The 122,839-nt window shown below is 45.0% G+C and overlaps 4 protein-coding genes across 4 annotated transcripts; 1 reads left to right on the forward strand and 3 right to left on the reverse strand.

Annotated features, from left to right (window-relative positions):
- The first annotated feature begins 1,777 nt into the window (after positions 1–1,777).
- BICDL1 (BICD family like cargo adaptor 1) lies at positions 1,778–49,441 on the forward strand. The gene is made up of 11 exons (XM_032199331.1): positions 1,778–2,152; positions 6,728–6,943; positions 33,811–33,927; positions 34,593–34,604; positions 35,964–36,110; positions 37,273–37,452; positions 37,756–37,974; positions 39,151–39,294; positions 41,620–41,750; positions 44,444–44,564; positions 49,223–49,441. Exons 1-11 carry the CDS (start codon positions 1,778–1,780, stop codon positions 49,421–49,423), a joined length of 1,863 nt encoding a protein of 620 aa, XP_032055222.1. The 3' UTR covers positions 49,424–49,441.
- A 4,958-nt stretch (positions 49,442–54,399) lies between these two features.
- Positions 54,400–69,026, reverse strand: RAB35 (RAB35, member RAS oncogene family). Its single transcript, XM_032199002.1, has 6 exons — positions 68,881–69,026; positions 65,278–65,328; positions 64,411–64,534; positions 57,751–57,875; positions 57,538–57,662; positions 54,400–57,005 (listed from the first exon to the last, which is right to left on the reverse strand). Exons 1-6 carry the CDS (start codon positions 68,930–68,932, stop codon positions 56,877–56,879), a joined length of 606 nt encoding a protein of 201 aa, XP_032054893.1. The 5' UTR covers positions 68,933–69,026; the 3' UTR covers positions 54,400–56,876.
- Positions 69,027–74,753: 5,727 nt separating this feature from the next.
- Positions 74,754–117,466, reverse strand: GCN1 (GCN1 activator of EIF2AK4). Its single transcript, XM_032198800.1, has 58 exons — positions 117,441–117,466; positions 115,545–115,647; positions 114,855–114,918; positions 114,164–114,295; positions 112,819–112,927; positions 112,018–112,116; positions 111,775–111,909; positions 111,213–111,281; positions 111,018–111,126; positions 110,528–110,602; positions 110,142–110,270; positions 109,880–109,930; positions 109,376–109,474; positions 108,921–109,094; positions 107,225–107,377; positions 106,349–106,441; positions 104,813–104,888; positions 104,490–104,649; positions 103,383–103,572; positions 103,133–103,257; positions 102,584–102,762; positions 102,317–102,410; positions 101,767–101,880; positions 101,490–101,688; positions 100,837–100,992; positions 97,681–97,862; positions 97,335–97,415; positions 96,695–96,838; positions 95,926–96,053; positions 95,552–95,741; positions 95,060–95,130; positions 94,090–94,255; positions 92,883–93,077; positions 92,467–92,713; positions 91,677–91,798; positions 91,256–91,370; positions 90,320–90,499; positions 89,757–89,977; positions 88,960–89,028; positions 88,674–88,812; positions 88,368–88,564; positions 87,858–88,000; positions 86,986–87,103; positions 86,629–86,844; positions 86,140–86,304; positions 85,568–85,729; positions 85,034–85,126; positions 84,655–84,798; positions 83,373–83,642; positions 82,973–83,086; positions 82,216–82,446; positions 81,411–81,604; positions 80,755–80,869; positions 79,546–79,642; positions 78,507–78,655; positions 77,769–77,873; positions 76,098–76,316; positions 74,754–75,469 (listed from the first exon to the last, which is right to left on the reverse strand). Exons 1-58 carry the CDS (start codon positions 117,456–117,458, stop codon positions 75,344–75,346), a joined length of 8,013 nt encoding a protein of 2,670 aa, XP_032054691.1. The 5' UTR covers positions 117,459–117,466; the 3' UTR covers positions 74,754–75,343.
- Positions 117,467–117,783: 317 nt separating this feature from the next.
- On the reverse strand, positions 117,784–120,878 carry RPLP0 (ribosomal protein lateral stalk subunit P0). Its single transcript, XM_032198896.1, has 8 exons — positions 120,859–120,878; positions 120,535–120,638; positions 120,202–120,377; positions 120,022–120,109; positions 119,597–119,743; positions 118,942–119,127; positions 118,359–118,499; positions 117,784–117,984 (listed from the first exon to the last, which is right to left on the reverse strand). The coding sequence occupies exons 2-8, from the start codon at positions 120,586–120,588 to the stop codon at positions 117,820–117,822; spliced, it is 957 nt and encodes a 318-aa protein (XP_032054787.1). The 5' UTR covers positions 120,589–120,638; positions 120,859–120,878; the 3' UTR covers positions 117,784–117,819.
- Positions 120,879–122,839: the final 1,961 nt, after the last annotated feature.

The following is a 122,839-nucleotide window of genomic DNA, read 5'->3' on the forward strand; positions in this document are numbered from 1 at the left end:
ACAGCACTGATTTACATCTTCATCCAGGCGATAGCTTTTTTTCCCTCCCTATCCAAACAGATGCAGCTACAGGGTTTGTTTCAGGCTTTGTCTGAGGGATTAAAACCATCTCAATATAATCTCTTTTTGTTTTATATACTGATAGAAGCTTTAGAGATGAAAATTAATGCCACAATGGATTTCATTAATCACACCAGGCTTGGTTTGCTGTAGTAGGCACATCCAGCAGAAGGTGCTCACAATCAGTTTAAACATTAAACTCCCTCCTCTGTTTAAATACTGCTGATCAAATCTCTGACAGTATGGCTACCGCGTCAGGGCAATGGGATTCCTTTAAAAGCTGTAGATCATCTTGCCTTATGGCGAGTCCCATTTCCAGCAACGCTGGCCCCATTTGATTGCAAGGACAAAAGCTCTAACAAAATCAGTGCCTGGGGAACTGCTGGGAGATAAAGGAGGAGTCACCTCCGGGTCACCAGCAAGAAACAGGGTCCATAATAGCCAACGGTCACCATTACAAGATGGGGGCTGGCAGGATGAGCATGGCATGAGGTAGCGGGTCTCCACCTGGGTTTTGGACAGCAGGTGTTTGCATGACAAAAAGCACCACTGGCATTAACCGCCACCAACAGGACAAGAGCCAACAATGGACGAGTCCTGCTAGCTGGGCTATCAGGGTGCATCCCCCACAGAGGGCTACATCCCGGTGGCAGATGGCCAGAGGGAAGTTTGCATTCCCCCAATTCTTGCTCTAACCGTTAGGAATAATCTGCAGCTCTCCAGGGACCTGGGTCTGACGTGAGGCAGGAGCCAGCCATGCTAGAAAACTGCACCAGTTCTCAACCATCCCAGCCAAACACAGCCTTAGGACTGATGCGTTGGGCAGCTGCATGAAGATGCACATGGTTTAAGTGAATCCTTTGTGGAGGGAAAACAAGCTTCATGGAAGTCGGGGCTAGAAGTAAAAGTTAAAAAATTGTTTCTTTTGACAAACTTCCAGAAGTCAAAACTACAGCTTTCCTTTCAAATGAATCTGTTAAATCACTATCAATTAGAGCATCTCCTGAAATTAAACCACCAAGAGAAACTGAGGAAACAGTCCAAGCAGACGTAACAACTCACACTTCTACCCTGCCTTGCTCTGCCTCAGCCTCCCCTCCTGTGGCAAGAAGTAGTGCCTGGATCAGAGGGGAGAAATGAAGTCAACAAAAACAGAACTGAAGGATCAACTCCATGGAGCTCAGTTACCTGGCAATCCTGCCTCTCCCCGGAGCCACAAGTGCACTGAGCACAACTGACTACGACTCCCAACATTCCCCGAGGTCGCTCTGAAGGTAAATGTTCTCGGGGAACATCCAAACCAATCTGAAATTGAAAGCAAGCCCCAGTGGCTGTTGGAAGCTGTAGTCAGCTCTCCAGAGGCGAACTACCGAGTAGAAAGGCTTGGAGAGCTGCTCCCTGAACCAAAAGAGCCCGGCTGGCAGCAGGCAGGGAGCGCTGTGCCCCTCCTCGACCTTCCCAGTACCTACCCGCGGGGGCTTTTCCTCCCTGTGCCCTCACCAGAAGCAGCCAGCTGGGCACGGTGCAGAAGCTCCGCTCCCTCCCCAACCCCCCAAGGGCACCCCAAAAGGCCGATGAGCTGGGGGGCTGGGGGGGGGAGCCGGGAAGGCGGGGGCCGGCGGCGGCGCTCCCCGCCCAGCAGCGGCAGCCGCGGGCCGGGCGCGGGGGGCGCAGCGGAGCGGTGGCGGCGGCGGCGGCGGGGGAGCCTCGCAGGGCCATGTCGGCGCCGTGCCTGCCCCTGCCCGCCGCCGGCTCAGCACCGGCGGAGGCGGACAGCGCCGGAGGCATGGAGCCGCCCGCCGGCACCACCGGGACCGGGAGCAGGACCGGGGCCGCCGGCTTGGAGCTGGCCCTGGAGGAGGAGCTGGCGCTGCTGGCCGCCGCCGGGGAACCGCCGGAGCCGCCGCCCGTCGCTGCTGCTGTCGCTGTCGCCGCCGCCGCCGCCCGGGACCCCGAGCTGCTGTCGTTGATCCGGCAGAAGGAGAAGGACCTGGTGCTGGCGGCGCGGCTGGGCAAGGCGCTGCTGGAGCGCAACCAGGACATGAGCCGGCAGTACGAGAGGATGCACAAGGAGCTGACCGATAAGCTGGAGGTGAGGCCCCGCGCCGCGGTCCTTTCCCCGCCCGAGCTCCCTCTGGTCGTGACGGGGTCTAAAAGCAAGGGAACGAATTAAAAATAACCCCCCGAAAGCCCCGAGGCCTGGGGGAGGCACGGCACGGCCGGGCCGGCCTGCAGCGCCCCGGCCCCCGGCTGCTTTGCCCCAGCCCCCGGGCGAGGGCACGGCCCGGAGCCGCCTCGAAGTTGGGGCTGTGCAGCAGCAGCGAGGTGCTGGGCATGTGTCAGCCTCCTGCTGGAACTGAGGCATTAGGCAGGGCAGGAGATAAGCCCTGGTGATACGGCTCTGCTTGCCGGTTGCTCTGAAAAATACCTACAGGAATGGAGATGTTTAGCTCAACCCCCGGGCTCCTGCCATTTATTGATTTTTTTTTAAGGTTGATATGGAACTGTTACAAAGAAAAGGACTGGTGCTGGCAGCTGCTTTTGGAACAACTCTCCTGCACGACTATGCACAACTATCACCCTGCTCCTTTCTCAGAGATACTCTTGAAATTTTAATCCCCTAGCAAGTAACACAGGGTACAAGAAAAAGCCTCACTCACCTTCCTGGAGAGTTTGAACAATACTGGGTTAGCATTTAGATTTCAAGTCACAGCCCCAGACCCAATCTTTCTGCACAGCCCTGCATATTTCTGTGTTCATCCCTCACAGACTTTCATCTCTCAAGTTCAAGAGGATTCGTGAAATTAATGTATGGCCTTTGTTCTCAGACTGTCTTCTTCACAAAAGGGGAAATTTCTCTCTATTACTGAATTCGGCACTTCACGCTGGCTGGTCCCTTCCTCCTTGCAGGGAAATCTCTCTGCATTTATTATTCTGGTAGAAACAATAGCGAAGGTGACATTTGCTCAAATTGTTATTTAGCAGCACTATTCATCAGATTAGAATTTCCCACAGTATTAAAATGTGCTGGAGTGAATGTTTTCAGGTTGATCTTTAAGCAAGAACAGACGTATGTGGCATTGTGCTGACGTGGTTCCCCTGACGAGTTGGAGTAAAACCTTTCCTATCGTTAAAGAAAAATGCACAACTTGAGGCGCTTCCTGGGCTGCTGGGAGTCAATTCTGGAGACCCAAACACCACTCACTGCTCGCAAAATGTAAAAGTGAAAAGGAGAGGGGAAAACTAAGAACTATGGCTTTAGAGTACTTTAACTAACATTCCCCAAATGGTTCCCTCCACTCTTCTGGGCCCATTTGGAAGGCGAATGAAGGGGTGATAACTGCAGCCAGTTGTTTACATTTTTCATCCTACTACCGTAGCTCTAACTTTCCAGTTGAATAGCAGATTCCTGTTTTTCAGGCTATGCATCTGATAGGAGCTATCTGCTTACAGGTCAGGTTTTTTCTGCTGGGTTTGGCAGATCCAAAACTGTGCTACTTCACACACACACAAAACCCAACCTCAAACGTTAATATTCTGTAACACAAGCCTTGTAAGACTCACCTCTGCTGATTAAACGTTGGCCTCCTCCTGTTGCCACTGAAGTAAACAAAATTTCACAATAAGCTTTTCAATTTTGGAGGAAGGCCCCACATGTTACTTCTACCCCTACACTGACAGCTTTCTGATGATGACCAGAAGCAAAACTCAGATGAGATCCTTAGTGACAATTGCTCCTAGTGTAGGGGTGTAGGAGTACCACTTAAGAGAGATTTCCTCCCAGGCAGCAGCTCAGAGTTGGTTACAAGAACTCAGTGAAGCCTTTCCAGTTCCTACCAGCCAATGTGCTGGCCTGTGCTTCTGGTACTTTGCCTCAAGACTCTGCCTTTGCAGTGTTGTCACTACATTGTCGGTGAGAAATGTCTCTTTCACTCTGTGCTTAGATTTGTTCCCTGGGGCAGTGTGCACATGGGACACAGGTAGCAGCCCATGGCCAAATCGGTTCTAGTTCTGCAGGTGTTACTGAAGTGCAGCACTCCTACCATAGACCTACTCTGGCAGCTTTCACTTCAGACCCTGAATTCAAATTCATTTCTAAACAAACTTGAAGTCCTGTAATAAATTCTGATATGTAATCTCAGTTTTACCCTCCACAAGTGACTAAAACAGTTAATTTCTTGTTCCATTGATACCGAGAAGCTTGCCCCACCTAAGCGTTTTTCAGTGCAGACCCTCTTTGTCAGCTGGAAACTCCTCCTTGCTCCCAGCTCATTAAACAAGGACCAGCCCAGCTCAGTCAAGTCAAAGAAAACCTTCTTTTGGAATTAAATACCTTCTAGAAAACAGTTCCACACAGAAATCAGCGAGCAGCTGGTGGACAGAGAGACACTTGTAAAACATGAAACCCTCCTACTGAGGACAGCAGTTTGCCCTGTCATCACTACATGCCAAAAAAAAAAAAAAAAACAACTATACAGATCTGCAGCTGTGCAGGTGCTGGGGTGAGGGCAGGCAAGGGGAGATGGCTGCAGAGAGAGGAGGCAGGGGGGATTGGTCAGCAGGTGAGGACTGGCTTGTCCTCCCTCTTCACAACAGCCTCTCCATGCCCCACTGCACCCTTCCAGTCTCTCCATCGTGAGAGAATAAACTTGCTGTTCCTCTCCTCCCTCCAGCTCCTGCCTGTATGATGGCTGCTTATTGGAGCCATATGTAGCATGGATTTTCCCTTGCAGTAAGGCACTAAAGTGGTTTTTAAATGATTGGCAAGGCTTACCGATGGCTTCTACATCACATTTGAGTATGTCTGCGTGCACCAGGGAACTTCAGCTGCGCTGCTGCTCCTCAGCAGGCTGAAGTTTCATCTTCCATTTAGAGAAGGCCCTGGATCTTTCTGAACGTTGCCTAGCAGTGAAAGAGACAGAGCTGTAAAACCCAGCATTTCTGTGTGCTGCTGAAAGCGAAATTGTGGCTGCTCCAGCCACGCTTAGCTGTCATAGACCTGGTGCTAGGATCTCCTGCCTACCTATTGCATTAAAAATAATTATAATACTGCTGAGTGTTTGCAAGGAGTACTCTTTCCTTTAGCATCTGGTAACACAGGGAAGTATTTTTGCTTAGGGCCAGTTTTTTTTTTTGTTTGTTTGTTTGTTTTAAATCAGCCTTCCCTCATATTTGAGGGTTTTCCAGAAAGTCCTGTATTTTGTAGAATAATTTGGAAGGGCACAAGCAGGGCGTTGCTGTTCTGGAAGGGATCTAGAAGCTTTGGGGATAAGATCAAGGAACATGGCATCTGCTGCAGGGCAAAAGAGGTGGACGATCAGTGATGGCACAGGCCAGAGGCTGCTGGAGAAGTGCAGAGCGTTGACATTCAGACCTGCTCAGGAAGGTGACAGAGACCCTGCCAGGGAGTCTGTGTGTCATCAGCAGTAGGCACCCAGGGGAAACAGCCACCTCACAGCCTAACAAGCAATAAAAAGCCACTTCACATAAATGCAGTGCAATTTTCCTTCCCTCCTAGAAGCTTTATTTTCCCCTCCTAACATAAGCATCATGGGGATTGCTCACTGGAGGATGATAACCTCAGAAAAATGGGAGAGTGCTGCCAGCGGTGGGCCCACTGGGTTTCTGTTTGCTGAGGCACATTCCTAAAAGGCTCGTGAATCTGGTAGAGAGTAACCGCAGGTTGTTCTGGGGAACAGAAAACAAATGATAAGGAGAGGGCTCCTGATCTTCTAGTTTCCTCACTGATCTTAGGACACAGCCATGTCCCAGTCTGTGACCATTCAACAAGTATGCACATGCCTTCAGTCACCAGGGGAAATCCAAGCTCAGAATTTCAGAGCAGAGATTCCTTCAAATGGGCACAACAAATCTGTTTTGACCTGATTTGCAGCTCTGTAACAGTCAAGTCCTCATTTTACTGAGCCTGTAAAACAACCAGAAGTTCCACCAGCTTCGTGCTGTCCCTTGTATTGCAACCAGTCCTAAAGTCACCAGACCTGAGAGTTGTTCCTGAAAAACCTGCACCCCAGAATGAGCACATGCAATGAAACTACTTCATTATATCCACCACCACCCCAGAGGGGACTGCATCAAACAACAGAATTACTGTGGACTATCAAACCACCAGGCAACTAATTAGGTCAGGAATAGAAGGAACAAGCGGATAGATGATTCAAGTTTTGTTTGTAAGACCCCAGTGACAAGAAAGATGCCTCATCTAGATTCCTCATCAGCAGGAAGGATACAGTTTGTGTAATTTTGACTATAAAGGCAATTTTTTGAAGAATTATGCTACTGCCCACTGAAATACTGTGTTGGAGTTAACATAGGCTCCGCTAAATCAATTGGCCTGCCTGACCTATATTTTCCACTTATTGACATGCAGCCTGCTTTACCCTTTTGGCAGTTGTTTCAGTAAAAATTCAATGCGCTGATCTACAGAGGCCAAGGACAGGCCACGTGCTGGAAATTGGAAGCAAGTTTAGTGCCTGCGACCTGTCCTGACATGGGATGGGATTGCCACCTCCATGGTACTAGAGCGTGACCGTGCCATTCTCCTTCCTGCATGAAAGGAGGCAGTACTAAGCGCAACAGAGGGGAGGGAGGGAGCATTCACTTCTTTCCTCCCTTCTTAACCTCTTGTTCCCTCTCCCCTGTTATCTAGCACCTAGAACAAGAGAAGCACGAACTGCGGAGGCGATTTGAGAACAAGGAAGGAGAATGGGAAGGAAGGGTGTCTGAACTGGAAAGCGACGTGAAGCAGCTGCAGGACGAGCTAGAGAGGCAGCAGGTTCACCTGCGCGAAGCTGACCGCGAGAAGACACGGGCTGTCCAGGAACTCTCCGAACAGAACCAAAGACTCCTGGACCAGCTCAGCAGGGTGAGTCGCCGCGGCACAGCAAGGGCAGGCACCCAGCCGCCCTGGGAAGGGCTCATGGCTTGGCTCTGAGCAGCCTTTCTGACAAGTGAGTGGGAAAAATTGCTTAGGGAGAAGAAATGGTTCTGCATCCACACAGATTACACCAGTGCATCTATAAAACACACTGCCTTTAATCTGAATTTTACACCTTTAAGGAGCATTGCATTTCATGTTTTGGGGGTTTGAGTGGTCATTTAACTCATAGATACCTGTCTCAGCTGGTTGTATCTAAATCTGCTTTAGCAAGTCTAAGTTTATGAACAGGCTAAAAAAATGTAAAATGAGAAAAAGACTTATTTGTGACAGGGTGAGAGGCTCATTGCTAGCCTCCCTTTTTAATATCCATTGTCTATGAAGTTCTTAAATTGAACATACTGTGTTGTTCCAAGATGGTGTGTCACTGCAAATAATTTTGCCATGTTTAGATGTGTGAGAACCTCCTGAAATTCCTTGGAATGGCATGTTTCAGCAAAGAGCTTAGCCTCTGAATGAAAGAGGATTTATAGTAAGGCTGCTACAAATCAGCCTAATTGACTGGCTGCTTCCAGCATGGGTTTTCTTCCTGAGAGCAAAAGACTTAACAGTTGCTGCCTCCTCCCCCAGAAGCTGACCTGTCTTCTAGAATTAAGAATCTTGTTTTTTTTCTCCCTACTGGACAGTTGGTACAAACCATAATTTTACTGCTTGAGAACACAGTTACTGTGGCAGATGAAAGCATTTTCTCACCAGTTGTATATTCCCCAAATTGCATAGAACAAAGACACACACCACAGACTCATGCTGAAGAGGCCTGCGTAATGGTAGGAGAGCATATTTCAGACCGGATTTGGTCAGGGGTGAGACTCGGGGGCTGACACAGATGTTTCTTAAGGGAGGGTCAAGAGCTCAGTTACAATTCCAGGACCAGAAGACTGAAACGGGCCAAGCACACAGGTCTGTTCACTTGCTGTTACTTAACCTGAGTGCAGTTTTCCTCTGCCTCTGGAGGTAAGAGGTCTTCAGAATAATGCTCTGTACTGGCACTTGAGGAAATCATCCCTCAGTCTGCTGTGGTTTTCTTGTCAAGCACTGAAAAACAGTCACTTTGTCTGGGGATTTGATTTTTACAAAAATATTTCCTCAGCTCAGGAGAGCTGCTAAGTTTATGAGGGCTTTTAAAGCACTGTCTCCCAAGCATAGCTAAAGAGGATCTTTCACCTCTTCCCCGGACAGAACCTCTCATGTACAACATGGGTAAGAGGTTCAAGCCAAGCCCTTGTGATATGTTACATTTTTTATCTGGTGCTCAGGACTTGGCTCTCATCAGATTTGGTGGCCCGCAGGGATTTTCTGTGTGTGCACGATTTCCATCATTGGTTAGGAAATGTAAGATTTTATGGTCCCAGTGGAAGCATAAACTAGAGACCAGCCTAGAAGGTAGAAGAGGAAAACCAGACAGCTTGCTTTGGGCTTTAAACAGCATGGGATTATCCTCATATGACACTCCTGCTGCAGGAACCTCTCACAGCCCAGCTGCTCAGACAACCTCTCTGCAAAGCCTTGTGACAAAGCAGCCACCAAGTTAGGTCTTCTAGCATGCAGTGGCAAAGCACAGCTTTTGTTCCCTTAGATCTCCATTGCTGCCAGAAATAATCTTAATCCACTCTCTTCAGAATTACTGCATCCCGAAGTTGCTTCCAGGTGCTGCCCTCACTGCTCCAGTCCCACCCAGCTCCCAGCATTGAGTAGGGGACAGTTGTTCCACAAAGCACAGCTAAGGCAGGGTAGGGAAGGTAAGGTAGCAGCTTACACTTGCTGAGGCTCCCCAGCCAAGATCAGTGCTCGCTGAGTCTGTCACCTGGCTAAGAATCGCCAGTAACTCAGGCACTGCAGTGGATATAGCTGGAGCATAAAAAGCTTTCCTAGAGCCATAAAAATCTGAGCAAAATGAAGCCAAGTTGGGAATGGTCTGTTGTTCAGCCAGGGCTTTGGTTCAAGCTGTTAAAAATCTCAGCATTACATTAGCACTTGATTACTGGGTGCTTGTTATCCACATTTGCTGCTCCATGGTGCAATTCCATCATGCTTGTCTAGTCTCTTGTTCTGAAGATGTTACATATATAATGCTTGAAGCAGCAGTAGTGCTTAGACCCTGGCCATCCACATAGCTCTGGCTCCTACTACTACTTAGACTTTCAATAAATAAAAGGACATAGAGCTGTGTGGACATGCTTGCCTACAGCCATGTCCCCATAGCCTGGAGTCTTGCTCAGGATCATGAGCTGAGCACTGGCAGAAGACAAACCCTGCAAAGGAGCACTATTTTGGTTTCTGTGAACTCAGAGGTGTTGCTGTTATCCCCTCTGCATTCCTGGTTCTGAATTTTGCATCTCAGTGCGTTGTTTGGGAGGAAAGGGTTAAGAGAAGCCTGTGATAAGGCAACAAAAACTTCAACTCTACCCTTATTTACCACTGAACACCCTACTAGAGGCTTCACTCACAGGAGGACAAAGAAATGTTACTCTGGTATGAGACATTCTACAAGATAGATACTACCTCTTTAAAATTGAATTTCTGTGGTTTAGCAATTAACAGCTCATGGCCCAGTTTCACAAGACGTGAGCATCTCTCCAGGGGAAGGCATTCCCTTGGCACGAGAATCTACGTGTCGAACGATGGGCTCAGCCTCACGACCTACTAGCCCACATGGTCTTGCTTGCTTCTTTGGGAGTTCCCAAGCTTCAGCCCCTTTTACCTCAAAGCAGGGCAGCATCCACCATCTCCTTCATCCTCCTTCCTGCTTCAATACTCTTTTACTATCTAATTAGTCCTGTGATTTTTATTATTTTTTTTTTTTTAATAAAAATAAAAACTTACCTTCCCCAGAAAAGGGCCAACCCCACACTTTTTTCCCCAGTCTGAGCCTGGCACAAATACTAACCAGTCAAGCACACGCTCCCACACACCCACACAAGGGTAGCAAAGGCACCCAGAAAGCTCTGCCTTGCAATTCAGTTGTGGGACTGAAAATTCCATCCCTGATTCTGGCACTAACTGGTAAGGAAAACTCAAGGATAGGGATTTTAAGTCTGTTCCAATCCCTAAAAATGGCGGTAACTGTCTTGACTTAGAGTTGCCACGAGGCTAAAATAAGGGCTATAAAATGACTTGAGGTCTTCTGATGAGATGATCATATAGGAGAACTTTACATATCTAATAATAGTAAGTAGGCTATAAGGAACTTTGCCTCCTCTTGAAATACGGCCTTCAGTGTGGTTCTCTGCTTCTAGCAGAGCAGAGACACTGCCCAGTTACAGCAGCATTAAACTGTATGAAAGTGAGGTGGGATCGACTGGGAGCTCAGTGAAAGACATGACTCAGATGCGGAAGATTGAGTTTAAGATCTCCACAGTAACCTTTTTTTTTTTTTTTTTTTAATTTTGTAAGTGATGATTAAAGCCCCGTTCTGCATGTTCATTTGATTCCCCTCCCCCTGCCTCAGCACAGCAAAGCATGTAGGAATTCTCAGTAGCGCATCCATACGGAGCCAAACACTGATTTTACAGAGGAAAGCTGCAGAGCACATACACTAAGGTACACACTGCTCACCATAAACACTCCAAGTACAGGAGGCAAAGCGCAGTTCTGCTGAGAAAGTCGTGGCTTGGAATTATGTGTTTTGTTTCCAGCTCCTTCAGTCTCTCCCATCTGTTTCAGTTCCTCGTTTGAAAAAAGAATTTCATACACTTTCTATCCTTATAAGCTCAAAAATTATGGGGGTGGAGCCACATAGGCAAAGATCTCCTCTTGTGTGTGCTCCCAGCAGCTCTAACACAGTAAGCCCTGTCCCCACCTTTGGGCTTCTAGGAGCTAGGAATACAACAATAACAAGCAGCCCTTTGCCTATAATAAGGCAACATATTACTACTTTGTCAGGAAGTGAATGAAAAAAGACTTTCACACTGTTTCTAAGTGACTTCACCAGATGGCTTTCCCACACACTTCCTGCTACCAGCCCTGGGCTCCCATAGCTGTTTGCTGCATGGAGCTTGGGCGAGGATGTATCCTTCCAGTTCGGTTGGGTTTCTGCTATGGTGCACAATGCATAAGGAAGTAATTTCACAATGTCAGGCTCAGGTAGGTGTTTTTTGTTTTTTTTTTTTTTGTTTGTTTTTTTTTTTTTGCAATGAAAACCTCTTTTGCAGCGGCAGGAAGAAGCGTGTCATCTTGCACTGCTGAAATAGCTCTTTGTGTTTAGAGAGGAGCACTCAGCCACCGCAGTGTCCCTCCGAGGGACCCTCAATCACCAAGTTCGTATATTCGCTCAGCATCTAGTGCCAGCACGCTGCTACAAAGAATGAGGTGTTTCAGTCAATCCCTCTGGTACAGCAAGATGATGATCGGCCAACCCACATGTCTCCAAAGGAGGCTGGATTTGCTAGCCCCAAACCTTCCTTTCAGTAATACTGCAAGTGAAGGAGATCTGTTTCCAGCTCGGTGCTGTAATGTGCAGCACAGCTTCACAGCACAGGCAGACTTTGATTTGAAAGAAACATTTTAATTCAAGAATGAAACAGCTATTATATTCTCCTTTCCAAATCAATTGTGTTTTAAATACGTCCTTTGGTGGTCAACAACATGCCTAGAAAAAAAAAATGGCTCTTTTGTCAGTTATTGATTTGAAGAGCTTTTTCTGAATATTGTTTATTGGGTCTATCAGCATAGGAACAATGCTGAATTTAAGAAATCCAGACTAATCACTGAAAAAGAAGTTACTAGAACAAGTGTGCTGGGCAAGATTCACTGCTTTTTCCATGCCAGAGATATGTAGCCATTACGCTATGAGTTAGCTTGCCTTTAATTCCTTATTTCATCTGTACAGGTGCTTAATACAAGCTTCCTTATGTTTGTTTATTGAGTTGTCTGCAGTAGCCCAGCAGGGTGTATTGAGAAAGTCCATGCTTAGCGCAGAGGCGAGTAAGTCAGGCTCAACTTAAGTACTGCTCTGGGGCTTTATTTTTTTAAACAGAAAAGCATCCTGAGCTGACCAAAGCTCAAGAAGAGTTGCTTTGACTAGCCCCACACTTCAAGGTGCAGTCATTCCACTGAATTTTGTTGTTTTTTTCACCTGAACGCATTCACTGGAGTTACTCAGAGGGATTTTGTAGAGTCCTGCAGAGCAAACCTTGGTTGGCATCACCTCTGAGCCATGTAAATTCAATAGGGCAGGGAAATTGCACAAGAGAAGCCAGCATCCCTTCCTGTTGAAGGGGCTGAAGCAACCTTGCAGCAGCCTAGGCAGGGCTACCTGTGCCCCAGGGCAGGCAGACAGCCCTTCCAGCACAGCTCTGTGCCTGGCACAAGGTGCAGTTACCCTACATGTGGTGGGCTGAGTGGGAAGCAGATTCCAGCACATCAAACCTCCTGTTATCCACACCAGGCACCCTCCAGCTCCCTGCCCCTTTGAAGCACCAGCAGATCCCAGCACTACGTAACCAGATCCCCAGTCTCCTACTGAATACTGATTCCTGCGCAGGCAGGAAAGGCTTCCTCATTCCAGCTACTTCTCCCCTAGCAGAAAGCACTTGTTAATAATTCAGCTTCGTGCCACATCAGGGCTGGAGTGCTGAGGCTTTCTATCCTAAAGCTGTAAATATAGGACGTGACTGCAGCTGCATTTTCTCACCTGCAAAGTCCTACAATGAGATGATTCAGTGCCCTAGAAGGTAATGAAGACATCCTGAGGTCACAGCTCACTGGTGCTCGCCCACCAATCCATCTGGAGGAAAGAAGACAGGCAGAAAGAAAGGCTCAACCCCCCGGGGCAGCCTGACCAACCCTGCAGCACCCATTAACCCCATTTCAGGGCACCAACCAGAACAGGGCCATCCAGGAAAGGGTTACAAATTACTATCGAGGTGAAAAATGGCTACTGTGAAGGTGGCAGAACTACACAAATCCCTGCTCACAGACTAAAAGGAGAGCATCTATGGGGCTGGGTGGGACCTCATCCTTGCCCGGGGCAGTGGGACAGGCACCCCTCCATCCCTGGGGACCCCTCGGTGGTTGCTTGGTGACGGTACACTGCATCACGATGTCGCCATGGCGACCGGGTGTGATCCTACTGCTTGTGATGCGGGGACAGTCGGCGGACACGCAAGGAGACGCAGTTGTGACGTCCGAGGCGGGCGGGCGGTGGGGGCTGTGGGCTCGGCTCACTGCCGGGACGTGTCCCCGGCATCCGCCACTTCACCTTCCCCCCCTCCCCCCCCGCTGCTTCCTCTGCTCACTATGATTTTTCCCCCCAAAAAAAATTCACCCTGGGCTGCCATGGCCCGGGAGATCTTCATTGTCCATGCCACCCGCAGGGAGATGCTGGGGAAAACATTTTCTTGTCTTCGTAAAAAGAGCCTGTGTAAGCAGGTGAACCAACCGGTACAAGGGTGGCTGTGCCATGGCTGGGCATCATCCTGGGCACCCTCCCTGCAGGTCCAGCTTGGGGGACACAGTGCAGTAGAAATGGTTATTTGTCACAACCATTTCACCTCTGCACCGCTTACAGCTCATCTCACAGCCTTGGAGGCTTGTGGTGCGGGGTGGAGCAGCAGGGACTGTCCCCAGGAGACATCCCCAGAGCCCAGACATCCTGTCCCTACTCTCAGGCAGCATATCAGCTGGAACGAGGGTGCAGAGCACCATCTAGGAGAACACATGCAACTGTTAAGCACCTGGTAATCAACTATACACAGTTCTTCCTTGCACTTCAGCTCGCAGCCCTGCCTTCATCTCTAGCAAGTAGCTCTGGAGCAGATCTCAGGAGTTTCTGCAAGGCTTTTTGCCTTGAAAGATTTTCAGACCTTCACAGCTTAGTGATGCTGCTAGCAGGAATCCAACATGAGACTGAAATTGAACTTGATATGTGATGAGGAAATAAAAATCTGAATGAATCCCTTCCTCCCCTCTTACGCAGCACTAAAAATGTCAAGTGGCTATTCTGTTTGTGTCCAGGTCTCGATGGTTAGAGGAACTGCTTTATTATGCAGTAGCTCAGAGGTAGGGAAACGTGGGCAGAAAAGATTTTGTAGGAATATTTCTGCTTATTCACACTTGCTGTAAACACTTCCTCCAGGAGATTCTAGAAAGTAGGACACAGAAGGTGTTTGCATCCAGCCACTGCATTACTAGCTAGAACCAGAGCTAAACACAACTCAAGGCTTTACAAATCTGCACATAAGAAAAAACAATTAAAAACATCTGATCTTTAAAGTGCCATTCTGGGTTATAAACTTTGCGCACCTTGTAATGAAGTCTTTAAAATCCTTTTCTGTTTAAGTGTGATTGCTTTTTCTAAATGCAGTTTAGTAGACAATAGCCCAAGAGGGAAGTTTCTTCTACGCTGAAGGGTTTTTGCAGGCTGCATTAGGTGCTCTGATTATTCACAAAATCATAGGGGCCCCTTGCAAAAACAGCCTAGAGCTTAATCAACAGTTTGTTTAGAGCTGCATTTAGCAAAATCCAGTTTATTTTAAGCACAGATATGGGATCAGTGAGAGTCTTGCTGACTTCTGATAGATGCTCCAATGCAACAGAGAAGGCTCATACTTGCCACTACCACTTGTGAGGATGGGAAATCCCATCAGAGATGGGAACAAGAAGCTGCCCAGAGGTGAAAATACAACAGGTAGCAACTGGCAGACCAGGACAAAAATCAAGTGACTTGCATTGCAGAGGAACAGTGATAAGAGGTGTCCCATAAGTAGATCAGGCAAGAATTTCATTTTGAAGAGGTACAGGTTGGCCAAACAATTTTATTAGGTGGCTTCCTATAGAGGCTCAGTTCTGTGGCTGCAGAGATTTGCACCAGCTTTCTTTCAGACAGGAAAGTGTCTGAGTGGGGACTGCCAAGATCAGAAGCATGTGGGAACATTCCCATTAATGGTTCTCATCATCTCCTAATTACTCTTTCCTGGAAGGCTTTAATGTTGAAGCATGTAAAGAGCCTTTTTAAAAGCAAAAATTACTTGGATAGGTTCAGATGGGATATTATTCTACCAAGATTAGTACATCAATGCAGATGGGTAATAAATATAGAGCTATCACAGGAACTGTTGCGTATTTGGGAATAAGCGGGCACCTAAGGCATCCAGCTCTCCTGAATTTGCCCTTTAAATACTATTCACTGGTTTCACTTTGCATTTTATCTGACCTAAAAGATCTGTTGTTTTGTCCTCATTGCTTTCCCTTCTGTTGTTCTCCCACCTCAGTCTCTCTCCTCTCAAAAATGAGTTCAGACAAATTACCACCGTCCTCAGGCTGGTCGTTGTCTCTGCAGTCTTGTTCCTTGAGCTGATGTGAGACCATACTATCGCTCAGTTCCTTTGGGGTTAGCCTGGCTTCCACTTCCAGTACATCGAGAGGGAAAATTTAGCCTTGCTACTTCCCTTGCTCTCTACATCCTTCAAAGTCTGTTTCTGAATCCACTTCCAGACTTGGCACTGTTTTGTATAATGGAGATGTTCTTTTGGAAAGCTATTTCATTGGCAACTACTTAGCATAAGTTGTTCATGGTTATTTGTTAACAAAGCAGCATTGCAGCTGGTTGCCCACGCGCTCAGAGGAAGGAAAACCAAAGCCTTTTACAACTCAAGCAGAGACCAGCAGATTTGTTGCTCACATCAGGGCCCTGGGGCAAGTGCCAACCACAGGACTTGTTAGAGGAAAGGGACTACACGTACAGAAGAGATGCACAGAGCCATTAGCTTTTGTCAGGTCAAGTGCTTCAGGACCAAGTAAACAGGTTTCAACAGAAGGGGGCCTTTGAGAAGTACTTAACTTTCCCTTGTTACTTCACTTGATTAGCAGGTGCTTTGCATAGGTCTTTTTGTGACACCAAAAAAAACGATGCACTGAAACTAGGCAGCAGTTGTCAGGGTAAGCCTATGAAAAAGATCCTAACAAAGGAAAATTTCCTCTCCATTTCCATTGGCAAGCAGCCTGCACAAGAGTTTGAGCCATCTTCATCTTACAGAATGCAGATGAATTTTTTTATTATTTAATGTGTAGATTAGGAAATTGGGGAAGTATATCCCATAATGAAGTACACCACTCCAGGAAAAGGGTATTGGTGCAGACAATTACTTATAATTTAGGCTTTATTCCTCATATCCCCTTACGTATGGGGCAGTGCACATAAGCTGTAGGACAAGAATTAGTGTAGACATTAAGGAAAACGTTTAACTGTAAGTTAGCTGAGCAGAACAGAGTGCCCAGAGATACTACAAGGTCACCCATCAAAGGAGGCTTTTGGTAAGTGGCCAAGTAGTCACCATCAGACAGGGCTGGCCAGTTTTTGCCTCGGTATGAAAAGAACTGGGCAAAATTGAGCCTGAAAGAGGCCTTCTCTATCTTTTTTTTATCTGAGGTTTCTTTATCTTTTTTTAGAGAAAATTATCATGAGGTCAGGTCTTCCTGCTGTTTCTGAATATTGAAGAAAAAAGGCAGAGAAGCCCAAAGAAATACTCACAAGTAATAACTGAGCTCGAAGACTTTAGAACAGAGTTGCATTTTCCTTCCACACAAGCATAAAGCAATAGAGGGGTCAAAACAGATGCAAATTGGGAAGAATTCAGAGGTAGATTCCAACAATTTCTTGAACACAAAGTCAGGTATTGTGGGAGTTGCATATTCCAGCAGATTTATGTTTCTATGAAGCCAAATGAGAAAGTCTGAACTGATACTTTGCCAAAATCTATGATCTTCTCTGAACTATGTGATATTTTTCCAAATAACATCCATTGATCGGCTATGAAGACGCACAGAGATTTGCTAACTCAAATGATTTCTGTAGTTCTTGCCTCTAATCCAGAGAGATTTATTTCCCTAGACTTTACTGAATGTCGTATTTCACCTTGTGCACAAATTCTTCCTAAATGTTGTGCTTCTTTATTTCCCTCTCCACCTTAGCACCAGGGACCAGACTTCAATAACTAGTAAATATTCAAAGCTTTAAATGCTCAAGGCAAATGCTCATGGAATTGATGATTGCAGTGGTACCTCCTCTTCCTGGGGCCTTTCTGTCCTTGAAGCACTGGGGCTATGGATGCTCTAGTCTCCACCAAAAGAAACCACAGTGAGCTGCCCCATACTCCCCTCTGTCAAGGCAAGACAGACCAAAAAGCTGCTATTTAACCTGCTCAGGCTCATCAGGCTTGTTTTTGTGATATGGAAGAATGAGCTCACCCCAGAGAAAGGTGGAGGAGGATGATGCACACTTGGGAGCATCAGTTTTTCCTGCCAAAGGCAACTGCATGTCCCTGATGCTTTTAAGCTGAATAAACGCAGACACCTTGAGGCCTCACAGCCAGCACCTGACCTTTATGTAGAGTCCATGCTGGACACAGACCCCAAAGAAAGCAAATAGAGAATGGTTCCACATAAAAGCAGGGCTGGAAGTAAGCAGAAGTATTGCTCACGAGCTATTTTCTTGACTGACTGGAATAGACACGCTGAGCATCTGCTTTGACTACTTGGAACCCCTTGAAGGAAAAGCCAGGTGCCACTGCAGAAACATCTGAGATTGTGCAAATCAGTGGTTGCAATCTAAAAGAACTCCTCAAAACCCACCTACAGGGGATTAGCAGACTGATTTACTTCATTTAAAGAGGCCTCCTCCATTCCAGGCATTATCTGAACCAGCAGCTCAGAGCTACTTACTGAGATTAACTCTGGCACCACAAGATACAGTCCGTCAGCTGAGGGCTGCCTCTCAGTTGCTCCTTCCTTCCAAGGAAATCATTTGCATCAAGGCTTCAAAAACTTAGGAATTTCCTTTCCCCATCCTCCATCTCTCTCCATCAAAAGGAAGTATCAGACTAAAAAGGCCAAGTTGTGAAGGAAGGAGACAGGCAACCCTTATCCCTTCATTACAGGTCACTGCCTTGCCTCACAGGAGGGGGAAGATTTACCCAGAGCAGGGCAGGGCCAGACCATGCAGCTTTAGTGCTCTAGTTCCCACATGTTGGCCACCTCCATCAGTCTCTGCTCCTTCCCATGGCCAGGGAGCACATGGCTGATAAAATACTTCACTGTGTGAGGCAGTCAATGCAGAAGCCTTTTCTAACAGCATGAGCTTGTTTGAATGAAGATATTAGCTCTCCTTCTTCCCTTAATCTCCCTAAGCAGATCTAATAAGCCACGCCAGGCCAGGGCAAATGGCCTAGTCTGACCAAAATGCCTGTTCAGACCCATGTAGCATCACACGTGCCGTTAACACCCACCCACAGCCAGCTGGCCTCTGTGCAACTGGGCTCACCCTAGGGACAGGGAAGGAGAAAACAGCTGGTTATGCTGGAAAACCATTGCCAGAGTGTACACACATCTATGCCTATATATACATGCACCTCACTTCCTCTCTTCCTTCCCCTCACATCACTCAGTGAACAAGACATTTGCATGAGACACCTGCTAGTATTTCAGGCACGTGAAGCGGATGGCTTTCATTAAGGCTGTGTCAGCACCGCAGACCGCAACCGCTTGCTTATACCTCCGGGCTGCTGATGCTGCAGAGCACAGACAGATGGGCAGCCATCTCAGCGCCACAACAGCCTCGTTCACCCCTTTGTGTGACAGCAGGTGAAGCCTCTGCTGCTGGAGAAGTTGGAAACCTCAGGACCAAGTGGTGCTGCTTTAATATCACAGGGAGATTTGGGGTTTCTGCAGCTGCACACCTCCCAGATTTACCACAGAAGAGGCAACACTTCAAAGGCACGCAAATAATTGCTTTTTGGTGCATTCCACCAGCATCGTTAGGCAAATGTCCATAAATACCCTTCTCACATATCTTGTCTCACTGAGATTATGCTCGTCTCCCTGGCAACTGTCAGATGATGTATAATGCTAGCAGGGATTAGCCCCAATGAGCCTTATAACCCTCGTGTAAATTCCTGCTCTGTGAAGAGACCTGGCCAAACCACCTTCTTTCCAGGCAATGTTAAGGTGTTGCCATAAATAATATTAAATCCAAGAACCTTTCAGTAAACTGAGTAAGGATGAAAGCTAATATGGGGCTTTTTAAGTGGTAGTATTTGCCTTGTCCTCCAGACAAATAAGTTTGAGACGCGTGGATATACTTGGTGTCTTTCAGCTTGAAAAGTAAAGCTGTATTTTGAATCAGTGTTTAAGAGAAGGCTTGTGCTGAAAACTTGGGCTCTAATATCTTTATCTCCTTTGTCCCTGGATGCCAGTGGGGATCATGCTGGGAAATTCTAAATCCCCACAAGAGCTTAAACTTATGCTACTTATGCTACGCTTTTTTAACCTATTCATTTCTGAAAACTAATCTGGATTCAGGTCAATGTTTGAAATCCATGTGCCTACTGACACCAGTTGCATCAAGACTTCCTGCCCCAGCAAGCAGCTATATGGCCTGCACCTTATGCCCCCACTCCTCAAGCAGATGTGACCAAAGCATCACACCAAAGAGGTACAACCTCACCACCACTGCTTTCTGCAAGCAGAGAGCATTTCTCTGAGTAACATACCACATTTGGGTCTAGTGAGGAAGTTGGTTGTCTCCAAATCCCCATTTGGACTGCCTGTACAGTCACAGCAGGCTTTTGCCATGCACGATGTCATGATGAGCCCCATACCCACATAGGAAGATCAGAGTATCCCAGCTCAGGAAGCCAAGCAGCACCGCATTATAGATAAGCCTTTAGGGGCTGAGGTGTCCAAGCAATGACAAACAGCCTGTGGTGCACAAGTGACATGTTTAAACTACTTTTTTCTTCTTCAGTCCATTTGAGTCTTTATAATGTCCCAGCTTGGCAGCATCTGCTCTAATTCAACAGGACATAAAAAAAACCTTTGAGCAGAGCCAAGGAAAGGAAGCTAAAAGAGGAAACATCACCCTCAGCAGCAAAATCAAAACCAGATACACTGCAGCCGAAATCACAGAATTTCTGTAATTAAATATACAAATCTCTGGCACGGTGCTGTGTTGATGCAATAGGTTGTGGTGGCTTTCTATTAGAGAGATCAGCTGGAAAGCTGGGGAAGGGCTCCAGGATTCAAGTCACAAAACAGCCAAGGCAAGGGGTGAGAGGGAAGCTGGTGTAGGAAAGGTAGTGGCAGGCAGAAGCAAATCTAAGGCTTGGCACAAGCTCGTTAGCAATGATGCAACATGATTTGCTCGCAGGCTCTGTGGACCTGTTTGCTCCCCAGCCATCTGCCACCTCCAGCGCACAATCTCATCACATGAGAAACAGAGGGAAGAGGGTCAGTGGCCTAAAGCAGGTGGTTTTTAGCACAGAGAGGATTAAGTCTTTCTAACCTGCATACCTCTGCTCTGGCAGAAATTTTAAGCAACACCATTTTGGACACTCCCAAACACAGCAGGCACTCAGTAGATTTACAATCACTACCACAGGCTTCTGCATAAAGAAATGCAGCTGCAGCAGCAGAGTAAAAACTGCTGGCAGCTGAATACCATGATCTCCTGACACTGATCACATTATTCTTGCTTTCTAGCAGCAAGAGGAAGAGCAAGTTAATCATCTAGATGCAGTGGTGCTAGGAGAAATCCCATTTTAAAACCCTGCTGTAGTAGTGTAAGAACGGGAGCAGTAGATCAGCCTGCACTCAAGTGCAGGATAATCAGCACGCGCTCCCGCAAGGCAGCCCTCACTGTCCTTTGAAGAGGGAGCCATTAAAGAACGTAACTGGAAATCAAAGCAGCCTCAGATAGAGTATGAGCACACTCAAACAGGACTTTCAAAATGAAACCCACTCCCAGCAACTTGTCAGGGAGACTTTGAAGGCAACGAACAGCCATTGCCACACCAGTTTTGTTGCATTTTACTTGGTGTAATTTAGCTGGTGTCCTGTTACCGATTTAGGGACAGAAAGCACGTATATGGCATACATAATGCTCTCAGCAGCTCTGATATATGCTTAAAAGCACCAGAGCCAAAACCAACAGCATGCCCCTATTTCCCACATCCCTAGGTCTTTTCCCACTCCACCTCTCTGAGCCACATCACCAAGGGTGAAATGCAGGGTCTTTGAAGGAGGGGAAGGCACGCCCCTTGCTCTGCTCATGCCGGCATTGCCAAGGATGCTACTGCTTTGCAAAAGCAAAGCCTCAGCCATCAAAACCTCAGCCACCAGGAGAAAGCATCCTTTCAGTATCAGACACATAGGAAAGGCTGCTAATTCTCACAGCATCTGTCAGTGCAGCATTTCCAATCTAAGGCCTTGTGCCATGCCTACAAATCTCCCCAGCTCACCATCAGCAGCCTCACAGCTCAGCTGCATGGAAACCCAGGCTGTGGGTCCACCCGGCACCTGCTGCACGCCCCAGCCCAGGCTCACTGCTGCTGCACAGGGTCTGTTGTGAGAAGTCAGAAACCTCAGTGCTAAAAAACACAGTGGGAGTGATTTCTCCAAGCAGAGGCTCAGACTGCCGGGGAATGGACTGTTGATTCAATGAAGCTTGACCTACATTTGATAAACTTTGGCGATAGGTGCAAGTCTAAATAGAGTATGTGTGCCAAATTGGAGGCCCACAGTCAAACACAGAACCTTTGTCTGTGGTGTTTCCAGTGGACTCCAGCTCACACACAGTTACTCTACCACAGCTGTTGTGATGTTGCTACAGTGGCTTTTCCTCTTCTGACAGCATTTCACCTCTCTTCCATCAGAAAAGATAACTGAATACATGAATTGTTTGGGACTGAGCTGGCATCCCCACACAGATGCCTCTGTGCTTTACTCCTTAAATGATATTCACAGATGCACCAAAGCCTGGGACTCGTGCAGGGAGGGGCTCTTTCCAGTCACTCATAATGCATTCCCCTGCATGCATATGATTTGGCAGAGCACAGTGTATTTTATATGCCATCCTGCAGCATGTGCTGCACCCGCCTTGTTTTTCAGCTAAGTTTGCTGTCTGCATCTACTTGCTTTTTTTTTTTTTCCCCTCCACCAAGCACAGCTTTTTGTAGGACTTAAAGTACCAAAATGCCAGTGAGTTTGCCAAAAGCTGTTATTTAAAGAAACCCATGCAAAAACTTTTTAAAAACTAGATAGTGGGAGGACAAGGCTCCAAGAAGAGATCCATGTTCTTGTTTCTGGACTCCCACATTGTAGAGAGGCTCTGGCCATAGCAGCACCCATGGAATGCCTTCAGGGGAGCACCTCACCCACTAGGCTGACATGTGAGAGAAGACCTGGCCGCTTACAGAAATACTCAGCGGATTCCCAGAAGCTGGGTTACAGGTGCTATTCAGAAAACTTTCATCCTAGACTTGGAATACACCTGCTGGGGTTTTATTTAGCATTTTTGGCTTGTGGTAGAAGTCACTACTACATATTGCTATCAAGGTGCTCTGAAGGCTAAGTCCTTGCCCTGAGGAGCTACGACAAAGACCTAATCCCCTCAGCACTTACATCTGTGGCACTGCACAAAAAGGTAAACAAGTACTTCTGTGTTCAAGCATCTGCTGCACTGAGTCATAAGCTGTTTCCACATTAGTGGAAACGAAGCAAAGCTGGGCTGAGAGGAGAGACAAGTGTGCATGTACTTATTACATATTGGAATGCATAAAGTGTAGATCTGCATTCTACTTCGGCAGATCAGAGTGCTCAGATGTTATTACTAACACATTGTAATTATCTTTTGTCAGTGATCACCAAAAGCAAGGTCTGCCGTGTGTTAGAAGTCTGCTCCAAAGACCTTATACTCTAAAAAGATCTTTTTATGCTGCCAGCAAGGGAGAACAACTCAGAAATAGCTGAAGGCTGCTGAAGTACAGGAAAAGAAGTATTGCCAAGTTAAATGGTATCTCTAGATGCTTTTTGTCTGCAGGTATCCAGCCCAATTCAGTTGTGTTTAAAGTGACAGATCAAATACTATCTGATCAAGAAATATTTCCTAAGTAAAAGCTTACCTAACAGCTCCAGAACTAGCTTTGAGAAAGTAGATTTGGACCTTTTTATTTAAGCATTGCAATTGTGACATTTTTCTTTTTGATACTTTGTGACAGACTTGCTCTTTTTTTTTGTCCCTCTCCTTTCATTTATGACCCTACTGTACCTAGCAGTGATTAAAACATCCCCTAGTGAAGGAAAAGCTTTATTGAAACTAATAGTTTGTAGCTGGAGCTTCCATCCTAGCCAATAGTCATTATAGTTTGTGGGTGTCCTTATTTTTCTACAGAAACTAACTACAGGTTTTACTGCATCATCTGTAATAAATAAGCCTTCTGCACAGAGTAACATATCTTGCCTTAGTCAAGCCAAACAGAAAAGACCTATTAACGCTCCTTCCTTTGGGTTTTGAAATAAATTGGACAAGTTGTCAAAGAAGTGAGCAAACACATTGAGTACTGCTTTTCAGAAACTGACTGATGGAAGTTATTGGGAGTCAAATACGACAGGAATTTCAAAGCTGATAAAACATCTCCCAGGTCAATCTATCAAAGTTTAAATGCACACCTATGCTTCAGAAAATGCTTTCTTCCTGTCTCAAGGCTTCCTAATAGAAGTTAATGGGTTTTAATCTAACTCCTTGATTATTTTATTTTTTTTTTTGGCATCCACCAATTTCACAGGAATGGGAATAGACACCAGTATTTTCATGCAGTCAGACATGTCTACAAGTGCAAGTTTGAGCATCAGGTTTAAACACATTGGAAAGCTTTTAGTTTGCATATTACTACTAAATCCTTAAGGAGTAGGTCCTAAACTTAACAGGTTATATAGGTGAAGTTTTCAAAAGCTGGTGAGGATTCCCTTCCTGACTTTTACTGCCATCATATATTAGATATCCTCAACAGAACTCAGTTCGTTTTCTTGGAAATGAAGGAGATGTCAGAGCACTTAAAGCCAGAGTAAGAGACTGCAAGAAGCTTAATTATTGTCTTGCTTCCAGGCACAGATATGTGAGTTTGAACACCTCTGGGTTTAAAAAGTCTTAGACTAAAACAATTTCATAAGAAGTAAAATTCAAGAATGGAGATTTGCTATCATGACTTCTGGCTACCAGGGAAGACAGCAAAGCCCCTTGAGAGCAGCACTATATATTGCACTTCTTTGCCTCAGCCATCATAAGTGTCCATTTTATTCTAGGAGGTTTTAATGACTGAAGTATTTATGCTTCCAGTTCATCAACTACTTCCAAATTAATTATGCATTTTATATTTCATTAGACTATCACCTGACCCATACTTATGGCTCACTAGGAATTTACTGGAAGAAATATTTTTTGTCCTTTAGCTTGAGTAGAAAAGTCACATTAAGCTCAAACACTCAAAACCCACATCCAACATAACAGAGCCAAAATGCTGCACTGTGATAAAATATGGCTTTTGTCAGGGAAAAATAACCTATTCATGGAAACTAAGTATTAGAAATGCATTAGAATTTACCTGGCAGAGCAGACAACTCAATTTATTGATGTTAAACACAGGCCATCCCACATTCAAACAGCTCCAGTTTCCTCTGCTACATCAAGGCAAGACTTCAGAAACTGGGGTCTCACACATCAGTGGTGTGGATTTTTTTGGGGGGGGCTTTTCTAAACTGAGTGCCCCAAACCCCACTGCAATACACTGGCTCCAAGCTATGCTCCGCTGAAATTAATGCAACAGTTCCCCTCAGCTCTGCTGTAGGGTCATGGACTTGATTTAAGCTGTAAGCCTTTCTGCCTCCGGTTGCAAATACATGCAACAAATACTTCAGTCAAGGTCATGTGCAGCATCTCTTCAGAACTAGAAGAGCCTGCCGGTACTACTCCATTCCTTCTCAACAACCAGGAGCCGAGCAGCTGCCAACGAGCCCTGCATTCAGCTCCCCACTCTGAGCCCACTGACAGACACCAGCCCTGGGAGCCCCTGTGTGGGGCTGTCTCATCTCCCACTCTTCTGGAAGCAGCATTTGCATACAGAGAACAAGAGCCACACCGGGTGCACTGCTTAGCATTGCGTGTCCTCCAGGCACACTTTGTCCTCTGAGCTATCTCCAGTGCTAATTTATTACAGCGTTCAAAGCAGCGGGCCTCCGGCAGTCCCTCCCACAGGAAGCTGGCTGACTCATTTTTCCACACACTGTATTTTTCTCTCCACAAGAGCCAAATGCTTAGGTCAAGAATAAACCACAAAAAAAGGGAGGCTCATGTTTAAGCACCTCCTAAAACACGTTCACAATCCACATCCACTTGTGAAGCTATTTCTTCCAAACAATGAACATACACATTACACCTTGCCAGAGTTGCCCCCTCCCCCCCCCCATATGGCACACAACTGTCTTCGTTTTTGCTGCGAGCAGCTGTTCCTAATCCTGTAAGATGCTTTAGCCTAAGCTAGTGGTTGTTGACTTCAGCCAAACAGGTATCTTAGTACTCACTGACAAAGAAGATGAAGACCACCGTTTTGTATTCATTCCCTTGAGCTCTTTTCCAAACAAACCCACATATATTCACTTTATAAACTAGTTGTATCAAGTAGTCTTCCAGGAAAGTTAAGAAGAATGGCATTGCCAGAAAACCATTGACTGTCCACTCTTCTGTACTTGGTGATGCAGTAAGAATTCACTATCCCTATTAAAAGGATTTTTCAAGGACACTTGGAAAGAAAAAGAAAAAAAAGGCAGTACCTTATCATGTCGGGGCATTAACAGCAGTTATCTCCAGCAGCACTTCCAGCTCTCCAGCCTCAAGAAACATGGGAAGCAACCAAAGCCAGACAACATGAGCACTTTTCCCCTCAGAACAGGCAATCCAACTTCAGGCTGAACAGAATCACATTTTCTGGAGGTTTTTACCAAAGAACTAAACATCTGTGCTCTCACAACACTTCCCTATCTCAAAGGGCAGGTACAAGCCTAACCCCACAGAGAAAAAAGTACCAGCTGTGCCCTGTTCTCTCTTATAGCCAGCTCCCCCACTGGCCTCTGCCTCTCAGATGTGAAGCATCTTAGCTGATGATGCGTTAACCCATTGCCATCCACTGCATCACTGGGATGTGCTGCAAGGAAACCACTCACGCTCTGGGTTTGTTTAGTTTAAAACTCAGGTAAATAGGAGTGATGTTAAAGGACAAGTTGAGCAATTAACTGTTTGTCCTATAGAAGGGAAAAAGTGAAGAGAGGACAGATCTGGAGCAAAGACTTTTCATTTTCTTGCAAGCAATAAAGTATCTTATTTCTAAAACACCATGGCTGTATAAGAAGTGCAGATTTGAGTATGGGATGCCACTGCTCTCCTTTGTCTCACAAAGGCCTCTCAAAGTAGGTTTAATGCCACAGCTAAGAGACATTTCCTAACAGTAATGTCTCCTAAGCTTGATGCTTATAAGAGCAATTTCAGTGCTTCGTCTCGGTTACCAGGCTCCTTGATTTGGCAATTACAAACCCTCATCCTTTAGGTCTTTGATTCCCTTCTTTCTTGATAGGTCAATTTTGTACTAAAAAAATGCTTTCTTCTTTAATCCATCCATTCTGTTGTCAGTATAGGACCCCTCAATCACTCTAGTGGGCCTGTGCCCTACAACATCAGTCTGTTAAGGGAAGGCGCATCAACCTGTATGGCCGTAACAGATGAGGTCAGGCAGACTGCCACATAGTCAAACCCTTCTGTCTAAGCAGATATGGATTTATTGGCTCCTCTGAATAAGTAGAAGGAATAACCAGGAGGAGACCCTCAATGGCATAAAGACCATTGCAGATAGCTGGGCATGAGGGCATATGGTATGAAGGTGTCAAGTGCCAGATATGCAGTAGTTTGCCTGAATTGCACTGAAAAAGGTAATAGAGAGTGCACCACATTCTGTACACAGTTTCACATAGATGTATGATTTCAGTGCCAGGACCCAGTGAGGACAATGCAGACTGGATGCTGTATGCCCCTACCATGGCCAGCTCACAGATCTTACCTATGTGAAGGAACTGAGGGTCAGAAACAAGATCACTGGGGAGTGGGCTGATGGGTGCAGCGGCAAGTTACAGAGGTGGTTCCTGAGTAAAAGGAAATCTGTGTTAGAAAGTAAATCATACGTGCAATACGTAAGCAGATATACTCACTTTGGTTACTAGTATCAAATCCACCTGCTAGACTGCTTATAGCTTGTGGGTATATAATAGATATATATATTACATACTGATACCCTAGCACTTTCACAGTGTAAAAAAAACAGATTTTCTAAAAAAGATAGCATGGGATCAATGCAAACAACCTCTGTTGGATGTTTACAAACAAAGTATTTTGGAAGTGTTGCTAGTTTCCTAAATTCTCATTTTCCCATGTAACTTGTCTGTGTGGTAACAGCTCTCACACCAGGACCAAGCTACTACAGACTTTGTGTGGTTGAATTCCCCAAACTTGGACAGTAGCAGAGCAAGGGACGAGGCAGGGAGAGGAGGATTCAGTCCCACCATGTCATTTTTCAGAGATGGGGACAATGCTGGCCCTGGTCATGATGAGCATCGCTCCCCAGATCCAAATGGCCTGCTCTGTACTGGGGAGCAGCGGGAAGAGGTCCTCCAGAGAAAGCTTAGCCATGTCTTCCCATGTGCAAAGTGTGTAACTGCAGATTACTGATAAAGCTAATAAAGTTGATAGCTGATAAAGCTAATTGTGTGCCTGTGGTGGGTTCACCTTGGCCCTGCCAGCTGTTCTCTCACTCCACCACCTCCACAGGACGGGGGGGAGAAAATAAGATGAAAAAGTTTGTGGATTGAGACAGAGACAGAGACAAGGAGATCACTTACCAATTACTGCCACAGGCAAAACACACTGAACTTGGGGAAAATTAATTTAATTTATTGCCGATTAAAATAGATTTGGATTGTGAGAAACAAAGACAAAATTAAAGCAATAATGCTCCCTCCGCCCTCATCTCCCATGACTCAGCTTCACTCCCTCATTCCCACCTCCTCTCCCTCCCTTCCCTGAGCCACGCAGGTGGATGGGGAACAGGGGTTGTGGTCAGTCCTTAATGGTTCCTCTCTGACACTTTCACCTCACACATTTCCCCTGCAGCATGCATCCTTCCCATGGGCTGCAGTGTCTCAGGACAAACCTGCTCCGCTGTGGACTCCTCCATGGGTGGCAGGGGAATCTTGGCCACAACACCTGCAGCACCATCTACCATCTCCTCCTTTTCCTTCTCCTCTTCCTCTTCCTCTTCCTCTTCCTCTTCCTCTTCCTCTTCCTCTTCCTCTTCCTCTTCCTCTTCCTCTTCCTCTTCCTCCTCTCTTCTCACCTCAGTGCTCTCAGGGCTGATACTCACATTTTTTTCCTCACTGCCAGGCAGCCTTTTGCCCTCTGTTACCAGAATTTCCCTGAAGCACCACCAGCTTGCTGAGGTGCTCAGCTGAGCCCTGAGGGGAGGCTGCTGTGGAACCTTCTGGAACCAGCCAGAACCGGTGGCCTGGCTTCTCCTCACAGCTGCCCCTGCAGCCCTGCTGCCAGCTCCTCAGCACAGATGCCTCCTAAAATCTACCCCTCACCTCCATGAAACACATACTTAAGAATAGTCATTACAATCTACCCTCATCATGCAACCTTCACAACGTTCTCTTATGTCATCCACCACAGAAACGTTTCCCCACACCTAAATCAGCACAGCATGGCAAAGGTGGGCAATGTACACACTCTGTGCAGGTCCACCCCTCCTCCATATACCACCTTACAGCAACAAAAAGAAAATCCCCACTATTTTCCCTGTTCCTGGCTATGCCCAGTCCAAGCTTTGTCCGTCTCCCAGTCACTGCCTTTATCTTGAATTCCTTGTCTGGTAAGTGATCTCCTCTACTGGTAAGTGATCTCCCTGTCTTCATCATAACCCACAGGCTTTTTCACCTTATTTTCTCCCCCATCCTGTGGAGGATGAGTGAGAGAACAGCTGTGTGGGTGTCTGGTCAAGCCACCACAGCAGCATTGCCCTGACGGGGCTGTTGTGAACGTCGCAGGGGCCATCCCTCAGGGAGTCCCTCCGTGCACATCAGTCAGCAAGTGCAAACCAGAGCCCTCAAAAGGTGATGAATAACGAGTGCTGTGTGGTCGCTGTCACGTAAGCAGTTTCCTGGATAGAATAATGCTTCGAATAACAATTTAAATTTGACCTGAATTTAAAGCTTCAGTAAATATCTCTCAAAGATGCCCAGACTGGGCAACCTCAAGGTATGCAAAATATAGATGGCTGTTTATGGTGTGCCAGGAGCTGGACAACAGCCATGGCCTCACCACTTCCTTGGCATGGGTCAGTTAGCTCAGAAAATCAGGCTTCCCACTGCTGCTGGCGGGCACCAGGGTGCTGCCTGTGGTGGTGGGAGAGCAACCCCAACCCTCCCGGGCCTCCCTTAGCAGCCAGATTAATGGTCTTTATTATTATTATTACTCTAAAGCAAGATGTTTGTAATTTTCTCCTTTGCTTGCTTTTCAGTAGCCAAATATATTTTCCTCCATCTGAAGAGCTGGGAATCCAGGAACCTGGAGCCAGAGTAGGCAGCGATTAGTGACTGGAAGTGTTAATGGTACCACAGTGGGAACGGGGAGTCCCTTGAACTGAGCTATCAGCAAATTAATAAAAGGGGTAACACGCTCTCCTGAGTGTTACAAATTTAGCACTAATTAGGGTTTCTTTTCCTTAGCTATTTTAGGCAAGTAAATCTTCAATATCCTTTGTTAAATTTGAATCATCTTGTTTGTAGAAGTAAATCATATGGCAGCACTGGTTTCTTTACCCAGCTACAGTCCATTAGACTTTTTGCATTCTCTTTTTCTTTCTGACATGACTTATAGCTGGGTATTTTGTATGCAGTTAGAATTCTTTAGCAAATCTTCCTCCAAAAGAGGGTTTTCTTTTCATGAAACTAACCTGCAGGCCATTCATTTCTCACAGTCCATCCCAAATGTTACAAAGCACCCCTGTTGACAGGAGCTTCAGTGCTCCAGTTTACTTACATTTATTTTATTTATTTGTCTTATATTCCAGATGTTAAACCCCATGGAGTTATTGTAACCAGTACCCATTTTCCTGCCAAATATGTACACGGTTTCATGTGTTTTAGCACTCTAGAACTAATAAGGAGAGAAACTTACCAGCCTTGCAATGAAAAGAAGTCCCTAATTAGAGCAGAGACCAAAATGTCCTGCTCTTCCTTTCGTCCTGCATTGCCCAAATCTCATCTAAACCTTGCCTGAAGTCCAGAAAACAAATCTCACAGTTGATTGAATATATCTAATTGTGAATTGATGTCTATGCTTTTGCAGATATGTTTCAAACACTGCCTGGTGGCTGTGTTGGCTAATTTTCCTATACCCAGGAAATTAATTCTTTCTTAACTACAGAGAAAAGCTACGATATTGGGTGATATAAGTCTGCCCTTCCAAAATGAATTTTACTTCACTCTAACAAAATCAATGTATTACTAAATGGTTGATGTAACCACAAAAAGGTTCTAACTTTTAATGTTTAGGAAAACACTGATGGGGAAGAGAAAGCACTACAGTTTGTATAATAAGAGCAAAGCCAGACTGGCTGAGGCAGAATAAATCCACTTCAGTTTAGCAGACATGAAAGTCATAGCTTATTTGAGCAATGAATGGAAAATGTAGATAGAAGGTTACATCCTCTGATGATATAAAATAAAAGAGCATGTTTGAAATAATCAGTAGCAGGCTCATGGTTTAAAATGCATGTGAATGTATGCACACACCTACAGAGGTGTGAGAACAAAGCAGAGACCACATAAAAATATATCAGAAAACCTGCAGAATATCGTACACTGTCAAAGTGGCTATCTATGTAATATTCAAATTTACATGAAAATCTAGACTTTATAATCAATTAGAAGGGGTAATTTGACAGCAGTATTAATAACCTCTGAAACAAATGTAGCATGAAAACTCTACAGCACTAACTGTAGCTCAGCTCAGAAGACTTTTTCTTTCATACAAAAACTTGTATCTTTGAAAAAGGTGAGACTAAATGCATCAGCTATTTCCCTGCCTAGAGAAACAACAAAAAAAAAAAAAAGTGAGGATTTTTCCTCATTCTCCTGTGAAGGGAAACACATGATGCAGTCATTTCTGTTTATTTCTGTTAAACTATGGTCAGGGATAGTTTTCTGCACTCCATGAGGCTAAAGAAAATGTTATTTTTACTTTTCTCTACTGCAATAAATAGGATGTGAACAGTGTTGGTTGAGATGACACTGTGACATGCTGTCTGCATTAGGGCCCTAGACACTAGCAGTGAGTTCTTTCTTCCCTCCAGGTGGGCTAAAACTGCAGGAATAAGATGTGTGAGTGTGTAAGCTGAACAGCAAATCATTCCAGATGATGATTTAAAGCTGGAGAATAGAAACCTTACAGTCCTGCAAGCAGCGCAGTACCAGAAAGGACCTTTGAGGTCAATTCATTTCCTTTCTGTCATAGGCAGTCCTCTGAAAGAAACTGCGTGATAAAGTGATCCAGCTCCATCACAAAATTCATTTTTGCTACCATTCCTCCTACTGTGATGGTGCAGAAGGAGGAATCCTACTGCAACGCCTTGGAAACTTAGAAACGTTCCCATTCCCAGCCTCAATATACTCTTACACAGTTTATTCACATCAGTTCTGTCAAAACTGTGCTTCTGCTTAAATAGCACTTCTCCCTTCTGTGTGCTAATCCACGATATATTTATAGGGAGCCCACACTCAGCAGTCATTGCATGAGATAAAACAAGCCAGCCTCTTTTAGACTCCTTTCATATAACAGATTTTCCATGATCACCCTTTCAGCCCTTCTGATCTGAGCACAGGGACCAGAACTAGCAACAGCAGCTGTATGTTGTCTTACTAGAGATTTTTGCAATGCCTTTACATCCCCTTGTTTCTTACTGCTGTGTTGTATGTTTGTATTGTCTGTACATAGAATTGTTCTAGCATATAAATTGTGTTATACAATTAACCATCAAATACTGGTGTGTCATCCGGTACCACTTGTGCTCCTTGGGAGTGTGGTCAGCATCTTGCAGGCAAAATCCTTTGGTGCTTTTCATCTGGTGCTTTTTCATTCCTGATAGCTCCTGCAGCGTATTTCAGCATGAAGATGTTTCAGCAGTCTCTACAAATGCAAGTGAATCATTCACAGAAAGCACAATCCATCCATCTTCTTTAGTGTCACCAATTAATAGCAGTTCAGGATGCCTTGAGATCCATAGCTGCTTAAGGGAAGAAAAATAACCACCCCCTCCCTATAGAGCTGTGCTGTCACTGTGTTTTGTGTGCTCTGCCTGTGCAAAGAATCTTTATTTAATAAATAAATGGGGGAGGCAGAGGGAATACTCAAAAGCCTCTGTTGTGAGGCTTTAAAGAAGGTGAAAATACTGGTTATGCTGACATAGGATAGGAAGAAAACTGAAAATCAATTGGTAGACGAGATTTTTTCTTATTATAAGAAACTCTTTCTTGTTCCAGCAGCCAGTGGTCAGAACTTGGCTGATTTCTGCAGCCATGTTTCTGTCTCCTGCTGCCCCTGCAAAGATTGTGTTGGGGTAGCCACAGTTTCTCCACCTGATGGAGGCGGAACAGCCTTTTGTCTCTTGCTTCTGATTTGGATTAATTTGCTGCAGGCTGCAGAAATTAAAGGACCATTTTTAAAAGAGATAGTGTCATCTCTATAGGCAGCTCAGGCTGGATCTGTGTTCATTCCTTAAGTCAGGAGCTGTCAGAACAAAGTCATTGCACCCTTTGGTAGAGCTGCTGCCTTGGGCTCCCTGTCAGCCCGGACCCACATTTGATGGACATCAGATAGACTCCCAAACCTGCCAACAACTGCTGACCCCGCTGGGGGTTTTCTCTCCTTGCCCCCATCTCTCCCTCCCATCTTATCTCCCTGTTTGAGGCATGGGGCCGCTGGTGGCATTCACCATTGGACATACAGTTCTGCCTGTGCCCTGAGCAGGATGGCAGTGCCACATCTTGAGGGGGATTAATTCACTTCCAGCTAATCTGCCAGGGGGGAAGTCTGTGCCTAAGTGTAATGGAACCTGGTGGAGGCTAATTAAACAGAGAACCATCCATTTCTGCTATCTCATTAGGGATTTGTCATAAAAACCTTATGTTCTCCTACAAACCTAAACAAGTGTGTTTGCTGTATAAAAATCAGCAGTGAAACTGTCCAGAGGGTAGTTAAATGTCTAAGCTGTCATTTATACAGCCTGTCTGCAGCCTGGATCCTGTAGGTAAGGAATGGCCTTTCCGCTGTCCTCAAACCACCCCACATAACTGGGGCATCCCTCCTTCAAAATGGGAAAGAGGGCCAAGCCCAGCGAAGCCACACTGACAGTCATCTGGAGTGGATGCTTCTCCGTCTGGCCCTGCCAGGAGCCAGGAATCAGAGGCAAAGGGCACTTGTTTTAAAGCTGCACCAAAGATGTTCAGAGGTTTAGAGGTAAATCCAACAGCGGTGTTTTCTGGGGTCTGTGGCGATTGGCTCCCTCACTGCCTTTGTGAGCAGCCTGCTCGCCTCCTCAGCCCCAGCTGGGCTACTGCTTATGAGGAAAAGTAAATTCCCTGTGAGGCACAGGAGTCATCATGTTATTTTGCAGCAGGAGGAAGTTATGGGCTGTGTCCCTGTGCCAGTCCTGTAGGAAAACTACATGGTCTAAGTGGCTGCTCTCCTCAGCCTGTGTTCAGGATGAGCTTTTTCCTGGTCCAAACTCTACAGGCCTCAGAGTTTCTGCCAAAACCAGGGGTTGTGCAGAAGTCATATGGGGGCAGGTCTGCAGACTTTCCCCTGTGCAGGAGGAGCTAACTGCCATGGGACAACCCCCAGGGTAATGCCACCTGGTTTCTCCTTACAGGCATCTGAGGTGGAGCGGCAGCTCTCCCTGCAGGTCCACACCCTTCGGGAGGACTTTCGGGAGAAGAACTCCTCCAGCAGCCAACACATCGTGCGGCTCGAGAGCCTCCAGGCTGAGGTGAGTAACTCATGCTCAGCCTCTCTACTTTGAAAGGCAGCCAGGGCTGCTCCAACCCATATAACAAACCACTCGGAACTGGGTAAACAAACCCAGTTGCTTGGGGTGAGCAAGCAGGTTGGTAGCTGTGGTGCAGAAGACTCCCCCGGTATGGACTTTTGGTGCAACACAGAGCTGGCCAGGTTGGCAAGGGCCAGCTTGTACTGCTGCCTCAGGCACAAGCACAAATGAACAGATGGGAAGGATCTTCCAGGATCTTAACCATAGAGTTAAGTCTTGTGGGGCTGCTGTCTGTATCAGCTTAAACTCTGGGGCATGGTGGGAAGGTCTGCAAGGTTGTTCTTCTGTTATTCCTCATGCTTGCAAAGAAAGCAGCAATCCTCTCCTGCCTCTCAGTCATGCATGCGTGAAAGCAAGGAGCCCCTGCCTGTTTAGCTCTGGTACATTAGCAGGGATGATATTGTCTTCCTTTTTCTTTCCTTCCCTGATGGGACTCACTGGAGCTAGTGGGGCAGATGTTCAACTCTACCACCCTGCCGCTTTTTTATTTTTAAGCTATCAGGAAGAGCTTTTCCTAAAATCTCTCAATTTCTTCTTCTCTCCTGCTCCCACCTGCTCCCTGCTGGTCCCTCGCCTTCTCTTCCCCTCCCCTTGGTGTGGAGCAGCAGGTCCTTGAAGTAAGTATGGAGGCTTGGAGGGGGGCTGCCCGCGTGTGCATCCCCATCACCATGCATGCCTGTCACCGTGTATGCCTCCCCTCACCTTCTTCCCGTCTCTTGCTTTCCAAATCCCTCTCCCCTGTTCCTATGGCCCAGGGCCCTCAGCAGAGCAACAGTTTTCTGTTACGCAGTCATTCACAGGGTGTTCATTACCGGCTTGGATACCAAATACTTACTCTCAGTACAATCTCTGTATTATACCTCTTATTTTTCTTGCACCCCTTTTCTCCAACCCACACAAATCATGATGGTGGTGGGAAGAGATATTTCAGAAACCATTAGTCACCTAAAAGCAGCTTTCTAATACCTACAGCAGCCTTTACCCTGCAGAAATAGCAAGGCCACACACTTTGCTAATATTTCTTCATGCAACCAAACATTTCCATCAACCTGGAAAGCAACGAAAAGACAGGGTCCCGTAGAGGCCAAGAAAGCGGTAGGAATTTGCTGAATTAGTCTATGGCCCATGTTGAAAGGAGTTGAAAGGAGACCATAGGGAATATTTACGGTTGTACTGAAGTGGTGAATGGCATACATAGTCCCCAAAGGTCCTGTGTGCACAAATATGGGAAAACATTCCTTTTTCTTCATTAAACAAGAAGTGACCTTGGCTAATGCTGATTCATCCTGTGCACTGTTCCCAGCTAAGTGAATCACAGAGGTTTTGTTTGGCACATTGTCCCTCTTCACCTAAAACCGCTGCCCTTGACAATTAAAAGAAATGAACCAATTTTAAAGGCAGCTGAACACTGGAAACTAAAAATAAGCATGGCACAGAAAGGAGTCGTCATGAGTAGAAAGAAAGAAAAATCCCTGATGAGGGCCTGGGGAATGTGCAGCAATTAAAAAAAGTGTGCAGGCAGTGCCATGGCACAACCCCATGGGGAGCAAGAGCCCAGAGGCTCTCCCTGCACTGTCCAGGGCTCACACAGGAGAAAATCCCACCTTTTACTCAGTCAGGGGCAGGCCAGGAAAAGTAACTTCTCCCATTCTTGCAAGTTTTAGAGTACAAGGGATAGACAGGGCCAGGCTCCACTTTATCCCTTTGGACATTCCTGCCAGCTCCTTGGCCTGCCAATGCACAGTGAGACCCTTTGGAACTGCCTCTGCAGTGTGGGGAAGAAGTATCTATTCAGGCCCTTCCTAAGTGTTAAACCACACACAGAGGTACTTTTTCTCTCGCACACACAGGTACGGTATACATGCATACATACTTTTTGTTTTTTTCTGTTTCATTGCTCTCATGGAAATGTGATTTCCCTCCTCTGCACTTCCTGGAAAGCATGGGGTCCAACTCAAGCTCTCATTCCTCTGCAGATCAAAATGCTGACGGACAGAAAGCGGGAGCTGGAGCATCGCCTTAGTGCCATGATGGAGGAGAACGACCTGCTCCAGGGAACCGTGGAGGAACTGCAGGACCGAGTCCTCATCCTGGAGAGACAAAGCCATGATAAGGACCTGCAGGTGAGGAGACAGCAATAAGAGAAGGAGGAGCAAATGAATGGGGAAATTGCATCAAAAATGTAGTTTGGGGTAAAATCGATAAGGAAGATAATGAAGAACTGGGAGACAGAACAACTGAAAAAATAAAATGCAAGGAAGGAAATGTAAAAGGAACCGGATAGCACTGGCTGTGGTCATATTACTTATTTTTTTAATAGTAGAACTGTCTCTAGAAGAAGCTCCTTTACACTATTCCAGGAAACAGTAACCAGCCTTGTGGTTGTCACAGCTCAAGCAGTTTCACAGCAAGCCAACTCACCAACCATCATTCTCTGAAGAACAGGTTGACCTGTCTGCAACTTTGGGCCTCTTAGTGGAGAGCAAGATTTTACTTCTCTTCTGCGAGCTGACAACCACTGTACCCCCAGATTTCCAAAACAACATGTCTTTTTTTCCTCTCCCTAGAGGAATGAGAAACCTGCTGATGTGTCAGACAGCACTGTCCTCCCCAGGATCCACAGCCCTGGTGCGTTCAGCTCCACTGCTCGCATGACACCTGGCTGTGCACCAGCCCCATGCACAGTTTCTGTGCACAGAAGTGGCTGCTCCCCCTCAGGCAAACTGCAGCCCAGTGCTTACAGAATTATACAGTTGGGTGACCACAGATAAACCCCAAAACAAATCAATGCCAATGTTGCATCTTGTGTGTTTAAAACACTCCATTAATTCAGATTGCAAACCGGTGAATTAGGGAGTTTGACATCTGAGTTTTGTGTGTTAGGATTTAGCTGATCATTATGTTTATATTTCTATATAGATTTTTTTTTCAGTATGTATTTATATTACTTTTCTTTTTGGATTCACTTTCTGCTCTGTTAGTTTTAGCAAGTTTTTTTTACACAGGTCCCAATTTCTTCACAATGTTCCTCATTTTAGCACTGATTAAACTGCTAATTTTATATTTCAGAATATTCCAAAGCCCAAACAGTATCTAATAACATTTGGAGATTATTAAGCTCCAATAAATAGTAAAAACAGCCAAAGGTACTTTCCTCCTGGCTGGAAGCCCTCTTTCACGCCACCTGTTCCTCCCTCTCAGCTCCTTCACAAACCAAGAGATTCATCCAGTCCATATCACCTCCAGTAACATTTTTTTCCCTGCTTTTTTGATTTTCTTTGGAAGCTGCACCAAAGCCAGCTGGAGCTCCAGGAGGTGCGGCTATCGTACCGGCAGCTGCAGGGGAAGGTAGAAGAGCTCAGTGAGGAGAGAAGTCTCCAAAATTTCAACACAACCAGCACATCCCTGCTATCTGAGATAGAGCAGAGCATGGAGGCAGAGGAGCTGGAACAAGAACGAGAACAGGTATTTGCCCTCCTGCCCCTGGGAAAGCTCATGGACTTCACCAGTCCCAGAGGGAGAGGGAGCTTAATGCATTGGATCGGAATTTGTAGCTGAAACAACATCCAGAAAGAGGGCTGTGGTCCCAGCTCTGCTATGAACACCCTCTAACTGTATGCAAGTAAATCTCTGCATCCATTTCAAAACCAACATAGCAATCTAGGTGAATATTTGTGAGCTTTAGCAATCACACACCTCACCATGCCATAGAAGGTGGACCTCCACAGCCTTGACATCCCAAGCTAACATGGGGCTCTCTCATTCCAGCTGAGGCTGCAGCTCTGGGAAGCATATTGCCAAGTGCGATATCTCTGCTCCCATCTCAGAGGAAATGACAGCGCAGATTCTGCAGTCTCCACAGACTCCTCCATGGATGAGTCTTCAGAAACCTCATCAGCCAAAGATGTCCCAGCCGGTAGCCTACGGGCAGCTCTTAGCGAGCTGAAAAGACTGATACAAAACGTGCTGGATGGGGCAGACTCCACGGTGAGTCAGTAGCATGGTGAGAGCCCATTGTTGCACATGCCCCCCTGCCAAGGTGACAGAACTTGTTACAAGCTCCCAGTTGATCCTGAAGTCCCTGGTCTCTGAGAAAGCCTCTGTGGCCCACAGAGATGGGCTGTCATGGTGCACAACAGGCTCTGTGTCTCAACTGGTCAGCCAAGAGCCAAACCAGTACATGGGATTCCAGCTTGCACTGCTTAGACCCCATGAGTTTCAAGGTTACACTCTCAAGCAACTCTCAGTCTGGGAGTTGTTCTGGAAAATTAATTAAAGTAGACTTTATTTTAGATTTGCAGTAAGCTGGATTTTCAAAATGGAAATACTGCAGATGGCCTTGTCCACTGCAGTTCAGTTGTTTCTGTTACAATTTTCCTAACCTTGTTGTATTAGCAATATTGTAAAACCATCCTAACCCTATGTAGATAGGTTCTGCCCCTACAATTGAGGCTGAATACAAATGTTTTGGTGAGAGCTGCCAGACATGAATCCATCAACAGGTGAAGGGTTTTGCTGGCACACAGTGGTGTTCATGGGATACAGCCTTGATGCTGTGAGTGAAGAGGGGGTGGCTCAGGGGACTGCTCAGCATCCACAGGAGTACAAAATTATGAGAAAACACCTGGCTTTTTGCAAAGGCTCCAAGTCAGGCCTATTTTCATCACCTGCAAGCTAAGTGCATTGCCAGTATGACTTATTTGAGAGGCGATGCTGATGCAGGCAGTGCAGACTCTGCAACTACAGAGCCATGTGCAAGCACTCACCCTCCTCATTTCAGTACCTGTAGCAGTTGGCAAGAAAGCTGAGCAAGGAGATAAAGTTTTATTTGTTAAATTAAAACCAGAGAGTCCAGCAAAAGGTCTACAAACACAGAGATTATAGCCACATGTTACCAGGTGGTCAGTAGGTCTCAGTAAATTCAGTTTATGCTGATGTGAGACCATGTCTGAATGCTTTTTATCATGTGTAGAAGCGCTACCCTTGGCTGAGCACGTTTCCACTGTGGAGGTTTATGGAAGGAAAACTGAAACGCTGCCAAAGTCACATTCACACTTTCATCTTCCTTGTTTAGTACCCTCCACCTCAAACAAGCAGCAGATTAATGTAATTGAATTTTTTTTTAAGTGAAAACTGATCAAGAGATTTCTCTCCTGCTCTCAGAGCTCTCGGCGAAGTGATGACGACACCTTGGAGGAACAGATCAGGCGAACAAGTGAGGACTCACGAGCCCTGAGGGAGTTAATGGAGGGAGAACGGGGGAAACTGAGGCAGAGTTTGGAGGAGCTGCAACGACTGCACAGCCAGGTAGGTGATTCCCATACTTTACGGGTGGCCTTGTAACAGCAGTGTTCATCCCCAAGACACACTTTCCATGGAAGAGATCATCATAAGTAGCCAGGAGCATCTGGGCAAGCACCAGCTATGGCTGGATGAAGGAGTCTCTGTTAAACTCACTGCAGAAGCTTCACATATGTAAGATGAGTTCCTTTTGCAAGTGCCCAGGGGCCCATCCCAGACATGATCTCAAGCAGCCAAACTTCCTTTAAACCTTGCACTCAGTCTGCTTTAGCAGCTAGCCTGTCTCACTTAAACTTTTCTCAGCAAAGTACAAGGCTGTTTGATGTGGGGAGCTGGAACCTGTAGGTACCCAGCCTGACCCATCCTGCTTGCACTAAGTGCTTTTATATTTTATTATTTGCATTTACCGAAGGGTAGATGCAACTGCTGAAGAAACTAGTGCTGCTGTGCCGTACATGGTGCTGTATCCCTTTGGAGAAGGGAAAAGAAAACACGTCCCTGACCAAAAAGTCAGCACAACCCAGGGTCTGACAGCCTCATGTAGGGCTATGGGAGCTCCCACCACATTGCCAAAGAAAACAGAGCAAGAGCATCATTAAATGCTCCCGGCAGTGACAGCTGTGCATGTACAAGGATGCCTTGCTGCTGAAGCAGCTGATTAGATGCAGACTGCAGCAAGGAAGCAGCCCTAGTGCCTGTTCTTCCCTGAGGACCATTCCTCAGAAACACAACCACGATAAGCACCATCTTCAAGGGTCCAGACTACTGCCACCAGTGAGACATGCTCTGGCTGTGCTGCCGGGGACTCCTGTGCACCACCTGCAGGTCCTCCTTCACCCTTAAGAACACCTGAGATGGTGAAAACAAGGGTTTGATCCCTGCAGCTTGGCTATGCTGACAGACCACGAGAGGCTTACTCACAGCTTTTTTGAGTGACCATCCATACACCAGCACACTCGTCTGGATGCAACACCTCCTCAGCATGGCTCTCAAGCCCATGTAGCCTTGATGGGCTACCAGGAAAGAGCAACATTTGGTTGCTCTTTGCTGTGACTGGTCCTCCCCAACGTCCCTAGCATAGAAGGACTTCAGGACCCTCCCTACCTGCAAATCCCAGCAATTGCTGGTGCAATTACAAACCCCAAACCTATCCCCAAATGCAGTTCTGCCTCTTGACTCACCACCACCACCACCCTGGGATGTCAGCAGAAATGCTCAGCACCTTTCACACAGCTCCCACCCCTGCTCTCCATCACATCGTCACTCTGAGCGGTGTGTCCCACACTGGGCTGCGGGAGGGCACGGCTCGGGGAGGGTTTTCCCATTCCCCAGCATAGGACAGCAAAGCCACTGCATACAGACAGACACGCTGCACTCACACCTGCCTTCCCCCCGACCCAACCATGCCGTGCTAGCAGCAGATCCTCCCACATCCTCAGTGTGATGAGCCCTTTTTGACTGTCTGCCCTCTATTTTAAGATTTCTTTGAGGACTCACATACTACCAAGGTGCATTCAGAGAAGGGAGGTGGGTCAGGTGCTGGAAGGGTTTCCAGGTGGTGGAGCAGCATAACTGAGCACGTGTGTGCCATAGAGAAAGAAATTAAATGTGTATGAAATATGGCAAAGCTGTGCTAATGCGATCCTTGCATGATTTCACACCCTATTAACTCACTCTGCACAGGACCAAAACAACAGATCATCTCTCAGACTATTTAAGACTGCACGTATTTTAAAGTCTAATTAAATTTTAAGACATGCCAGTAACACCTTCCGTGGCATGAAAGGGAATTTTCACATCCTTTGTCTTCAGCTTCATAACGGTTTGGAAGACACAATGATATCGTTGCTCCCCCCACCAAAAGAAGTTTCTTTTGCTGCTAGATGATATTGGCAACAATTTAAGCTGAGAAAGGGCAAAAAGGAAGACTCAGAGGATGCATGCACAAGACAAACTGCTCAAAGAGGGAGGTGTTTCAGCACTGGGGCCACACTGGGCTTAAAGCTGACAAAATCACAGGTGGGTCGTGCCCCACGTGGCTGCATGGCTCCTGGTGCTGTTGCTGAATGTGACTGAGTCCACTCTGGTGACCTGTATTGCTCAGAGCAGCACTGCCTGCACCCCTAGACAAGCCAGCATGCTTAACCAACAACACCAGCAACAGCAACAGCAGCCCCTTTGCTTGCAGATGCAGCTGCTTCTACAGGCAGGAGACCTCAGTCTCCAGGTTGGCCCACCTGGCTTGTGGTTTTTGTTTTGTTTTGTTTTTTTCCTGCTCATGGTGTGTTTGTCCTAGTGACCCTGAGTTTCACACCTCCCCTCTGACCACAGGTCACACTGCTGAGTGTGGAAATGACAACGCTGAAGGAGGAGCGGGACCGGCTGCGAGGCGCTGCTGAAGACAAGGAGACGAGTGAACGGCTCCTGCAGGCCATCAGGGACCGAGACGAGGCCATCGCAAAGTAAGCGCAGTGAACAGCCGAAGCCAGGCTGAGTTAGCAGTGAAGGAGCTCCTCAGCAACAGATGCTTCCAGGGTGTTTTTTTTCCACCCTCCCAACATTTCAGTAGCTGTGACAAAGCAATGGAGTAAGTCTCAGCCTTGCTGGTGGTGGAATATGCTGCCAGGAGGTCAGGAGCAGAGCAGGAGACCTCAGGAGCCTCCTCACGGCAGGACTGGGAGTGTTTAGGAGGATACTGTGAACCTGTTTTGCCATCTGTGGTACTGGTCTGAGGCACAGCAAGTGGAATCACCAGGTCTTGTCCTGTTCTTCTTATTTTTCTTTTGTTCTTCCAGACACACAAGCCCTGCTTCCCTGCCCATCCCTGTTACAACTCTGCATGGATCTCTTCCCTAAACCATTTATCTGGTCACTCTCTCTCTTTTCCTGCTCCAGGGTCTTTTTTGCATCTCCGGTCCTATGATTCTCTATTTCTCTGGTCAGGATTCTCCCACCATTTTGAATCTTTGTTTTCACTATCTTCCTCCTTGCAGACCTCTGCAGTTTTGCTGCCCGGTACCCCCTTCCCTGTCCCTGTGCCTCAGCTTGCTGCACTGCCCCACAGCACTGCTGAACAGTGTTGCCCCAAGCGCTCTTTTCCCCAAGCAGAAGGGCGGAAACACTCATGCTCTGTGCTCTAGGTAGAAAGGAAACATCTGATAATCTCCTCCAAAATGAGATGGGCCAGGACACCACCAGTCCATCTCCTTACAGCCATGCCTACTCCTCAGGTGCTCACAAGAGGAGGAGGTGAGAGCACTGCACCCCTGCAGATGCAGGGGGCTAAATCTGCATGCACAGACACTAAGACTATTTTTTTACGTGACCTAATAATCCATGCTGCTCTTGCCTGTGTATCCAGCTACCAAATTCCTGTCACTCTCCTCTGTTACACCTCCATCTGTTGGCACAAATCAAGAGCATCCCAGCTGCACAGCCAGGCGCGGAGAGGTTGTTCTGACATTTCCCGTGCATGTGGGTTGCTGGTTCTTGCTGTGGCTATGGCAACACACTGCTGCCGTGATAAATCCCACTGTAATATCCAAACAGCAATGGGGAGCTTCATAGCAAAAAGCTATTTAAGGTGCTCAGACCCATAGCTGGGAGTGGAAAGGTACAGCTTCTCTGCAGTGGTTAATGACCCTGCTGGGACAAAGCACTAACATTTACAGCTGACTGTCCTGTGGTGGCAGGAGCCCAGAGAAAAGGGACGTGACAAGTGTGCATGGTTGAGTGGCAAGTGATTAATGAGCAGTAGCTGCAAGCGAAAGCAGACAAGGGCATCTTGTTGCTGGAAATGAAAGCACCTCTCTGCACACCAAGGGGCTGCTCCCCTGCAGCAAGTAGCCTGATAGGCATGCAATGCTCTGCCTGCCCTGCAACTCAAGGGTTAAGTCACTTTTGTTGAAGCACTCCCAAAAAAAAACCCCTCTGAACAAAAATAAAATCACTGCCTGAGGCAGACATCTGGCATGGAAAATTTTTAGCTTGAAGCTGAAGTTTGGCAACATGGGAAGCAATAGGAAAATAGGATCCTATAATAGAAGGTGTTAAGCAACCACTACCTGGAATATAAACACAAATTCCCAAACTGCTCTTCTGTAGGGGAGCATGAGGGAGCTCTTAGGAGGCAATGAATTAGATGCAATTAATAAGATGCAATTATTCACCCCAAAAATATTTTCAAGGAAAATGGTTCACAGCCACTCACATTATGGTTTCCCATCACACAGCAATTAATTGAAAACTTAAGGCCAGGCAGTTTGCACTTACCTGTGCTCTCCTAGCACAGTGAGCAGCATTTCCCAGCTCAGGCAGCTTAGGAAATTGCTCCTTCCCAGAGGACAGCTCCTTCCCACTACCCTGTGGCAGCTGGAGCATCCCACCCACCACACATTCAGAGCTCAGCCATGGGCTCATCTGCCCACTGAACGCCTGGGAAGACACACAGCAGCATTCCTGAGGGCCAGCACATCCCCATTGAAGTTGGGAGCTTTCTTGAAAACTTAATATGTAATTCAAACAATTTTAACAGTTCCTCATTCTCAAAAAGCAAATGCCACAATAAACTTTCTTCCTTCAGTTCTTCCTTCCTTCTGTCCAAGTCCTATCTCTAGAAAATGAAAGCAGAGTTGTAATTGCTGTTGTTTTGTTTTTTTTTGTTGTTTTATATTGCAACGTATTGATCGAGTGAGCAGAGAAAGATTATTTGTTCTTATTTGTTGTTTTTTTTTTTAAAACACATACCATTTAATTTCCTATGCATTAGTAAACAGAGGAAATGCAAAAAAAATTATTTGTAGATTCTACCTCATTTTAGTTCTCCCTTTTTAATGGCATATCCTGCACATCATTCAAGCATACTACATTATTTGCACAGTAGCATATCTGAATATCTTTTCCTTTTTTTTTTTTTTTTTTTTTTTTTTTAAATGTGCTTACTTGAAATCTGTTGTTTTTATGGTAAGGATGTCTGCAGTTCTGGCCCACTCTTCAGATAAGTAGACAGTCCGGAGTACAAAGGAGATGAACTGTTTGGAATCCAGAGACTTGCCTAATGACTAATTTGTTGACTTCTCCTCAAGGATATGTTTAACATTTCCTCAAAATAATTAAAAAAATAAGTCAAAAGTCCCATTTCTTGCTCTTCCCCCAGGAAGAATGCAGTGGAGGTGGAGCTGGCCAAGTGCAAGATCGACATGATGTCCCTCAACAGCCAGCTGTTGGATGCTATCCAGCAGAAGGTGAACCTCTCGCAGCAGCTGGAGGCCTGGCAGGTGAGCAGCCTCACATCGCCTGAGGGCAGGGTCCAGGGGACACACAGTCAACTTTGGGTGATTTTTCCCCTCCCCATGGGCTCACTGTGCTCTCAGCCTGAGCATCTGTAGATATGAGCATTTGATTTCTGCTCTGCAGGAGCCAGGGATGCAGCAGTAATCAGGGAGGAAGGGGTGGAGGTGAGGGGAGGAACAGCCCCCTGTTCAAATCCTTTCAGCTGTGAACTGTTAATCAGTTATACACTTATACCCCTTCAATTAATTATAGAGGAATACCCATTTGAAATGGGGAAACAAACTGGATCTCACCGTTACACGTGGCACAGGTATCCCATGCTTTGCAGAGCACCCTGATGTTTCTCTGGGGAGGTGTCCACGCGCGAGGTATCTCTGGGTGGTCGCAGTCTTGTGGATATGAGAACACAGCATGTCCTTGTGTTTCCATAACTAAACAGAAGGGTGGGAGGCAGGAGGGTTGTGGCAATGGTTTCATGGTATAGCTTTACTGTTTTCATCCACTCAGAAGATCTGGCAAGATGGAAAATCTAAAATCCTAGCTCTCCACCAAGGTAAAAGAAAAGAAAAATATCTAACAACAAAAATCAAATCTCAAACCCTTAGCAGTTTGGCAGCTTCCCCAGGGATGCTCTGCTTGGGCTCAGTGGGAAAGACCCATGCAAAAACAGAGAGCCCTTGACAGGAGACAAAGTCTTGTCCTCTAAGAAACTAGCGCTGAGGGAGGGTAGCTTTAACAGAAAAGAAGCAGATGTAAGAGAAAAGATCTGAGCCAGTTACAGCAATTTACTGCAGACCATGCAAGACCCCAGCTCTACTAACGACCAGCCTGACCAGTAGAAACCTTTCCCATACAACCTCACTCCTGTTTCAACTCCACTGTGTTTTCGTTTCTCTTTTTTTCTCTCTCTCTCTTTCTCCTGCTTACAGTTTGCTTCCTCAGGGCTTTTTACTATCTGGCTCCTTTGGTTTCTGATCTAGTGGCCTTTCTCAGTTCCTGTACCAACAGCTTTAGTCGTACACCCCTCCTGCCTTTGAGGTGAGCTCCCTGCACCCTTGCCAAGCACCTGCCATCCCCTTGCCTGCTCCATTTGCTGCTGCCATCACCCGCATCTGTCTCTGTACTCACCATCATCCCGCAAGAGGAGCCAGTGGGGGCTCTCCATCACCCCTCAGGATCCTGCATCCCCCAGCACCAGTCCAGGGCACAAGGGGCAGCACCCTGCAGTGAGGCTTTACCCCTCAGGTCACCATGGGGAAAGCCAGGCTGAGGTCCACGTGTCATTAATCCTGTGCCATTCAGCATATCTAGCATCTGGAAAACTTCCTGAAGTACAGGCTGGGATTTTGCTTCTCAGCCTCATTATCTAGAAAGCGATAGAGAACTCTGCAAGTTCTGCTTCAGTTTGAACAAGAGGTATCAGTTCAGACCTACTTGCTTAATACCATCTGTATCTGCTGGAACATCCCCAGCTTAGAGTTTTGACAATAGGCATTTGCTTTCTGTCTTTACACATTGTCATCCAACCACAGCAAAACAGCAACCCCAATCCTGCTCCTAACAGCCTCTCTGAGATGAAGATCAGGCCCATTCACACTGCAGAAAGCTGTCTCCAACATTCTGACCTGAAGTGCTATTACACCGTAGCAAAATAGTTTTCAAGCACCTGGTGTCCCCAGAACAGAAGCTCAGCTACAGAGTCTCAAAAGAAGCCAGGTGATTTACTTATTTTGGGGACTTTCTTGCAAAGCTGAATGTTTCTGATAAAATGGGATGAGATTCACTGCTTTAGCTGGGCATACGAAGAGAGACTTTAAATGACAAGATGTTGCTCTTGCACACTTTTAGTCTGCACTTTATGAGGGAACATCAAGATTACAGTTTTCTGTGAGCAACTAGTCATGCAGGCTATAAAATATGCCACAAGCAGAATGTCAAAATGTCACAGATCCAAAGCTAGCAGAAGAATAGCACAGGTGAGGCCATGCACGTTGCCCCCATGCCTCATCTGCCCCACACTAGTATTTGTCATTATCTGACTGGGGACAAGAGAGAGGTTATGGGGGTAGGAATGAAGATGGAGCAAACTTAGAAGTGAGGAGAGCTCCTCTGAAACAAGAGCTCAGCGGCTTCAGTGCAGTAACACCAGTGGCAGCGTTAGGATAGAAAATGCTGCAATGCTAGCAGAGAGCTGCAGCCTGCATGGGCACAGCTGTCAGCCCCTGGGGTCACCCAGGGCAGCTCCAGCCCTTATCTCACATGAGGGAGCCTGGTTCCAGCTCACAAAAAGGATAAATACCAGTTACACCTCCTTCAGCCTCACTCCTCCTGAAAAGAGCAGAAACTCCTGCTCTGAAGGCCCAGAGCACACCAGTGCCGTGGCATCCAGCTTTACAAACCGCTTTGTCAAAGGGGTCTCGTAGCCCTGCTGTCTGTCCTCCCGCTGTGTCCCCAGGCAATCCTGTGCTGCCCCACACCAAGGCAGGGACCACAGCTCTGCCCTAGTCACGGATGGGACAGACAGGGAGACTGAAGGCAGAACACATCGATATGACAATATTTACATATATATTCTATATACACAAACGTATCTTCTATATACACACACATATAATGCATATATAAAATCAAATCTATTCCTCATTCTGTGATTAACCAAGGACACAGACCTGATGTGCTGGAGCCTGGGTGCCCACGTCATCTGACAGAAGAATTGCCTTCAAAATCCCAGTGCCATAAATTTCTACATGGCAGCTTCACTTCTGGAAACCTGTCTTACCTTAATGCTGATGTTTGCCTTAACCTCCATAACTCTCCCTCTGCCTCTTCCCTTTCTAGTCCTGCTCTAAAAAGATCCAAAGCTTCCCCAGTCCACGTAGCTCCACACCCTAACGCTCCCCTGGGGAATCCTCTCATACTAAATTCAGGCTCAGGCGATGGCTGTTGTTCCTTTTCCCTCCTGGAAGTGTCACAAGAAGTAAGGTGGCACTTTCTCACCTCTCCTGCTCCCCTCTGAACCCCACTGGTGGCTCGCAGGGCTCAGGACCTTGCCTGCTGGCTGGCAGAGAAATTATCCTTCCCAGGGCTGCCAGACAGCCCAGCCACGAGCAGCACCCAGTCTGATGTCTAAATTCAGCTGGGAAACAGAGAGAGGAACAGCCAAAGGAGAGAGGGAAGGCATAAAGAGCAGCTCAGACCAGTTCAATGGCAGTCATTTTGCAACTTCCCCAGCAGCAAATTCTCTCTGCTCCTAAAAACAGGTTTCTTGTATCAGTCAGTAATTTCAGCCCCTCAATAGCTTCCAGGCAACCAATGCAGCTTGATGCCCCCAAAACCAGGATCCCAAGCAGCTGTTGGCTATGGGTACTAGCACCCACAGCCCTGGGCAGCCCCATCACCCATGCTGTCTCAAGGAGATGCAAGGCTGGGAGGTCACCTGAGCCCACCAGGGCCACAGAAAATGGCCTGCAATGGCCACCTGGGGCAACCAGGCTGCACTGAGGGCTTCTCCTAGCAGAGGCTGTGTTTTCGCTGCTAGGTCTGTGATGCCAGTGACTGCTGAGACCCTGCCAACCTTCCCAGTTGACAGGGAGACAGGCCCATGGGTACCCCAGGAAAACATGACTGTCTCAGTGCTGTCCCAAGGTGGCTGCCCTGCTACAGCCTGCCCTGGGTAACCTTGTTTCCTCTGGGCAGTGCCCATGGTCCTAACCAGGGACCAAACCACTGGAGAATAGGTGACTTCTCCTGTGGGGCTAGTTTGTGTACATGAATTTTCATTAAGCTTCAGTTTAACTATGCAATTAGAGCAGAAATAATGGAGAATAAAAAATGGTTTAAAATTCGTGGAATTGATAGCCAGGTTTTCAAGGAACACATTAGCACGTGTCATTAGCAGCAACAGAGCTGACTAATTATTTTGTGTGGAGCAATTTCACTGTGCCGCAAACACGGATTAAAGCAGAGTGTTTCTGGTACGTTTAAAAAACCACACTGCAGTCATCAGTGCCAAGCTGTCAGTCAGAGCTCCCCCCCGCTCTGCCAGCAGTCAGGAAGGAGCTGGTCTAAGGGACGAGCAGTTTTTGTCATTAAAGTCTGGTACAAACCCCATGTGGGGTCTGGTGGGCCCGTGCCAGACCCCAGTCCTTCTGCTCCCAGTGGCACCTTCCCCCAAGAAGCCCCTGTAAGGGGGCCGTGCAGACAGCTCTGCTGCACCTACCTGCCTGCAGCAAGCACAGAGACCTGCTCAGGACAGACCTCCTGATGTTTCCTGGCTTTGCTTTCAGCTGCGTTTGAGTTTTTTTTTATTCCTCTCCCCAAAGGGGACATTTAAAAGCTACAGGCAGCAGAGCAGCATAGTTTATAGTCAGAGTCCCAAACAGGCACGATGCTCTGCTGTGAGACTGCTCAAGCAGTTCACCCCTCAGACAGCATGATTTACCTTCCTTGCTCACTAAAAAGCTCACAGTGGCAAACGAGGCTGAACCTGTCGCTGGGCAGGGAGCTAGAGCTGTCACCACACTTGTCATCCTTCCTTCATCTCATCACCGCTCGTTTCACACCCGCGTCAGCTGCGTCCCTGTGTGAGCTCCCCTTGAGCATCAGCTGCCGCTAACGCCCGTCTCCTCTCCCTCCACCACAGGATGACATGCACAGGGTCATTGACCAGCAGCTGATGGACAAACACCCGAAGGAATGGAGCCAGCTTGCTTATTCCTTCTCCAGTGGCTACGGCGCAAAGCGGAGTGCCAGACCCTCCCCCGTGTTCAGGCCGGAGCCGCAGGGGGACGAGCCCGTCGGGGCAGAAGGGAACCGTCTCTTTTCCTTTTTCAAGAAAAATTAATTTGAAAAAGAGAAACCTCTCCACTGATTCCTGCGTCCAGATGGGGAGGGGGGCAGCTGCCCCGCTTGCTGATGGACCCAACTCTGATCCACTAGGAAAAAAAAGGGGGCAAAGGAGTTAACCTTTGAGACTCTGCACTATTAACACCACACCTGGTCTGAACCAAATGTTTACATGAATCGGAGGTTTGCAAATTGACGATGTGCTACTAATCGAAAGCAACTTTTCTTATTCTTTAAGCGAAGTGGTAAACTTCAGGGTATATTTTTGGCGCTTTGACACAGTTCAGTTTCTGCTGTGAAGAATAATCCGATTGTCTTAAAAGCATTCTCATGCTGGAGAAGGAAATAAGCAGCCCCAAGACAAAGCAGCGCAGGAGATTGGGAACTGCCACCGCAGTGAGTGCAGGGGGGGAGAAGAGAGTGGAACGCAAGAGGAGAGGAGTCCCTTACACCGCCCTCCAGGCCTGGCAGCTGTGATATCCTTCCATCCATCCCGCTGAGACTGGAGTTGCTCGAGCCCCAGCATTGCCATATTTTGACAAGTGAAGCTTTCCCTACAGCAGAAGATGAGCCCTCACTGCACATCCTGCCTGGGCATCATCCCCTGCTGTGGCTCTGCATAGGTCCTCACCCCTCACTGGGAAGCTAGGCTCCTTGCAGATCAGGGCAGCTGTAAGTTTGCTGATGTTACCGTCTTCTACAGCTCCCTCCTGTTACAGAGAGAAGAGTTGCAGAGTCTGCAGTTGCACAAAAATATTAAGGATTTCTCCCCAGAAGATTGACCATCTACAACAGACTACAAACTGAGTAACGTTGTGGATGTTCAGTCCTGGGGCGCATGCTGTCCCACTGATGGCAAAGGTAGCTGTGGAACTTCAAATCACATGCCTTTCCCCAAAGCCATGTACCCCTCCCCAACTAAGAAACCTGTTACTTTAACTGGATGCCCACCCCACCCCCCAAAAAAGAACTCATTGAGAGCCTACCCATAATGAAATCTATGGCCTACTGATGTTGGGTTGGCAGACATGATCCCTAAAAATCATGCACACACCTACCTTCACTAAACCACAGGCAATGAGGGCACCTACAAAGCTCTGGAGATCCCATAGCTTGCTCTTTGCCCCCACACGGTACTATTAGCTATGGCCTGATGTAAATGGAGAGCATGTTCTGCTTGTGGGTCGTTCACTATTCAACCCTTCAGCAAGCAGGTTGCCAAATCTCCTTTCAACCGAAGATGATCAGAGCCTGCTTTGCTGTAACCAAGACTTGATCAATGAGAAGGAAAAAAGCTTATGTGGTGTATGCACACGGTGCTGGAAATCCTGCAATACGTTTCCCTACGCACTGGACAGGCACCTTACAGCTCTTCCCTTTAACACAATCTACCTTCATAAAACAGTGAGTTACACCAGGCCACGTTCAGAGATGTCCTGCTGCTGTTATGCAATTTTCACACGTTCTCCCAGCTCACAATACCCACAGCCCCTGATTTGTTTCCCCGTTGCTTTGAGGAGGCTGCCCCCTACGCTGTCCCACAGGAGATGGAACTACGTACACATTCAGCTCTGCCCTGCTCAGCAACTTAGGTGCTAAAACACCATCCTACAGGAAGCTGCTCATCTCTGCTCAGTATTTATAGTCACAGGCTTTCTGCTAGGATTAGGTATTGAACACCTCCTTCTAAGAAGCAGGTAAGAGCTTGGTGGGTTGTTTTTGAAACTATTTAACATACCTAGTGCATAGGGCATACATAATACCTCAGTACCAATATCCCTTCTGCCTACAAAGATTTGTGCATTCCCATTTTTCCTTATTAGTATGAAGCTGCCACTGGGCCATTCTGCAAGGAGCAGAGTACTCTTTGGGATTGAGAATGACGCTAAAAACCTGAGTGGTAAAATGCATTTACCTGAAAGCAATGAAGCCTGGATTCTAGAACCTACTCCAGGAAATTCTTAGGTAAAGCAACCACCAACATTGTCTGATGCTTAGAGTCTGGAGCCTCACTGGCAGGAAAGAAAAATGAAACCTTTTGTCTCTCTTCCACTGAGTGCCTGCTTGTATCCACTTGTGCAAGTGAAGGAAAGGGGCTTAGCGCAGTGCCAAGCGTGCTCTCAGGATGGCGAACTCTCATCGTCCCCCCATACCTAGGCTGTGACTCTTAGGGCAGAGACACGAGGCATGTGCTCAGCATCCCCTGCTGTCAGGACTCAGTTACGCCCATTCGCATTGACAAACTGATACCTGCAGAATTAGGCGTGGACTGATGGATGCCAGCGATACCTGTGAACAGTTGTCATCCAGCGGTTCTGTGGAAATGACACTGCGTATTTTTGGGAGAGCCATGTGAATGTCTTGCTCCTTGCAGCTCTTTATTCTGCTGTCAGCTGTCATCTCCTGGGCCCCAACAGCTCTCCAAACCACAAACCCAGCAGCTGTGCGGGACTCCATCCCTGTGAGGACGTCTGTCTGTCTGTCTGTATGTATGCAATCCTAAGGCAAGGGCCTTAAGTTATCTAATGAAGATGCAGTAATGAGATGAAGAAAGGTGCCTTCTGCTACATGTTTGCTGAGAGGAAAGTGACTCATTCGGTTGCAGGAGTAGGCAATTGAAATGCACAGCACATCTCTTCATTTAAGGAGGAACCTATTTAATCCCATTGCAATTTTATTTATTTAATAGCAGTGATGGAAGAGATTGCAAGAAGGAAGTCAGAATGTTCCAACGTGCTAGTTGGATGTGGTTTCTTAAAACTAACCCCTTAATCCGAAAGACTTAGTTGCACTACTAAACCCAGAAATATGAGAAAATTGGGTTTTAATGAACTGGATAACAGACCAAAGGAGACCTCCTTGTGCTGAGCTGCTACTCAATAGGAACAGAAACTGCCTTAACATAGCAGCTAGGTTTTGTTTTGTTTTTTAAAAACTTCATCAGTGCAGTCCTTCGTGTTCTCATTTGTCATGTCGTGTTTTAACAAGGTCTTGTCTATTTCACCTTGAACTGTCGTTAAAACACTCACCCCCGTTCCGTAATGGCCAGGAACCTGGAATTGTCCTTGCAGTGTTGGTTTAGGAGTCACTCGCTCCACTTGTGATACTTGATACTTCTAAGACACACGGCAAAAAGGAAGCATCAGCTCCAGCGAATGAGATGGAGGGAGCGCAGTAATCCAGCAGGTACTCAGGATCCCAAAGTAGATTTAACAAGTGGGATCAGCAGCTCCAAACACAGCACTCACCTTTACTTTTGAGATAATGGTTAATAAACCAGTCGTGCTGCACAGTCCCTGTTGCACAGAGAGAAGATGCCTGCTGAGATTAAGGTTACAAAGAACTTTCCCACAGTTAAGTAACAGGTGGCTAGGCAAGCACTGACTATGCTGGCATAATGTAAGGGAAAGGGAATGAATCTCCCTTTAGCAAACTGCAAGGGAAGCAATGGTAAACAAGAAACAAGTACATGTAAATGAAAGGCAAGTCACTAGCACTTTATATTAATATAAACTTAGATCAGCAACTTGCCATCAAGATGGATGCTAGATCAATTAACGACAACGGAATAATTTTGCACAGAACAGTGAGAAGTGAGGTTACAGGCAGTGCTGCGTGCACAAGGACTTTATAGCTGTATGCACTTGTCCTACTTAGGATGGTAAATTCCAGATATGCCTCTGCAGCAGGCAAACTCTCTACTCCCTACTCGGCTATAAAAAGCAAGATTGTTTTAACCAAAAGCCAAGAAAGGAAGCGTCTGGGTGCTGCAGCAACAATTCCCTTAGATTGAAAGGGAAAAAGCACACAGCAGGGACAAGCGGAAAGAATGTATCTATAGATATGTATATAAACCACAGTGCTGTAATTTTTGTATGTAGCAGTAATGTAAATAAATGTATGGTTTTTATAAGATACATATTATAAAAATCTATAAAGGCATATTTTTAGTAAAAACAATGCTCTACTTCTTTTGTAAATAGTTCTCTTCAGAATAAAACAGATCATTTATATGAAACCGTCTCAGCTCAAGTCACTGCTTATCCTGCCTAGCTGCAGAACAAAGTCACCTCTTGAACCATTATCTTTAACACCTAGCAGCAGTTCTAGTACCTCATCACCCCAAGAAATTCACTCACACAAAGCATGTGCACACATTCAGAAAAGAACGGTCCAGGAGAAAGACCATTTGAAGCACTCACACCTCCTGCTGCACAGGAAAATAGAAAGGCAACCTCAAGTCTTCACCACCATCCAGCCACTTGTACCCTTTACTGGCCTTTAGGTGGAGGGATATTCAAACTTAAGGCATTCAGAAAAAACACAGGCAACAATGAAGCATGCCCAACTTGACCCAGTTGGGATTCGGACCACCTCTGCCCTGAGGTTTCCTGTCTGCACAGTCGCAGAAGGACAGTGCAGGCAGAAGAGGCATCTTTGCACAGCGAATTTTCATCACGCTTCTTGAGAAGCGAGGACCTGCCTTCAGTAACCTGCTTGTGTGACAAGCACAGGGAGCGATAAACTGGCAGCAAGCACATGGTGATAGCTGCGTAGCTCCTGTACAGAAACACAAATGTTCAGAAATGCCTGTGAAAGCAAGGAGAGCCTCCAGGTGCTTTGTACACACAGGGTCTGACCCCGGCTGCCTTGGATGAGATGCTTTCAAGCTCTCTCAACACTATCTGTAGAACAAAGACTCTAGCAAAATCATTTAGCACCTCTCACACAGAAATATGGTTACCAGTTCCAACCTACACTTTGATTCACATTTAAAACTACAATAGCAACCAAACAACCAGGAAAGCGTGAATTTTTGTTTTGCCAATACCCCCTGCCAGAAAGAAAAACCCTCCACATACAGCAGAAGGGCTCATCCCTGGCTTGCCACCCTCCACCTCCAGATGCTGGACTGCAGAGGAAACAGAGCCTTGAAAAAGATTTGGCAGCTTGTAACCTTTATTTTTAGTTTTTTAAAATTATTTAAAAAGCATAATTAGAAACTTTCATTACAGAAATAATCCTAGCAAACCAGTTAGACATTCCATTGCTCGACATTTAGGAAACTTCACATCAGCACACCACTAGAGATGCAGTCCCCACCCCTTCCAATTGAATAGTCGGTGGCAAGAGCAGATATAACTGCTCCTCTACAGCCAGCACTAGAAAAAAAAAAAAAAAAAAAATCCCACTTCAAGCCAGGAAGCTGGACACCTGGCTTGGCAGAGTTCAAATTGTGGCCACAAAGACCTGGACTCAAAGAGGACCAATCTTTCCACATAAGAGAACACTCCAGGCTTGGGTGCACCATTTCCTCATTTTATTGCATCAATTCCAGTAAATTCAGACATTTTCTTTACTTTTTCTGCCTGTACGAAGTTGCTCCCTCCTAGACCTGCAGACTCGCTACCACAAGGGTCCCGAAGTAATGCAGTTGGGCCCTTAAACCTGGAAGTGGCAACTGCCACAGGACAGCTCCGTTTCAACAGGAAGGCTTTGAGGACTGACAGAGCTCCTTCCCTGTGCACACACCACATCCAACACCAGAAAGCAGACAGGATGGACACCTGGTGCAACTTAAGCCGCCACTTTCCATAGCCGCTCGAGTCTTACAAATATCAGAGCTCACACTAGCATCCCAGCTCAACCTTATTCTTGGGCTACCAATGAAAGATATGTGAAGGAAACAGATGGGTGAAGGCAGCTGGAAATGTACTCCCAGCACCTGAACTGATTAAAAACGTGTTACACATTCATCATTTTCATTATTTTTTTAAAAAAGGTCCTTAAAGTGATTGATTGTGATGTGTTGTATGATTAGGACTCTTACCACAACCCGTAAAAGCTAAAAAAGAATGTAGGCAAAATAAGTGACTAAATTTTAGCCTCTCCTGGGGGAAGGGGGGGGAAGGGAGAGAGGAGGGCTGATTCAGAGCTCATGGGCATTGGTGAATCACATCCTACCAAACCAAGGCCAGCAATTCCAAAGGGCCTCACACTGACAAATTGAGTACGTCCATCTTTAAGGTCTTAAAGGAAGTCATATCCTCCATGCCTTTTAGTCATTTTAAAGATTCCGTTTAATTATTATTTCAGCAATTATTCAGGTGCTGAGCATGTACATTCAGCCCAGACATTTGATATCTTCGTTACACACACATACTCTCTCCACCTTTAACTATACCTACCCAGGCCGATGAACTGAGCCCTCGCTTTCCCAGAGAAGCCAACAAGGGCCAGGAAAACATTACTGAGCACAGCAAGACCAGTTTGTTTCCAGGGGTGACCCTCCACCACCACATAACCCAAGCAAGCAAGCTTTCCATTTCCTCACATTAAACAGCAGTCCTCCTTTCTACTAGAAGAATCCTGGGAATGATCCTGCAGCAGCTTCCATATTCAGACACCAATCTAGAACAGCTGGATTTATTGTCATACCTTTTCTCACTCAAAAACAGCTTTGCCACCAAAATTCACATTCAAGTTCAGATCTCATTTGTTGACAGGACAATGAGGAGAAGGGGTATTGTGTTTTTTTGGCAGAATCACAAGGTTTTTGTTCTCAAAAGAAATGGACCCTCACTTAGGACCGTGGCAGAACCAAAAGCAGAGGTCAAAGGAGTTTAATTTTGCCTTAAAAAAAAATGTTTTATCCAAGTAAATCCCACTTCTGCAGGTTGGTTTGTTTTTCAGTATCTTGATACAAACTGAAGGAGAGCACAGGTACGGCCGGGCTGCAGCACAAGAAGGTGAAACCCAAGGATGCAGCCACAAACCTGGACCATGGCAAACTGAAATTCAAGGCCCCAGCAGCAGCACCAGCTGCCAGCCCAGGGGCTGGTGAAGTGAAACCCCAGGCTCCAGCAGCAACACCTGCGATCCTGGTACCTAGAAAAACAAAGCCTGAGCCCCAGTAAAAGCCTGGAACTCAAAGTGAAGCCACAGGCCCCAGGGGCACCAGTTGCCAGCCTGGAGCCCAACAGAAAGGAAGCCGGAGGCCCCAGGAAGCAGTTCCTGCCAGCCTGGGGCTGACTCGAATTAAGAACTTTGTACTATTTTAAAAAGGTGAACTCTGCAGTCCATGATTGGTTGACATTAAGAAGGCATAAGCCAAAGCGACAACAGGGAGGCGAGGCTGGTTAAAGCAATATACATTATATACAAACTCTTGGGTTAATTAGTCCACTTGGTAGGCAACGTCCTTTCTTGTCTACAAGGCGCACTGGAATGAGCAGGGGAGGAGAGGGGGGCAAGATTCCATCCGATACCTTCTTGGCACTGAAGTGGTAAGGTGCCAGCGCCTCTTGATAGAAAACATGGAGAGAAAATAATCTTTAAATAACGGCACAAAACTGAGAAAGTCCTCCCAAAGCCTGCCCCAGTGGAATTGCCCGAGTCTAGCTGGAGGGGCTGATCTGTCAGAGCAGAGTCTCTGCAGCAGGGAAAGGGCATTAGCAGCACCGCTTCTTCCTTTTACTGTTCTTCGTTAGCTTCACCACATCATTCTGTTGCTGCTGTTGCTGCTTTGCTAAGTTTTCTTTCTTTGCTCGCAGAACTAGCTCTGTAATGCAATTAAACATCTGCAAGAGAAACAAGCGAGGTCAGACCACCCAATGAACTACAGCTAGCCATTAGGGAGCTGCTTTAAAAGAACAGCATCCACTCTTCTCAACATTTCAGTAACGGTTCAGAGACCTTCCCCAACCCACTACGGGCCAAGTTCAAATCTGGAATCCTCCAGACTCACTTCCAAGCTAAATCAGTGATGCCTCAATCCCCTTTCCCAAACAGGTCAGTTTGGCAGCTGAGGCCTGTAGTGAAGACTGAGCAGTTCTACCTCCTACAAGCATCCCCCCCAGTGAGGAGTCTTTCCTGAGAACATGCCTGATGTGTTAGCCCTGAAAAGCTAGTGAAATGCAATGAGGCCTCCTTCATCTTGCTTCACCACAACCAAAGGTGGTTGGAAGCCTCTTCTTGTCATTTTACCTTCTCACGTGCAATCTGTAATGAAGTATCCTTCTTCCTCAGCAAGGATAATGTCATTCTTACTTTTTCCTCAAACCATTATCTCCACATAGTTCTACACATACTCTGTTCCACACATTATATTACCTCTTCCACATTAATATTTTCTTTGGCGCTGGTCTCAAACAATTGGATCTCCATCTGCCCAGCGAATTTATAGGCATCTTCTGTTTCTACCACTTTTCGTTCCGGATCATCGTTTTTATTCCCCACTAGAAAAGGGAAGAAAAAAGTCAGTACAGTACTTCAGTAGGTCATCCCATTAAATAAGATGCTCTAAAGCTCTGATCAGTAACTTACCTAGTATCCGGCAGACATCATCACAATTTTGATTAATTTCATGCAACCACCGTTTTACATTCACAAAAGATTCTGCACTGGTTACATCATAGACAACAATGACCCCATGCGTTCCTCTGTAATACCTACGGAGCAGGACAAGACAACAAGTGTTAACTCAAGTTATGCCTCACTTTCTCAGCTCTTTCTCTTGCACTCAGCTTCCACAAGACTCATAGTGATCCCCAAGTTCAGGCAATCAGGTGCCCCCATTTTCTTTCCAATGGGAGTCGTTTAATTCTTCTATAGCATTTATGTCACAAGCTGTTCCTCTAAACCTACAGAGTTCCCTGCTCACTTTGCTCATGCAAGCAGGTTTCCAAGTCCAAAGACTGTTGCTGTCTTCCTTGTTTAGGCTGCCAAAACCCTCAAAGATGAGTAACATCTTCCAGCAACGTGAGCAAGAAGTGGTGGTGGCCCCAGCACCGCCGTGTTGTGGACCTACCACTGCACAAGCCACAGAGTCTTTGCAGCAATTCCCTTATCTATGCAAGTTTACTTACAGACTAAAATTTCACAGCAGATCTTCAAATATACGCAACCCTCAATCACAGTTCTCTGGAGCTCACAAAAATGTCTGTCCTGTTGAATGACTGTGCTCTGATCACACCTTCCTACTCAACAGATCTACTCCATATGCACACTCAGTGCATTCTGCTACCTTTAGCCATTAAAAATAAGCTTTGCTTCAGTTTATTCCCATTAGTCTTGGACAATCAGCACCTTAAGAGATAAACAAATCTGATACTCAAGAAAAAAGCTGAATTCAAATTTCAACATCACTTGCATGAAGCTACTGCAGGCAGGCAGTATGTGCACCACAAGAATGCTACATAAATAAAGCAAGCTCCACCTCTTCAGTTTTCAGCCACACTCACAGGGCTACCAGTTTTTTTCTCTACTGCAAATCAGGCAGCTTTGCCCCCCCCAAAATTTAACAGATACAGATGACAATGAGGCCTTTATCATCAGCCAGGTTTTGTACTTTGAGTAGCTTTATTTTTTTCCCATTCACTACCTCCTCTTTCTTATGATCAATATTAAGATCTCTATATTTTTATGATTAAGATCTGTTATTAAAACAAATGCAAGAATTCAGCATACCAAACCTGAGGAATTTCCCTTAAATTGTGACAACATTCCTGGAGCTAGATCTCACACACTGCAGCTCCCCTCTGCTGCCCTTCAGACACGTGCTGTGACCACCCTGATTCTCAGACAGTTTATTCCAACTCAGCGAACACGAGTTTCAAATTCAAAACCATTTAATCTAACCAAATGCGCTACTTCTTAGAAGACCTCAGTTTCATCTCACTTCTGCTATTGATGCAGTTGAGTAAGTCCCTGTCTCTTCCTCACCTTTGGCCTCACCATCCCTCCTTTAACAGAAGGCAGCCACACAATGGCTTTGTAGTGAGCGTCACTGCAGATCAATGCTTCTCAGTGATGTGACACACACCCTCCAGCAGCAGGAGAGCCCACTTCACTTGCTCACCTGGGTGCTTTCAGAAGACAGCCAAGTACTTCTTCCATGCTCTGCTTTACCAGTAATTTGTGCTTGTACATCCATTTGCCTTGGCAAGAACTAACTCAGGAGAGAATTATTTATTCTCGGTAAGAGAGCCGGCACTATCAAATATTCTAATCCTTCCTCAATCAGCTCCTTTAACACTTCAAATCTTGCTGCAGCACTGCATTTGTGCTTTACTTCGTTACAAGCTCAATTTTATTTTAAAACTTAGACCCTTTAGAGGAAAAAATATTCCACAACCTGAATCCATACATTGCAAAATCTTCTCCTGACAGCAGCATGTACTGCACAGATTTTGATGAATACTGGTTTATGACTCTCATATCTCTTATTAGTCCTTTAATTCGGCAACTAGGCTGACCTATCACTCCCTAACACTGAGCTTTAGATTTGCAATGAGAAGATTTGGCCTTTGGAGACAAGCCGTGGTTCAGTTACACCAACGCAGAGCTGCTTCGCTCTGCCGTGCTCCCCATAAAACCATCCCCATCAGCAGCGGGCCCACCGGAGCATCCTGCAGCTCCTACCTTGCCCACGCATCCCGGTTTTCTTCTAAGCAACAACATATGATGTCGGGGAGTAGGATAACGCGCCCTGCACATACAGGGTCCCCCTCCTGACACGCTGCCATTTGCTCCTGGAGATGAGGACCATGGGCTGGACCACGCAGCGCACACCACTACGGCATTCAAAGCTCTGCGGGAGCTGGGAGCTCCTGCCACACAGCAGCAATATTGCCAACCACCGCATCAGAAATATCTTCCTTTGTGCAAGACAGCAACCCCTGACTCCTGCTGAGCTCCTACCAGCACACACTGCTTCTATTTTTGGAAGGGAAAATTGTCTGGCACACTGTTCTAGAAAGGTTGCCAACCCCTCATCTCCACTAAAATGTCATTTTCTCCATTGGCTGACATTACCTTTTAGCAGCCTGCGAGATAAGACCAGCTACCTTTTGTTCTCTAGCTCTTTAGCCTCCTAAAACACACTTTAAACAAAAAAGCTAGCCGTGCTGTTTTCTCACATTTGTTAGGGACAGACTTATGTCCTAGATAACATTTTAGCCTTAACAAGTACAGCAAAGATTCTGCAACCTGAAGTGCAGGACAGTACTGAAAGACCAAAATCTGGTTTATCCTACTCCGCACTTCAGATTTCAGACTGATGCCATGCAGTTGCTTTTATAGGAATGTAGGCTTTGGCGAGCAGAGAACAGATGGGGCTTGTGGCATTCAGGGAGAGGTAGGTGTAAGTTTTATGCTTTTGGCAACCAAGAGGTAGCTGAGGCTTTGACACTAGAGAAAGAAGCTCTAGCTCCTTCCCATCCACATTTCATGGAAGATGGATGCCATAGGAATCAGAGCAGAAGAGGACTGAAGTTCTCAAACTCGCCCTCCCATTCAAGGACTGAACGACTGATGCTGGCTGTCCTCTGTCAGGGAGGTCTGCCATCTGCCCTACAAACCTCCACAGTCAGGACCTGCTACTGCTCCCACTGATAAACATGTTAAAACAACAGAGCAAACAAGAAGTTATAGAAGAGTTACTCATCTTTGGAGTGCCCAAGTATCCCACTGAGATGAAAGACGATCAGATCTAAGCTATTTCCACATGCGTATATCTTTGGATGCTTGGTAGAAGGCAATAATCCTCTATATGGCTGGAAAAGTTACCTAGACTTTAGCTTTGGTGTGGGAAAGACTTCAGAATGATAGCAGTAAAGTTGAAATTAGTACAGAAGTAGCCAAGTGGCTCGTTTTACCTATAGAAATATTAAAAACTGCCATGAAAATGTTAGCTACTAATACTGCAATATTAAAACAGAAAGTCTTCAGAACTGGCTAACCAAACCAAACACGTCTTTCAGCCACCCACATCCTACGGTCTCTGAAGGCTACTTTTCTGAGCAGAAGGGAACATTTTACCTTCCACTGTTGCATTTCCTACAAGATACCAGTAAGAAAGTTCTCAGATTTCCCCTAATAAATGCTTCCCAAGATTAGAAGATCACCAGGTCTGAAGGCAGCTAAGCAGGATTTAGAAGATGGGTCCTACTGATGGCATTGGTTCAGTATGGAACATAAATTCTTTTCTCCAAGAGAAAAAAAAGATAACTGACCGACTTGAAAGATAGGCCACTGGTTTAATCTAGCATCTTTATTAATAGTTCACTTGTTTGTAGCACGTTGCCTTGTTTTTCATTCCTCTAGAATTCTAACTGATTCCAAAGAATTCTAATAATCTATTTTCATATTTGTGCTTCCAAGGCACCTGAAAAAATGCATCTGTTGTATAGCCAGAGGTCTGTTTGACTAGTCTTTTGACCATCATATCTGGTTTACAACACAGCAATTCCATCCCCTCTGAATGCCTATCCCTCTCTTGAGCATGCCATTCCATATAACTGCATGAAAGGAAGTTCCTCTGCTTTTACTGTTCATCCTGAGCTAACATCTGACAACTGTTACCTAAACCTTAAACCCTAAACACACAGCCCTGAATCAGAAGAGAGGAGAACTTATATACACCAGCAAATCAAGTACAGGAGCTGTCTGTTCATACAGCTCAAGTATTTCTGTTAACACGGCTGAATTCTGGCATGCTACCTCCTCGGTGAATTGAAATCAAACTGCAGTTTGGATGACGTTCCATGCCAACCAAATTACTACAACTTAGCCTCTCCTCCCACTAGGTACCAGTTATCCCAGTATTTCCACATCTAGTAGACAATAAAAACAGCTGCTTTTATGCTCCTCAGTCCACAAATCTAATCTGGTTTGACATTCCTGAGTTCCTGTACAATGCTCCTGATCAAACTGATTTCTTCTCCTTACATTTTATTTTGTTCTTCAGTTCTGTACCTGTGGTCAAGTACAATCAAAACAGTATAACTTTTTAATGATTCCCAACGTTTTACTACTAACTTCCTTCCACCTCAGCCATTTTGCAACCCCAGCTTTACACTGCAGCACTTCCAACCTATTTCATTATTACCAGGTGGGCTCCAATTTCAGGCTTGCTTGCCAGGCTTGGCTCAACGTGAATCTCAACTCTGCCTTTAACTGAGAAGAGACTTCCTGCCCTGAAATATCACTGAGGTAACACCTTCTTATGTTCTTAACCTCAATCTAAATGGTCACTGTAACAAACACTGCACACCACCCCGCTGACCGTGCACCCACACTCCACTCCACCCATGACGCAGTCAGCGCAGCCCTTTCACAAGCACCAACTCTGTACCTCAGTTTGAGGCTCCCTTGGTACAAGCAAACCAGCTACTGCATTACTTTGCCAAATAAAAGGAGACAAAACCCTTTCTGAAACCAGAACCTTGTTACCTATTGTTTTCACAGGTGGTATGTCCTTTTCCAAAGGCTGCCTTTGGAAAAACAGCAGGGAACGCTAGGCAGGCACGGCCAGCCCACCTAGCAACAAGGGAAGGCCCCCAATGCCATCAGAATTCACAAAGTGTTTTCTTCAACAGGACAAACGCACTCGGGCACCGGCACTTTGCTTGAAGCTGCACAAAATTCAACTCTTTTTTCCTGGCCATGCAAGATTCTGTAGCTGCTTTCCCAGTATTAAGGCAGGAAAACCGGGGCCTTCGCTTCCCCAAGAGCACAAGTTGTACTTGCTCTGGTAAAAAGCCATGCAAAAGAGAGGAACAACTGAGTTCAAATAGGTCATGGCACAAACGCCTCCAATCACTTCAGCTTCTCCATTTGCTGCTGTAATTGAAGGAAAAAAATCCATAAACCACCACGCAAAGTCTGACCTGCAGCTATTCCCACTCACAAAAGGAAGCCTCTTTTCCCGGTGTTCCCCATTCAGCGGCGGATACCAGGGCTTTTTAAACTAGCTGGCATCAGCCCCTCAGCCCCACGAACCAACGCTCATTAACGCAGCTCTGAGTTGTGTCAGGGAATCTGCAAACAGGAAGGGCCGCTGCTGACTCAGCACTAATTGGGGCACCCGGCCTGGCCGGGCCGCACAGCTGATACGCGCCGCGCTGCTGCCTCCCCCTCGCTTCCTGCCGCGCTCCGACGAGAAGTGATGTCACGCACAGGAACCCTACGAGAGGCAGCGGAGCTTTTTCAAGCCAAACACTCGGGAAACAATGGAAGCCATCCAGTAACATCCGTCTAGAAGGGCAGAGGAAAGGGGCGGGGCGCAGGTTCGGTTTTGCTGTTTCTAGATGTTCAGGCACGACACGGACACAACCAGTCCCGCTATTTAAACTGCTCAGACATGAAATCAATACGTCAGCTGAAAATGACCCCCCCTCAAACTGGAGCCAGAACAGAAGTCAGCCACGAAAGACCAAGTGAAACACCTGGGCCTTACAATAATTCATTTTTATTATTATTCTTTTATTTCCTTTGTGTATTAAAGCTCTGCATTCTAAGTATATTTCTCCTTACTCCCCCAGTGCCACGTTGAGCACTCCAGCATTTACTGCACTTGGTTTACAAGCAGACTTTATTCTTAGTTCCCATCGCAGTAGCTCTGGGTGTGGTTTCTTCAGGAACAGGAAAAGCTGCGCACACGCTGTTCAAAAGGACAATGAGCATGCAACTGAACTCGGACCAAGGAAAAGGTTAACTTCGTGTGGGTGTCTGCTTCACCAGAATTCAAGACAAAGATGGCCTTTAAATACCTCTGTCCTAAAAGAAAACTAACCAGCGGTTAGCCTATTCTTAGACCTCAGAGCTACTCGTCAGCTATACGACACAAAGGGTTTGTGCCTGCGCTCCTGCCGTACATCCGATCAGATGATGACTTTCCTGGGCAGGTTCTCGAGATAAGTTTTCTAGTATACGCAAAAGAGTGAAATAATTACAGTTTGGAAACTAGAAGCAGAGGAATAAGACAAAGCCAGCATGGAAATGCACTGAAGACTGAGGAAATCTGAAGTCCCAGCTTCAAACTTAACGGCAGTAACACCACCCCTGCCTGTTCTCAGTCAGCTGAGAGAAGTCCCACTACGCAGACAGCACGGCTATCGTTAGCTAATTAACTGCACCATTAAAATATCTAAATTACAAGATCCATTCACAAAGCTATACGTCACAAAGCCCAGTTATCCTCACGTTGATGTGATGGTCCGGAAGCGCTCCTGTCCAGCTGTGTCCCAGATCTGTAGCTTCACTTTCTCTCCATTGATCTCCACTGTCCGGATTTTAAAATCCACTCCGATTGTGGTAATGTAGCTGCCTGAAAGAAAAGTGTGGATAAGTGAGGAGCTAAGGCTTCTTTACTTTGCATGGCTCAAAACACACTTCTGAGCCCCATTGGGCAGTAGCTCTCAGGCTGGACAGGGGGACAACTTTCCCCCATCTGCTCATCTTTTATCTGCATGTTTTATCTGCAGCAAACAGATTTTTTTTCTAGCCATTAAGCCCCATCTCCCACACCATCCTTTAAAGTTAAGACACTGCTGAAAAATAAAATTATTCTTCTACTGCACTTGTGGTCAAGGGTAAGCACTCAAGTATCTTAAGACCTGGACAGTAACTGCACAAGTATTCCACATGTGAAAGCTTTGTGACAAAGCTTTGCCTGAAATGCTAATGCAATCGCCTGTTTTGAATACAGTCTGTTCTGTGAGTTTCCTCCCAATAAATTAGTTATGTCACAAATGTAAGCGATTTAGCTACAATATTCAATCAGCCTAAATCCCAAAGGGCTAATGGGGAGTCTGCACGGAACACAGCACAAGCTAAAGAACCTAAGCTATTTCTGGAACCACGTCAGTAGTTAAATGCTGTGGTATTCTCAGTTGTAAGTGAAGATCCAAGGGGATGGCTTAGAGGGGCTTGTACCAAGGGAAGCAGAGTCAGAAACACCTTCCTAGTACTGCCACCAGTTTGTATGTGCTGTGCAACGACTCCTTGCCAACCAGGAGCAGTGGAGCAGACCTTGACCATTTCGCTTAGAGAAGTAAACAAAATACTCACCTGAGAAGGTATTATCTGCAAAACGCAACAGCAAACTGCTCTTGCCCACACCTATGACAAATAAAGACATCTTTGAGTACAGTCATCGTGGATATCAGGAAACACAGCAGTACCTTGGCCACTCGCTGCATGCTTTAACTCTAACCAGAACCTTTCTCAGCTGCTGACTCGGTACCACCACCCCAAGCAGTCACCTCAGTGCTCCTCCTGAAGATTTCATCAAGAGCCCAGCGGCACACTGCGGTCACTCCGGGACTTGGTATGCTTCCTGGAGCAACACAGGATTGTCTTCTTTTTTTTTTGTCCCCTCCTTCTCCAGCCCTCAGCAAACTCCAGCTCATTTCTGCAGCCTGCGACTCATTCTAAGAGGTCTCAGGGCAGTAAGGACTAAACACAAAGCTGGGTATGTCCCGCTGATGAGCTCAGAGCACTGCCCTCAGCCTTCCCGTTGAATTCCACTCACACATCAGCTTGCACCACTGCCCACCTCCCATCCATCTGCGCCGTGCTGAACTGCAGTGGAATTTGGACTACTTAGACAATCAGACTAGGGTTTGGTTTTACAAAGCTTACGTTATCATGGCCACAGTTTAACCGAAACCTAAACCAAACAGAGGAGCTGTTTGTTCTAGAGCATCCAAAATCGGCTTGCTCTACACCCAACAGGAGGGACGCACACCTTGCTGAAGCTGTACCTTCTGCCAGAACGTTCCATGAAACAAATGTATTCGTTTAAGTGCTTCAAGGAGCACTGCATCCATGCTTCCCTTAATCAATTGTTTGCACCCAGAACACACCCTCCTGCGTGGAAGCACTTCTCATAGGTCTTGGAACACAAATCATGGGAAGCTTGTCCCCACACACCCAACTGAGGGAACTGGGGGATCAGAATGCCTCAAAGTTGTTATCTCTATATCACATCTCTGTTGTTGCTGTCCCTTCCTCTTCTCTCCACCTCCTCCCCCTCCAAAAAAAAAAAAGACCTGCTACAGCACGAAGAGGAAATTCAAGCTCACCAGGGTGATTATCTACTAAATCTTTGCAGGTAGAAGTTATTTAAGCTCTTTATTTTGATGATGTATAACTTACAAATTCTTCTTAACAGAAGAATGTTTAAAGGTACAAGTAAAAGGCTACACAGACCTCCAGTAGTTCTTGGCTGTCTGCATCTGAAGACAGCTACCAGCAAAAATGTAAACCAACTCCCACTAAAATCAGCACGATACCCATAAAACAGATCTCACTTGCAAGGAGTTCAAGTCTCCAAACACTCAGAAGCCAGACTCATTTCACATCGAGTATTAGGGGAAAAGAAAGAACCATTAAATAAACCACAGAGCTACAGCGTGCATACAACGAACACACCTCAACTCAAAAAAGGCAGCAGAGCAGCTCCCAAAACTGGACAGAGCGCTGTTTATTTAGCAAGAGGCAAACCCACGCACAATGCCAGTCAGCTAAAAATAAGGAAAAAAAAAAGGAAATGTCTTCAGCAGGTACTCTGCTTTTTGATCAAACAGCCGTGGCCCCCAGCTCAATAGAAAGCCAGCAGATGCTGCAACCCGCAGACCTGTCAGACCGCAGCACTCGCTCAGCCAGCCGGCCTCAGGCTGCCCTGCAGAGCAGAACTGCCCGAGCTGCACAGGACCACGGCCCCGTCAGGCCAACCACCACTGCACCAGCACCATCCTGCCCCCAGCACCCGGCTGCCTGCTCAGCAGGAGGAGCCCCTGAGCCCTGGAACACGCTCCAGGTGACGGCGGTGTCACTGAGCTGCCTCTGACCCGCACCGTGCGAGTCGAGAGAAACCAGACTCTTTATCATACTCCACTTCCTACACAGAGTTATTTGAAGATCTGAAGGGAGAAGGCTAGCAGGGCTCACAGTGCGTTCCAGGCAGCAAAGCGAAACAGAACGAGGAAGGCCTACTGACCGGGCAAAATGAAAGATAAAAGCAAATTTCCGTGCCCTTCCAGTTTCTAAACCCACATCTTGCCAAACGGTGAAAGGAAATCAAAAAGCACGAGGAAATCGAAGCAGCACATACAAGGCACAGATCATCTGTCTTATTTTTAAACATTCGGCACAGCGGAGATAACCAGCAGCTTCTCAAGATGACCTGTTCTAAAAACACACAAACCTACTGCTCTCGAACGTATTTGCATATGGGGAAAGCAGATGAAACAATCACCCAGCCCTATCAGTCCACTTCCTATCACAAGGCTTCTCTAAACATCAATAAACAAGGCAAGCAAGCTGTTTTGTGGAAGCAGGGACAAAGCCTTCCTGGTGGGGTAAACAAAAACAAAAACAAAAAAGAAAATCAATACCCCAGCTAACTAGTGAGATTTAATTACAACAACAGAGAAGCGCAGGCAAGCAGACAAATCTCACAGCACTTCCCTCCTCTCACTGGATAACAGCGTGGGGATGTTGCTCAAGACAACTCAGCTGAAAAAATTAATTTAATTGTTCAAAACAAGGAGAAGTCTCCCTAAGAGTTTTCACCATCCTGTTTATCTTGCCTGAACAGTTTTGAAACTCATCAGCAAGCAACAGAGCTACTGCTTTGCTCAGAACGCAGCATTTGGTTTTAATAATCTGCAGGCTCCCAAAAGTGCCTAGGGTTTTAAGCTGCTCTGAAGCTCGCGTTCTGTTTTCCCTCTTCCTTTTAGACTTGTCTTTTAGGCAGCCTGTTCCTTCTTGCTGGCACACAGCAGAATAGGACAGAATACCTTCACATACAGCAAAAGCTTCTGGAGGTGACAAGTGCCAAGATCGAGCAGCATTCCACTTTCACCCGAGAGCCATGCCTCACTGCATGCCGGGACCTGCTGCCTCACGGACCACACCTCTACGAAAAGATGAGGGTGGATGCCATCTACTCCAGTTTATGGAAATTTAACTGTAAGCTGCTGGAGCGTTACCAAGGCAGAGCTGGACTGGGGTAGGAATCATCCCTGTCCCGCTTCTTATGTACCTAGGCTAGGCTGCAGACCCGGGCTGAGCTCGCACGCCAGCCCTCCAGAAGTTTCTGAAACTGCTGCAGGAGCACTCCGGGTTTATTTGCAGGCTGTGTACCTGCCCCTTCTCCACAGCTGGCCTAGGTGCAAGCACCTAGCCCACAACTACAAACACGCACAGCCACTAGCTTGGCGAGGATTTAACAAATAAGTAAAAAAAATGACAACCTGCAGAGGGGAGACCTCAGGCTGGGGCTGGGTTAAGGGGTGCTGTGGGGAGCAGGGCGTCCAGCCCCCAGCCCTGCCCAATCTGTGGGTGCCCAGCCCCCAGCCCCCCCCCCCCCGAGACCCCCCCCCTCTACCCCTTACCCCCCACACCCCCCATTTTTACCTTTTCCCCCTTTTTTCCCTCCCCACCCCTCCCTTCACCACACCCCCCGGCAAGGCCCAGCCGGGCCGCGCCCCCCCCTCAGGCCTCATCTCCGGCCCCCCTCAGCGCGCTCCCCTCAGGGTGGGGGGGTCCCGGCGCCGCTCCCCTCCCCCCACCCCTCCCCGAGGGCCGCCTCACGGCCCCGCCGCGCACCCCCCCAGGCCCCGAGGGGCGGCCCAACCCCAGGCGCGGGCCCGGCCGAGCCCTCACCGCTGTCGCCGATGATGAGCAGCTTGAAGAGGTGGTCGTAATCCCGGGCCATGGCCGGGGGCGGCGGGCGGGAGGCGGGGGGGGGGAACCGGAGCTGAGGGGGGGGCGGCGGCGGCCCCGGGCCCACTTCCCGACCTGCGGCCGGAACTGACAGCCGCGCTGCTGCACTGCGCATGCGCCGCGCCGCCGGGGCGGGGAGGGTGTGGGGGGAGAGGCGCGCACGGAGCATGCGCACAGCGCGCCCGGTGCTGGGTGTGGGGGGGGGGGTCCGCGCCCGCCGCTCCCCTCAGGCGGCCGCCATGATGGCGGCTGGGCGCTGAGGGGAGGAGAGGGGCGGGGGTGTGCGTGGGGTGGGTGTGAGGGTTACACAGAGGTGCTGGATGGTTTTGGGGTATGAAGGGGGCAGCTGTGCCTGCATCACCTCACACTGCCGTGTTTCAGAGTGCACTAAAGGGTGTTACACTTCCAGAGGTGTCCCACCTCCACAGGGATTTCCCTTTTCCAGAGGGATTTCCCTTTTCCAGAGGTGTCCCACTTCCCAAAGCAATACCCTTTTCCAGAGGTGTCTCACCTCCACAGGGATCTCCTTTCTCCAGAGGGATTTCCTACATCCAGAGGTGTCCCACTGCCAGAGGTGTCCCACCTTCACAGGGATTTCCCTTCTCCAGAGGTGTCCCACTTCCACCAGTGTCCCACTTCCAGAGGGGTTTCCCTTTTCCAGAGGAATTTCCCACTTCCAGGGGTGTTTTGTGCATGGCTCAGTTCTTGCTGCCATCACACAGGGGCTGGCTGCACACACAGTATAAAGCTGTGACCCCTTCTAGGTGGAGACACAGCACAGGAAAAGCTCTGTTTGTCTCTTTGGATCCTTTCCTACCAAAAACATCTGTTCTTGTTGGCAATCAAACTCCTTGACAATGCAGTGTTTTGGCTTACATACCTCATTTATTCAGGATTTCATTTTTCTTCACATTTTTAAGGCTTAAAAATAACAAAGGCAATGTGCTAGTCATTGCATCTATCTTCAAAGTAATTATGTCACCACTAATTTTTGTTTAGCACAGATTCAAACCAAAACACTGACATTATTTAATTAAACTGAGTTTTGTGGTGGTTTTCAATTATTTTAAACACAAGCTTACAGTTCATTGACAGAAGTATCTCATTACCACACTTCAGTTTTTCAAGTGGGGAGAGCTGTCTTGGCTCTGAAGCGCACAGACCTCTACCAGCAGCTGAGCCTACAGATAGGCAACGCGAGGATGGCACAGAAATCAGGGACAATTAACCTGAATATGTCAGTCCATAATGTTTTTGCTAGCTACAATATAAATAGTAGTTCTAAAGATACTTAGGATGCACCTACATAGAGGATCTTTTTGGTAGCACCAAGGCACAAGTGAAAGATAGAAATCAGTGAAACAGCACCACTGCAGCCCATGTCAGTGAGCGTTTGGAGGCTGTTCAGGCACCAGAACAGGTTGCCCAGAGAGGTGGTGGTGTCCTGCCTGCCTGCACGCTGCCCTGAGCAACCTGCTCTATCTGACTGTTCAGCTGGACTCGCTGAACCCCAGTGGTGCCTTCCAGCCAAAATTACACTGCAAGATGTGAATGTTTCTTAGAAAATGACAGGCATTTGGTAGTGGTATTGCTTTCTCCCTTAACGTTGGCTCAAAAGCTGTAGATCCTTTTCTTTAGTTTTACACAATAAGGTTGTTTAGGAGAAATAAGAATATTTTTAAGGCAGATGTCTCTAACCAGTTCTAGAGTTATTTCCTATTTCTTCTAGGATACTGTGGCATGGTTCCACTGTTACATTTTTGTTATTCTTATGGAACTCATTAGAAATATCTGGAAACAAACCAACACAGAATGGCTAAAATAGCATGTCTAGAGTGAAGATCTCTAGCATATAAAATTGCACCTTTTAAACACTTCTGATCAAAACCACAACTAATGCCTGTGTGTTTAGTTACAAACCTACCCTAAGCTTAACCTTCAAAATATGTTCTATCCTTCGAAAGCTCACCCCTATCACACTCTTCTTGTCCAGAAATCCACTTGGATGACCTCCATCTCACATTCCTACACCACGATCTCTGCAGTTCATGCATTTAAACACCATGCTCTGTAGCTCATTCACTGCGATCCTCAGAGGTATGATGTAGCTAACTGAGGAGCAGGAAGGAGGCTGGAGCACTACCAGACATGAAGGGGTGTCATTCTGCAGGCCCATGTTCACAGAAACCCTGCTGGAAATGGGTCTGCAGCTAGCCCAAACCTAGCCCAGTGCTAAAGCAACACCCCTGCATTTCATCTGCTGCAGTACAGCACTTGGGCAGCCCGTCGTATAACCCAACATGTGCCCCAAGTGCCAGGATGCCCAAGGGGGCTGCACCATTGCAGGGAGATCCCTCGAATCCATCATACAAACCACTAGCTCAACCCCAAAAATACAGTGCTCCCATTATCTTTATTTTTAAGCTCATGAAACCTCATGTGAAAAGTGTAAGATGAGGTCACATTGCCAAATAAAATGAACCATACGCAACTGTGTGACTCAAAAAAAAAAATATATATATATATATATTGTTTTCACATTTATCTCTTTTCCATTGAAATTTTTAACACCTTGTAAGTTTAAATATAGCTCAAATTATTTTGTGATCTTCTTGAAATACACACAATTCAGCTGTCACTCAGAGACAGCTGCTTGACAGTTCAAAGATGTTATTACAGTCAGTTGTAGGAAAAAAATTATCTTACACTGACAACTGGTATTTTCAAGACATTTGAAATGAGAAAAAAATTAATTCCTTAGTCTCCAAGTTGGCACAACCAATTTATCAGATCTCATGTTGTGGCAAAAATTATGGGTATTTTATCTCTGATGTATTATATTGCAGTGCATAAATAGTTTAGTGAAAAGTAGCTATCAAAATCCAAATTCAGTGTTTCGCTATAATTGAAAAATCAGCATATTCTCCGTAAGTGCAAGTGAGCTCCTACCTTTCACTCCTCCCTCTCGGAAACAACTAAACTGAGTGTAGACATAGCTGCTATTTGGCAAGACGAATGAGTTTTTCCACTTCACATTATACAAAGTCAAAATACAAATCTTCAAAATACCCTTAATTCAACAACAAAATTGCAATTGTCTAAAATTAATAAATTAATTAAAAAGCCTTCTATTAACTGTAATTTTCCTTTGTGCATTTAAGTGGAGCATCAGTTTGAATCCTAGAGAAAAGAGGTAAGCCAAGCTGTCTCTGATTGAAAGCTCAAACTGCTGTTCTTTAGAAAAACTTGCAATTTTTTCCTCTTTCCTGTCTACATTAGTGAAATAAGCAATTTCAGTACAAACACTGTGCTGTTTGCCACCTATCTGGTAGTTTTTGAATAGTATAAAAGTCTGTTTAAATCTGCTTCAGTGCACAGTAGTTTTTGCATTGCATGGTTTAACTGCTGTTCCTGTTATCCCAAAACACAGTTCATTCATTATAGGTGAAATTAATCACAACACACTGAGACTGCCACATCCTTAAGAGCATTTTTAGTTGAGTTTTCACTCTGATTATGATCCATTCATTGCAAGAATGGAGTTCAAGATTTAAAGGAAAGTAAATTAAAAACAAAACAAAACAAAACAGATGTACTATTCTATTACCACTCATCCTTACGATCTTGTAGACCAGCTTTGATATTTAGGAACCTGGAAATTAGTAAACACAGTATTTTTCTTTAGAGGAGGAAGAAAGATACACTGTGGTACTACTGACCAGTTAATTCTTTGAAGTATACTAAAACAAATTATTCCCACCTAAAATACAGGAGTTGGATGTGAGAGAGGAGCAATATATAAAGCTTGTGATGCCTAAAACTACCGTAACATTTAGGTGGAAGTCTTTCGATTGCTCACGACAGTTTTATAAGCAATGACATATAAACTACATTGAGCTACTCCAAGGGATATCCACCAATACTTGGAAGTTTTCTGCTCAGTGTAGTTACTCATAGCTCACTGTCAAACAGCATGCAGGCAAGTAGCTTCCTACAGTGAATTATCCCATGACTGGTTCTGCTTATTACTTTCATTAATTATCTGGATGAAGGGATAGAGAATACATTTTTTTAATCATTAGATAATAAAAGAGCTTTGCAAGTATTTTGGAAGGCAAATACAGAACTCAAAACCACCTTCAAAAATGCAGATAAACGTTATGAAATAAGTAGTCTGGAAGTTCAGTAAGACCAACAGGAAACTAGTGGAATTTTGTAGATGTAATCAACTGCATGAATACAATGTTTAACATAAATAGCTAAAGAGCAATTTTGAAGCCTGGATTCATAGTTGATCACAAACTGTACATGTTTTTAACAGCAGACTTGTTGACATAAAATAAAAAGGAGCCAAACCTCATGTTGGGATAGACAGCTGTGTCTTACGTAGGACTTGCAAAGTAATAGTCTCCACTAGAAGACTTGGTCCAGCAGTGGACACCACGAGACAACTACAAGTCAGAATGGAACAAATATGAAGGGCAACAGGATAGGTTTAGAAAACATGATCTACGTGGAAACTTAATAGATCCATCCTTGTTTCATCCAGGAAAGAGAACACCGCAGGGACGATGTGGCTGTTGCACAAATTAACTGTTCTCAATGCCTGCGGGAACGGGCCAGGCAGTAACAGACTCCAGTAGCAGCAAGGAAGGCTTTGGTAGACATGAGGTAAGCTCTGACAGTCTGAAAGTGCTTCTAATGAAATAGATGGCATAGATGAGTTATAGAATCACCAGCGTATGATGCTGTAGAAGAACAATTATATGGAAATCAATTAGGAATGGTTCAGTCGGAGCTGAGCGTATTTTAGATGAGCGGTAAAGCAGCTGACTTTCCCAAGTCACTTCCAATAGTTCCGCCTGGCTTCTGCAGCAAATCACTTGCTTGCCAGGAGCCTGTACCACAGGCTTGGGAGCTGACAGAACATCAGGAGCTTTTTGACAGGCTTTTGACCAGAACAAAGCACAGAACTCCCAAATACCTACTCAAGACTGTATCTTGCTATTTCAGGAATTAGCGTGGTGAAGATTAAATGTTTTTAGGTTTGCTGCTATTGCCACAGCAATCAGCAAATCAGTTCTAGTGGAAGGTGTGATCCCTTGTGGTTACATTTTATGCTCTCAAATTTTATGATGTGTAGTATTGTATTCTCCCATCATCATGGTTTGAGCCATCCAGAGTTGAATCCCCCCGCTTTGAAAGTACAGATTTTGATGCTCTAGCTTCTGAGGTGCAACCATCTGCTCTGTAGGTTCCTTAAACAGATACAGCTTGCTTAACTACTACTCTGCATAGAATGCAAAACAAATTTTCCCTCTAAAAATTGGCATTTTGCAACACAATTTTTCACTATTTACATCAAGTGGCATTAAAGGTGTTAGTTAATTTAAAAAAAAAAAAAAAAAAAAAGAAACCACACAAGTGCATAGTTGGCCAGGTAAAGTAAAACACTGCTTTCTTGGGGCAGTACAACTCATTGACAAAAAAATCTGTGTGTTGGAAGTGCCAAGTATCTTTCAAAGCCTTTGAAGACAAAAATAGAGGACTTTTCACAAGTCAAATAACAAAAAGCTGGATGTAGTCAAAAATACTTTGGAAATGAACAGGAGCAATTACAAATTTCATTAAATGTCACTTCTGGCTTGGTTTTAAACCCTAGCCTCCTCAGTTTTGCAAAAGGGTTTTTATAGATTGTAGCACTACCCACTCTACAAACTGTACGCCCTAGAAAAAGCAGGTCCAAAAAGTAAATCACAGTATTAGTTTGTTGACAAATGAATGTCTAAAAAGAACAGTTTACACCAGAAGGATCAAAGTCAAAGCCTTTATTAAATGTTCCTTCTTTAAACAGACTGCATTTAATTCCCCTTTTGTATCTGTGATTTCTAAGGCTGTTTTAAATACTGTGTTTTACAGGGATTTTCAGTCTTCAGAACCGTCACAAGCAGCAAGTTAGCAGTACACAAAAACAATACGATTGAAATTTCACTGAGTTCTATTCCAGCTTCACAGGGTCTCTGGAAAAGGCCAACAGTACTTTGAATACTGGAGTTTTTGCAGAGATCCTGGAAAAAAAAATAGGTATCACCAGAGTTTAAGCCTGATGTGCTCTAGCCACACCTCACAATTGGCCATAATTTACCAGTATTGATTAGTATATCTGTTTCTTGCGCATTATCTGTTTCAAAAAGGGGACCAAATTTTCAATTTTCAGCTAATGTGGGTCTAATTAAGGCTATTCTGGTATATTCGATACTAAAATACTCTCTGGGAGTCCTTTTCATGAAATCCCATCAGAATTAACATTTTCAAAAATGAAAACATTTAAAATAGGTGTTTTGAGTTGAAATGCTGATGCAGCGGTTGGTTCAGTGTTTTCTTGTCTTTTTGAGCTTTATTATCACGTCAGTATAGTGTCATCTATCTGTTCGTCAGAGTCAGCCTGGCCAGCCAGCTTCTTAAGGGATCGCCTGCAGCTTTCGTTGAGAAGCTCCAAGCTGGCAGTATCCAGAATCTTGGAAACCGACTGTGGAAGGAAGACAACACCAATTACCAATTCCTTAGGATACACCATTCAAAATAACAAATTTCAGTGCCTCACAAGGCATATTTGTCTACAATTTTTCAAATATGCCCAAAGCTTTCATCTGGTTTTATAATTCCAAACATGAGAACTATCCAAAACCAACTAGGACTTTGAAAAGAGGTCTGGATATGGATGTAGCAAAGGGGTATTCATTCCATCCATCCTAAAAATACTCTCTCTAGCACCACTAATACTGCAATAGGATTATACAAGTGACAACAGCAATAAACTACCAGTTCTAGCTGAGGTAACTACAGCACTGTAAGGCTTCAGGCATTTTGAAAGCAAGTCTACTGTTGTAAACATTAAGGGTTCATTAAATACCTTGATCTTCTCAATACTGCATGGTATGATTGTACAGCATCAGGTAATTTGCATATTTCTTCAAAGCTTAGCATGAGAATAGTGATGAAGGCTTAAATGCAAATAAGGAACATCCCACTCCATCTATTCCATAAAGAGACTGCCAGCACCTTCTGAGACTCCAGACCCAACACTTAAAACAACCAAAGGCAGAGCCACGTGACACAGCCCGCTACCGGTGGTTACGTTTTCTTCTGTCTCATACCTCAAGTACTTGTTCACCCGCTCTCATCTTCAGAAGGTTAACAATGGCTTGGTCGCTGTAGGCTCTTACGCTCGTGTTTTTATCTTTTGTGTTGTCCAGAAGTGCTTTGAGAATTGGTTTTATTGTCTGAGGATCCAGTGCGGGAAGATGGCTTTTATTTGCCCACCAGATCATCTTCTCCGCAACTAACTTTATATCACTGGATGAGTTCTGGAGACACTGAATGAGACAAAGATGGTCTTAAATTCAGATATACCAAGGACAGGCATTTAAAGCACGTTTAACTTTTTTCTAATTCAAGTATGTTAAGCTACAACAAGAAAAACAAGCAGTCTTCAACTCACAGATACACAAGAGAGAAACATGTTAGTTATAAACAAGTTTTACTAAACTTACATATACAGTAAGAGAAGATTAAACCTTGAAAACAAGATACTTTTTCAAAAGAAAGCTTCTAAAAATGTGGTTGTTGGCAGGGTCACATGCTTCTCTTTCAGCATTCTCAGGAAATGACAGTGACCACTGAATGCAGCAAAAGCTGACAGTGTTAGGACCTCTGTAAAATACACTTGATTAGCAGCAACAGCCCACTCAATCTCTGATTAGCATTTAAGGTACATTTCAATAGGATATTTCATTTTAAAATAAAAAATTGAGAGATGCTTACTTTTGATTTAATCTCAACATATTAGAACATGAAAGCTAACATTTACACATCAACTATTAATGCCATGATAAAGGTATTGTGACAATTGTGATACTTATATTTTAACATAATACTATGATACAAATTAATGTATGGATGTAGAATTTCAAACAAAAAGATTGCTTTGAAGAATTATAGCCTCCATGTCAACCTGCATGTTTGACAGACTGAAATGTAAAACCTGAAAATATAACGCATTTTTATTTACAATAAAGATAACAGACAAAATAAAAAGCAGCAGGTCACCTGCTCCAGCATTACATCTCATTCTGTCTTCCCTCACCTTTTCTAAGACATTAAAAAGGATCCTGAGGTTCTAACGTTCAAAATCAGATTCCTTCTACTTTCATGGGGAAAAAAATAAACCAGAACAACAGAGAAAGGAATTCTGAGGTAGATTATTTAAATAGATATGAATTGGAAAAAAGCATTGACTTCAATATTCACTTTTCTTCCAGGCTCTAGGAGCTACTCCATTCAAAAAAAAAAAAAAAAAAGTTGAAAAATACTGCAGCAAAACCAGGGAGGAAAGGAGTTGGTATTTGGCACCTTTCTAACAAAATCCGTTAGCAACCTTAAAAAACAAACAGATAACTCCCCCGCTACAGTTTTCCATCTCTGCCAGCTGTTTGTTATTGCAAAGGAAAAAAAATCACAATGAACAAAGAACAAAAGTCAAATTTCCATATTACAACAGAGATGGTGGTATTGTGTTTGCAGCTACAAAGTAGGCTAGTAAAGGTATTCTGTCTGTGCTTTGCTACAAAAAACGACTTACCTAGATTTCCAAGCATCAAGGGATTTAGAGCTTCCCAAAATAAGGGAGCTGAGGTTTCAGCTTTAATGCTATATTACAATACAGATATTTTGTAAAGAAAACCACCTATGAATTAGCTGAAAGAAAGATCATATGACACTAGTTAAGATCCCAGGAAAACAATACCAGGTAGCATAAACGGTCTTACCTTAATAAAGAGGTTGGAAAGTTTTGGAGGCAGGTTCCCCCCTTCTTCCATGTGGTACTTCATAAGAAAGCCCATCCCTCTAATGCCACTAACTGCAATGGGTATCTTCGACATACAAACAGAAACTGATGAGTAGAGTTCAACAGCCCCCATAACTAGGCCCATAGTTACAGACTCTACAGAGCCTGTACTAGTTGTAGGCCCACAGACTGGTGAGCTTTTGCAAAAGGCTAAAAGGATCTTTAAAAGAATGGTAGCGTGCAACTCACAAAAACAATGTAATGTTATTGGATAAGTATGATAAAAATCATTATGTGGCTGTGAGCTACATGGAATGTGGTGGCAGATCGCACATGGCCCACAGGTTCTCAACGCTAAGTTATTCGTGCAACCTTATTTTTAAAATCTTCCTCCTAAATTGAAATATTTGCACTTGTAAACCTGGCCTGTGAATGAGAACTATAATAGGACAGCAGAAGTGTAATTTACCCCCAGTGAAAGTTGCTCCGCGTCTGAAGATTATTTAATCTTCATCTCCACAGAGACCAGAACTCAAAGAATCAGAACAGTCATGTCATTTCACTCTAAAACTGCATCTAGTCAAGGGAGAACATTCAGACTGCACTTGGGAATTTTTTGTTCCATTTTTTTTTTGGTATTACAATGGACTTGTGCACCTTTTAAAACTACTCCCACAAGCACTTGAACAGAACTTGCCCACCCTCAGGTAGTGCTTACCCTATCAGCGGTGGCATTGCTGAGGATCATCTCCTGAACACTGTTGTAGTATTTGGGGGAACACAGCCTGTAAGGAGCAACATTTACAGCCACTGAGAGAGCCAGGCTTCGTCCATGTCTCACCATCCAGTCAATTCCAGAGACATCCGCTAGAAATGACAGAAAAAAAATACCTCTAAAAATGCTACATCTGAGAAAGTATTTGTCAGTTTGTCAACTCCCTTAGATAAAATGAAATAATTAACAACATCTAAAGCAGCATCTTCCTTTCTCCACTCCTCCCAAAGAGCCATATACACTGTGCTAAACCACAGCACCACTATCAGATGGGAACACCCTATGGGCAGATATGGAAACCTGACACAAAGAAATGACTCTGCATTGTTGAACCTGGCTATTTCTGATGGTCTTCCAAGTCACATGTAGCCAGGCCCACATCACTTAGTGCATGAAGCAACTTGCCTTTGGAATTACATAAGCTTTACAATTTTATTGGTGTCAAAAGTAATCTGAAACCAGGTAACATATTTCCTTTTTTCATAATTCCATAGAGTACCATTGCACTTCCAACCTACAGTTTCTCACAAAATTCATGCATTTGTCTAAGTGAAAGGTTAATTTTCCAAAAGCATCTGAAGCCACCAGATTTGGTCTACAATAAGCATAAGCCAATCTAAGATCACAGTGTCATCAACTAAGGTGGGACAGCCCTCCCTCCACCCTTCCTCAACATCCTGTCACCTCCCATCCTCTGCGTCAGCACTAAGCAATTACTTGGCCATGCTGGTACTTTCATCAACTCACCTGAAAACGAAACCAGAAAAAATACAGGTAAACCTAAATTACAGCAGTGTACCAGAGTGTACACATGAACTGCCAAGAGCAAAGAAAAGTACAAGGAAATCTGAAGATTCATGTTTAAGATAAGAAGGAGGAACCTAAATCACTTAGTCATAAAGTTTTCCCAAACCACTGGCTAAGAAAGTATCTTCCCCTGCTTTTCAGGTTTGGTTCTGGTGGTCACGGTAACTTCACCTACCCAGTAAGTGTTGCTGGAGAACAGTACTGAGCTCCTCTTCCGACAGAAATGCACACAGTTCTGCCAAGCAGCCAGCTGAGGCCATGCGGGTGGCATCCTAATGAGGGAAGGAGGGAAAGAGTAATGCTGGTGGGACACAATGCGCATCACTGATCAGTAGCAAGAAGAGCAAGTGACAGAAGATGATATGAAATAAACGGAGAAGGGGGAAAACATACTAGTAGGCACCCTTTCACTCCTAGTACTACCTGTGTGTCACTTCATGAGTTTTCTTGTATGGAATGGAATTTAAAGCCTCTTCCACAGTCAAAGAAAAGCCAGCAAAGATTGAATAATTAGAGGTCTCATATAAATTCTGACTTGTTAACAAGTCATAAAATGAAAGTGAGTGTTTCAAAAGATATGTTAACACTTACATTTTGATTCATAGTCTAGAAAATAAGCATTACTTCTAGCCATCTCTAGATAAGCTTATCTCTGTAATAAACTCATACTACTTTGAATGTAAAGCTTCCAGACTTTTGTAGGTTCGGCTTGCTTATGCAACTATAATATCACTGCTATTCTCCACCCTCAAACATCAAATCCAGTGGGATTTTTTCTGCTTTTGTTTCTAGCATGACAACAGTTGTATGTCTGCATTAAAACAAACAAACAAAAAATTACTAAGATTATTTATTTTAATCTCACATATGATACTGTTGCTGTCATATATAGAAAACCCTATATTAAACTTAGTATTACTTATCTATTGGAGAAAAATATGTCATTAGCAAAGAAATTGACAACCCCCACCTCAGAGCCTACAGACACATGTACGTGCATGCACCGAAGGTACTGCAGGTTTTTTCTGCGATAAAAAGCAAATCCTGACTTCAGATCTTTCTTAAGCACGTCGGTGAGGAACTGCAGGTCAAACCCACATAGACGGTTGCTAAGGAAACATTAAACTCACAGGTTTTCAGAGTTAAAAGTAACTGGCTAGAGATCTCCAATTCTTGCACCTGGCTCTCAGTTAAGGTTCCAACAAGACTGATTTTACAGACTGCATTCAGTTTAGTGAGCAATGCCCAACTAAAATGCTTCTTTATGTAAGTTTCTTTCCCCAGAAGGTATTTTAGAAAATAATTTTGTTAGGAAGTTCAGATGGCAAGTTTAAAAGTAAGACTGTCCATAACAGGGATCCTTTGCAGCTGTCTGAAGCAATACCTCATCATGTCCCAGCATCCCCAGAAGCAGCGTGCTGATATTCTTCCTAATTGCAGCATCTACTTTTGCACCAGCTCCTCGTGTCACAAACCGCAGAGCTTGCAGCATCGTGTCCCTAGAAGTGATAACAACGTACAGTCAGAGATTGCCTCTTCTCTCACCCTAAAGAATAAACTGAGCTCTGGACAGCCCTAAGAATTTCTCACACAGTAATTAGATTAACACACTTTGCCGTTTAGGAGACTGATGTTTCTTCCACTGATAAGAGCTGCATGCTAGAGAATATTTCCATGTTTGTGTCTGTCTCTTACAACATAAATAACTTCTGACTATTCAAAGATTTTAAAGAAATAAATCAGGAAATCAGTTTGTTAGGGATCTGTATGTGTAGGTCCCTTCCAATCCCTAACATTCTGTGATTCAGGAGGGAGAAGAACTGAGCAGATGCCAAGTAACACCTCCCTGAAGTCACACACCAGGGCTTAGCTTTTGACCCAGAAAGTCCCTATCATCCACGTCCTTGGTTTTACAACTCTTGATTAATAGTGAGTAAATCTTACTCTCAGAACTAAGGGAGGGAAGAAATTCTACTCAAATAGCTACAGTAGCTCTGCCATTCTAGCCCAGCGAAGTTTGAGGTACCACCTCCACCTTACCTGATGGCAGAGTCATCACTGGAACGAATTCCATTCAATAGCTCAGTAAAGAGAGGATCCACTTTTACGTGGATAACAATGAGTTTGCCAAGAGCATCGGCAGCTTTGAGCCGAACAGCACGGTTGGAGTCTTGCAGAGCTTTGGTGAAGGTTGTTTGCAACTGAGGCAAAAATGGTTTCAGGGCAATCTCAACCTACACCAGAGATGAAAGAAGGAAAAGTGATGCAGACGAGTCTGAAACACTGGCTATAAATTGAGGCCTGTAAACAGCACAACTTGTACAGCAGTCAGTTATCAGAGTAGCAAATAGCCCTTACTCAGATCTACCACACCACTAAAACAGGAAGAACACAAACAATGCTTTACCATGCAATGTTTATTCATTTCAAACCTAACCTTTCTTTCTGTAGACTGAAATACAAGGAAAATGTTAAAAGATTTCTACACCATCATGAATATTCGCTTCTGTGGAAAGCACTGAATAAAAGCTCAGCTCAGTTCAAATGCATGAGATTATCATCTTTGAACTTAACATTTCACAAAATGGGGAGAATGCATGAGAAAAATTAATTACACGGTAGTTTTTAATCAAGTTAAAGTGGGAACAGCATTTAGCAATATTTCTAAGAGGCCCAGTGATTCAAAAATAGGACACTTTTTTTCAGTAGGCCAGTTGCAGTGCCATTCCTAAATATCAGATATACACCATCAGGTATCCTAACTATATTTAAATGAAGAGCAACAGATTTTAGGAAGGTTATCACGGTATATGTTCACAAACCAGTCAATTACTTTGAATCTTACCTTGGCTAAAAGAAGGCTTAATGTTTCAAGCAGAGCCACCTTGACATTCCAGCTGAACCGATCTCCCAAGATCCGAATGAGTGGTCCAGTAATGCTTACCACAGATGGTTTAAGAGCTTCAGCAGAAGTCAGCTTAATAACTAGCCCTAAGGCCTTTGCTGCTTCCTCCTTTTGCTCTGGATTGCCAGTTAGAACACCTTCCCGCAGCACCAGGAGTATAGAAGTCACTCCCTGTCATGACAATTAGATAAAAAAAACTTAGAAGCTACGATGCAAAAAATGTCTTATTTTTGCTTCTGTTATACACCAGATGAACAAGCTTGGAGAGTTTCTCTCAATTTCCTGTTGACCTTCAGCTGCCTGCTTCCACATTTACAGAGCTACTTTTATTCAGCTTGATTTCATGCATCTACGCCTTGCTAAGCCAGTTGCTATGAGGAAAGTGCTGGTGGATGAGAGAATTTTTAAACCAGAGAAATTTGGCACACAAGTCCAGCATTACACCTCCACAAGAAGCAGCCAGCAGTCATGACTTACATGCATAACAGAATTGTCAAAAATCTTGTTACAAAAGGAGTTGCCTGCAAGGTAATTCAAGAGCAGGAATAGCCTACAAAAAGTCTCCAACATGTGGATTTGGATTTTTTTCAGTATTTCTAATAGCTGTAACATCATATCAATCAAAACCCCCAAAGGGTGGGACATGATGGCTGTGACGACTCCAACTTTGCATGACATGCTCATTCTGATCCTTTACCTTCTTAGGAATGCAGAATCCTGGCACATGCTCTCCTTTGGCCTCGTTCCCTACAACCCGGATGTCCCTGTGTAAGTCCTCAATGAGGGCAAGCTGGTTCCCAGCATCTAATTTCTGCAGGAGAAAAGGGTAAGACAAAGATGAGGTAACATCACGACCAGCTTTTCTTTCTGAATTCTCAGGTGTGTCAAGAGAAGGCAGCTGTTTCCTTCCTCTTGCTTCACTCATAATGCTGATGTCAGGCTCAGCCTGTAACTCTCAAATCTTTGCAGTATTTGCAAATGTAAATGCCGTTTACAGACAAAACAAAAGGTTCAATTCAGGCAGTATTTTAGCAGCTCTATCCCTGCTTTCTCCTTGCCAGCCATTACCACCGTAACCTTTTTAAGCTGCATCTTACCTTGGTGATGGAATTAAGTGCATCCCAGCTTTCATTCAAAACTACAGGATTGGTATCATTAAATAGTCGTATCAAGCCTGAAACCAGGTTCTTGAGGTGCCCAGTATAGTCTGCTTTTGTCTTGGAGCAGTAGATATTCAGAATGACAGCTGCTGCTTGTCTCATTCCCACCTCAGGGCTGCGGGTAGCTTCTAGCAAATCTTCAGTTATAATTCTCTGTCCAACATCATCTTCCACGGACAGGATTACAGACTGGCAGTTTGCCATCTCCTAAAGAGTCCAAATTAACTTTACATTAACTCTCAAATAGAATAAAGCCAGATTTAGCACCAGGTTTGCCCGTGTTATCCAAAGCATTATCTCTTAGATAAATACTACAATATATCCCACTTGCTGATCTTTTCTTATGGAATAGCTGGTCACACTGCCATTAAAAGCTCAATTCAAAACCGATTTCCCACTCATATTTCAGTCCTTATATTTAGTGACAAATTTTAGGGTTAAAAAAAGCTATAAATGGGTCACCAGTCCTGGACCAAAGACAGGTATATAATCAACTCTCAGCATTTAACAAGTGACCTGAACTGTTGCACAGATAGCTCTGCAGCTGCAGAAGGGCTAACTTCCAAAAATTAGAGTAGCTCAGTCTGCCTGGTCTTATTTACCCCCAGACACCATGGGTCTTGTCAGATAAACTACCTAAATAAAAAAAAAAAAAAAAAAAAAAGTTGCGGCTTTGCATCATAATACTAATTACAAGCACGTCTAGAAGCTGAGTGAAAGGGCATCTTCAGCAGACAGAAAAGAGGACTTTATCACCAACATTCCCAATTCACCAACTTGTGTACATGTCTATATTCAGTCACAGCTCCAGGATGTTCTCTGGAGTCCAAATAACAGATGTTTCTGAAAGCAGTTAAGAAGGAGTGCTGCGTGCAAAATAGAAGATTTTCTCCTTCCAGCCCTTTAATCTCTCAGTCTTCTATACCAATAATAAATAAAGCTAACTAGACACTCTGGCAGCTCTCCAAGAATAAGTAAACTGAGAATTGCATCTTGTTGCAGGCCAAAGAGACTTTCATACGGATACAAATGGATTTGGAAAGCATATGTTTTTCAACTTTCAATATGCCACCAGGCAAGAAAATTCAGCCTGAAGAAGCTAGTGGATGGAATATGCAATCTGTTAATCTAGAGAACACAGGTTCTGTGCTGAGAAATAAACCCAAAGCACTATCTTCAGGCAACCAGTCATAACACAGAACTGAACCGTGGTACTTGCCAGTTGCTCTTCACTAGTCCCCAGCTTCTCTTTCAGTGCAGACATCATAGCAGGCAGGATGACACTCAAGTGCCTTGTCAGAGCATCCCCTGCTACTGATGAGAGGAAAGCTAGCACACGGGTATTCACGGGGGGAGTAGTCAGCTAGAAAAATAAATAAATAAAAAATAAGAAATGAGTAAGAAGTTTCTTCAGAAGGAATGAATTTTAAGTCATCTATAACAGGAGAAAGTTTTAAGTATGACTGCATCACAACTGCAGTGACAATGTTTTGAGCATAAAATTGGAAGAAGACTTCAAAATATTTTGTCATCAGTCCAAAGAAATCTGGCAGAAAATAGAATAAAAACATAGCTCTGAAGTTTGTTTCCAGTTGTACCTTTGGCACCAAATAAGGCAACACCACCCGGCTCTTGACAGCCATGACTTGTTTAAGACCATCCACAGCAAAGTCAGATGTCTCTTCATTATCCTACAGGGAGAGAGAACATTACAGACCTGAGACATGATTTGTGACACACCAAGCTAAACCTTGTTTCAAGTGACTGTTCACCACTTGATCATATAACCAGTACTTACACAGGTCCTTCTGTCTAAAAATGCTCTTATATAACTAAAACCTAAAAAAGCCCTTATGTCACATTTTTCTGATGTGACATATCAGGCACGGTGGCCAATTTATGGAGGTGACAATGGCAATTCCCTAGCAGAGCCAGATGCAGCAATTCTCAGGCTTGTGCTTTAGCCACAAGACTTGCCCTGCTGATGGCTAGCATGACAAGGAGGAGACAGTGTAGAGACGCCACTCCCTGGAAGGGTCTGCCAATCCAAGCTTCCCTCTCCTTTAAGCTAGTCATTCAAAACTTGTCCCACAACATCATTAAGTTGTTGACTAACGCTGAGTAATGATTACCAGCTGCTTCAACAAAAATGGCAGGATATCCTCAAGAGCTTGATGTCCAATTGTTGAGTGCAACTGTTCAAATGTTTTAGCCGCGGCCTCTCTGACTTCTTCCAGAGGGTCACACAGAGCTTTTCTCACAGTAGGAACTAGGGACTCGGAGAAAACCAGTACCTGAAAACAAAGATAAAATTACAGAATATCTAAAGCACAATGGACATGCGCAACTCAGTAGAATAGCTAAGAACAGGAATTTACACAGTGAACTCTAACTTTCTGTTTGCTTGAAATATACCGGAAGAAAATAAGGATTAATCAAAGATTTGCAATGCTCTAAGGATACCTTGTGATTTTTTTTTTTATTATGATAGCTCATAAAAGTCAAAACTGTGCAATGGCTTAAATATATCAACAGATGCAAATGTGTACATTTGCCTCAATAGCAACTCATCAATTATAAGTCCTGAATCTAGTCCATAAAAGATGTCCAATACTGTCATTGTATTTTTGTGTCTCAACTGCAACCCCGGCATTGTAACAAATACACAGGAAATGGCAAATTTCACCTTCCTTATTTAACTTACCGCATCTCTGCTGGTAGATTTCATTATCTCACTCAGCCCAATGCAGACTCCTTGTCTTTCATCATTCTTGTCTGACCTCAGTCCATCTTCCAGAATAGGAATGATTTCAGGAAGGATCTTCTCTCCTAACTTCCGGACAAGGTCTCCCAATGTCCGTGCTGCAACCTATCCCCCAAAAATTATTTAATTAGTTTTCTTGTTTTATAAAACTTAAGAAGCTGAATTTTAAGCGAAAGTTAGCTTTTGACTATAAATCACCATTCACAGTATAGAAAGCGTAGTAGCAATGGAAACAACACTGTAACAAGTAGTCGTAGAAAAATAGTTTTACTGTCATCACAGTTGCCTTCAGTAAAGAGAGAACTCATACTCTCAGCCCAATTAAATTCATTATAGTTTTAGAGTGATTCATAAAAGAATTCTCCCGTGTTCTTCATGGATTAGTTTATAAGGTCTGCAGTAACAGGAATGCATTACTCAATTTCTCACCGTTCGCTTATCTGCGCAAGTACTGGCTAAGAATTTCAGCAGAAGCCCAAAGAGGGTTGGCAAAATTTCACGCAGTGTGCGAGGAGTGTTTGAGACGACAATCTTCCAGACATGTAAGGAGGCTTGACGCACTACGAGCTGGGTGTCAGAGCGGCCCATGTACAGCCCAGCCAGCACCCTGTTCCTCCTCTCCACACCAAGAGCATTAATGATAGCCTGAAAAGAAACAGCATAAAATTTTATTATCCATTCCCGAAGCTTACAAAAAGAACAAGATACATGCTTATTTGATACGTCTTTCCAGCAGGCTTTCCAAGCTGATTTTAAAAAAAGCACAACAGGCAGGAACAGCTTTACCTTGTTTGATTGGGCTGTTCCAAAATTGTCATCCTCTGAGGCAGTTTCTGTGGTCATTTTTCCAGTGACTCCCGAGATATGGAATAAAAGATCTCCAAGGAGCTGAACTGAGCTAAACCTGGCAACAGAAAGATAGTCAAGTGTTACGAAACAGGGTAATCAGGCAGTCCCTGTCCAAATACATAAAATAGAGACATGAACAAAATGCAAGGCAAAGAGTTAGGTCAGCAATGAAATGCTGTATGGGCTGATACATAAGATCGTTCTGCCTACATGACTGTGAACAAGCATGCTAGAAAGAAGGGGAAGGAATGAATTTCAAGCCAGACTGGACAAGAAAGTTCCTGTATCAAAGCAATGTATCAGGGAATTGTGTGGATTCTGAAAAGGAAGAAGACGTTGCCAGTATCTGTGCCAATCCAAAAGACATTCTCCTGTGATAAAGGCAACCATCAGCACTCAGCTGACACAAACCTTTTAGTACAACTAATTTTTGAGCAACTGCTATTAGCTTTGAGTGCTCCACTGCACATTTCCATATACAAGTGAACAATACCTTACTCAGCACTTTGAAAAATGAGAAACAATATGTTTGCGACTAAATATTGCCACATCAGCTACCTTGGAAGTGCTTTTCAGAGTCACTATCAGAATTAATAATCTAGTAGGAATGCTTTGGAGGTACCAGGAAACCTGATCCATGACTGGCAGGGCTTCTCAGGCTCGGTGCTATAAGGCATCATAATCAACAAGCAACAAGAGACATTTGCTTTTGCTTCATAGGAGGTCTCTGAATTTGCTTGAGAAGCAACAAAGTCTTAATCACACCAGTTTTCTAAGCATGGAAAGTCTGTGGGTAAGATATAACCTACCTTATCCTCCACAAATCATCAAACAGGCCATCCTCAAGCTGTGGCAGGAGAAGTGCGATGGCAGTCTCAGCATACATACTTATGATTCTTTGGCCAGCGCGCAGGGCAGTGTCTCTCACAAACTCATTCTCATCTGCTAGTGCCTGCACAGAGAGAGAAGTGTCTGTGAAAGCTGGTTTTTGTTTTCCTTTTCCACCACAATATACAAAACCAAGAAGGAAAACAAAAAGATGTTTTCTCTCAGCCATGAAAAGTAGATGGACCATAGAGTTGTGAATGGTCAAAGGTGATTTCAAGAAATTACTAGTGACTACAAAAGCCAGCAAGCAAATAACTTGAAGAATAAATCATTTATAAATTAAATTCATTTATGTATTTTTATAGTCCAGCAATGCCGAACAAATATCTACCTCTCTCACAATTACTGGAAATGATGCTTAAAATACTCTGGAGGTTTTTTTATTTTTTAATCTGCTAACAAATAAAACTCTTTAGGTCTCTGCTACATACCTTAAGGATACAAGGGATGATGGGACCAACATAGGGAATGAACTTGTCTCCAAAGGTAATTGGCAGGTAGTTGAACATCATGATATAACCATCGCGCACGTGTGGAGCAATATCCACTTTACTGGCAGTAGCTACAATCTCTGGCATAAGTTTCTCCAGCTTCTCCACCCCCAAACCAGCCATAACTTCAGCCAGACCTGGAGGAAAAAAGCAAGTAACAGAGCTGATAAATGTCAGAAACAACAAAGCTAATCTGATTCAGTAGGAGAAAGCCTGAGCTCAGTATTCATACACAGCTGTCCTCACCTTGAGCAGCACCAGATCGGTCCACTGAGCTCTGCTCGTATGTCAGTGTCTCCATCAGCCATGGCAACAAATCCTCAAAGCATGATTCTCCCATGCCCTTCACCATGGCTCCCAGTGCTTTTGCAGACACTGTACGCACCTAACAGACAACAGAAACAAGAGATTTGTAAGATACCCTGTCAAAGTTACTAAGACAGAGATGTGTCAGCCTGATTACAGATCTACAGAAGATGATGATAACATTTAACATAATGCACTGAAACAGTATTTGTACAAAAAGACTTACCTCAGGTACAGGGTCCAGCAGAGATGCCTTCAGTCCAGGAGTCACACTGGGTAGGTAAGGAGCCAGATCCTGAAACAAAGAGCCCAAAGATTAAGTACTAGATTCAAAATGAGAAAAACTTAAATCATCTTTATGCAAAGGGCAGTTCAGCCCCTTATTATTAGCAATCATCCTTAACATCTCAAGAGTTCAATCAGTTCCTTTTAAAACCCTGCAAATGAGCACACTGGATTGTTCTCTAAGCAGAACACAGACCACCAGTTCCGTGCAAACCACTCAAAACCTTTTTGATGCTCACTCATAACTTACCACTTTGTATCTAAGGAAAAGCCAACACTCTTAACATTTACACAAGGTTTAAATATAGAGATTATCAGCACAAAAATTAAACACAGCTCTTTAGCCTACAGCGAGGTTGTACAAATACTTTTCAAACAACCCCAGGATCCATCTGTAAGCCACTGATCTGTGTTTCACTGGTAGTAGTTTTGCTTGTTTATTTGTTAAGGCATTTTATATATGGTAAAAATTAAAAGACTTCTCTTGCAGAGATAAATCTGATAATACCTAGATGAGGCAAGTGCAGAGCTAACAGTCTCAAGCTCCTGAGAATTTTCACTGCCTTTATAGCCGCTGCCTGTTCATTTACATACATTTAATTAAAGCTGCCTGGGTTCTAATATTGTTTACCTTAATAACAAAATCCCCAAACCAAATAAATTATCCCCAGTGCTTTCTCCCTTAGCTTCTACACAGTAAATACAGCATACAGTTAGAAAGCTTCTTCAGTACCATACCTTCTGATCAGTCAGGGAGTACATGTTCCCAATAATCTGCGCAGCCATTTTCCTCGTGTCTGTGGAACGATCTTGAAAAGCTCTCTGAACAATTGGCATAATAAGAGCTAACGATGGAGCGTCAATGAAATGGACAAATTTGGTATCCAGCAGAGTCTGCAGACACTTCTGAGTCTTCCTGGAAGGGTCAGTGAGAGCATCCAACAGAACTGGAGCAATTGCTGAATATTTTTAAAAAGGAGAGAAAAGACTTTATTTGTACATAAAACAAAAGCACATGCCAGGGTGAGCTGGTGTTCTCTCACAGGATGCTTTACATCCTCTTAAAGCATTCAGAAGCATAGAACAGAGAAAATCCTAACAACATTAGCTGACAAAACAGAAAGGAGTATTCACAAAAAGCCCTGAAGCAGACAGCTGTTGTGAAGCTTTCATGTTATACAGCTACAGAAGTAGCTTCATTTCTATAGAAGTTCACATTTAATCCTAAATGCAGTGAACACAAACATTGCTATTATAAACCGAGGTCATTGTTCAGCACCAGAGATGCAGACAGTTCTTACCAAGGATCTCTGGATTCCTGATGACAGACCCAATCTGCCTGAGAGCTTGCTGACCCGCATTCTGCACCTTCACATGAGAGTCTGTGAGCACTTCAGTAAGTTTTGGCACGATATTGGGCAAGCAGGAAGAGAGCTGTTTGGGAGCACAGTATGCCATGGCTCCCAGCAGTTCCACTGACCCTGTGCATGAAGAACACAAAAAGAAAGAAAGAAAAAAAAATGCAAAAGAAGAAATAAGAGAAGATTCACCTCAAACTCAAATCTACAAGTGGTCTTAGCAGAGAACACACAGAATGGCTGAAATGCACTAAGCCACTCTATGCACTTTAAAAGACAAAAACTATTTTTGTTTTGTTTAGTACCAGGGAAAAGAAGGGCATGACGGGGGGGGGTGGGAAAGGAAACATCTAGCTTCTGGACTACTACTGGAGAGATGAGGAATAAAAACTGTCCCTTGCATCTTCCAGGAGAATTTGCTCAGGTATCATAAAATGGTTTGGATTGGAAGGGACCTTGAAGATTATCTAACTCCAACCATGGGCAGGGACACCTCCCACTAGACCAAATTGCTCAAAGTCCTATTCAACAACCTGGCCTCAAACACTTTCAGGGATGGGGCATCCACAGCTTCTCTGGGCAACCTGTTCCAGTGCTTCGCCACCCTCTCAGTAGAGAATTTCTTCCTAATATCTAATCTAAATCTATACTCCTTTAGTATAAAGCCATTTCCCCTTGCCCTGTCACTACTCTCGCTGACAGTCCCTCCCCAGCCTTCCTGTAGCCCCCTTTAGTTATTTATTGGTACTTATTTAGGTACTTATTATTAGGTGCTTATTCCTATATCCTTAGGGGTGTAAGGATGCAGGAATAAGCAAGGGGAACAACAGCAAACGTATGAATTACTCTCACTCGTGTCAGTCAGATATTGGTCCATACCAGCTTTGGTTCTCCAAGATTCCTCTTCTAGGGCTGCAAGAAGCGATGGCAAAACCAGCTTCACCCCATGAGTACTCAAGTTGCTCATCACTGCTTTGGCACAGTCATCTGCAGCCTCCAAGGAGAAGAGAACATTTACAAGGTGTCACATGTTTTTTCCTTCTTCACTCAACGACTCAATGGGAACAAAGCCTTCAAGTAAAATTGTGTCTAAGTTCAACAACGCAGCTAGCCAAGTAGCTCCCAGTTAATGGCCATTGAAATAAGATGCTTTCAATTCTTAAGAAGATCAAGTTATATTAGTGGCATCTCCAGGCATGTGTCACCTTCTCAATCTGCCTAACTATAAACAGTATTCATACCCATTCCGTTTCTGTTTTCTCCTAACACTGCATGTTGTGAGAAATTTGAGGCCTCTTACCTCTCGCACATACTGGTTCCCATCTCCAAAACAAAGCAGCAAGTGAGGTAGCACATGAACCACGTACGGCTCAAAGAGCTTTCCAAGCATGCTGCAGAGCATCTCAAAGGCAAACAGAGCCCCTAAATAAACACAAAGGATAGTCAGAGGAGAATAAACATAAAGGGGAAAAACAAACACAAAGGTGAAAATATAACTTCATTTAAAGGGAATGGAAAGAGCAAATATAATTTGCCAGATATCTGTAGAATTCCTCCAAAAAGCCCCCAAATCTCAGCCTGAAAATCTCTTGCTTTCTTGCACTTCTGGCAAGCACTGTGGTGATCTGTGGTCTCAGAAAGGACAGCAAGAGGCTCAGTAGCATTAAACCCATGTAACAGTCCTGACTCCTAGCTTCAGTAAACAGAAATAAGGACAGGAAACATCCAGCATCACAAGGAAAAACTAGGTTCTGAAAGCCACTCTAGACCAGCTGAGTATGTACTGCCTCAAGAGGCAGAAGCCCACCTAGCAACAACACCTGCCTTTGAAAACAGGAGGCAGGAGTACAAACATACTGTCTAGGACCAGATAACCTTCTCCCACCACAATGCAAACAGACCAGTTTTAGGACGCTGTACACAACTAGTGGCTTCATAACAGACAGCCCTCATTTCCTGCGCTGCAAACTTTCGTAAAATAAATGTAAAGAAAAGCACAAGGTATCATTCAATATGACCACAGCAGTAGTAGATAGAAGATAAAGGAAGTATTTAGAAGGAAAACCCTTTCAGAAGGAAAAGTTCCTCACCCTCACGCCGACGGAAGTTCTTCTTGTCCTGGATAGCATCGGTCAGCGTGGTCATCATCTCCTGCTGCTTGAGAGAAAGGATGCCAAGGCCCTTCACCAGGCCTGCCAGCCCGTAAGCTGCACCTTTGCGCTCAGCATACTTATCTGATTCTAAAAGCAACTGCATCAGCTTCTGTATCATTCCTCCTGCATCCTCCTTAATTGCAGGCACCAGTGGTGGCAAACAGCTCGCCACTGACTCCTGAACCTGTAAAACAATCCACCAGCTGTCAGATCACAAAATACTGATCTCTGACATAACTTTCCCCTAGATTGCACCCACGATGAGAGCTGTCTGTCACCAGAGCTATTTTTCATCTCTCTGACATCAGTGTTAACCTGCCTCTGAATGGGGACTCCTCCTGGAAGGCACCCACCTGCTGAGATGGTGTGGACAAGGCTGCTATCAGTTTGCCAACAATTGGTTTAACTTTAGGGTCACTCTTGTCCAGATGTTTTGCCAGTGAACCCATCAGAATGACCACACTCTGCCTGACAGCATCATAACTGGCATCATTAGGAGCATTTTTCAGGAATTCTTCAAACACTGGCAAGAGAGAGTTAACATTGTCCTGAAAAACAAAACCACAGAACTTGCCACTAGAGTCCACTCAGAATGAGATTTGCTATGCTCAGTGGACTTGTTTGTTCTTCTCTGAGCCAACAAACCGAACAATCAGACAGTATTTACAGTTCATTTAATATGCCACATCACATAAAACCTTGTGCCATCCTGACAGGCAACAAATATTTCCTGCTAGAGAGAAGTTAGTCCTTAAAAATTAGATCTCCAAAGCTGTCAGCACAATGTTCTGCCAGAAGCAGTGCAAGTTACCAGGCAAGGCTGCTAGCTTAAACGTTAAGTGCCTGCCCTTTTGCTTGCTCCATTTGCAAAGAAAGAACAGGAAGATAAAGCAAACTTCACACTGCTTTTCTAAGAAACAGAAGGGAAGACAATATAATGAAAATACTCTGACTGTCATCACCTGTCAAGAGAAACTATAAAGGCAGTTGCAAGACACAAGAGTGATAACAGAGCAGGAACACCGAGCTTAACAGGAATATAGAGGACTGTCCAGAGGAGGTGACTGACACACGAGGAAAAAAGGAGCTGAGCAATTTACATCCCCTAAACCTCTCTCATCTAACATAACTTTGTCAGGAAGGTGATGATCCTTAGTTTGGGATAATTTCAGTTGCTATAAAGTTTAATTAAGCCAACAATCAGAAAGTTTTCAAGTTTTGCTTCCCATCAGGACTAAAACAGATATCACCTTCCCAGAATTAGAAGATTGGTGGTATGACTTTACTTTTATTGCTCTAGTTGTATACCATTTTAACTCCAGTTAATTCGGGGCTATTTCTTTTTTTTTATAGCAATGATAGAATCATGGTCATAGCCAACACTAGTCGCTAACAGAACATCACTGATAAAAAAAAAAAAAAAAGACTATATTAAAACATAAGCTGTTACAAGCAACATCACCATCTAATAAAAATAAACAAATCAGTGGGCTTCAACACAGTATCTACATTTTCATCCCACCTGTTCCCAGTGCTAGAGAGAGAAGCATTCAGACTTACTTTGCCATGAGTGTTGAGTGTTGAAAGAGCTGCATCTAGCATGCACTTCCTGACTTCAGGACTGCGATCGTTCAGGGCATCCGGTACAAAAAACTGAAAGAGTGGCTTCACCTGAGAACTGTCCAGATGCTGTGAGAGCTTGTTAAGGGCCAACGCTATGCCACACCTGTAAAGACAGTGAGCTGGGTGAGCTTAGTGACTTTTGACAGCAATTGCTTGAGGTCTCTAACATATCTACTATCAACAGTACATTAAAGAAATGAAGAGATAAAGAAAGACTATGAAATCAGAGAGCTTCAGAGTGTCCAAGCTAAGTGCATTTCATTACATAACCCCATGCTGCAGGTTCCCAAAAGAACAACAATCCTTCAGCCAAATAATGCCTTTTATGCTGATTAAGCGTTACAGATACTTGGGCCAACACACAGACATCAGGATCACTTCATCTACTGCTGAAATACAGCAGCTGTACATCAGCACCTCAGCACTAAACAAATGATCCTAAGAGAGCAAACAAGATCTCCAATTAGACCTGCACAGGGCATGCAAGTAGACAAAAAGTAAGTCTGCAAACGGGAATTTTTTCAGTTCATTAGGGCTAGCACTGCTGCCTGCTTCTCTTGCAATAATCACTTGCCCATACAGAGGTGGGAATCCAGTAAGATAAGATTCAGAGACTGATAAGGAAAGATCCTGTTCTTAACAGAGGGGCATAGAGAAGATAGCACCAAGTATTTGGATGGAAGTGAGAGCATCCCAATTTGGAGTGCCCAGCCTGCTTGAGGGGCACAAATATTCTTAACAAGAAGGAACCATGAAATCAGCAAGTCAATATAATGTGTATTTTGTCCTTGAACATTCCCTTACAGAAATATAAGCATAGAAAACTGCCTGGATGTATAAATAAAAATCTGGAACACTGCATTTGGATGCACAGGAAGTGAGGAGATAAAAGTGAAGATAACTGTACCTTGCTTCCCACTGGTCAGGTGGTGATTCAGATATCACTCGTCCCAAAGCATCCAAAACTGGAGGTGGCCTCTGCAAGGAGGGAAATTTCATCAGAATGCCTTTTCCAAGGACACAAGCACAGAGAACACTGTCAGGCATACCTGCAATGCCATTTTTAAAACACTGCAGAGAGGTATGATACCATTAGCAGAAGAGCATAATAAAAAACAAGCAGAGTGCTAGTTTAGGACCAAAAAAAATTAATTCTAGTCCCTACTCTGCCACAGTCTTCCTGTATCACCTAAGCCATATCATTCACCTGTGCAATGAATGGTGCCATTACTCGCTGTTAACTTGAGGACCAATACATTAAAGTCTGTGATAAGCTCAAACAGCAACAGTAAACTTCATGCATATCCTCAGAGCCAACAAAGGGAAAAATGGTCTTTTAAAAAATAGAAAATACATCAGAAGCTTGGGCCTGTCAAGCCTTTGGGACAAAAGTACTTACATAGAGCTTCTCCTGGTAAATCTCTGTAAGTTTATTCATAACCTCTGCTGCCTGGTTTTGATACTGAGCTACAGCTCTGGAAAGAGCTTCAGCACCTGCTTGTCGCACTGCCTCTTCATGATAGATGACATCTTTAATCAGCAGAGAACAGAGGTCAGGCTGCAGCTCCAGACCCATGGACTCCCACAACCTGCAGCACACACACAGAGGCAACGGATCACCCTTCAGGTAGAGAAGCCACAGCTATGTGCAATATAAGGCTGACCCAAACCTGCCCTCTGCCTGCAGGAGACAAAGCCCCTGCCTATAAAGCTTCGCAAGGTGAGCAATCGAAAGACCCCCTTACAATCCATTCAGCTAGGAAGAACTCTCACCTCTCTGCCAACTTCTGTATTTCATCTTCCACATCAAACTTTACTACCCAAAGGCGACGCAACAGATTCAGTCCGTTCTTTTCATCACTGTCTGGGGTTGGTAGAACCATTTGTAGCTCCATCAGTCCCTGAATTAATTTACAGGAGAATCAGTGCAAAGATCTGATTTTAGAAACAGATACTTTAAAACACTTGAAACTTTTGCAAAGTCAAGCTCTCAGTAATTGGAAATGTCAAAATTCATGCACACTTGTGCAGCACTAGGTTGTGCTCTGGTGACTACAGCCTTTTCTGTTCCTAAGAACAGAGAAACTAGCTCAGGAGAACTTAGCAGAAATTTGTTTGATGGCAAAGAAAAAAAAAAAAAAGCACCCTCAGTTTTTTTGGTTTTATCTTCTTTGAAGTGACTAAGCCTGAAGCTTTCCAAAAACACCAGGCCCAATACAGACAAAGCAATTTTTTGACAGCTTCTCCCTTTGAGACTAAGCTCTATGCAATTTTAAATAGAAAATGTTAAGCTGTTGTAATTACACTTGTTTTAACAACACAAAAGTATGGATAGACCCAGAGTGTACTCTTTTCCACCAGGTAAATCTTGCACAAAGAGCATTACTCACAGCATTAACATTCAGCAGCTAAAGCCTCCTCCTGCAGACATATTGCCCAAGGACTAGGATCACAGCTGAAGCCTCTCTTCAACAGTGTTGGAGAAGATTCACCTCCCCAAAAATGAAAGAAGTCAGTGTAACCATGAGTTGTTCCCACCTACCCGGAGAGCTGCGTCTCGAACATTCATGCACGGAGACTGCAGGGCCTGCAGTAGCACATCAATCTCCTCCTGTTCCGCATAGGCACAGCCATCCTCCCCGCTGCTACTCGTGCACAGGGAGGTCAGTGCGTTGGAAGCTAGAACCTGAAATGCCGAGAGGAAGCATTAGAGATTCCACCACTGCCCTCTTCTTCTCTGCATTTGATCAAAGGGAGTGCAGGTGGGCGTTGAGTGCTATCACAAGCAAAGAAATTCTGAAAGAACAGAGAAGGCTTCAGGATGAAAACAAGAACTGAGTTCAGTCCAATCCCATGCCATTTTGTTACTATTTGTCTTTCTGCCACCTCACCCTTTTGATCAAACTTTACTTCTGGTCACTGATTTTTTTCAGCTGAACAAGGCCTTAGAGAAGGAATAAAATAACACCTGGGGAAAACTGAAGACTGTTTGATGCATAAAACTCACAGGAAAAAAAAGACACAGGTATTTTAACCACCCCCCTCCAATACCATAAACAGAGGAGACAAATGATGATGTATCAACCACCAGCCTCAGGGAGCAGATTGATGTATTTCCCTCAGTTAGATGTTGATGAAACTGAGGCAGAATCCTGACAGTGGTTATGAAGCCGAGGACTCACCTGTAACCGTGGAGAACCTGTTCCTATCACCCGGGTCAGCAGAATCAACATGTCCTTTCGGGGCAGCAACTCTGGGCCATTCTGAAAGAGGAGGAGGGGAGAAAAACCCTTACGTCTTGTGACTCCAAAGAACTTTGCCTGTGTATGACCGTCCTTATTTAAGAACCACAATAAAAAACTAGGTCTAAGCACATGACCCAAACCTGTGACAGAAAACAGTCGTACGTTGTTAACTAACTAGTAGAATTAATCTGCATTGTCCAGTTTACACATTAGCTGTTTCATCCCCTCCCTCAGCTGTACAGCTGTTGAGGAAGGTCACCTCATCCCCACAGCTCTCACTTACCTCATCTACCAGCAAAGCCTGACCATTTGCTGATGATCTCAGCTGAGCATGAACCGTAAGGATCTGCAGAATCTTGACCAGGAACTCCTCCTTGTCTTCACTGGTGTGGGGCGTCTCGATCATAACAGTCTTTAGGAGAGGAAAAACTAAGGAAAATGCTGGAGCTGATAATGGGGCAGCACCTGTGAAAAGGAAAAAGAATCCTGTGAGCAGAACAGCAGAACTGCTCACCATTTTACAACACTGACTGATGCAAAATGTACACTTTGTAGGTTGTAACAGATATTGCCAGCTTCAATCTTATGTACAAGCTTGTCAAGTGACTCCAAGTATTTCTGTGCCCCTAAAAGCACAGGGTCTACGGGATGATGTCTTGTGTACCTGGACTTAACCCATACAGACACAGCACTCAGCCTGTTGAAGGCAGCTTGCACAGCCTGCCACCTGTTTAGTCCCTATCACTTTGCCGCTTAGTGGCAGCAACATTAGGCCTCCAACACTGACATTTGGCACTCAGATCTACCTAATGTTCTTGCTTGCTACACTGATGAGCTGGCTTTAATTAAAGTCATATTAGAATTACAAATTACTTCCAATACTATAATATTTCAACGCACGCAGCAAATGCAATTTGCTGAGCAAAATCCATTGAAACAATTCAGTGGATTACAGTACATGGACATGCAAAACCATGGTTTTGTCTATACAGACCATACTCAGTGGATGGAGGAGACACGACAAAATTAAATCATTACACAATCAGCGTTGAAATTAAAAATCTAATATTTAAATTGTATTAAGTTTGCATCTACACTCTCTGAGAATTCACTTGAATTAAACTAAAAAAAAGGTTAATTTTATTCAAAGCAACAGGGATCTGATATTATTTAACTAACTCGTTTTTAAAGTTGCTTTGTCCCAAAGTAGCAGCTTATTTGCCAGCTGTATTCCTTTTAAACACTTCCTAGCAACCTAACAAACCTGTCACTCCAACCTTCATTTGGATTCTTGAGAATGAGGTTTCTCTAATTCCGGCACAAGGCTCAAACCCTCTTCCCCTTTGAAAGAATTAGAGCTTTTGGATTCCTGTTAGAGACTTTGATTCTTCCTTCTTACAGGTGCTTTGCTATGGGACATAACAAGTACTTTTTTCAGTCTTCCAGTTAGTCCAAAGCAAAACATTTAAAGAAAATCTGAAAGCTACAATTAGGAAAAAGAAAGAATGATTCTTTCTGGTTTCAAGCTAAACTGTCAGCACCACTTACTTGCTGAGGATGTATATGGTTAAGTGTATAATGTATTCTTGAACATATGCCTGTGGGCCTCTAGTTGGAGTCACGCTTTTATATATTGTTAAAACTAAAGTACTGGATATCTAGGGAAAATGCTTGCTTTCAACATCCTATCTGTGCTGTCAGAGAATGCCACAATTTAGATTTCTAAGATGCAGATGAAGAGCACTGCAGATACAATACTGCAGTATTAGTCAGCTTATGTAGGGCATAGATACTGCAGAAGTAGTTCAAGAGAGAAATATTAAATACCAAACACACAGAGCTCCTAACTATTTAACATGAATAGTTTAGGTAAAAAACCCGCTATCTCAGATGTGAGATTTTTCTCACTATCTGATTTTACGCTTTTTTTTTTTTTTTAATTATTGGCCAGATATTTTTAGGCTTAAGCAACTGTCCCTCTATATGCAGCAGGAAGGAGAAGGCTTTATCTGAGAAGATAAATGTTCTGTTAAAAGAGTAGCTGGTATTTTAAAATGTATCTTGGCATTTCAGCAATGAATGATAAATTTTACCATCCACAGTATAAACACGTGTGGTCTTTCCTAAGTATCGTGGTAACTGAAGAAAGTAACTTCCACTAAACAGTATTGTGTAAGACAGCACTCAAAAGCATTTTAAGAACTTTTAGGAAAAATTATTTGGGAATACAACTTGACTTGTCCAACAAAGTGTTATGGAACCTACTGCCTTTCTCTTGCTGGAGAAGTGAAAAAAAAATCAAATATTCATTTAAATAAGCACTGTAAGAAATATTGAAGGCAGAACATTTCAAAATACTTCCACTAGTTTCTGGAAATAAGCATTCAAATGTTAATGATCCTGCAATTAATATGGAAATGTATGAAATAACAGACACTGAATTATCACAGAGACATTGAGCACTAAAGTGGTGCTCAACATGGTCAACTGCTCCTGCTTAACACTAAAGATTATTTATGTCAGAGTTACAAAACTGCAGATCTGACCAGCAACAGAACTGTACGGGCAGAACTGAATGACTGGGGTAAGGGACCAAGTGGAATCCTAGATTTCTTCTAAAACTTATAAACTGTCTACCACAGCATTTTCTGACTGAGTTAGATGATGATCAGCTCCAAAGCCTGGATGAATCACCTCTATCACTACAGAACACCGCATCTGTAAAGACAGCTTAAGTCATCCCTGCCTCCAAGAGAAGCAGACTTCTCCAACCTCTTAAGAATTCTTACCTATTAGCATGTAGTGATACAAGTACTTGCATACCCCATCATAAAGCAGATTCTGGAATTGATCTATTTTAAAACTAACCCCTGGGTTCATTTTAGCCCAGATCATATTCTTGAACTATAAAAATATTGGTGCTTGCCCTTATGCTATGAAGTAGAAAGGAACTGCTTCTTCTGTAACCATGCCAGAATAAAATATTCATGAACTGCAGTACTACGTAGAAAACAAGAAGCCGCCACAGGCACTTCTCTGCTGAGATCTCAGATAACAAGCAATTATTTTGTCTTTCCACTTAGTCTCACTGAATCACTTACGCTAAGTGGTGGTGAAATGCAAGAACTGTCCTTAGCAAAGATGAGTCTTAATTTCACAACTATTATTTCTGCCTGAACCATTTTAAGAAAAAATTATTGCTGTTTCATTTCTACACTTAACTATACTTGTAATATCTTTTCTACTACTGCCACCACACAAAGAGGAAAAAAAAATTAATGAGGAAGTTAAGTTTTTTCATATCTATGAAAAGACTTACTGGATTTAAAAATAAAAAAGTGAAGTCTCACCTATAAAACATTATACAAACCAAAAAAATAAAAGAACTACGTTATTGGGGCAAGGGGGGAAGAAGGTTAAGATCTACAGTGCTTTTTACCTGTTTCTCCCTTGCCTGTTCGGCTAGGAATGGTGTGGGCATGCAGCAAGCTAACAACTCTGTTGAGAGCAGTAGGCAGCTCTTCTTGACACCAGGAATCATCTAGTTCACATTCGGGTTTCATCAGGCGCAAGGTCACATGGCTCAGTAAAATACCTGGTGTGAAAGAATAAAAAAATATACGAAAAGACTAAAACCAAACATTTATTGAGAACAAACTCCCAGAACACAGACCAAAGAATTCTAACAAAGCTCTAGGAAACATCCCAGGCTGCAAAAGATGTGCCGAGATGGAAGCACAGCCCCAAAGGCTATAGGGGATATTTTCCTTCAGAAGAGTCACTTTCTGCTGTATGAACACTATTGTGTGTTCCCTCCAACAAGGAGCAAACTCTTCTTGTTTTGCAACACCTGTCATGAAATTTCAGTAATCCCAAGCTTTTCTAAAGACGTCAGCCCAAACCGAGACCCGTCCAGCAGCGGGATCACTAGGACAGTGCAGTCACCTCCTTAAACACTGTTCCATAGTGGTTTTTCTTCTTAGCTGTCTGTGTTATACGGTCACGATTCACAGCTTGTAAGAGGGAGGATTTTGACCACCCTGCCATAAAAATAACGCACCCTGCCATTAAACAGCAACTGCAAATACTAACCAAAGGTTTTAAGTCGAGCAGGCATGACACAGGAAGCTAAGGAAAGAAAAGGATCCTTAATTCTTGGAGCAGCCAAAGGTGATCTAAAAAGTGGCAAGAAGGAGCTGATGAGACCAGGAATGTACTGAGTTAGACCAGGAGGTTTTCTCTTGATAACAGTGTCCAGGAGTCCCAAGGCTGTTTCCAGTTCATTATCAAGCTGTAAGAGAAACAATTTGAAAGATTACCATAAATTACTCTGGTAGCTGCAGGGCTGGCAAAAAAGATCAAAACTTGCCTCCTTCAGTCGTTTTCTTATTTGAGACTCCTTTTCCAGCTGTGCATGCATTAGTTCTTTCTGCTTGCTAGTTAGTTGCACCTCATCCTTTATTCCTTTCTTCTTCTTTATCTCCTGCAAATAGAGAGCACCATGGACATCAATAACTGGAACTATTAACTCTAAACCTTCAATTAGGTGGAGGAGCAAGTTGGACACCTTGTTTTTCAGAGTTTACTTTTAAAACAGGATGGAAGCACCTGTTTAACAAGCCTTGCTGGGAAACTCACACAAGATGCACTGAACAAGAGATGAAGAGAAAAACAGGCATTACCAACTAATAAGTGCACTCACAAATCAGTAGAATACAGCAGAAATTGATACAAATATAGGCATAAGAGAAACTGATATACACAGAAACAAGAAAATAAAACATTGAGGTATTGAAAGAAATACAGTTAATCTTTCCCAAAAGTGTACACACAGGTATGCCAAAAGCCATGCACAAAACAGATGAGATAGCTTTGTGTCTCAGCCATCACTAATGGCTTTCCTGTTCCCATCACCTCACCTCCTTCAGCTCCAGCTCAATGATTTGTTCCTTGAAAGAGTAAGCTTTATTCTCCCTCTTCATGTTAGCCTTTTTCATACTGTCCTGTTGAGCACTGAGAAAGGAAGCAAAGAATCAGCACTACTCTGAAGAAAGGTTCAGGCACACAAATCTAGGAACTTCTGTGCAGAAAAGAGTATCTGACAAACCCAAACCCACTCACTCACTGACGAGATGCCAGCAGGAATCAATCCCCATGTTCACAGAAAAAAGAAATTATAGTCTTACCTCTGTATTATAGACTTGTCATACAGTTCTCCTTCTGGTGTCTTCATGATGGCAAATTCCTCTCGAGTAACCTGGCACAGAGCTGGATTCTCCATTGATGCTGAGATAGTGCTGATGAGCTGTGGGAGCACTCTGCCAGGTGAAAGCAGGGAGAGAGATCCCACTGCATTCATGGATGACTATCAAGAAAACAAAGGAAAATCCACTATGATCAGTATTCCTTGATACTGTTTCAAAAGAGTATGCCCTGCTGAAGTAGGCCATGTTACATTCTTTGAGAGCAACACCCTTGAAGTTCTATTTCATCATCCACTGAGTACCAAAACCTTATCTAGAATTCTATTCAACTGCTGATACACATCCCCCTACAGCCTTAAATCCCAGCTCTTTTTTTTTTTCTCCACTGGATTTCTCTTTGAACCTGCTTTTCCCCCTCCTTACAGACATATCTCCTTTCTGACAGACCAGTTAGCACTTAACTCCTCCAAAAAAATTTTTTGTTCCAAAGTATCTGCGCATACAAACAACAGAAAAGCAGAAGTTTATCACCTGGTTTTCTGGAGTGTAGGCAGTGAGTCTGGGTAGTATGTCATTCAGGTGTTTGGTAATAAAGTCTTTGGGATCTATCTTCATCTTGATGAGGAGGGCTGGCCAAAGACCTGGCTGTACTGCCACTAGCATGAAGAATAAATAAACATAATGAATATGAAGCAGATTACTAATACAATGAAACAAAAAGCTAAAATTAAAAAAAAAAAAAATCTGTTGTTCGTGAGAGTGGTTTTATCCCTTCACTTACCTAGAGACGGATGATGGCTCACCAGCAGCATCTCCAGAGCCAGCTTTTCTGTCTCAAAGGAATCCACATCCAGCCCCGCCACACTTGAGATGACACACAGTGCCTCGTGAAGTACACGGGGAGGAATGTACGTCTTTCCTAGCTCTGACAACTCTCCCGACTCCATCACCAGAACCTCCTGAGGCATAACCTAGGGGATAATTTGTCATTAACATCACAGCAAGCTTTCCTGAGCACACTTTCCTACAGGAACACCATACTGAACACCAGAAATCAGCTCCCTCTGAAAGTGCTAGCAACCTCAAGTTTTCCAATAAAATAAAGGGTGATAATGGAGCCAAAGCACAGAGTGCTGACAGCGGTGGAAAGACTAAGAGCAGAAGACCATACTAGATTTGGCAAGGCAGGGTAAAATAAAACTCAAACTATCATTTTTAGCAAAGAGGACTTTGGAAAAGGTTTCACCAGTTGGCTAGGAACAGTATGCCCAGCTTCTGCTGTCTAATTTTACCCAGTATCTTTCAAAAATACCTTATTCAGGCTTCGTCTGTGAAATGGAAATACTGTTTATGAAGTCTCACCCTTGGTACCTAAATAATGCAACTTAACCTATTTAGCAACTTCACGTGGTGCTGGCTTAGCAGCATGCCCAATAATACAGGTTTTAAATTTTTATTTTTTTTTTGATACTAGTTGTTACTGAAGTATTTATACTGCATTTGTTTTAAACAGGCAGTCTGAACTGTTAGCCAGGGCCAAAGAACTAGGATACTGAGAAAGGATCTACATACCTTGTCTTCTAGTGGGGATTAAATTTGCTTTTTAAATGATACAAGAACATGGAAAACTGCAGCTTCCTCCCCAAGTAATTTGGAATAATGTGGCTTTTGTGCATATAAGGAAGACTAGGCAGCCTCACACACCAGGGACACTAACAAAATAATAGCAGTAATCTAGGAACAAGTGGCATTTCTAGAAGATCACAAAGCTGGAACTGAGTCCTTTTCCTAGCACACTGTATGTCAACATTAACAGCAAACCTAGGGTATGGAGCTGATGGGCAGCACACAAGCAGATAAGCAGGGACGAGGCTTCTTGACTGCTCACCTTATGAGAACTGAGAACCACTTTCAGCTCCTCCAAGAGCCCATAAGCCAGTTTATACCCTCCCAGAGAGGACAAAAGCTTCCTGACTGTTTGATGGGCCTGTCTTCGAACATGCCAGGTCCGACTCAGCAGTACTGCAATAAGGGCACGGTGATACTGCCTGAAAATGGAGAAATAAACAGGTCGAGCAACGGAGGTAGCTCTGCAAACCACCTGGCCACAAAAGCACAAAGCATTCAGCATTTTGTGCAAAGTCCCAGGCCCACCCTCTCCTGCATAAACATTCAGGGTCAGACCCAGATCAGTAACAGCACTCTACGTACTGAACTTTACTTTCAGGGAGCCGCTGTGCATGATCCAAGAGGAGACGCTCTGTCAGCTGCAGTACAGTACACATTGCTGTGGGAAAAGACAAATATTTAAAATAGCATGTGATTTAATACAGAAGGAGATTTTTTTTCTTAAGAATGAATAAACAGCAATCAGCACACAATAAAATAACTGCCAAAATTGAGCCTCTACATAAGCTTCTCAGTAAAGCTAGAAACAAGTCCAATTAACATCTAACAAGACTGGAAACAGAATCATGAGCTAAGAGAATCGTGGTTAGCTTCACTCCAGCAGATTTTCCTTAACCAGTATGAGAGGCCTATTTTCGTGTGAGTAAACAGAGCAAATCAAATAAGAAGCACCATACTCACTGCATCAATACTGTTAATTCCCGAGCATTGCTGAAATGTCTTATTTGACAATAAAATGCTTAATAAATTCATTAAAAAGCGCATAACGCTGTGGGAGCGATAGCTTTTGTATTTTACCACATACTATCATCCAAGCTTTTACTGTCACTAGACCCTTTAGTTTGCATATCAATGTCCAACCACATCATAAAAACAGGAGCAGAAAGCCCTGAAATGTAGGGTAGGTTATAACCCATATTAAGTACGATAACAGGTTGCTTTGGAGATTCAATGCATCAGATAGCTTGGGGATGTTAAATACATTGGCTGGATGTTTTTGTTCATTAATAACCAATAACAAATCACGACAATGCTTACTCTCAAAATTACCAGCATTAGTTTTGGGGATTAACATCCTAATGGACTGATAAACAATTTTCCAGATCATATTGTTTCAGGATACCTGCAGACTTGGGAAGGAAAATGACTGGATATACACATTGCCCATTGCCTTCAGCAAATAATGATCACAGCAAGCAAAGAAATTATGCTAGTTCCCATTTACCTCTTCAGAGCTTTGTACAAAAGATAAATGAACTCATTTCAGAGAAACGATTCATGAACTCATTTGCAAGGCTTTCAGTTTAAAAGACAGTCAGTGATGTTTCTGTGGGGCACTTTCTTTTTTCCAATTAATCTTTAAACACAAGAGAACAAAATAGAGCATGGATAGACTAATGTATAACCCAATTGATTTCTTATCTGTTACTACTCTTCCTCCACATTATCTTACAAGCTTCCTCTGCAAGTATTCTTCTCCAACCTTATTTTACTTTTCCCCATCTTCTTCCTAATTTTATGCTTATCCATGTCCCTTAGATTGGCCGCAACTATCTACTTACAAGCTGGAACACCACACACTTTTTTGAATTGGAAAGACCTTCACTGAATATAAAGATTTGGAATTGTAAATGTTTGATAACATAGGATAGAAACATTAGACATTAATTAATTCACTGCCAGGTTACAATTAATTTAGATATACTTCTAGAAGAGAGCATTGCTCATTTCAATCTGAAAATGGATCCCCAAGGACCACAGAACAGGGCTAACAGCAAAGTAGCTTGCTTAAGTAATAGAATTAAACAGTAACAGGATACGCAATAACTGATAATTTACCTTCCTCTGAAGCGGACTGCAAGAACTTCTCAGATGTAAAAATTTGTTTTTTCTCATCCAGAATCAGCTGCCAGAAGCTGCTCAACTTAGACTCTGAGAAGAAAAGCACAGATGTCTATCAAGGACTTATCAAAATGAGTAAGAACTTACCAGGTTACAGAGAATACAGTAAAATTCTGTCTCCTGAAATTTTTGAAGCTATTTCTAGTTTTTGCTTGTCTTCACTTACAAAGCCTCTCATCTCCCATTTAGAACTATAAGCATGTCTAAAAAACACCTGTTGAAAAAAATATATTTCTCTGACTTACACTTGTGAAACGTAAAATCTGTTTCACCTTAATTTTCATAGGGCAAGACTCCCTAAAAATGAAGAAAAGGAGAAAGCTGATGTGTTGCTTTTGACAGACAGAACACATCTGGATCTTATATCCTGGCAGATGTATGAATTCAGACAGTTCTTGCAATATGTTCTAATGGAAAACAGAATTCCAGTCCTGCAGTTTTCCAAAGATAGTTTGTAAAAATACTACATAAATGGCAAACAAGTTACACTTTGAATGCTTCAACACTTTTAACACTTCTGTCATATCCTAGCATGTAAGGTCTCAATTAATTTTTTGTCAGAGCAAAGAGAAATACTGCCCCAAGTGAATGGAAGCTGGAATTTGCAAAGCCACAGAAGAGCAAGAATTTCTTATTGACAGAACCAGGAGAGATCAGAATAAATCTTTCCCTGTTTTATCAAAGGGCAGTGATTCTCTGCTCAGAAGCAATATATGGATTAAGGAATAGAACCTGAGGCACACTGTCAAGAAAAAGTGTTATTCCTTAGAGCCTGGTCATATTGGATTCTGCCAAGACGTTTTGTGATCTTACCAGTTTGTCCCTCAATTACAGACATCCTGCAGATCAACAAAGCTGCCGCAACTCCTTCGGTTACCATGGGAACCTGAGTACTTTGGGATGCTGCTTTTTCTACTGTCTGGATCAGCATTGGCAGCAAGTCCATTGCCTGTAATAATGTGTCACCTGAGGAGACAGACAGAGACAAACTGCAAAACAAGATCCTTCACACCTTAAACCAAAGGTATCAATGGTTCTTCTGTTGTTACAACACAAGAAGCAAACCAGACACAGATGGGGAAGACTCCCAAAGCACTGCCAATCACTCCTGTGATCAAACTTTAGCTATGAGGATGATAACCACTTTAGTCCTTTCCTCACAGATAAAAGGGTCCCATCCCACTACTAGTTTCTGTTCACGGGATGCAAAAGAAAATGCTAATCCGGTTACATAAAAGGAACTAGTTCAAATCACAGGAAGTCTGACGTTAAAACTATGTTTCTCTGAGAGCGCAGAAGTAAATTCCTGGCAAGCCACAACCATCTGTTCCATCTCAAATGTTCAGAAGCCAAGGAATCCCGCTGATCTGTGACCCTCGCGTCTAAGGGAACTGAGCTAGACGTTCCAGCTATTTCCAGAAGCAACACCTCAGACGATGCCAAAATAAAAAAAAAAAAGAAACAGATGACACTGAGTTTTTGTACACCGAGTATTTGCAGGTAGTGTTTTAACCATAAACCTGTAAGATTTAGAATCTTTATTTTTTAAGTTGGATACTTCACCTACTGGGCCAAAGTAATGGCAGCCAGCATGCCAGTGCTGAGTAAATTGTTTTGGAATATGAATGTCTTAGGCCATGATCCCTCTAACAGCTGCACACCTCACACATGTAATCCCCCCTGCCTCTGCAAAGCATGAGCAACTTTAGGTTTCCCATACTTTACATGTATCTCTATGAAGGGACCAGCCTCCTGTGAAACCTAACTAGTTTTTAAAGTGGTTGGTGGGTTTTTTCAGCCCTAGGATAACACAGAAATTCCCAGCAGCTATAATAGAAAAACATGGAATTTTAATTCTACTCATATCCATGTTGAGAAAAAACAAATGGCAAGTTCATTGTACCTAATAAAATAGACCAAGTTATTAATCTCTCAGGAAAACATGTAACAACTTTTCAATTCATACTGCCTCAACAAGAGAGATCTCACATACAGAGAGCAGACCTATCACCTATTGAACTGCAGATGAAGTGCTGAAGTCAGCACAGGGAATACAACCAACTGAGGCAAATCTGAAAAGGATCACCAACGGCTGTGAAGATTTCAAAAACATATTCCTTCAAAAAAAAAAAAAAAAAAATAAGCTCCTGAGCATCAAAACTGCAGCCCACAATACCAGTGTTATGGATGATGTATGAAGCAAAAGCATGGTCCCTTAGCTAGAAATACTGCAATCTATAAAGCAAATCAATCCAAAATTACTTTGGGGTATATGAAAAGACAGCACAACAGATAGTGATACTTAGTTATACAAGGAGATACGATATCTTTAAAGGCTTGAAAGCAAAAGAGACTTCAAGGAGAAAAATGAAGGTTAATGAACAGGTATCACCTTACAAAATCTCTCTTAACCCACACAGTTATCTAATATATCAACAAGAACAGAAGTTGATTACTTATTTCTTAAGCCACACAGTCAAGAGAGTTATTAATAGCTGCGCAGTTTTACCTTTGAAAGAGGCTAGCATGCACTGCAGGTAGGCATGCCTCACAGCTGAAGTGGAGGTTTTAAGGCTGAAGGCTTTCTTTAGCCATTCCACCAGCTTCTTAGGGACTTCTGTGGTGAACCGAACACACCAAAGAGCCAGGACAGAGACCGCATGAACCAACGTGCCTTCGTGGACTAGGAAGTAACACAGGGCTCACATCAGTACAGCAGTTACACAGAACACAGGAACACATAAAACAGAAAGCAGATAATGTTGGGGTGAGGAAGGAGAAGAATGCACGTGCTTCTAACAGGCATAGAGTTGTCTCCACAGGGCTGCTCTTCAAAATGGTGCAATGTATTTTATAGCACAACATGAAAAAATCAGGATTTGTCCTAAGTAACAGGCCGTATGAAAAGCCTGCTCAAGATGAAAGCAGCTTAACAAATCCAGAAAAAAAAGCAAGAGACCTCACCTTCTTGTTGCAGAAAAGGGATGAAAAGCTCAGCCACAGTTCCGGTCAGAGCTTGGCTAGATGTCCCAGAAACCACATGGTGACTAAGGCTACCGATCCCTGAAAAGAAAAACATCTCTCATTAGTTCCTAAAGTACCAGCGCTTGCTGTAAAACCTCAGAACAATTGCTTTTGAGTCCTTGCTCAGACATCTCTTTCTCATAACTACATCTGGATGTCACATCCACCATGAAACAATGTTACAGGACGCTGTCTTCATTTTTACCCGAGACAGTCACCTCCTTCCTTGCAGAAAACATTTTAGCCTACTAGCCAACTATTTCCATTGAAGAGAAAGTCAAGAATTTACATGCAGTATCCAGCACCCTGTATGACATTAACTGCAGCCAACAGAGAATAACCAGGCAGGGATTAATTCCTAAAGGCTCAAATACGGCTTCTTCTCATTCAGCCATCGGCTGGATTTGCTCCACTACAGAAGCAGCTTTCTTTTAGGATCCTCACCTGAAAGGACACTCATCTTCTGAGCAACAACTGTCAGCTTCCCTTCCGAGCCTGCCAACAAGAAACAAATGGGTGACTGCTGATGCACAGACAGGCAATCACAATGTGCTACATCAGCTATCTTCTCTAAAATACCCCTGACCCAGGCTGAGCAGCCCCTACCATACAGACAGTCAAAATCAACAGAAAAAAATACACAAAACACACCTTGAAGCCAAAAAATCTTTATTCACCTCTGCTACTTATCATACAATTTACTCACCCCCTAAGATGGCAAAAAGGTGTCTGCTCAATGACTCCACAGCTGAAGGATCACTGCACTGTCGAGCCAAATTCTTTAATGCAACAACTGCTTCATCCATCAGCTGCACACTGTTGGATTTCAGATGACCTAGAAAATGATGCACGAGCTAAGAGCTCTCTATCACAAACTGCATAAAATCAGCGAGACAAGGATGTATCTTTGCATGTGGCCTGACTCAGCTTCTGGAATGTCACATGAACTATTCCAGTGCCAAGTTACAGTATCATCCTCCCACCCAAATAAATCAACCTCGACACCAGCGATCGAATTCTTATACATACAGCCATAAAGGTGAAGCAAGACTTATTCTGAATTCATCATTCCCTCCAGAATTAAGTACTTACTGGCCAGTCCTTTAACAATGTCCAGAGCGTACTGGCTAAGATCCAGGTTCACAGACAGGAGCAAGCAAGAGATTGCTGAAGACAGAAGAGATTATGTCATATTAAATTTGTTAAGAAGCTGACTTTAGCATTTTAATACTTCCTTCCCCACAGAACACATCAAGAGCAGGCAGGGCCAGTAAGGACTAGGGATGAAAAGCACGGAAACTGATGCCCAATCAATAGATTAATTCAGGATTATTCTTAGCACTCAGCTGTGAAATTCTGTTCTCAGTGTAAATCATAGGTACCACATACCCAGACACTTGGGATCACACCACAAATGTTGCTTCTCCACATCCAGCCCTTAGACACCAGACAATCCCACTGCCTATGCCCACAGGCCCATAAGCATAGTCCAGAGGGATGCACACCCCCCACAACTCCAGGACTCTGAGGAACAACTGTTCAGGCTCTTTGGCAGAGCACTGTACCGAGATGACAGACTCACTTTCAATTACATTCTCAGGACTTCGCAGCAGGGATTTCTGCAGTGTTGGCAAAACTAAGTCCTTGAACTCAGCGTGAGAGACGTATCGAAGAATTGGGGAACAGCTGTCCTGCAAAGGGAACAAAGCACTCAGCACAGCAGCGGGCACCACACACAGGACAAAAGCATCAACAGCCCTGGAAGAGTTCTTCTCACCAGCACGTGCTTCTGAGGCTTTGTCTTGCTCATAAGGATGGTCTTCATGTAGAAATCCAGAAGAGCACTCTGAACAAGCAGAAACACCAATTACAGCCATGCTGCAACCCACACAGCTCCCTGCATGCCACTGACAAGCCAGGCTTGACACCCTGCCTCACCTTCCTCTGGAAGGCAGCCCTAACCACCAAGCAGAAGCTTTGTGTGATGGTCGAGCAGAGATCAGGGCTCTCTGCTTACCCGCCAGCCTAATACTCAAACCCACTAAGACTAGCTGCTGCCTTCCCTTCCTACAACAAGGGAGAAGGCAGAAAGCTGCAGGGCTGTCTGTCTGTGTAAAAGCACAGGCCAGAGCAAAGACCCACATACCTGGCAGCTCCCTCTATAAATGCATCCCATTGTTTTAACCAGAATTGCATTACCACTGAAATGATGGATAATGAAACCAGGGGCAGACGGAAAGTACCAGCTTCGCTGACACATCTGTCCCCCAACCTTCTCCGTGATGAAAAGCAATGCTACTTATTAAAAAAAAAAAAAAAAAGCAGCATGGCAGATTTACCTTGTGGTGTTTGATGATGTCAATCTCTTTCTGGGCTGTGCAGAACTGCACCACCAGTCCCAGCATGGCAGCATAGCTCTGGTTTGGTTCAAGACCGAGAATGACAGACAGGTACTGATCCACCAAATCTTGATTCTAATGAGAAAAAAAAAAAAAAAAAAAAAAAAAAAAAAAAAAAAAAGCACATTAACACAACAGAAGCTAGAAGTGCTGCTGAATAAAGCTACATGAAGTATAGCTCACCTCTTTCCACAGCCTGTTCAGTTTCTTCACCGCCCCAACCACTGCCTGCTTATGAGAACCTCCCAAGACTTCCAAGAGGAGTAAGCACTGAACCTCCACCTGCCAAGGGAAACAGCCAAGACAGCCCGCATGAACCTGCTTCTCAGAGAGCTTGTATCAAACAAGAACTGTCAGATGCCTGTGATTAACTCCATCCGCTTATGAAGAAGTTCTTAGGCTGTGTAAGTTCTTCCAACACGCAGAATTAGGGAGCTGCACTGTTTTCATCCCATATATACCACTTTGCAGAACTACATATAACAGTTTTGGAAACTCTGACTTTGAAAACAGTAATTTATATCAAGTTATGCCTCTTTTTGAAGTGTATTCCAACTATATTCCAAGGTGCTGTGAGCATGGTCCCAGGGACAGATTGTTAACACAGGTAAAAGAAAGCAAAAGGCTACTTAAAACCACGACAGAATATCACGGGCAAGGCAAGGAAGCAGAAGGAGTTCACAGCATGCCTTGGAGGCACAAATTAGGCTAGAAACACAGGTATACACCACAGTGTACAGAGCAAGTCTGCTCAGGTGTAAGACTGCCCCAGTCTCATGCTTCATACATCTCCTGCCTTCCCCAGCAGAACAGGAGAGGTAAAAACACCAGAAAGCAAACAAGATCATCTTATAAACCCAGGTTTTAACATGACTTTATTAGTCACATTCAGATTTATGTGCAATGTTTCAGCAAACTCAAGAAATTAGAAATATTCAAGTCCTCACCTCCAAAGGGTATTTCTGCAAACCAAGAAGAACCTACCAGTTTTTTCCACGTTTCCCCCTGTCTCTTGTCAGGCGTCGGAAAGACTGTGCGAACCAGCAGGCACGTCCAGGAGAGCGCCAGCAGAGCTGCAGACCCACTGCTCTTACTGTAGTGGAAACAGAAGGCAGGTAAATCCACAGCCCTCCACGTAACACTATGTAACTTCTACTAAATCAGAACTGGCTCATCTACATCACCCCAAAACACCACCTCATTACTGAAGCTATCTTATAGCAGAAAAAAAACAAACAGCTAAACTCTCAACTTTTAAAGGAAATAACTGGTGTTTGTAAGCTCCGATGGCTTTTGCTTGATGTGTTTCAGCTCCTGTTTAAACGCAGAACTTGAATGGCAAAGGGAGGCTAAATCTCACCTGCTGGGAATGAGAAAACTTAGCGTGAGAAAGACCATTTTTTGATCTTTCCAGCAGCATTATAGTAATGAGTTAAATACTTCGCCGACTGAGACTGCCCAAAAAGTGACTCAAGATTTCTCATCTGCTGATCATCTTGACTGTCAGAGCTTCACAGCCTTAGATTGCCAAAGCATTTCACAGCTTACATTCCCCCCGGCACACCACTCAGCTCTGATTTATGCCAACTCTCCCTCCTCCCTCTCCTTCAAGTGGCAGAGCCCACCTCTCAGCTCCCTGAGGATCCCCACCCCATTTTCCTCTTCTCTCAAAAAGTGAAACAAGGTAACAAATCACCCGATGTACTGACAGTCACCTGAGGAGCAAATACTGCATCACTGCAAACCTTTAAACTGAGACTTGGTATTTTTTTTAGAAGTACTCCCCTGTTAAGCCAGGAGGCAAGAGGTGGGCGAAGGAGGTGCAGGATGGCACTCTGGGGCCTCCATCAGCCTAAAAAAAAAACCTACAGAGAAGAACCCTAGGGAGAAACAAGCCCTACTTGGTGTTTGCAGCTGCTACCGCTATACAATAGCAGCTCGTTTCTCATCTGAACATCAAACTTCATTATCTTCTTGTCAATAATAAATCTTGAATTCCAGCAGCTGAACACGGGATGGGTAGGAACTCCCCTTTCCTAATCATTTTGGAGACTGTTTCTTCCTGAGAGTTTATTCCTCATCATTCCAGACTTAAGTTTAACAAAATAAAACTGTAACTTAGACACGATCCACCAGCAGTGGATCAAGAAGATTCTGATTTCACAGAAGACATGAAAGAGGTTAAAAGAAATAAAATTTGAGCAGTCATTATGTTATCCCTGAATGCTTTTAACAGCTCTGGCAAGCAGCAGCAAAGCACCCATACCCAAGGCAAGAATAACCACCAGCAATTCCAAAGTGATTCCACACAAAGCAACTCATCCCGCACCTGGGAGCTCCGGCCCTGCCGCTGATCCCCGAGGACTGAAGTGACTGCAGGAGGTTCTTTGCTGTTGCGTCTGGCTGGGACTCTGCGAGCTGCTGAAGCGCCAGCTGCAGGGCTCTGCGGGATGCCGCATCGCTGGCGGGAAGGAAAAATGGATCTCTGTGAAGTTATAAACCCTGCCAACATTGCACGTATTACTACCTTGCGTCACGCAAAGGGCTCTGCTTCCTCATTTCAGCTAATAGCTGCTTTATCCTTGCTGCTCTGAGAAGTGGAGGTTTCTGGCAGAAAGCTCTGTTCACTTCCTCAGCTGGCAGAAATTACGCTGAGGCCCTCCAGCAAGTTGCAAAAGAAAACACAAGTCCTGAGCAGCTCCTCTGCAACAGGGCACAGCTTAACCCAGTCTAAAAGTGTCTAAAAGGCATCTTGCTCTGGCTTCACACTGCTGAACTGAACTGCAGGATGCAAGTTTTAATTTCAAATAAAAGCGAAGCACAAGGTAAACACTGTGAAACTTTTTAATGTCAAACCTAACTTGAGAGCCTAATCACTAGATGTCATCTTCCCATGTCACATACATCTATGGGACTCTGCACAGGAAGATTCCCAAATGCTCCATGCCTGTTTAATTGATAAATTACCTCGGTTTACTAATAGATTAAACAACACAGCCTTTCTACATCAATTTACTCACCGGTATCGGTGCAGGGTAAGGCAGAAGAGTTTGCAAAGGCCTTTCACTGCACCCTCTGGAAGATCTGTAACAGATTGGATTTCAGCATATTTCTTTGTAAGTCATTGGGGCCTTTAATGCACCCGAGCACCCTGAAACTAAAATCAGTGAACTGATCACAGCCCATACACACATACAGAAGTGTTTGCAAGGACCATATTCAGAATTCTCTCTTTTATGTGTACATTTTATGTATTTTTTTAAATAACAGCAAAATCGGAATGCATGCTATTCCGGCTACCTTCAGAGAATGAGAAGCATCAAAAAGACTTTTAAAAATTCATTTCATTTTATTAAGACTGTGTAAAGTCTTCTGGTTGTACTCTCTCTCTTTATATATATATATTTATTTATTTATACATGTGTGTATACAAATACTCCATGAATCATTACAAAACCAAGAGAAGAGTCATAAAGAGAAACAGGTGACTGATACATTAATGAAAAACTAATAATTTACTGGAAAAAGCACACATGTAAGTAACTGGAGTAACCACAAAAGCCACACTTGGAACTAATGCTGTAGGAGAGCACATACTGCAAACGCAGCCACCCCACTACATCTAAAAACTACCCCACAAGTTTCATGTAGCCTTTTAAACCAAGCACTTCAACATTCTTCTCCACCCCAGTGATCGAAACCGTTTTTACCTTTCCCAGAAATGCACTTTCCCAGCTCGCTGAGGATCTCTCTCCGCTCCTTCACGCTGGCTGTAGTTACTTTTACTGCAAACCGCTTCAGCGTATCAGAAATCTAAAGGCACGGGCAGAGGAGAAAACATCAGGCTGGCTTGGATGTCAACAGGACATAAAACCAGGGCAAGCACGTCCTGTGCAGCTGCGCAAACTTATTGGCCAAATGTGATCATCTGTGAGTGTAAGATTTCCTTACTAAGTAGGAAAGGGTCACTACATCATACGAGATGAAACTCAAAAGGCTCCCTTCAGCTGCAGGATGACCAGTTTCTGTTCTGTGATTGTGGCACTCTCTGAGGTACATTTACCCTTCCAAAAGGAGGACAGACTGAAAGGTAAAATCAACACCCTAGAGCACAGGGCCTTTAAAAGCCAGAAACCCAGCACTTCAGGAATGCAGAGGAACTTTTCAGGGGTGTTATCTCCTAAAGCCACCCACCGACTGCTGACAGCCTAGCACAGAGCCTACCCTCACTTCCTGAACACCGATCCCTGGTTTCAGGCTGTCCCAGGTTATCACTGCTGCTGGAAATTACTTGCATGGGGAGGGGAAAAGAACGATCAGCTTGCCTTGTTCTCATCCAGAACGGGCACACACAGCTCGGGGGTGCTGTACATTGGACTCAGCAGGTTACAAAGAGTATGCCTCGCCATAAAACTCCCTCCCTGTGCTCTCGTTAGCACCCAAGGTAAACAAAAACCCCAGATCACGCAACTCGACGTGTGTTTGTCACGCCTGTGCTGCTGTGTCTGTTATGTGCCTGAACCCACAGGCTGTAAGGGCCTGAAAACCACCAAGTTTACTTCCTGTAAATAGTTTGTGTCAGTTTTCAAGGGGTACAGAGATGGTGAGATAAACTTTATTTTTTTCAGCAGCGTGTGTTCTCAGTGACCTGCTCCTTTAGAAACCACTCCAGTGAACTTCCCAGTTTCAAAAGTGTACAAAAGGCTCCGTGTAGCCTCAACAGGGCTCAGGCAGGGTTACACCCAGGTGTCCTCTGTATTTACATAAATCAAAAGAACAAGGCTACAAGAAAGGCCTTTGAAATTCAAATCTTATACCAAGCACCTTTGTAAGTTTATAACAAGGAATATCTTTAGGAAGGGTGGCAAATAAACGTGTCTTCAGAAACTGATTAAAACCACTCCTTCCCTCTTAAGGAAAAATTCTACCAGTTTTTCCACAACAGGTCTTTTTGGAAGGATGGAAACCCAAGAGTTTAGGAAGTGGAAGTTGCCTCCATTCTTCCGAAGAGCTGCTTTCAGGAAATTTTCTTTCCTGGCACAGAGGCAGGGGACCCCTCAGGGAAGACAGCTGCCTGGGATGTGGAGACGGTGTCCGTGACCCAACCACCTCCTCCCCTGGGCGCTCCGTGCCTCCAGCCCGCGGCTGCCGGTCACTGCAGTACCGGAGACGCCTCATTACCACCTCCCCACCCCTGCCTCCACCGCACGCAGGCTCAGGGCGAGCCGCACTCCCTCACGCCGCTGAGCCCCCGGCGAGGAGACGCGGACAGGACAAACCTGCTGGAGCCACCCCTGCACCGCCCGGACCCACAACCTCGGCGGAGCTCCCGGGCTGCTGGGCACGGAGCGCGGCTCCCCGAGCCCTCCCCGGCCCCCCCGGGCTGTCCCGGGCCTCCCGCGGGCCCCGGGCCGGCTCCTCAGTGTCAGGGGGGCCCGGCCCCCAGCGCCGCAGCCCCCGGGCCTCACCGCCTGGCCCCGCTCCTAGGCCCGGCGTGGGCTCGGGGCTCAGCCCCGGCGTCCCCCAGCGAGAAGGGCCCGGGGGAGCTGCGCGGAGCCGCCCGGGGCCGGGCCGGTGGCAGCGGGGCGGGCGCGGCCCGCACTCACCTGCGTGTCGGCCGCCATGGCGTCGCTGTGCCCCGGAAGGAGACGGCACTTCCGGGGCGGCCGGCGCACACGCTGCGCGGCGGGGGAGTGGGCGTTGCCATGGGGACGGCGCTGCGAGGCGAGCCGAATGCGGCCGAGCGGAGCCGAACGCCGTCGGGTCGGGCCGAAGGGATCCGAACTCAGCCGAAAGGATCCGAACGCAGCCGAACGGAGCCGAGCGCCCCCGAATCGAACCGAACCCACCCGAACCCCGCCGCCGAACGGCTCCGAACCTCCCCGAGCCCACCCGAAGGGCTCCGAACCCCCCCGCCCCCCCCCCCGCAGGCAGCAGCAGAGGCGCAGGCAGGGTCCAAAGCCTTTATTGAGCCCCGCCACACCGCTAGTCGAAGAGCCCGAAGCCCATGTCCTCGTCCGACTCCTCCGACTCCTCCTTGGCCGCCTCCTTGGCCGGCGCGGCGGCGCTGGCTGCGGCGGGTGCGGCCGATTCGGCTGCCACCGGGGCGGCCACCACGAAAGCCGAGGGGTCTGCCAGGAAGGCCTTCACCTGCGGGGAGAGAGGGGGAAGTTGTAGGGGAAATGTCCCATGTCCCCAGGGGCTGTGCAGCTTGGTAGGTGTCAAGTGAGGCAATTGCCCCATGGGTGGAGGGAGGCAGGGCCCAGCTCACTCCTCCCGTGCCTGAGGTGCCAGCACCCGGCTGCCCCCTGCACCTCTCACAGCCCTGGGTGGGCAGGATTATAAGGGGCAGGCTCCTGCCTCCATGCTCATCCCACAGAGCCAAGCGCCCTCCTCAGGACACTCGGCTCTGTCCACTTCATGCTCAGAGGCAGCCCTGAGTCCTTTCAGGGTTGGCAATGGGCTCGGTGTTTCTGTGAAGCACTTGCTGCGCTTTGAACAAGGCTCTGGGATGCTGCCGTTACCTTTTCGGCCAGTGGGAACGTGTAGTCGGTCTCCACTGCCACTGCCAGGACCCGCTTGTACCCGTTGATGATGGAGTGGGGCACAGAAGCAATGGTCGGGTACCCAATTTGCAGGCAGACGCTGGCAACGTTACGAACACCCTGCAAAAAGAGATTCATGTTTTGTGCTGAGCCACAACCGGGATGAGAAACTGTGACAGCTGCCTCTGTGCTGTCAACACAACGCAGGACAGTACAGAGCGTGCACAAGGAACCCAACCCCACTGAATTAAACATCAGGATTTAAATTATTTCAAACACTTGCTGAAATAGCGTCCAGATTGCACGAACACTTCACTGCCATTACACATTCACTGATCCCACACGCCTCACTTAATGAAATGCCCAGTATGTTTTCCTTTGCTTTGGTCAGAAAAGCCTACAGAAGGTGCTCTGTGACTGTTTCTCCACGGCACTCAGACTCTACAGCCTGCAGAAAACACCAGAGCCTACACTTCGTTCTGCGGCAGCACCTGCAGCCTGTTTTCCCTCTAGCAGGTTGGCGAAGAGCTGAACCTTAAGGATACAAGGCTGAGGCACTGACCTCCAGGAAACGCTTGTGCAAGGTATCCTCGGTGATGTCCAGCACTTCAGGATTGTAAATGCTGCCATTGTCAAAGACCTGCTGGATCACCAACCCGAAGGAGAACGGGGAGATGTTCAGCATGTTCAGCAGGGTGGCTTCGCTGGCACCCACTTTGTCTCCAGTCTTGATGAGCTGCACGTCGCTCTAAAGGAAGAGGAGGAAAATCAGTGAATGTGCACAAAGAAATTCAGGCCAACCAACACAGCAGGGACACAAAGGCACGTTTCTCATGGCAAGAGATGAAGGAACAAATGAGCAAAGGTAAAATAGGCTCAGAGTTCTGAGGCTGCTGAACCAGGAGATGAGCAGCGCCTCGATTCCCTTCCCTATGGGTAGCTCGTGAATTCCTCTAGAAGAGCTCAGATCTGACAGAGGAATGTAAATCCCTCTCCCCACCCCACTGCATGCCCAAACCAAGCCCTCAGAAGTTCCCAAAGTGAAGCAATCAGACTGTTCATAGTGCTTCAGTGTGAATGACATTTTGGATGATGGTTACGCCTCCTGTTCTTCCACATGAACGCAGGATGAAAGGACAACTCCACGCGGTATCGCAGCAAGGGCCCTTCAATCAGGGAAGAGCTTCAACACCACCACCGCCACACTGCTCACTAACCAGAATTTCAATGGTTCCTCTGGAAATCTTCGTGGTGATGCCCAAGGCCTGGAAGAAGGAGGTCTTCTCAGGTCCGAGCCCGGTGTTCTGGGCTGGCACAGTCACATCACAAGGAGCAATCGCACCAGCACGGGCAGCTGCTGGCACCTGGAGAAAGAAGAAACAAGGTAAGTCAAAAGAACGCTTATCTCTCAGATCCCCTGCAATGGCATCAACTCCTTCCCAAAATGACCCTGCATGACAGACATCACCCAGGCACACACAAACAAGACAGCAGTGGAAGAACTACTCAGCTACAGCTGCAGGGGCCTAGTTCCTAATCCCCAAGCACTCCGGATAATCAGGTACCCCCCCTTAAAGGTTCAGTTTCACTTTTCCCTCAGTATTTCCCAGCCCAGAAACGCAGTGACGGCTCACTCCCCTACCTTGTTGGCCAGCAGCATGTCCCTAATCTCGGCCAGATCCTCCTTGGTGAAAACAAAGCCCACGTTCCCACGGATGTGAGGCAGCAGCCTGAAGGAAAGATGACAACCATCAGTTCCGTTCCTCACACATCCCCTCCCAAAGGGAGGACCCAGGAAGCCGCTCAGAGACCCGTCACCCACTTTTCCAAGGCAGGGTTGTTCTCCAGGTGCCCGCGGATAGCTTTGCGCATCATGGTGTTCTTCCCCATCAGCACCACGGCCTTCCCGCGCAGCGACATCCGGATTTGCTGCATCTGCTTGGATCCCACGTTGTCCGCTCCCACAACGAAGCATTTCGGGTAATCATCCAGCAGTTGCTGCGGTGACAACAGCCCCGTGTCTGCGGGGCCAGCCCAGGGCAGAGCAGCCCCGAGGCCCCGCAGCGCCCCAAAACCCACCCGGCCCGGCCCGGCCCCGCTCCCCGACCCCAGGCGGCGCCTCCCGAAGGCCGGGCCGGCCCGCAGCGGCACTCACGATGATTTTCATGAAGTAGTTGGACTTCCACGTAGCCCTGTCTTCCCTGGGCATCGCGGCGGTGCTCCAAGGATCGCCCGGCGGGTTTAAAGACGAGCTGAGGCCTGCGGGAGACGGGCGTGGGTGAGGCCGCTGAGCGGCAGCGCCCTCCCCGCCACCAGATCCCGATCCCGGATCCCCATCCCCATCCCCGTCCCCGCAGCCCTCAGGGGCCCTCAGGGGCCCTCAGGGGCCCTCACGACCCCCCCGGGCCCCCTTAGGCCCTGCCCGGACCCCCCTCAGGGCTCCCCAGGCCCCCCCCGCCCCCCCTCTCCCCGCTCCTACCTCCACGAGGGCTCCGGGAAAGAAAGGCCGGAGGGCGGGCCCGCCTCCTTTTATACCGCGGCTCGCGCCCAATCGCGGCGAGCCACGGGCGGACTCCGCCTCATCCCATTGGTCGGCAGCCAGTCACGGCGGAGCGGCCGCTCCGGTTGGGCGGCGCGCCTGTCACTCACGGGAGCGGCGGGGCGAGCGGGCGCCCCCTGGTGGCCGGAGGAGAAGCCGGCGGGGAAGCCACGCCCCCACCGTAACCGCGCAGCGCGGGAAGACCTCGGGTGGCCCCACCCCCTGACTGAGACCACGCCCCCCTCGTTGAAACCACGCCCCCCGTCTGAGGCCACGCCCCCTCCTGCAACTGCCCCCAGCGCCCGGCCGGGCTGGGAGCAGCGCCTGCACCCCCCAGCCCCAGCCCCAGCCCCAGCCCCAGCCCCGTCCCTTCACTTCCTCCCCCCAGGGTGCGGGCAGGAGGCTGGGGAAGAGAAGCCGGGGCTCCCGAAGCCCCCACCCCGCAGCAGCTGACCCCACAGCTCCCTCCGAGGTCCCAGAGGGGAGGTGACCCCCAGGCAACAGGGCACAGCTGATAGGGACACCCAAACGACGCCTTTAGGTGGCACAGCCACTTGCAGCCCACCCGCCAGTGTGAATTTAAAATAAAGGATAAATAATTAAAAAAGAAAAAAGGAAAAGGGAAATTAAAAAAAAAAAAAAAAGAGAAAAAAAAGGGAAAGAAAAAAAAAGAAAAAGGGAAAAGAGAAAAAAAGTAAAATGGAAAAGAAAAAAAAGGAAAAGGGAAAAAAGAAAAAAAAGGAAAAGGGAAAGGAAAAAAGACAAAGGGAAAAAGGAAAAGAGAAAGAAAAGGAAAAAAAAGAAAAGGGAAAGAAGAAAAAAGGAAAAGGGAAAAAAAAAAGGGAAAGGAAAAAGGAAAAAGGAAAAGGGAAAGAAAAGGAAAAAAAAGAAAAGGGAAAGAAGAAAAAAGGAAAAGGGAAAAAAAAGGAAAAGGGAAAGGAAAAAGGAAAAAGGAAAAGGGAAAGAAAAAAAGAAAAAGGAAAATAAAAGAAAAAGGAAAAGGGAAAGAAAGAACATAAAATAAAAATTAAAAAATAAAATTAAAATTAAAATAAAAAATAAAATAAACAAAATAGAAATAAAAAATAAAATAGAAATAAAAAATAAAATAGAAATAAAAAATAAAATGGAGGTGGTGGTCCCTGCCCCCAGCCGCAGCCCCTCGCGCCCCCCGCAGAAAGAAGCAGGCGAGGGCCGGTGGGTTTAACACAGCGTCGAGGTTACAAAGGCAGGGGCAGCCCCGCGGGCACGCTGCCCGGCACAGCACAGCTCGAGATATAAAAGGCGCTTTCTTAAAATCACTTCAAAACCAATTTCGGTATAAGAGGATTAAAAGCAAATTAGATATGAATTCAAAATCAGTGTAGAAATCTTATCAAAGGCAGGATACAGTATTCATTTTGATAGTAAAACCAAGTGTGCCTCACACACCCGCCCCCGGGGACTGGTTATGCCGGTAACAGTCAGTACAAAAGGTTATTGCTCTAGCATCTCTCCGTGGAACACGTTTAACAGGAGCGCAGGAAGGAAATACCGAGGGCTGACAGGTCTCGTTAGCAAAGAGAGGAAGGAGAAAGCATATAAAGGGTGGATTTTTTTTTTTCCCTGGCTTCTTGAACCCCTCCGCTTCTCCCCAACCTTGTGAGGAGGGTGGGTGGGAGAGCTTTGGGCTGGATAACGCAGGCACACCACAGGCACTCGTGGTGGAGGCTGGCCCTGACCTCCCTGCTCCTACAGAAGGGCCGATGCTGCCCTGCCACCCCTCTCCTGGGAGCAGCGGGCGAGGGGACTGGGTGCTGAGGGAGGTGCCTGGCCCCGCACGTCCCCCTAGGGGCACGCAGCAGCACACGGAGGGATGGCCGAGGCTTGGAGAGGGCAGGGAATAACAAACTAGGGGAAAAGAAGAAAAAAAAAAAAAAAA

The sequence above is a fragment of the Aythya fuligula genome, chromosome 17 (genome assembly GCF_009819795.1).
Source record: "Aythya fuligula isolate bAytFul2 chromosome 17, bAytFul2.pri, whole genome shotgun sequence".
NCBI classification, from domain to species: domain Eukaryota; kingdom Metazoa; phylum Chordata; class Aves; order Anseriformes; family Anatidae; genus Aythya; species Aythya fuligula.

What these genes read in the sequence shown, in the direction of transcription:
- BICDL1 (XM_032199331.1), top strand. Translation starts at nt 1,778, where the DNA reads ATGTCGGCGCCGTGCCTGCCCCTGCCCGCCGCCGGCTCAGCACCGGCG. An exon ending in TGCAACGACTGCACAGCCAG is followed by an intron (nt 39,295 to 41,619) that starts GTAGGTGATTCC and finishes CTCTGACCACAG; the next exon opens with GTCACACTGCTGAGTGTGGA. An exon ending in CGAGACGAGGCCATCGCAAA is followed by an intron (nt 41,751 to 44,443) that starts GTAAGCGCAGTG and finishes CTCTTCCCCCAG; the next exon opens with GAAGAATGCAGTGGAGGTGG.
- RPLP0 (XM_032198896.1), bottom strand. Translation starts at nt 120,588, where the DNA reads ATGCCCAGGGAAGACAGGGCTACGTGGAAGTCCAACTACTTCATGAAA. An exon ending in AACAACCCTGCCTTGGAAAA is followed by an intron (nt 120,110 to 120,201) that starts GTGGGTGACGGG and finishes TCTTTCCTTCAG; the next exon opens with GCTGCTGCCTCACATCCGTG. An exon ending in TGCACAAGCGTTTCCTGGAG is followed by an intron (nt 118,500 to 118,941) that starts GTCAGTGCCTCA and finishes CTCTTTTTGCAG; the next exon opens with GGTGTTCGTAACGTTGCCAG.
- GCN1 (XM_032198800.1), bottom strand. An exon ending in GACAAGTCTATAATACAGAG is followed by an intron (nt 102,411 to 102,583) that starts GTAAGACTATAA and finishes TTCCTTTCTCAG; the next exon opens with TGCTCAACAGGACAGTATGA. An exon ending in CATTTTTGTTGAAGCAGCTG is followed by an intron (nt 85,127 to 85,567) that starts GTAATCATTACT and finishes CTCTCCCTGTAG; the next exon opens with GATAATGAAGAGACATCTGA.
- RAB35 (XM_032199002.1), bottom strand. Translation starts at nt 68,932, where the DNA reads ATGGCCCGGGATTACGACCACCTCTTCAAGCTGCTCATCATCGGCGAC. An exon ending in TGCAGATAATACCTTCTCAG is followed by an intron (nt 64,535 to 65,277) that starts GTGAGTATTTTG and finishes CTTTTCTTTCAG; the next exon opens with GCAGCTACATTACCACAATC. An exon ending in AAAATATTAATGTGGAAGAG is followed by an intron (nt 57,006 to 57,537) that starts GTAATATAATGT and finishes TTTCTCTTGCAG; the next exon opens with ATGTTTAATTGCATTACAGA.